The sequence below is a fragment of the Perca flavescens genome, chromosome 23, assembly GCF_004354835.1.
Source record: "Perca flavescens isolate YP-PL-M2 chromosome 23, PFLA_1.0, whole genome shotgun sequence".
Lineage (NCBI taxonomy): Eukaryota > Metazoa > Chordata > Actinopteri > Perciformes > Percidae > Perca > Perca flavescens.
Window position 1 is genome coordinate 13,777,060 of NC_041353.1, and position 144,179 is coordinate 13,921,238.

General features: G+C 41.0%; 3 protein-coding genes and 1 long non-coding RNA gene across 7 annotated transcripts; 2 read left to right on the forward strand and 2 right to left on the reverse strand.

Annotated features, from left to right (window-relative positions):
* Positions 1–8,214: 8,214 nt before the first annotated feature.
* On the forward strand, positions 8,215–13,276 carry LOC114550178 (hyaluronidase PH-20-like). 4 transcript variants are annotated; one of them, XM_028570777.1, is made up of 9 exons: positions 8,217–8,340; positions 8,888–9,795; positions 10,168–10,334; positions 10,434–10,602; positions 10,705–10,729; positions 10,823–10,923; positions 11,007–11,165; positions 11,659–11,748; positions 12,400–13,276. In XM_028570777.1, the coding sequence occupies exons 2-9, from the start codon at positions 8,911–8,913 to the stop codon at positions 12,835–12,837; spliced, it is 2,034 nt and encodes a 677-aa protein (XP_028426578.1). In that variant the 5' UTR covers positions 8,217–8,340; positions 8,888–8,910; the 3' UTR covers positions 12,838–13,276. The 4 variants fall into 4 exon arrangements, 3 of the variants coding, with proteins under 3 accessions (XP_028426578.1, XP_028426577.1, XP_028426579.1); XM_028570776.1 differs by having other exon boundaries at positions 10,705–10,923; XM_028570778.1 differs by having other exon boundaries at positions 9,527–9,795; positions 10,705–10,923.
* Positions 13,277–13,763: 487 nt separating this feature from the next.
* Positions 13,764–83,539, forward strand: LOC114550328 (uncharacterized). The gene is made up of 3 exons (XR_003691680.1): positions 13,764–13,967; positions 78,116–78,263; positions 83,491–83,539. It is a non-coding gene; the product is annotated as an uncharacterized LOC114550328 (long non-coding RNA).
* tmem229a (transmembrane protein 229A) lies at positions 15,388–18,911 on the reverse strand. Its single transcript, XM_028571017.1, has 2 exons — positions 18,362–18,911; positions 15,388–18,169 (listed from the first exon to the last, which is right to left on the reverse strand). Exons 1-2 carry the CDS (start codon positions 18,776–18,778, stop codon positions 17,714–17,716), a joined length of 873 nt encoding a protein of 290 aa, XP_028426818.1. The 5' UTR covers positions 18,779–18,911; the 3' UTR covers positions 15,388–17,713.
* A 5,942-nt stretch (positions 83,540–89,481) lies between the features above and the next one.
* On the reverse strand, positions 89,482–102,836 carry gpr37b (G protein-coupled receptor 37b). The gene is made up of 3 exons (XM_028571303.1): positions 102,760–102,836; positions 101,624–102,617; positions 89,482–90,297 (listed from the first exon to the last, which is right to left on the reverse strand). Exons 1-3 carry the CDS (start codon positions 102,834–102,836, stop codon positions 89,482–89,484), a joined length of 1,887 nt encoding a protein of 628 aa, XP_028427104.1.
* Positions 102,837–144,179: the final 41,343 nt, after the last annotated feature.

Here is a 144,179-nt window from a genome sequence, read left to right on the forward strand (position 1 = left end):
AGTCAATGTGAAAAGGAAGGGTTGGAAAAAGAAAAATGCAGATGGACATAAGAGTGATGCAAGGTAAAGAAAGAAAGCAATCAGAAAGAGAAGCAGTAAAACCTAGCAGTGTGTGCTTTCAGTCTTTAGTGCTTAAAACCCAAATTTCCTAAACGCTGTAAGCAATTATATGATTAAGAAAGTACATTTTTCATCCATCGAAGTATTGGGAAAGATACAGAAACTCTATTCACAAAAATTCAATGACACTAACAGCTGATACTGTTTGGTATGCGCTTACTCACACAATAACAAGAGAACTGAACTGAGCAGATATGTTGCTTGTGTAAGATCGTCTAACTGACATTTCTGAGCAATGCCAACAAGAATGTATGAGGTGTGAGCATAGAATTCTTTTCAATGCATGTGAATATATGTGTAGGTGTGCCCGTATGTGTTTGTAATACATGTGAACGTGTATTTAGGAAATGAAATACTCTGCATTATCTAGCTGTTGATGCTGTATGTGTTTTGGGGGTTATGCAGACACCTTCTGGGGCTACCCTTGGGAAACATTCATTTGACCCCATTTCCACAACAAAAGAAATCTGAGGCTATGAGAGGAGGAGGGAAGAGGACAACATGAATATTATATTTTTGAATTCTGGAGGAAGACATCCCCTACAGGCTTCTGTATGAATATTTAATGAAGTTGGCCTTTTCACATCTTCTCATGATGTTCTACAAAGTGGATTTTGTTTTGGAAATATCACAACAGAATCACCTTAACAGAAACATATTCAAACAGGCAAGTACTGTGGTGTGCCAAGGGTGGCATTTTCTTTCTTCATGATTGGGTGATCAGGTATGCATACATACACAAATCCAATTATACATACTGATTCACAGAAAGAAAAAAAAAGTCAGAAGGTTTAGGAATTATTGCCAGTTAGACCTGCGCCATCTGAATCTCTTAGCCACAAGATGGCAGCATTATACTAGATAGCATATCACTGATACTCGTCAGTGCACTCAGCACATTGGTTACTGTATCAAATTACATTTGCCCAACATGTATGCCAAAACACAACGCCCATCCTGTGCTATTGTGAATTAATGTTGCCTGCATACATAATCATGCAATTAGGAGAATGATGAGAGTGATGCGGTAAAGAGTTACTGCCCATCTGTTGGAGCGATTATCAAAGTGTGTTTTCCGTCCTAACAATGGAAGTTGCAATGTCATGGTTTGGGAAGAGAACAACACGGCTCATGCAGCTATGTAAAGCAGTAGAAATGTACTTAGTTAGGACTTCCTTTAAAACTGTGTGCTGGCATACACTGTTGACACTAACCAGCTATTCAAGCCTAGGAATAAGGAAATAGCATGGGTTTGTTTTCTTTGTGCGTCAAAAAAAACAAACCCTGATCAACTTGAGATTTGATCTAGCAGCCGCCTGCAGGGTGCATCATGATAAGGATGACAGAGAAAGATATACGGGGTAAGAATATACTTATTTTATTCAGCACATAAAACATTTTAGTTTTTTTCCAATGTGCATGGTCTCAAGTCTTTGTTACCAAACCTTACACTATAAGTCTCTATATAACACTGAAAATGTTTGATCTTCTCATACTGTAGTCATGACAACTAGGCCTACTTTTTAATTTTTGACATAATCTTGTTTACTTTATTAAAGTTTACTTGTATTATTATCTTAACAGAAACACGCAGGTACACACACCACCCTCCTAAAAACAGCTACTGTTGTTCACACTGTGTTACGAGCTTGTGAAATAACCACCACCATTTGGTGTTACCTGTCCCTGACCAGACACATAAACACATACAGAGTAAACAGTCCAATGTCATAAATCCCAGACAATGTGCAATCACTTGTAACATGCCAGTGAAATGTGCTATTATTAGTTATGTTTGTGTCATTTTTTTCCTGTGCTGATATTATCAGTATACAACTCCTCTGGTGCCACCTAGGTGTCAAAGTTTCCTGTCTCCTAACTGTAGGGGGGAGAATGTAAAGATTTTGACTGCTGATTGATAGCATGTTGCATATTATGCAATTCCTTTTCTAACCATGAAAATTAGCCTGTTGATCAAACTCTGGCTGGCAGTTACTTTTCTGTTGATTAATGAGCACTGTCCCTGTCAAATAAACAAACCAGTAAATTAAATGACACCAGGCCAACCTGTCATGTTGTCTAACTATCCTGAACATTTTCTTTTAATTTTCCACTCTCACAAAATCACATTCAGTGCTATTACTGTACAAGCTGTTTTAAGTCCAAACAAAGAGATTGGATCTGAGGATCAACTATGCATGTAATACTGAGTGATGAATGTCAGTGTATGGAGTAATCCCATTTGCTTTCAAGGCCTCTATGGTTGTAATTATGTATTCATCCCATCCCAGGTGACAAGCACTTGCGTCAACACCAGTGCAATAACAATCTAAGCCCCATAGTGATGCCCTACTCAGTGTGATCACTATGAGGACAGTAAACGCTCCATAACCTCACACCCAGATGTGCCTTCCTCCTCTCCAAGTCAAACTTGGCACAGTGCGATCAAAACAAGAGGTTTTTCTGAGAGAAACAACAGAGAGCAGAGTGAATCCTCTGCCCACCATGCTTCCCCTCCCCTACATATATCAGACAGTGTCCATTTGTTTTTGTGAGGATACTCTCACTCTCTGTGCTCCAGTCAACACAGCTTATGGTGAGACGGTTTCACTGAAGGCATGTCCAGGTATTGTGTCTTTTTACATGGTCTGTGAGTTAGTTTTGAGTTAGTGTGTTGTCACTTATTATTGTCAAGGTTAGGCCTGCACGATATTGGAAAAAAACTTACATTGCAATATTTTTTTTCATGCGATATAGGCCTATATTGCAATATGAAAAAGACACATTTATACAAGCTGACATAAATAGCTGTATCTGGAAATAATAAATTATTCTCAGCTACTGGGGTGATTTTGTAGGGCAGTGCATCTTCATAGAAAATAAAAAAGGAACTTTTCTTATGTGAACCATGCATTCTTTGTTGAACTCTAATGCTTTACAAACACCAAAGCAAGTAAGTGCTAAGAGTTTTTTTGTGATTGTTGCGGGCAAAAATCCTTGATTATGCGGCACATTTTCTTAAAAAATGCGATGGAATATGGGGGATATTTATGCACTTTTATGTGATGAAATTGCGGGAACTTGCAAAAATTGCAGGAACTTGCAAAAACTGCAGTTTCATCATGGCTTCATCGCGGGGTTTGCAGCTTTTTCACGTCACGTAATTACGTCACTTCATACCGTTCCCATGGCAACAGGGGAAAATGGCTGCTCTTGTGTGAAGTAAACGTAACATTTTTCAACTTTCTGCTAAGATATATGTGACTTTTTGCAACGAAAATGTGGGAATTATGAAATCATGCAAGCCCTGCATATTTTGCGCGGAAATTGGCAACTTATGCGGAGAAAGTGCAGCGTATTTGAAAAAATGCGGCCCGCATCAATATGCGGACTTTGACTGATTATGCATTGAATTATGCAATTGCATAATCACGTTTTTCTGGAGGGACTGACTAGGCCTACTCTTCTGAAGTGATTTTGGAGAGGGAAATGAAATGGTTAAATACACTGGTTGACTGACATGACAATGACACCATTGTATTTATATAATACTATCAATCCAGGCTAAAGTGAATGATAGTAATAATGCATGCATGTTGCTTCCTTTAAATGTCAGGTTGTGGTCGACTAGCGGGGCCTGCTTGTTTGTTAGATAAATAGATCAACATTGATTGTGATTGGTTGGCTGTGCATGCAGACCTGCATGTCACATACTAGCAACAAACTGTGTATCCAAGAGCACTTAAATCAGTATAAATTACGTTATATCAGAAACAGACTGCTGTTGCAGATTAGTGTTACGTTTCCAACGTCGCGGCTCCAAACCGTAACGTTAGTTGGGACTTTTTCTTTAGGCTAACTATATTAGCTTTAGCCTGGCTGGTAGAAGCTTTATCTGGTGGAAAAAAAAATGTCCGGGAGACGTCGTGATAACGTTGCATTAATCAGGTGATTACTTTCGTCGATCTTTGCAGCGAACATAAAACACTGACTAGCCTACTGTAGCTTCACGACCCACGGAAAATTATGTGCATCACTGTGTCAGCAGCAGCAGTCGCTTACGGTACTTTTCTACAGACCTTTTTCACGGCAGACATGTTGACATGTCACAAGCACAGGTGTATTCAAAACCATTAATGATGGCTGCATTCCACTTAGGAGAGGCCCTGGTATTAAACCATTAATGATGGCTGCATTCCACTTAGGAGAGGCCCTGGTATTAAACCATTAATGATGGCTGCATTCCACTTAGGAGAGGCCCTGGTATTAAACCATTAATGATGGCTGCATTCCACTTCTTCTTCTCCGTGAACCATCACCTTATCGTGGTGGAGAGGTTTGTGTGTCTCTGTGAACCTGAGGGCTGTGTTGTCTGGAGCTTTGTGCTCCTGGTAGGGTCTCCCAAGGCAAAGTGGTCTCAGGTGAGGGGCCAGACAAAGAATGGTTCAAAAACCCCAATGAAGAAGCAAGGTAGAGATGGAGTGACCCTGCCCGGAGGAAGCCCGGGGCCCCGTCTGGAGCCAGGCCCAGACGGCGGGCTCGCCGGGCGAGCGCCTGGTGGCGGGTTTGCCACGGAGCCCGGCCGGGCACAGCCCGAACAAGCTACGTGGCTCCCATCTCTCCAGCCCATGGGCCCACCACCTGTGGGAGGAACCGTTGGGGTCGGGTGCGATGCCACATGGGTGGCAGTGAAGGTCAGGGGCCTCGACGGACCAGACCCGGGCGGCAGACGCTGGCTCTGGGGACGTGGAACGTCACCCTCTGTGGGGGAAGGAGCCGGAACTGGTGCGGGAGGTGGAGCGCCACGGTTAGATCTGGTGGGGCTTACCTCACGCACAGTCTCGGTTCTGGAACCATACTCCTGGATAGGGGTTGGACTCTTTTCTTCTCCGGAGTTGCCCAGGGTGTGAGGCGCCGGGCGGGTGTGGGGATACTCACAAGCCCCGGCTGAGCGCTGCTGTGTTGGAGTTTACCCCGGTGGACGAGAGGGTCGCCTCCCCACGCCTGCGGGTTGTGGGGGGAAAACTCTGACTGTTGTTTGTGCATATGCACCAAACAGGAGTTCAGAGTATTCGGCCTTCTTGGAGACCTTGACTGGAGTCCTGCATGGGGCTCCAGTGGGGGACTCCATTGTTCTGCTGGGGACTTCAACGCACGTGCATGATGATGGAGACACCTGAGAGGCGTGATTGGGAGGAACGGCCTCCCTGATCTAAACCAGAGTGGTTGTTTGTTGTTGGACTTCTGTGCTAGTCATGGATTGTCTATAACGAACACCATGTTCGAACATAGGGATGCTCATAAGTGTACCTGGTACCAGAGCACCCTAGGCCAAGGTCAATGATCGATTTCATAATCGTTTCATCTGATCTGAGGCCGTATGTTTTGGACACTCGGGTGAAGAGAGGGGCAGAGCTGTCAACCGATCACCATCTGGTGGTGAGTTGGGTCAGGGGGGTGGGGAAGACTCTGGACAGACCTGGTAAGCCCAAACGTGTAGTGCGGGTAAATTGGGAACGTCTGGAGGAGGCCCCTGTCCGACAGACTTTCAACTCACACCTCCGGCGGAGCTTTTTCGTGCATCCCTGTGGAGGCTGGGGCATTGAACCCGAGTGGACAATGTTCAAAGTTTCCATTGCTGAAGCTGCGGCGAGGAGCTGTGGTCTTAGGATCTTAGGTGCCTCAAGGGGCGGTAACCCACGAACACCGTGGTGGACACCAGTGGTCAGGGAAGCCGTCCGACTGAAGAAGGAGTCCTTCCGGGATATGTTATCTCGGAGGACTCCGGAGGCGGTTGCAGGGCACCGAAGGGCCGAAGGGCTGCAGCCTCTGCCGTGAAAGAGGCAAAGCAGCGGGTGTGGGAGAAGTTTGGAGAAGACATGGAGAAGGACTTTCGGTCGGCACCAAAGTGTTTCTGGAAAACTGTTCGCCACCTCAGGGGGGGAAGGGGAACCATCCAAGCTGTGTACAGTAAGGATGGGACACTGTTGACCTCCACTGAGGAGGTAATAGGGCGGTGGAAGGAGCACTTTGAGGAACTCCTGAATCCGACTAATACGCCCTCTATGTTAGAGGCAGAGCTGGAGGATAACGGGGGATTGTCGTCGATTTCCCAGGCGGAAGTCACTGATGTAGTCAAACAACTACACAGTGGCAAAGCCCCGGGGATTGATGAGATCTGTCCAGAAATGCTCAAGGCTCTGGGTGTGGAGGGGCTGTCCTGGTTGACACGCCTCTTCAACATTGCGTGGAAGTCTGGGACGGTGCCAAAGGAGTGGCAGACTGGGGTGGTGATTCCCCTTTTTAAAAAGGGGGACCAGAGGGTGTGTGCCAATTATAGGGGTATCACACTTCTCAGCCTCCCTGGTAAAGTCTACTCCAAGGTGCTGGAAAGGAGGGTTCGGCCGATAGTCGAACCTCGGGTTGAGGAGGAACAATGCGGATTCCGTCCTGGTCGTGGAACAACGGACCAGCTCTTCACTCGCAAGGATCCTGGAGGGAGCCTGGGAGTATGCCCAACCGGTCTACATGTGTTTTGTGGATTTGGAGAAGGCGTATGACCGGGTCCCCGGGAGATACTGTGGGAGGTGCTGCGGGAGTATGGGGTGAGGGGGTCTCTACTCAGGGCCATCCAATCTCTGTATGACCAAAGTGAGAGCTGTGTCCGGGTTCTCGGTAGTAAGTCGGACTCGTTTCAGGTGAGGGTTGGCCTCCGCCAGGGCTGCGCTTTGTCACCAATCCTGTTTGTAATATTTATGGACAGGATATCGAGGCGTAGTCGGGGTGGGGAGGGGTTGCAGTTTGGTGGGCTGGGGATCTCATCGCTGCTCTTTGCAGATGATGTGGTCCTGATGGCATCATCGGCCTGCGACCTTCAGCACTCACTGGATCGGTTCGCAACCGAGTGTGAAGCGGTTGGGATGAGGATCAGCACCTCTAAATCGGAGGCCATGGTTCTCAGCAGGAAACCGATGGAATGCCTTCTCCAGGTAGGGAATGAGTCCTTACCCCAAGTGAAGGAGTTCAAGTACCTTGGGGTTTTGTTCGCGAGTGAGGGGACAATGGAGCGGGAGATTGGTCGGAGAATCGGCGCAGCGGGTGCGGTATTGCATTCAATCTATCGCACCGTTGTGGACGAAAAGAGAGCTGAGCCAGAAGGCAAAGCTCTCGATCTACCGGTCAGTTTTCGTTCCTACCCTCACCTATGGTCATGAAGGCTGGGTCATGACCGAAAGAACGAGATCCAGGGTACAAGCGGCCGAAATGGGTTTCCTCAGGAGGGTGGCTGGCGTCTCCCTTATAGATAGGGTGAGAAGCTCAGTCATCCGTGAGGAGCTGAGAGCCGCTGCTCCTTTGCGTCGAAAGGAGCCAGTTGAGGTGGTTCGGGCATCTGGTAAGGATGCCCCTGGGCGCCTCCCTAGGGAGGTGTTCCAGGCACGCCCAGCTGGGAGGAGGCCTCGGGAAGACCCAGGACTAGGTGGAGGGATTATATCTCCAACCTGGCCTGGGAACGCCGGGATCCCCAGTCGGAGCTGGTTAATGTTGCTCGGGAAAGGGAAGTTTGGGGTCCCCTGCTGGAGCTGCTCCCCCCGCGACCCGACACCGGATAAGCGGACGAAGATGGATGGATGGATGGATGGATGCATTCCACTTAGGAGAGGCCCTGGTATTTGTAATGTTTATAATATATACATGGGACGTTATGATGTTATTCCCATAAGTGATGTGTCTCAGGTTGTAGGCAGACATTTGTTTGTTGATTCCACAAGGGGGCGCTTTAGTTTCATTTTGTTGTGTTGAGACTGCAGAGGTGAAGAAGGGGTCAGAAAAGAAAAGATGGCGGAACGGAAAATGTAAATGATTGCAACGTAAATTTAGAAGTTCACTAAAAGAGTCTAAAAGCCACTTTTCTGTGTCAGAGTTTTATTTAAGAACATTACAGTATTAAACCATTAATGATGGCTGCATTCCACTTAGGAGAGGCCCTGGTATTGTGCATGCTGACTCACTGAAATAGCTTACTGGGACACTTGATGGAATTGGGGCATCGTTAAGGTTATCAATTTCAGCTGTGCTTTTCCTACTATGGCAAGTAAAAAAATGTCTGCTGTGAAAAAAGTCCACAGACCCTATCGGAATTAACGTTACGTCACATAGGGCTACACACGCTGCCCACATGGCTACCTGTCTTAAAGGGGAAGGGTCGCCGGTAAAGATCAGGTAAAAGGAGAACGGTGAAAGTGTACTTTTCTATCAGACGATGTAGACGATGAAACAAAATATCGTGCAGTCCTAGGTGGCCTTGTCTTGATTTAGGATTGTTTAGATAGGAGGGATGTGGGGTTTATGTTTGGGAGGTGAAATCGTGCTAGATATGGCAGATTGGATTTGATTTGATTGGATTATGGGGAGAAAACTCATGATTTGTATCAGATTTCAGGTTAGAGTTGATAGCTGCAGCAGATTAAAGAGAAAAGGACTTTGAATATTTTGGTATTAGGTTGTGCATTCAATTTAAATGAACATATAAAATAACTCAAGAAACAATATACTAGCTGATCAGGCAAGTGGAAACAACACATTTTGGGGCATTAGCTTGTTCTAGGCCTTTTTTGCATTTACTAAACATATTCAACAGTGTGCCTTAAAAAATTGAGCATTATCTGGCCTTTTTTATAGCAACATTGGCTATCAATATAGAAATCATTAGCATATTAGACTGTAAAATAGAGTTTGATTGGTGCTGTTTGATTTTGATTTTCTTCAGCTTTTCTTCAGCCAGAGGAAAGGATGGTTTCATTCACACAGAAGAGCAGAAGCTGTGTGCTGCTGCTTCTCTCGCTCACCCCATCGATCTTTCCCCTTCTGCCCACCTCTATCCTCCCTGCTCTCACCAGCTCTGTCTGGCCTGCTCTTTCATTATGTGTCCTGACAACACCAAAAGCCTTTACCCCTCCTCTTGGTGACACAAACATATCAACCACTCCTTTTACCACTCCTGCAATCCTAAAATCATCCACCTCCACCATCAGCCCAACGTCTTCGTCAGAAGCCTATACCACAACTCACTCAAAATCAACGTCCGCTACGTCTACAATGTCACCCTCCGTCCAAACATCCCCCAGATGCCTTCTCATATCCTCACCCTCAGCCTACTTGCTACATCACCCCTGTAAACGTCTGACCTCACCCCTCAAAACTATAGGACCACCTCTGCACAAAAACCAAAAATGTCATTTGTCCAAAAAGACTCCTGTGTCTTCTGAAAAGCATCCTCTTCACACTTCTAAACAATATCCTCCCTCCAACTCAACTTCACCTCCAAAAATGTTGTCATCTTCCCCTCTACCTCAAACCGCTTCACCCGAGCTTCCCTCTCCTGTTTCGACATCATCCCTCTCCACAGCGTTCTTGCCTTTGACGTCTGAAGCTTCGCCGCCTTCCTTTGCCAAGACCTCACCCATCCCTCTCCCCGAAACCACGACATCTCCTCCAGAAGCAGCAGCCTCTCGTCAGCCAGTGCCACTTCCGCCTCCCCCCCTCCCCCACACTACAGGTCCAATGTTTGAGCACCAGCCTTTCATTGTCAGTTGGAACATTCCTGATCTGGTGTGCAGCAGGTTCAACATCACACTAGACAGCTCACCCTTTAAAGGAGTGGCCACACCTGCTAAGGTAAGGGGAAATGTATCCGAATGTTATACACGTATTGAGTTAAACTAAAACTATTTTTTTTTTATTTACATTCAAATCCATGGTTGCAAAACACATCTAAGCTTATTTACTTTACATAAAGTTATTATGGAAGGACATTTCTGGTAATTTGGTTTTCTAAAACTGGATTGGCTTTTGAACAAATTGCTACATGAATGCAAACAATTGATTCTGGATCTACATGATGTCAACACAGGACAATGTATGAATATTTACAGGTCATTTCTATGTAAAGAGGCCTCTTTCATATAGCTGCTGTTTTAGAAAATGTCATCTTGTACTTCTTTAAGGGAAATTCACAAGTTGATTCACTTTGTCCTGTTTCTGCTGCAGGTCCCAGGCCAGTTTCTGTCTCTGTTTTACACAGACCGATTGGGTCTTTACCCACATGTAGACCTCACTAGTAGGAAACAGTTCAATGGTGGCATCCCTCAGAGAGGTAACCTGAAAGCCAGTATTAACAAGGCCAGAGCAGATATTAACTATTACATCCCATCCAAGTGAGCATACCTAAAATTAAAAAAATGTCACCCTTTATTGTTTGACACATTTGATGTTGAACTTTGACCTACTTCTGCATCCTCCTGTCTTCCCTCCAGGACAAGCCGAGGCTTGGCTGTGATAGACTGGGAGGAATGGCGCCCCCTATGGGACAGAAACTGGGGCCCTAAGAGAATCTACCAGACTTTATCTGTGGCTCACCTTATGCAGACAAACCGCTCCCTCACAGTGCAGCAGGCCACAGAGAAAGCCAAACAACAATTCCAAGTCAGAGCTAACTTTTTGAATTTTAATAAAACAAATGATATAGTCCTGAATAGCTATTAAATATTGATTATTCCATTCTATTCTTCTTTCCATTCATTTTAGGTAGCAGCTAAGAGTTTCATGTCAGGTATGTTGGCAATGGGCCGAGCTATGAGACCCAATTATCTCTGGGGCTTCTACCTGTTTCCTAACTGCTACAATTATGGCTGGGAAAAGCCAGACTACACAGGCCGATGCTCCAACGAGGTGAGGAGGCAGAATGATGAGCTGCTCTGGCTGTGGGAGTCCAGCACTGCCCTCTACCCCTCTGTCTACCTGCAGGTTGGTAAGATTGTGGGCAATATTTACTTTTTATGTATCCATATTCTCCTTTCCAAAATGTTTGCATCATTGCACGGTTTCAGGTTTTTCTGGCAGACAATCCCAGAGCCGCCATGATGGTGAGAAACCGTATCAAGGAAGCTTTGAGAGTATCTGCCCTGCCAAGAAGGAGTGGCACTGCACCCGTGTTTGCTTACATGCGACCTGTCTTTGTTGACCAGAACAGACGTTTCCTCAGCCAGGTAAATGAGAGTCATTCACTGTAAATGTTGATTTGTTGAACACTTGCTGAATTCTCAGATGTATTAAGTATCGCTATGAAGCATGATATGTCATTGGGAGACATGTATTATAATGACAACTACTTACTAAACATAAATCCGTAATTAAATCCACTATTCTAACGGATTACATTTTTAAAACCGCTCATTAGTTAGCGACCACACACTTCACTAGAATAGATACATCTTAGGTTACTTCCTCATCACAGCAGTGAGGTGTTCCCAGCCTGACGTCCACTTTTTAAGAGGAGTTGGGTTGCTTGGTGTAACAACACCCTGCTCAAGTGGTCACCCTCACCTGAGTGTGTAATCCTTATATTTTCTTCTCACCTCGTACAAGGAGATTCTAGGGAAATGATGACATTGTAAAAGTGTGCTCCGTGCGTGCGTACGTGATTGTTTTGGTGTATCTACACAAAGGCAGTAATGAACATATTTAACCATTTGTGTCCAGGGAGACTTGGTCAGCACCATTGGGGAGAGTGCAGCAGTGGGAGTGTCTGGCGCTGTGCTGTGGGGGGCCAGCGCTGACTATGATGACCAGGTAACACCACCCCGCAGACCTCCACTGGACTGCTGAAAGACATGACAGTGTACTGATGGCAGCTAGTCAGACCAGAGACAATGTGTTCAATTAGATGATGTAGGAGTCTGTGTACCGTATCTCTGTGACTGACTGACAATACCTCAGTCACCCAGGTGCTGATGGATTACGTTGGTTGCTAGTGTAACAGTATTAGTTAATCCATGGCGGGGGAGGCCAGGATTAGCTTGATGATAGTTTTGTGTGTCTTGTGAAAGATATCTCACTATTTAAATTCAAGTTAATTCATATTCTTACAGATGTGCGTATTATTCAGTGTATTAGGGTTTTTTATGGGCTAGGTGTTTCCCTGCGTCCAGTCTTTATGCTAAGCTAAGCTAAGCTAATCGTCTCCTGGCTTCAGTTTCATGTTGGACAAGATATGAGAGTGGTATTGATCTTCTCATCTAACGCATTAGCAAGAAAGCCAATAAGAGTATTTCTTGAAATGTCAAACTATCTCTTTAATCATACGCAGGCATATCAACATATTTCAGGGCTTGCTGTAATGTTCTGTTTCAGACAGTTATATACAGAGTCTATATTTACTTTTTAAAACTTTTCTCTTGCCATTTCTGCTCCTGCTTCCACTGTCTTTCCTTTGCTCCCCAGACGTCTTGTGCAGCCCTCTCATCCTACCTCTCCACCACCCTCAACCCTTACATCACCAATGTCACCGCAGCCGCCCAGCTCTGCAGCAACTTCCTGTGTCGAGGGAATGGCCGCTGTGTCCGAAAAAACTACAACTCCAGTCACTACCTCCATCTGAACCCGGAGAATTTCAGGATCCTGCATGTTCAGAAGCGCTACCTTGTCTTAGGGAGACCCACCCTCACAGACCTAAAGGCTTTGAGCAGGAGGTTTACCTGTCAATGCTACAAAGGACTGATCTGCACTCCCAGGACATACGGAGAGCTAGCCAAGGCCCTGATATTTAGTTTGAATCAAGGGCTGTACCAAAAGTTTCACACTCTAAATAAAGCCATGTTGGACGATACACAACAAACCAGTATTAGTAAGGACAATGTTAAAAAGAACTTCAAAGTTTAGCTTGTAATCAAAATGTTTGGTCACATTTTTCCATTTTTATTTTTTCCAGGAAACACACCATTTAGACCAATACTGTATATTCAGACCTGGAAACTATCTAGTGATGCCATAATCCAGTGCTGGATACTTCATCTGCAATATTAATAGGGCTCAGGAAGCATCACCTCATCTCTATAATGTGTCCACACTATGACCACTGATAGAACGTAACATGCTCCATAGTCTTGCCAAAGAACAAGGGTTTGCCTAATCTAAAATCAAACTTACAAATACTGTGCTATATTAAGTATTCCCACTGGGTATTTGTATATGATTTGACTGTATATGTAAATAAATGAAGAGGGACGGGGAGGCAGGAGTGTTGTTTGTTTTGTGTTGAATTTGCCTGTGATAATTCACAGAAAATAGGATGAGAGTTCTATTAAAAATTATGTCTACACGTCATTAACTTAATGCATCAAAATGTGCTTTATTTACTTAATTGAATTAGTTTTATCATTCTTTGATGATCCACACAGGTGTTTACACTTATATTGCTTGATTAGAGCTCCTCTCAGCACTTGTACAGATTGTGCTTGATGGGCTATTTTTAACTTTGTTGGCATGGTAGGAAAAGCACAGGTGTTACTAATTAAGATGCTATTGCTATGTTGTATCTAAGGACAGTCCTATTTACTGGAGCAGTGAAGAACGTTTCAATTGAATAAGAACTGTATGGCATGGGAATGATTGTTTGAGGTATTAGTTAAACCGTCAGGGAAACAGACTTATTGTTTGAAGAATACAAAATAATTTTGATTGCAAAACGCTTGAAAATCTGAATTAATGGTCTTAAAAAAAATTCTTAGGTTGGGCATTCATCACCCTTTTGTAATTCCCAGCTTTGCTACACCCACCTTCAACCTGAGAGGAGGTCTAATCAAATAAGTCACACCTGTGTGGGTGTGAGTTTTAGGCCACTAGAGGGCAGACAAACTTCACAAGAAGCTAGCTAAAGCGTTATCACCTTGTCAGCCCTGTTAGCTACAGAAGCTTGTTAGCAAGCAGTTACCTAAGTTAATTACACTATCAGCAGACGTGGAGCGACATTAGCATTCATTTGGAAACGTGTTTCTGGCCACCGGGCAAATGTAAGTAGTAATATTCAATCTTCTGTGGTCTTTAATCCTTAAGCGAAATAACTGGCTGAGCTTGCCAGACTGTTGACCAGCTAATAGCTAACTTTGCTTTGTCTTTAAGCATTAAGCAGGTGGTGTACAATGTGTTTATTTGAGCTTTTTTTTTGCTACTGGAAACCTGGTTATAAATACACACATACATAAATACTGTATATAGTAAATGTGCTGTAAAACCCTAACAAATAGCTTATAAAGGCTAAAAGGAGCAGAAAGTTGTTAGCTAAGTTTCTCGGTGTTTGTCACTAATAGTGTCCTCTTTCACATCAATCATATTAGCCATTCATTTAAATGTTAATATAACAAATGTAGATTAATGGAGCCTTTCAGGCTAGTGGTAGTCAACCTACATGACAAGGTTAATTTTTCAGGTGTTGTATTAGTGGAGCGATGACTAATGGTGATGCTAATTAACAGTCAAACTGTTGCATCTCACTTCCTGTTTTCATCTGCATTAAACCGTGTTTTCATGTTTGTACACAGCATTCATATACTTCTGAATAAGAGTGCTAATGGGTCTTTATGTAGGAGTTGGTGTATCATATTCCCATTGTGGTGTTGTCAGCAGATACTGTGGGTCATTAGTGCGTTGATGGTGTCCTCTGGATGAGTGTGTGAGGTGAGTCTGGATTCATGTGTTTGCTTTTGTCAAAATGATCTCCAAGGTGAATTAAAGAGAGGGATAAGATGTGTTGACACATTCTTGGTTATGCAGCCTAGTTTTAACCACTTTTGGCGACGTGTGATGCTACAGTGAGCATCAGAAATAAATCCCTACAAGTTCAGGAGACAGACATCAGTTAAAGGTTTAAAGTGTGGGATGTTTGTTGTAATATATACTGGTTCTTCCCTGGCTAGTTTAAATTATTACAACATGTGAACAAGAAAGTTGTAATGAGAGCTAACAAAAGCTTTTGTGTGTGCCAGAAACGGATATGTCTTTTCTTGGAACAAACTTGCAGCCAATTTCACCTGTCATGTTGTTTGTGTCTTTGGACTTTGTTTTTTAGTTTTTGCTGAGACTTGTTCCATGCAAAATATGTTGACAGTTATGAGTCAGCCTGAAAATGGGTTGCAGCCCTCATTTGTTGTAATTTGATTGTGGATGTTTTAACAGAACTAAAACACCCAGGGCACCAAACAAAACAAAAGGGAGAAACTGAATTGTTGTTTGCTTGTCTGCTCCGCTTCAGGGATACAGTGTGAAACATAATTGCTCATAATAGTGTAAATGGTATTTGCCAATGTTAAAGTAAAGGAGTGAAGAAATGCAATTCCACAAGTGCCACAGGAACATTTTTTAGATTTAATTAAGTCATACAGTATGCCAGCAAGTCAAGATTCTAAAAGCATTTTTCAAAAATTGGTGAATAGCACAGCACAAAGTAAAGTATGATTTTTTTATTTTTTTTTATTTTTTTTTTTTAAACAATTATTTGGCCATGGAAAATCTTAATGTACAAAGTCATTCACTCTGTGGTTCAGTGAATGCAAATTTGTACTATAGCTGCCAAGTTGGACAAAAAAACACACCAGCCACAGTTTGGGCAAACTAGTGCTTTAAACGTTCAGTGCTAGATGTAACAGTTCTGACATGGTTCTAAACACACATGGTTCTTGACCCCTTTTTGTTAAAGTATAAGGTTTGTGCCAATTACCCTTCTAAATATGTGCAGACAAAATGCAATTTGATTCCTTGATAAATCACCCACAGAATAGGGGGAAAACATGGTTTTTGATGTGCAAGAGTTTCATTGTCGCTCCCACAGCATACAAGGGAAAAATCATTACTTTAGCCTTGATTTTAAGTACCATATGTTACTAGGATTACTAAACTCTCAAAACAGACCCAAATCTAGCAGAACAGATTTCAAATTCTTTCAAGCTTTGCATCCAACAAATCACAAGCTTATCTAAAGATTCTGAATATACTCATTAGGGTAATAGAAATTATCAGAATTTAAAGTTGTGATTAGAACTAAAGTTTTTCTAACTGTAAAGAAATTATTACAGGGTGGCTTCATAAATGATGAGATTGATTCTAGCACTAAGGCAAGATGCTACTCTGGGAATGAAACTGCTTCAACTGCTGGCAATGCAAACTCCAAATATTTACTTACCTAACAAAGTGACTTGTATAGAGTAGAAAGGTTTGCTAAGATTTAACACCATTTGTTTAGTCACAGTGCAAGGTACTTAGATTAGTTAATAAGGCATAAACAACTGTAAAGCAAATGTATCAGAATATGCCCTTCACAGTACAAACAGTTGGAGTTTGTTTGGGGAATATTTAACAAAAAATCTCTCCTTCTGGATTTACAATATGTTTGTACTACATTTAGTTTAAGTTTAGCTGATTGATGGATTTAAATTGATAGTTTTGTTTGTGTTGGTTATAGAAATCTGTAAATTTGATCAGTTAAATGTGCGCATAATTTTTGTGGAACCAGTGTTCTGATAATGTAACAAATGCAAACCTCACTGACAGAGACCGTCATTAGTGTTGACGGTTCAAATATTTTTTATAATAATCATTGCTGCAAAACGCTGCTGTGCTTCTAATATAAAAAAGGAGCCCTATGAACACTGAGCCTGGTTTGTTTTGAGTCTGGTTGACTCTGTGCACAGGAAGGCACTCCAGCAAAGTAACGTTTGGTTCATAAAAGATTCACAGAGTAAAATCTAACTTGGCTCCTCGTATCCATTCAGCTACAGTACAGATTTTAAGGTGGGATGATGTTTTTTTAAATTTTTTTTCCTTCAGGATGAGTGAACATAGTGAGTTTGTTTCAAAATGTAAATTAACATTAACAAAAGAGATGGATATTTAAAAACGGATTGCTTGCATAAACGAAGATGGGACAATGGGTTACTGTCCAGTTGTTTTCATGTCTTCTTTGTCTTGAAAATACAGACTTTGAATATCATATCTAATCTATAAACCTTCCAGATTATTTGTATTTCTTGCAGACATGAACTACAGTTAAAGCATGCAAACGCATATTTAAATGACACAATCAAGCCAACTCAAACTAGACCTGCCACAATGCATGTAACGTATAAGATGGCAAGAAGTCTGCCACTGCAGTCATAACGAAAAGTTGACTTGTGTCATGAGGACTATAAATATTAACATTACAACTACATTTTACATCAGATATATAGAAATGGCAGTAGGTTAACTGAATTTTAAACCGGTTAGGTGAACAATTTAGCATCAGTTGTGTATTACTGGACCCAGAAATATCATCCTCAACTGGAAAATGTCTCCTCTGCATACCGGTAACAAGTGTCTAGACTCTGAATACCTGACTCTAAACTTTCTGAAAATATTTTCTATATTTTTCTTTTCTATATTTTCTATATTTTTCTTTTCTATATTTTCTATATTTTTTAACTTTACAAAATGTTAAATCCTATATTCAACATCACAGCATCTGTTGTCATCATGGCAACATATTGCTGACCAACAGACCTATTTATACTATGATCTGAGTTGAAAGGCCAATCTGATCCCACATTATACAATTTTACATCTTGGAGTTCTAAATCTAAATTAAACTTTTATGCCTTCTTTTTTTCTCAAATCAATCAAATCAGTTTAATTGAATGTATTAATTAGAATAACATGTCTGCTTGTTTCATCATTGGTCTACTGTGAGTCACACTTCCCCTTGAAGTTAAAAAATCAAAAAGAAAAATTAAACTCGTTTTTTCTTAGACTCCAGTGCTCCATTGACCTCACCATTCTCCCCACTCAAACCATTTACGTCTTTGGTGCACTTGATTCTCAGCAGCACATTAGACAGTAAGTCCTGGTACAGACTGAGGCACACCCAGCCTGGCAAGTAGAGGAGCGTGATGAGTCCCATGAAGTTGTGAGGATAATGGGAGTAGTCCCAGGAGCAGGCGCCAAACTGCCTCAGGACCAGACCCCAGGTGAACTCCCAGGTGTAGATGAAGCAGATGTAGATGGGGAGTCGCCGCCACGTCCCCCAGCCTCTGCTGAAGTGCAGGTAAAAGTAGAGCCTTTCTACCACGAAGCTGCAGCTCCCGTACATCAGGAAAGACCACAGGGACGTGTGGCCGCTGAGGGTCCGGTCAGACTTCTCCACAAGGTTGAAAATGGAGGTGAAAATCACCTCGTCCAGAAAGCCCTGCATCCCAAAGAACAAGAAACGCACATAGCCGGGGAGAACGTGAAGAGGCCCCCGATCATGACCACCGTCCTCCGGGCCGGGTTTGGGGGGGTGATACTGCAACCTTGACAGCCCCCTGTGAAACACCTGGGCAAAATAGAGAGCCAGGATGTAGTGTACAACCAGCTGCGTGGCAGATACCACCCTCACCTGCTCGGTCAAAATGTTGATGTTCCCCATCAGGATCTGAAGCCCGATGTACACGGACGGGTAGAAAACAAGATGAAACACCACAGGCCGACCTCGGAAACACCTCTTCTGTGAGTAGATCTTCTCCAGTGCAAAGTGGGTCAGTGAATGCATAATGCAAAGATACGGAGAGGAAAAGCCCACCAGTTTGGGGTCCGGATGATTTAAAGCCCCCTGTAATGATGAGAGCAGGACATCCAGAGTTACGCCGTGCATGCCGTAGAAGTAAAGCCGCATCCATCGCGGCAGCTCCCGCAGAGGCTCCGCCGCGTCCTCTGTCTCTCCGGACGGTTCTTGTTGGCGGGGCATCTGCGTTTTTAGGCCACAGGCGGGGTCTTCTGAACGGCTGCGAGGACCGTCTCGCCACCGACTGGCCATGACCAGTCACTATGTCAAGAGAGATTCAGCTTCCCTCTTCCTACACATTTTCTGTGTTCCGCTGCGGCTGCACAGTGAAGCGAGCTGCGACTGCAATCACCTCCTGCACTGCACGAAGTGACTGCTGCGTTCACGTGCTCCTCGGAAAAACCTTGTTTTGTGAACACAGCTCGTGAACCCAACTTGAGAACAACAAACGACAGTTCTGTTTACATTTAGTGTTACTCACCAAAACGCAGTGTGTGCATCCCTGTGTTTAGTGCATTTTCGTCCTCATGAAACAGCCTATTTTAAATTGTGCATTGTTTACATGTTTACATGTTTACTAGCTAGCGGTCTTCTTCTTCCTTAGCTGCTTTGTGGACACATTGCAACACTTGTTGGCATGTTGCCTTTACCAACTGTCGCTCTGTAGAAAAGCGTGAAGCCTATCCCTACAGTCACATTAGCTACAAAAGAGAGTGACACACACTCGCTTGATGGGCATTCCTGGGCGTGCCTAGCCTACTCCTGGTCACTTGGCAAAAGTAAACCGAAATTCTCTGGTGCTCCTCTCCCCAGCGCACACCTATTCAGGGGTAACTGAACCACCACGACCGGCAGCTAGCGGTGCTCTGTAATCAGCACACAGTCACATATTCTGGGATAACAAGACCACCAACAACCGCTGACCTGACGAAGCACCACAACAAGTCACTTGAGAGGTATTGTCAAGTCACAAGAATGTTTTTGGATTTTAAAAGTATTTAACAAAATATGGGGTAACAAAATATGAGATAAAATGCCAAATATAACACACACACACACAGAAATACAATGTCCTGAAGCATTTCCGCCATCTTGAATGATTTTCTTCGACTGAGCAACCAACGTACATGCGTTACTCTGCCCTCACTCTGCCTTCACTCCGATTGGCAGTTGCTTTGTCGCATCGCTCAGCATTTGCATAAAATAGACTTCTTGTCTGTTTTGTCGTGGCAGCGGCAAGCGCATCACTTGTCGCTTTTTCGCTGTCTCTTGTAGCTAATGTGACTGTAGGGTATGGCGGGATGTAAATGTTGCTTCTTGTGTGCTCGTGCACGTGTCCTTGTAAAAATGTAGCTCCAAGGTGCTACTAGTGGCCAAAGACTTCACATGGTTCCTTTTTAAATTGGAGATATTAACAGGCTGTTTTATCAACCCAAGTAGTTGACAAAGAGGAAAAATGTGCACGTTGACATTAACATTAGCCTGACTAATAGATCTTTCATATGTTAATCAAAATAACATTATGCTAAAGCATAACTACAAATAATTGATACAGTGTGCTCGTGTTGATATCAAAAGTTTGGATATGATAAAGTGGATTTACAAACCACCCTCAGCACTGGTTCTTTGAGTTTGCCTTTAGTCATTTTAATTTCTAATTATTTAAGGCAAACATAGCTAAAGACAATATAATGTGTGACTGTACAGAAGTTAAAGGAACACGCCGACTTATTTGGAATTTAGCTTATTCACCGTAACCCCCAGAGTTAGACAAGTCGATACATACCCTTCTCATCTCCGTGCATGCTGTAAGGCATCAGGCCAGCACAGAACATGCAGGTGAATGGTTCCAACAATCCTACTGCTCCGAATAAGTGACAAAATAACGCCAACATGTTCCTATTTACATGTTGTGATTTGTAGAGTCACAGCGTGTACAAAAAACAATGTAACATGAGACACAGACATCTTCTAACCGTAAACAAACCGGGAACTATATTCTCAGGCAGAAGAATATAGTACTTGGGCGGAATGATTTGCTTTGCAGCAAGCCTGTCTGAGAGTATAGTTTACTGTTAGAAGATGGCTGTGTCTCATGTTACGTTGTTTTTTGCACATGCCGTGACTCTACAAATCACAACATGTAAATAGGAACATGTTTGTGTTATTTTGTCACTTATTCAGAGCAGTAGGCTAGTTGGAACCATTCACCTGCAGGATCTGTGCTAGGCTAAGCTACCGGTGGAGCCATCAGACAGCGTTACAACACGCACGGACACGAGAAGGGTATGTAACAACTTGTCTTACTCTGGGGGTTACAGTAAATAAGCTAAACTCCCAATAGGTGTTCCTTTTAACTAATAGAAGCTAATATACTACCAACAATACTATACTACCAACAATACTATCAGTATGATGTATGAAACAAAAGCTATGTGTAATCATTTATCTGTGCATGAGGTCAAAAGGTCAACAAATCCAAAGAGGAAAAAATAGCCTATTAATTGTAAACTATAGAAAATGAAGATGTGTGCAGAAGGGTACAGATGTTTAAATCAGTTGTGTGGCAGCTGGCTCGCCCATTACTGTCATACATGCAGTTGCTCTGCGTCGTCATTTGCATCATTATAACAATGTTTCGAAATTTCCAATTGCTCATGAAGGCAGCATAAAACAGAAACTGATGGAGAAGGCGGTGTTGCTGTATAGTCGTGGTGGAGACGGGACTCTTTGGCTCTGACACGGTTATTAATTGAGCTCACGTCCCTCTGAGACGTCCTGACTGTTAATTACAAGTCATTAATGATAATTACACCAGATTAGCTACTCTGCTGTTATGATAGACCTAGGTCCAAAATCATTTGTTCAAGAAAAATGTAATAAACTAATTCATCATAATTGATCACCCATCATATAGGCACCAAGCTGTGTGACTAAAGATGAAACATTGATAGATAGCCACAGGCTACGTTCAAATGTAATTTAAGTGACAGATTTACCGTAGGCAAAGTGAGGAAATTAAAATTCAGTTTGTTGATAAATTCTGCATGAAGTAACCCAGTCATGACGTGAATGCAGCCCAGTCACAACATCTCTGACCATTTCCTCTTATGGTTTCCTGGTTACTTGCTAGTAGTATTAATAGCTTGCTATTGTTTCATTGTTATGAACTGTAACTAAATAACAAAAAAAAATCAACAATATATCTGTAAATCTCTAAAGGGTATTAATCAGTAACTATTTCGGCAGGGCTGAACCCATTAAATGCTAAACGCATACTGATGAGGAAATCTTGTAGCCTACTCCAGGTCAATCTTCATGATCATCTCTTTAAGATGAATAAAAGAATAACTCGATGAGCTTCAGTTGAAGTTTATAACAACACCATTCTGATATTAGATAAGTGTTAGGGAAATTATGATACATACTTTCTCTCGTTATTTATTAAACTGTTTGCATAGAATAATATTATCGTGATCCTATTCTTCTCTCTCTGTTAAATTAAACTATTTGCATAGTAAGAAACCATAACACTACTTGCCCCCACAAGATAACATGGAGTCATTGGCTATCTTGACTGGGGCCCGAGGACAGAACATGCGTCTCTCTAACCAGATGAAGGGGACGCCATCGAGTCTGACCAGATAGAGGAAAGGACAGAAACTGACAAGATAGACAATTGACGACATCAAATTCTGTTGATTTTATTTCACACATAAATAAGCTACTGTTTTTGAGGCTTACGTCAGTCACTTTCTGTACTTATGCTGTGAGTGCCGTAAACTGACCCAACTTGCAAGTAAACAAAACTTTGATCTAACTTCAGTGGTTCCCCGTCTATTCTAGATAATACAAATATTAACAATAACATTTTTGTAGCTTGCATAGACACAGTCATACCAAAAACTTAGTTTTTGACAATTGCTTGCACATTGAAATCAAAAGTATTTATCAAAACCTTACACAGCAAAACATTGGCTCAGATGTGCACCACTATAAGCACAATGTCAGCTTCACTCTTTTTGCTAAAAAATACACCGTGATTTGCAAAACACTAAACACACTTGTATTCATTAGACACAGAAGTATATCATGATGTCACTTCCTTACAATTCCAGAGCCCTGAAATTACCACAACTATGAGCCGATCTGTGAAACCCAGCCATCAGGTGCGTAAACACATGACGGCTTAATTGTAGACAAACCATTCAGGTTTAACCACTATAAAAATGCAACCGGTAAGTTCACCTGCCTTCAACCAAAACGAAAGGAGTCAGAAGAAGAGGGAGGGTGAAAGGGGGAATCCACAGAGGAAGAGAAAGCGGTAGAAGAAGAGATACCCCTCATTCAGGCCATGGAGGACTCCTGTGTGAACAGGTTGACTTGCAGCTGTGCAGGGATGGATTTGACATTTTTTTTAATTTATTTATTTAATTTTTTGTTTGTTTCTGTTGTTTGCTGAGCTAACAGTGTTATACACACTACTGTAGCAGCATGGAAGCTGGGATTTCCCATGTTGACTGATTTGGGTATATGGAGAGAAATAAATTATATTTCCTCAGTCTGCAGCACTGGTCTTGTGTAGTGTTTGGTGAACTTATTGTATATTTGCACTTTCTCTGTACTTCATTTACAGTACTCTAATCACTGAGAAGTAGAATTGCTAAAAGTGTTTTAGGTTAGCAACAGCAGTGTGTAACTGGTCCATACAAAATTAAGTCTATGGTAACAAAATATGTTTTTTATAAATTAATGTATAAGAGGGTTTCAGATTTTGGACATCTGTGCTGTCAGTTTGTTTATTATTTCATGTGGACCCGAGGAAGATTAGCAACCGGTGTTGTGGAAGCTAATGGGGATCTGAAAAGGCATAAATACCTATAAACCATGCACAAATCATACATTTACAATGATATTCACATACAGTACTGTGCAAAAGTCTTAGGCAGGTGTGGAAAAAAAATGCCGTAAACTAAGAATGCTTTCAAAACTATAAATAATGAATAATTATTTTTATCAATTTACAAAATGCAAAGTGAGCGACCAAAAAAACATCTAAATCAAAGCAATATTTGGTGCTACTACCCTTTGCCTTCAAACCAGCATCAATTCTTAGTTGGTACGCTTGCAACAAGTCAGGGAACGTTGAGGATCGTAGACTCAGTGGTCGGCCAAGGAAACTGAAAAACACATCAAGCTTATTTCCCTTCGAAATCGGAAGATCAGCTCAGAACTGGCAGAAACCAGTGGGACCCAGTTACACCCATCTCCTGTCCGGAGAAGTCTGGCAAAATGGCAGCAGGTGCTCTGGACTGATGAGTCAAAATTTTAAATATTTGGCTGTAGCAGAAGACAGGTTGTTCACCGAAGGGCTGGAGAGCGGTGCAATAATGAGTGTCTGTCTGCAGGCAACAGTGAAGCATGGTGGAGGTTCCTTGCAAGTTTGGGGCTGCATTTCTGAAAATGGAGTTGGAGATTTCACCTCTCCGTGAACCATCACCTTATCGTGGTGGAGAGGTTTGTGTGTCTCTGTGAACCTGAGGGCTGTGTTGTCTGGAGCTTTGTGCTCCTGGTAGGGTCTCCCAAGGCAAAGTGGTCTCAGGTGAGGGGCCAGACAAAGAATGGTTCAAAAACCCCAATGAAAAAGCTAAGCAGAGATGGAGTGACCCTGCCTGGAGGAAGCCCGGGGCCCCCGTCTGGAGCCAGGCCCAGACGGCGGGCTCGTCGGCGAGCCCTGGTGGCCGGGTTTGCCGCGGAGCCCGGCCGGGCACAGCCCGAACAAGCTACGTGGCAACTCCCTCTCCATCCCATGGGCCCACCACCTGTGGGAGGAACCGTTGGGGTCGGGTGCAATGCCACATGGGTGGCAGTGAAGGTCAGGGGCCTCGACATACCAGACCCGGGCGGCAGGCGCTGGCTCTGGGGGCGTGGGCGTCACCTCTCTGTGGGGAAGGAGCCGGAACTGGTGCGGGAGGTGGGGCGCTACCGGTTAGATCTGGTGGGGCTTACCTCTCGCACAGTCTTGGTTCTGGAACCATACTCCTGGATAGGGGTTGGACTCTTTTCTTCTCCGGAGTTGCCCAGGGTGTGAGGCGCCCGGGCGGGTGTGGGGATACTCACAAGCCCCGGCTGGCGCCGCTGTGTTGGAGTTTATCCCGGTGGACGAGAGGGTCGCCTCCCCACGCCGCCTGCGGGTTGTGGGGGAAAACTCTGACTGTTGTTTGTGCATATGCACCAAACAGGAGTTCGGAGTATTCAGCCTTCTTGAGACCTTGACTGGAGTCCTGCATGGGGCTCCAGTGGGGACTCCATTGTTCTGCTGGGGGACTTCAACGCACACGTGGGCAATGATGGAGACACCTGGAGGCGTGATTGGGAGGAACGGCCTCCTGATCTAAACCAGAGTGGTTGTTTGTTGTTGGACTTCTGTGCTAGTCATGGATTGTCTATAACAAACACCATGTTCGAACATAGGGATGCTCATAAGTGTACCTGGTACCAGAGCACCCTAGGCCAAGGTCAATGATCGATTTTATAATCGTTTCATCTGATCTGAGGCCGTATGTTTTGGACACTTTCGGGTGAAGAGAGGGGCAGAGCTGTCAACTGATCACCATCTGGTGGTGAGTTGGGTCAGAGGGTGGGGGAAGACTCTGGACAGACCTGGTAAGCCCAAACGTGTAGTGCGGGTAAATTGGGAACGTCTGGAGGAGGCCCCTGTCCAACAGACTTTCAACTCACACCTCCGGCGGAGCTTTTCGTGCATCCCTGTGGAGGCTGGGGGCATTGAACCCGAGTGGACAATGTTCAAAGTTTCCATTGCTGAAGCTGCGGCGAGGAGCTGTGGTCTTAGGGTCTTAGGTGCCTCAAGGGGCGGTAACCCACGAACACCGTGGTGGACACCGGTGGTCAGGGAAGCCGTCCGACTGAAGAAGGAGTCTTTCCGGGATATGTTATCCCGGAGGGCTCCGGAGGCAGTTGCAGGGTACCGAAGGGCCCGAAGGGCTGCAGCCTCTGCCGTGAAAGAGGCAAAGCAGCGGGTGTGGGAGAAGTTTGGAGAAGACATGGAGAAGGACTTTCGGTCAGCACCAAAGTGCTTCTGGAAAACTGTTCGCCACCTCAGGAGGGGGAAGCGGGGAACCATCCAAGCTGTGTACAGTAAGGATGGGACACTGTTGACCTCAACTGAGGAGGTAATAGGGTGGTGGAAGGAGCACTTTGAGGAACTCCTGAATCCGACTAATACGCCCTCTATCTTAGAGGCAGAGCTGGAGGATAATGGGGGATTGTCGTCGATTTCCCAGGCGGAAGTCACTGATGTAGTCAAACAACTACACAGTGGCAAAGCCCCGGGGATTGATGAGATCTGTCCAGAAATGCTCAAGGCTCTGGGTGTGGAGGGGCTGTCCTGGTTGACACGCCTTTTCAACATTGCATGGAAGTCTGGGACGGTGCCAAAGGAGTGGCAGACTGGGGTGGTGGTTCCCCTTTAAAAAAGGGGGACCAGAGGGTGTGTGCCAATTATAGGGGTATCACACTTCTCAGCCTCCCTGGTAAAGTCTACTCCAAGGTGCTGGAAAGGAGGGTTCGGCCGATAGTCGAACCTCGGGTTGAGGAGGAACAATGCGGATTCCGTCCTGGTCGTGGAACAACGGACCAGCTCTTCACTCTCGCAAGGATCCTGGAGGGAGCCTGGGAGTATGCCCAACCGGTCTACATGTGTTTTGTAGATTTGGAGAAGGCGTATGACCGGGTCCCCGGGAGATACTGTGGGGGAGGTGCTGCGGGAGTATGGGGTGAGAGGGTCTCTACTCAGAGCCATCCAATCTCTGTATGACCAAAGTGAGAGCTGTGTCCGGGTTCTCGGTAGTAAGTCAGACTCGTTTCAGGTGAGGGTTGGCCTCCGCCTGGGCTGCGCTTTGTCACCAATCCTGTTTGTAATATTTATGGACAGGATATCGAGGCGTAGTCGGGGTGGGGAGGGGTTGCAGTTTGGTGGGCTGGGGATCTCATCGCTGCTCTTTGCAGATGATGTGGTCCTGATGGCATCATCGGCCTGCGACCTTCAGCACTCACTGGATCGGTTCGCAACCGAGTGTGAAGCGGTTGGGATGAGGATCAGCACCTCTAAATCTGAGGCCATGGTTCTCAGCAGGAAACCGATGGAATGCCTTCTCCAGGTAGGGAATGAGTCCTTACCCCAAGTGAAGGAGTTCAAGTACCTTGGGGTTGTGTTCACGAGTGAGGGGACAATGGGCGGGAGATTGGTCGGAGAATCGGGCGCAGCGGGTGCGGTATTGCATTCAATCTATCGCACCGTTGTGATGAAAAGAGAGCTGAGCCAGAAGGCAAAGCTCTCGATCTACCGGTCAGTTTTCGTTCCTACCCTCACCTATGGTCATGAAGGCTGGGTCGTGACCGAAAGAACGAGATCCAGGGTACAAGCGGCGAAATGGGTTTCCTCAGGAGGGTGGCTGGCGTCTCCCTTAGAGATAGGGTGAGAAGCTCAGTCATCCGTGAGGAGCTCGGATGAGAGCCGCTGCTCTCGCTGCGTCGAAAGGAGCCAGTTGAGGTGGTTCGGGCATCTGGTAAGGATGCCCCCTGGGCGCCTCCCTAGGGAGGTGTTCCAGGCACGTCCAGCTGGGAGGAGGCCTCGGGGAAGACCCAGGACTAGGTGGAGGGATTATATCTCCAACCTGGCCTGGAAGCGCCTCGGGATCCCCAGTCGGAGCTGGTTAATGTTGCTCGGGAAAGGGAAGTTTGGGTTCCCCTGCTGGAGCTGCTCCCCCCGCGACCCGACACCGGATAAGCGGACGAAGATGGATGGATGGATGGAGGATGGATTTGGAGATTTGGTCAGGATTAATGGTGTCCTCAATGCTGACAAATATAGGCAGATACTTATCCATCATTGTTAAGGAAATTATGATACATTCCCTCTTGTTATTATTAAACTGTTTGTATAGAATAATATTATACTGAATACTCTAAACAAGATAACATGGGAACCATTGCTTGTCCTTGTCTAAGCACGGAGTGTTCCTGAGGACATACATGCCCTCCCAGACCAGATAGGGGAGACATCATTTACTCTGACAAGATAACAATTGACAACATCTACTGTGTATCATGATTTATTACATTTATTATAAAAAGCAGCTGTAGAGAGCTTTTTGTTAGGTCATTCTGTAGTGCAGAGACGGCCTCCTTGTTGGGTTCTCAAGTAAAATGAACTTAAATATATCTTCAGTGGCCTCTGTCTATCATTTGATAATGTAAGTTATTCTAACAATCCTGCAATACCATCAGGGAGGTGGACGATTTTCCTCAAACTTTTTCTGCAGCAGGACAAGGACCCCACACATACAGCCAAGGTCATTAAGAACTATCTTCAGCGTAGAGAAGAACAAGAAGTCCTGGAAGTGATGGCATGGTCCCCACAGAGCCCTGATCTCAGCATCCTCCAGTCTGTCTGGGATTACATGAAGAGACAGAAGGATTTGAGGAAGCCTACATCCAAAGAATATCTGTGGTTAGTTCTCCAAGATGTTTGGAACAACCTACCAGTTGAGTTCCTTCAAAAAATGTGTGCAAGTGTACCTAGAAGAATTGATGCTGTCTTGAAGGCAAAGGGTGGTCACACCAAATATTGATTTGATTTAGATTTCTCTTCTGTTCATTCACTGCATTTTGTTAATTGATGAAAATAAACTATTAACACTTCCATTTTTGAAAGCATTCTTAGTTTATAGCATTTTTTCATACCTGCCTAAAACTTTTGTTTTGTATGTCTAATAATTCTTTCTACCACAGATACTAGATAAGTACAGTGACTTGATTAAATTATAACCAAATCAAGTGTTCTGATTAGATTAAGAATGTTTACATAATGAACTAGGAACTTGTAAAATATTGCATTTATTTTGGAGAAATAAGCAGAATATCAGAGACAACCCTATGGTGCAAGAGCGGCAGTACTTCACACTGCAAACAAACAAAATTGCACACACGTTTTATGTTAATCTAAATCCTAACCCCTTGCCCAGGCTGCAGTTACAGTATAATGTACCTTCATATACAGGTGAGATGGCTTGCAGTACACCTGGAAGACCACAGAGGGGCACTACTGAGTCTGTGACCAAAATAGAGAGGGATACTGTAGACGAGGCTTATTTTCCAACACGGTGTAATGTTCACGCCTCAGCAAGGCAAAACGTGACACTCGCACGCCAAACCCAATGGACCAGCGGGTGTATTACACGCAATACTGGGTTGTATTTTCACTAAATGGAACTCAGAGCTTTTCCATCAAAGGCTGCTAAGTGCTAAGAGTGTGTGTGACATGGTGCAGTTTGGTGTTGTAACTCACTCACCTCTTTTCTTGTGTCTTATTTGTTTTTATTTGTACCCTGACGGGTATGTTGTGAAGAAGATGTCACAGTGTGTGCTAAATGCATGAATTTGTAAGATTTTATTCTACCTCTTTCACTGTGTGTGTGTGTGTGTGTGTGTGTGTGAGAAATACAGATATCAGTGGTCCTTCTGGGCCACAGAGATAACAGGTCACGGAGATAATATTGAATGGTTTAAAACTATTAGAATGGCTTCAGCACAGAATTAACTCCAGACTGAACCCATGCAGTTGTGAAGTTAGACACATTTTGAAATACAATAGGTAAAATATTGCATTATATACTGTATGCAAACTGACATGATATGACCCTCTCTCAAACACATGCACATCTCCACCTCTCGTATTGCTATAGTGCACTGCTACAGGCAGCCGTTATTCTTCATGTGTAGCATGTCCATAGTCTTTGAACATTGGGAATTCATTACACTATTTATTACAGGACACAAGGCAATTACTGTAAACAAATGAGATTATCACTGATATAAACAGTACACTCTGAACATCTAAATCTCATTGAATACTAAATAATAATGCTTATTTTCAGAGGTAAAAAAGTAGAAGTTGAGCATTTTTGGTTGGAGTCACAGTTAGTTGTGCTTTATGTTTACAATCTATAATTTGGTCATACTGAGTGTCAATACTGTAATATGTTGGCTATTCTGTACATACATCTATTGTCTGTTGTGGGAGAGGGATCCCTCCTCTGTTGCTCGTCAGTTGTAAGTTTGACAGCAGTGTTGAATAAGAGGGAAGGGTCGAGGGTGGGTCTTGGGTTTTTAATTCTGGCTTTTCGCTTGTAAAATTGTAAGTCTCCTCTGATATTTTTCTGGAAATCTCTTCTGTATGCTGCGAATAATACAGAACTGCAGTAGAGTGTAAAATATTGATAGGATGCGAATCGTTCCGACTTAATAGGGCACTTTTGCATTATTCTCAGTTGTGATAACAGTGAAGCTTAGGCTGCATTTATTTGTAGCTTAGTAATGTTGTCCTATTGTAAAAACCCAGAGTGTGCAATGGACAAAAATAATTGTTTCATTATTCAAAAACATATTTTTCAATATTGAATGTAAATTAAAGGCAAGGTATCACATGATATTCAACTGCCCTACAAAGATGATTCAGCCAGAGAGTAGTTTCCTCATACAGTAGATCATCTTTGAGTAATAGGCCTATTCTGTGCCTAATCTAATCAGAGTATGCAACAGCGATAGAAGAGGTCAGTGCTGCCTCAAATATTAGATTCCTTTTGTATTACTGTGTGCATTTTTCCAGTTTAATTTCATTTCTCAGAGGACACAGAGACCCTGACAAATATTCATTATTCCATGGGAAGAAAATTTGAGTTAAATCAGAAAGATGGGTGAATGCATTGGTAATTCAGTTACAAATGTTCTCGCAGTTATTTTGCAACCCTTTGGGTGGTGGCGACAAAAACCTATCCTAAATTTATCAGATGACTGCCAGACTTGATGTTGCACAATTACTCCTTATCAGTGTGCAAACTGTGGAATATTCAAAGTCAATCAGTAAAAGTTGCTCATTTTCCCTGTGTGCTGGATGTCCTTTGTACTAATAAACTCTGTGTGATGTGAGGCAGTGCCACCAAGAAAAATCTCTGTAGACTTTGTTTTAGAGATGATTGTGATCTTGATATTTCAAGTCTGTCCTTAAGTGAAACATCTGCTCCTCTGTGAGTGTGAGTCTCCATGTTCTAATGTTCTCCATGTTCACCAGACAAAACACTGTAGACCTTGAATTTATATCCCACAGACAGCTGGTCTGTTCTCTTTGTGTCTCCTTGGGTATGTTTTGTGTATTTTAATGTGTTTTAGTGGATGCTTGTCAGCCAAGTGTTCGATATTAGGGAGTGACAATGGTGCAGAAAATGTAAGAGGCGCTATAATTGCAGGTTGTAGCTAAAAAGCAAAGTAATTGTAACATCAGACCATAAAAGGATAGCATTACACTGACACTCACAGAATCAATTTAAAAGAGTTCAAACTGCCTTACCAGAAATCTGGATCCCCACCCCCCCCTTAAGAAGCCTGTTTGTGTTGCTTCTGTGTTGCTTTGTGAGGCTTCAACACTAGATGGCAGCAGAGTGACACAGTGTCCCGTGGCTTTGGGTGGGCCCCTCTCACTCAGAGATGTTAACAAATGAATACCGTTTTGCATGGAGTTGCATAGTGGCTATATTTATGCATCAGTGATGGCCAATGTGGCAAATGCAAAAGACAGACATTAAATGCGTGGCCTGAATAGCCATGACGCGTTATTGTGTATACACTGTGGCCCTGCACTGCTTAATACTCATCACCGTGTGCTGATTGAAATGTTAACAATGGAGGATTGATGCAGGGTTGTAGACCGTATACTTCAAGCTCTTGTAAAGGTACAACATAGATATAACATATTAGGTGCTTGACAGCCTCACCTCCGTTTTAATACAAAAACATTTTCTCATCCGATATATCCTGTTAGGCTAGCTTATTACACTTTGTGAATGGCTGTAAGATGAAGCTATATGATGTTTGATTGATGTGACGCTTGACCGGGTCCCACGGGAAATGAATGTGAATCTGCAGTCATGCACTTAAAATGAAAACCTCTGAAAATGTAATTTCAGAACCCATTTCCTCCAATTCGAGCCATTATTGAATGGACTGCTGGCCCCATGCTCTCCCATTGTCTCATATGGTCAGGTTGGGTAGGGTAATGTGTTTTGTGTGTGTGTGTGTGTGTGTGTGTGTGTGTGTGTGTGTGTGCTCAGTGTGTGTGCCCATAAGCTCATGCTGTGCTTGTGTGTCTGTGTATTTTCACATGTAGCTTGTTTGTTTATGATATACATTTTTGATGTATAAAATAAGTGTGCCTGTTGCTTATGTGAGAGAGCCTGTGTGTGTGTGTGTGTGTGTGTGTGTGTGTGTGTGTGAGAAGATGTTTTTTTTGTTTAAAAACAACCATACTTGACCTAATAAAAAAGAAAAGGATAATATACACAAACAAAAGAGATGGAGGATGAAGAGAGAATGAAGATCAGTCTACCCAATATGTTTTCACTATTCCCGGGAGTAGTTCTGGCTCTTGTTTGCAGTTTCTTCCTCATTAGGATTTGTGTGCAACCCTCCGGGCTCACACGTCACACGGCAACACAACGCCCTCACCTAGCCTTACCCCGTCTCTCCTCTAAAGGCTCTCTCCGCTCCTGCTGATATTGTAATTCATTTATGCACTCTCCCATCTCATCTCACTGCCTCTTCACCACTAAAATGTTATGAACCACGTCTTCTCCAAGTCTGATGGCAATATATTTTTAAATAACAATATATTCATTTAATACTACTTAGTACTACTTAGTAATACTACTAATGCTATTGTTGGAGTCTTTCAACTGTCCTCCCCCTCTCATTTATGCTGTAGTTTCATATTCTAACTTCTCTTCTGTCCTATACTCTCCTGTGTAAGTCCCAGTGGATGTGCTACTATAATTAATCTCTGCCTTCACCACCCCTCTTCACCCATCTACTTCTCCTGCTTATCCTCTCCTCCTCTCTTGTTTCATCTCTGCGCTCCTCTCTGCAGTGACCTTAGTGACCCTCCTTTTAACCTTGTCATCTTAAATAACCCTCTCACCACCTCCTCCTCCCTTTAACATCTCTTCAGCCTCACTCTAACCTTCATTTCCCCCTTTCTTTCACCTCTTCACCCACTTACCGCCCACCACATATCTTGTATCATCTCTAGTCAAACTTTTTTTTTTACCTCTTTTCAGCAAAATCTATTGTATTCTTCACACAACTGCATTGTTATAACCTCCTACCCAGTTGCATAACCTTTTACTCTCTTCTCCCCTTTCTAATACTCTTCAAAACCTCTACTTAAAGTTCTTGGTTTTTATTGTAGTATTTTCATATCACTGATTTTTATGATGCATGATCATTTAGAAAGGCTGCACACAAATAGAAAAAGTCCAAAAAATTTTTGCTATTCAATTTGCAAAAAGAAATGGCATTTAGCATTTTGGTCATCATCATTTTAGCCAAGGTTTGGGTGGAAGCACACAAATCGTAGACAACAAGGGAAGTTTGGGGTCCCCTGCTGGAGCTGCTCCCCCCGCGACCCGATACCGGATAAGCGGACGAAGATGGATGGATGGACACAAATCGTTTCATGAAAATTCAGAAGTTCCCTTAAAACGTGCACTGCACAGTCAGAGCATTACAGTTATCATCCTTAAAACATTTTTTTTTGCTATTTATGTTGTCAGCAATGACCAGTCAAGGCATTCAAATTCTGTAATTACCTCTCTAGTAGTTTCCATCGTTAGGGGCAGAATTCAAATTGCCTTTTACACACACAAGGGATTCACAGGAAACGATTCATGCATGTGTTAGTGTGTTACTGGTTTTGATTTTACTTCATTGATCACTTCCTTCTTCTGTTTACTTCCAGTCTCCCAAAGCCGTATCAGAGTTGGATTAAGTTACTGCTAATGAGAAAGACAAATGTTTAGTGCTCCTGTTGCTTCACATTAAAAACATTCCACTGGGTGGCTTTTATTGTGAAGCAGTAACAGGAGACGCAATGTGTCTTCGAAGTTAGCTCTGACCTGGATCAGTCATCGGACATGCGTCTTCAAAACACCATGGGTGTTGTCGAACCAACCAGAACTCGAAATTTGAAGGCTTATGGCTCATACCATTAAATCATTATAAACTTATGATCGTTGCCTATCAACACTGGTAGGATAATGCACCAACGCATTTCTTTCCACTAAATATTTGAGAGAGAAATTTGTACACCTGTTATATATCCTTTCATCCTTCTCCTCCCAGCTGTGTCATCTCCTTTTCTCCGCTGGTTCATTTTATATGTGTCACCTTCTTCCTGTCCGAAGCCCATTTTACCTTTTGACTTATTCCTTTCCCTTGTGTCAGATAGTTGTAATTTCCCCCCAACTTAATCCTCTAAACCTGTATGACCCCATTCTAGCTCCTTCTTAATCTTCTGTCAACTTACTTTGACTATTACATGTCTTTTCTGCCTCTCCTCTCCTCTCCTCTGCATGTTTAATCATCTCAAGAGCATTGAGAGCAAACCCAGTTAGTCAACTCAGTCCAGCACTCCAGATGCCCTCTATGTACATGTTGCCAGACAGCCTCTGTCCTCTTCTGTCTGCCTCGGGCTTTGTATGTGGACCTCTCCACCTCTCTCTATGCCTCTCTCTCTCAGTCTAGACAGCCAGGGCAGCAGCAGAGGATGGCATGATTTAATTTTGCTTGCCTGGGGTTGGTACTCTGGTAAGAAAAAAGGTGTCTGTTTCCTGTTTTCATGGTGGGCCTACTTCTGTGGTAATTCACAGGGATGGAAGAAGATAGATAGATAGATAGATAGATAGATAGATAGATAGATAGATAGATAGATAGATATGACACTACTATGGGCTGTGTATTGTGAGCCTTTGTGCATCCAGTCCATTTTGTTTACCATCCTCTGTATGCCCGGGGGGGGGTCTGGGAGATTGTAGCCACGGGATACCGACACTCTAAGAGTGTGTCATGCTCTGATTGGCTCAGCCTGCCATCAGCTAGGGCATATTAGACCTGAAGTGATATGGATATGGATCACTGATGATGGTCTCACTCTCGCGGCCCTTGGTCTCCCTTTGTCTGTCTGTGTACACCCCTCAGCTATCTGCTGTGTTTTCGTACAGTACAATCCCTGCCTGTCTTTTTCTTTATCACCTCCCAAACAGTTAGAGAGAGACAGGTAGAGATAGAATGACATGGAGAGAGAGAATACTGTTAAACGGGAAGTAGACTGTTTGAGAACAAGCAAGAGCAGGAGATTGAGATGAGTGGGATGTGTGATACAGTGAATGCAGAGCGTAGGGTGTTGTCTATTAACTGTGGTGCCAGGAGGTAAGAAGGAAAAAGCAGCAGGTGGCTTGTCAGTTAGACTTTGGCTTTACCTGACCTCTGACCTGTGACCTCATGGGTGTTTCTGTGAGCCTTTCCTTTTGGCATTTGCATGTTCTTTCATCGTCTGTGCTCTAGTTTCCAATGGAAGTTTAGGTGAATTGGGAAACTCTAAATTGTAACTTTGGATGCATTTTACTGTCAATGTGTGTTAGCTTTGTGACGGACTGGAAACCTGTCTGGGGGTTCTCTGTCTCTTAACCACTGCATGCTGGGATAGGCTCCAGTCCCCACATGGAGCCTGAAGATGGAGCTTGAACATGATAAAGGGTTAAAGAAGAACAAAATAGATGGATGGTTGAAGTGATGTCCTATTTTATGGAATAGTCTGCAACATTTTCATAAAAATATAATATTTTGTGCTTGTCTATTGTCAATTGAGCTGGCGAAATAATGTTAGTGCTTAATTAAGGCATACCTAAATATTTGAAAATAGTTCACCTTTTATTTTATATTTTTGTCATATAATATTTTAGCACCCTCACAGACACAAACACTCTGATGAAAATATGAAGCCATTTTGTCATGAAGTATCACTTTCCAAGCGAAAGATCCCTCTATTCTTGCTCTCTAAAGCCTATTCTTAGCACAATGTGCGTCTTTGATGAACATAACAACTGCTTGGATATGGAAATAAGACACTGTGTTCAACTATATAATGTCAAAATGCCTCACAACCCTAAAATAATGTTGCAACAGTAAATGAAGATGGATGTCAGAATGTGACTTTTCTCTTGATTTAAAAATCCGATGAGGAAAAGCAAAATAACACAAAACAAAACCTCCCCTAATGAGGTCCCATGGCAGCCTGCCTACATGGGTTAACTAAACAAACCCTCCAGGGAATTGTCTTGAATGTTTCACCCTGAATCATGAATGTTTTATTGTGTATTCGTTCTGCAGGAAAAGCTATAAGGTTAGGGAGAGGTCATGCTACTGTGCTGTAGATGTGTATGGCTTAACATAATTCTTATTTATTGCAATTAATACATTGTATATTTTCTTGACCATAGGAGAGCCTCCAACAGATGCTCATTGCAACATTATTCACAAATGACCAAATACCCTTTTTCAATTGCTTTTAAAATGGTCAAATCACTGGGGCCAATCATTACTTCAGGTAAAACAGGATGACCTTCATAAAAATGATTGCTTCTATATGAATGTAAATCGTGCCAGCTGCACGAACAAATGTTTGTCCCTTCTATTATGAGCGCAACACGCTCTCCCTCGTTTGTCTTTCTTTGCTTCCAGTCATCTGTCTTTCTTCTTTCAGTTTAGCTTTACACCTAACAACGCTTTGGTTTCTCATTCCCCTCCCTTTCATTCTTGTCCTCTGCCTCTCTCTTGTTCCTCCACAAAGTGTGCCTCAGCCTTTTACTTCAGGGTCAGCTATGGCATTAGGCTCCTCTTAGTCACTGCTCCCTGCAGTGCTGCTGAACGTTTCAGAGGATGCAGAAGCTGCTTGCTCTGGCTGCATTTGCATACAATTTGTATGGAGGTGGTCACTTTCATAACTTTTATATCAGTGAATCTCTGATTTACATTGTTTATAGAGAGGGGTAGGGTTGCTATATGGCCATTTTAATTGAAGGTTAATTTGTTGTTGACATTAGAGGTCAGTAGGACAAAACAGCATTGAGAAAATAGTGGGGTGTTTTCAGTTTTTAACTTAATTATATCTCAAAACTACCCAGTTTTTCTTACTTAGGGTACACAGTCCTATGCTGTATTTCACCTGTGACGTTTGTTTCTATGTGTGGTGCAGGGGTCACAAAAACAGACACACCATAATGCAATATCTTCCTTCAGTTGAAAACCTTCTGTTAAAAATCTGGCTGTGTGTGTATACATTACGTGATCCTATTATTGTTTTCTGCATGGCCTCATTTCTAAATAAGCAGAAGCAGAATAACATGGCTGAACCATGGCTGGCTCTTGTGCTAAACCATTACTTCTGACTACAGGGGACACATAAATATGTTTCCAGAGGGCAAAAGATGTTGCAGGAACAAAAAACGACAACAATTTCCTCATACATGTCATTAAAACTGCATCTAGCTACAGTACAGTGGCTGTGAGACCGTAAGCATGCATCAGCAAAAACTGGCTGCAGGCTATGCTTGAGGAACTGCATCTGTTTTTCATATAAGCCAGTGTCATGTACTGCTAATTTTTCAAAGCAAGAATTTGCTCATCAATGAGATAAACTATGTAAAAAGGCTTAGACTTACGCACAAAATCAAAACATCTTATGTGGATTTTTCTAAGAGATAATAGACCCCTCAACTCAATTGCTTCCTTAAACAATGAGATTAGCAGAGTGCTTGTACTCATCTCCCATCGGTTTTATCTGGTGACCTATATAACAGCTTCAAATATCAAACCTAAGTGTCCGTGTTGTGCATTTAAAAATGTTCTAACAACCGGTAAAAGTGGCTGTCCCATCACAACCAACCCACAAATACTCAACCCTTGTGTTTATGCACATTACATTCATTATTCTCATACTTCTGACAGCATACTTCGATGTTCAATTTTATGTGGTTGGATGACTTGGTTGCAAATAGTTCTGCACAATAATGTTGTGTTTTTATTTCCATTGTTTGTAGCACGTGGAAGCTACAATACACAAATACCAACTATCAAAATGAGGTTCATGAAGGAGAAAAGATGACCTCAGCACCAATTTGCAACAACGTGATACTTGTTGATCCAAAAAATTGTACTAATGTTACTTGACTCGTTGACCAGCCTCTTGAGAAAAACTCCTAGTATTGCCGATGATGACTCAACCCCCGGTCCTCTTCTTGGCCTGTGGTAGCTCCAACAGTAATAAGCAAATGTTTCCAAATAACTGAAACTACTTAAGTTCAATTACCTGGATAAATGTTTAGACACAGGGAGAAACTGAATTCAGACCAGGCTCAGCTATCTTTCTGTTTTTTGTTTATCTTCCTCTGTCAGTGGAGCAAGACTCGTAGTACGCTGTATGCTGGGACTGGTCGATTGACACACAATGTTGATGCTGGCTAGTCCCAATCAAGGTCATCGTGATGCTTGCTAACCCCAACAGACCAGGATCACTCAGCAGCTTGTTGCATGGCAGAAAGCATTGCCCCTAGCACACACTGACACAAAAAAACCACCTAATTCAAAATGCATATATTTAATGATGGACCCTCAGTTAAGTGGAATCTGCCTTATTAGAAAAACCCATAAACCCACTCAGTTATTACTTCTCAGCAGAGTGCCCTTGCATGTAGAAAAAGCTTCTGAACCCTGTGGAGGACATAGGCGAGGACATGGTGTTTTTGTTGACATAATGAATTTCTTGCCATAATCATCTGCTAATGTAAAAAAACAACTGGGAAGCCTTCATTATCATCATCATTATCTTTATCATGCGTCAGCCTGTCAGCATTTAAAGAAGCATTGCAGAGGTCAGGAAGTGTGCTAAGATCATAATGACCCTTTTAGTGTGCGCGTTGAAGACTAATGCTGCTACACATACATACAGCTGCACAGACTCACGCACATGCAGTGTATCTATACAAATGCACAGAACTCACCCCAAGCTCCACACTCACTACAGTGTCGGTGACTAACTGGGTTAGGGGTAGGGCAGGGCATTTCTCTGTGTATCACTGACCCGTATTATGTTACATCGTATCCCCCAGAGAGAGGATATGATCCTCTGTGTCATTGGAAAATGAAGGGTGAACGGATGTAGTGGGGGAGGAGGAGTGGTAGAGAGAGGGAGGAAGGGAGACGGAGAGAAAAAAGCAGCATGTGAAGCTAGGGAAATGTAGAGAGTTAGTGTCACAGCAACTGAGTAAATCCTGGAGAAGATGAAGGGAAGACTGATGTGCACACATGTAGAGAGTCAAAAGCCCAAAAGTTTAATCCATGTCATAGAGTCTTGAACGTCTATGATAAGGAAAAAGGACAAGTTAAAGTAGTTAAAGGACAATTCCAGTTTATTACAGCCTGGGTCTTATTTTTGAAGTTTACCCCAACATTCCTAATAATATTGAACTAAATCAATTGCTGAGATAGGAATCACTAAAAAGAAGTCTGATGGTGTGGTGTATGATGTCGATCATACAGATTTTAAATGGCCGGTGAATTTGTTCACTCATTTACTACTCCCTAAAAGACACTCCTTTCTCTATAGTGAGCAGTGAATTAAGATTTTGTACCAGAATGAATCTTCGTCATTTTGCATCGTCACTGACAGGTGTACAGTAGTATGGAACTTGGATGCCATTAGCATGCTGGCTGACGAAGCCTTTGGTTGATGGTGATGATGGTGACTGATGGTAGCAAGCTGCCACTGGGAGAGCGTGATTATATACTTCTGTCCCTGACTTTTATGACTTACCGTTAGGTTTTTTTCAGTTTTGCTTTCTGTTTGTAACTCTCCCTTTTCTTGTCCTCTCATCCCCATCTCTGCCACTTCCCTCTCTCTCTCTCTCTCTCTCTCTCTCTCCCTCACACCACCCACTCTCACTGCTGCTCACACACACACACACACACACACACACACACACACACACACACACACACACACACACACACACACACACACACACACACACTTAGCAGCTGAAAGCTGAAGCCCTTTTCCAGTGAAATGTCAGGGAAACGGTGAGCTAATGCCAACCATTGGATTCTACCAGCATTGAAAATCTGGCAAACTTTCTGCACACAACCTTTATATACTGTGTGATAAGGATGTGTGAGCAAATGTGCATGGTTGTGTGAACGTGAGTATTGTTGCATTAGCACACCGTGATGAATGTATCAGTGTGTGTGTATATTAATCGGTCATCTGTCACAGATGTCAGAAGGACGGTATCTAGGATAAAGAGATGAAAAATAGAGGACGTCTTTCTCAGAAGTCATCTTCCATGTAGCACCTTTTTAGCTCAATGCAGTGTCAGTCCTTTGGGTGATGTCCTGTTGTATGATGAATAGTTCTAAAAACTCCAAAATGTCAGACAATTTTACATGTCGTCGTTTCAAATTCTTCCCACTAGTGCAGTGCTGATTGAAAATGTACCTGTTTGGAACGGGCGATTGCTTGGCCTGTGGTATTGCTGCTTGTAGAATTCTTCAAAACCAAATTGTAGCCCAAAATGACTTACAGAAGGACCCCAAACCACTTCATATGCAACTCCACTGTATAGCCTACTACTGACTTGCAGTGTAGGCTACGTCTACATCAGAGGAAGACATTGAAACAGTGAAAATGTGGAGTAATCAGACATTAGCGTCATGGATTCATGGCAGTGTGCTACCCACCCGGCCCGTTATGAGAGAGAGAGAGAGAGAGAGAGAGAGAGAGAGAGAGAGAGAGAGAATTAGTGTTGTAAGTTAGCAGTAGACTTAATTAACCCGACCCAGGGCGAGTCTGATGAAAACTGATGTATCTGCCCGGTTCAACTCTGAGATTTCCTCGCATTGTGAAGGAATAATCTCCCAGATTACATTATGTTCCGCCAGCTCACAGCAATTTAATACAATAGCAGTACCCCGCTGTTGTAAAGTGTTCTGCATGTGGCGTCTGCGTGTGATGTGCAGGTTACCTTCCCCCCCAAACACGCCCCCAAACACGGACACATATACAGATGCTGTGTGTCCCCCTGCCACTTGTCTGTAGCTGGCTGTGCTTTGCATGTGTGGGATTCTGAAATGTCCTTAAATTTGGGAATTGTCGATTTGTTTATTCAAAGTCAAAGACAGTCCAAAGTAGTGCAACTTTGCACATTTTTGTGGGTCTGAGGTGTATGTCACATTTTAGCTGCCAAAGCTCCGCTGCTCTCTGTCTCTGGTCCTCAGGGTGAGAGGGGGAGTGGCCAGCGGCTAGAGCAGCAAAACCCAATGTGTGCTTCTTTTATCTAGGATATTTAACGATATCTTTTTCATTTCTAATCCAAACAACGTCACACTTGGCACTGCACTATGCATCCTGATAAAGTTCCCTTGGCCTTTGGGATTAAAATAGCCCCACATCATCACATGCCCTTCACCATACCTAGAGATTGGCATGGTTTTATGTCAGTTAGCCTAATAGCTAGTTTGATTTGCATTGAGAGATGATTTTATGGAAAGTACCCCATGCCAATCTCTAGGTATGGTGAAGGGCATGTGATGATGTGGGGCTTGTATGTATGATGTGTAGATATTTGGGATTGTGTATTGGGGGTGTGTGGGGAGGAGGGAGGGGTTGGTGGTCTTGTTGTTTGTCTTTTTGATGAGCTGTATGGTGCAAGATGAATTTCCGAAAGGATCAATAAATGTCTATCTATCTATCTATTTTAATTCCAAAGGCCAAGGGAACTTTATCAGGATGCATAGTATCCTGGATCCATGAAATAACTGGCCTTTTTAAAAATAAAAATCTGCCTGCCTCTATGGGAATTTAACATAGGTGTGTTCTGACTTTTGTTGCCAGCGGTTTAGACATTAATGGCTGTATGTTGTTATTTTGAAGGGACTGCATATTTACACTGTTATACAAGCAGTAAACTTAATACTTTACATTGTAGCAAATTGTCATTTCTTCAGTGTTGTCCCGTTAAAAGATATAATGAAATATTTACTAAAAAGTGTATTCACTTTTGTGAGATACTGTATTTGTTTAGGAAAGCAGCCTTTTGAATACCTTTGCAGAGTCATACCGGTGCAAAATCGGTACACCATTCACATAGAAAATGCTTGTTTTCATTACAGCTCAGAAAATCAATATATCATCTGGCACATAGGTAATGACTTTTTCCCCTCAAAAATTGGTATCGGTATCAGTCTCAAACAGCTCTTATCGGTTGGGCCCTACTTCTAATCCTTTTTTCTTTTTTTTACACGTTGGAATGCATAGTGTGTCCTGAACTGCATCACAGACTTTTGGCACAGATTAATATTTGTTGTCTGTCAGTCTAAGAGTCTGGAGTCTTTGTATGATTTGTTTTTTGTTTTGGTAGGCTGGAAATACTTAAATTTAAGTCATTGTTTGCCATAGGGCTGCCTCATTAAATTATTTAAGTTTTTTAAGCCTGCACAGCTGGACAAAATCAGTGTCCTGTGCATACATGTGACTGTGTTTGGGAGTGTGTGTGTGTGTTTGGTAATTTAGGACACAGCACTAATGACCAAATTATAATTCAGCTCATGTATATAGGCAGGAGAGGCACATGGACTCATCTCTCACACACACACACACACACACACACACACATATATATATATATATATATATATATATATATATATATATATATACATACATACACACACACACACACACACACACACACACACACACACACACACACACACACACACAATGATTTATGGCATGTTTTCATGTCTTTGTGTTTTTGTACACGTGTGTATGCATGAATTAATGTGCCTGTAAGTGTGCGTGCTTGTGAATACTGTCGTTCGATCTGTCTGTACTCCCGTCCCTGCCTGTGAGATGACAAGGGCACTGGGCCGAGCCTCTTAACTTCACAGTTCAATTTAGATTTGCATAATCCTGGCGTTAATTTCCACAGGGTGCATCCATCCAGCGTATCTCGACAGGTGATGGAGGTTAGACAGCTATCCCATGTTCCACTGCTCCACCAACAGACCGGAGCTAACAAACATGCAGGAAAAGAAAAGTGTGAAAAAACACAGGATAAAAAATAGCTAATTTATTCTTGGAGTCAAACATACAAAGCCGAGAAGACTGGAGTTGTAAAGTCAATGATTAAATTAAAAGAATGTGAAATTACAAGGAAAATGATACAAATAACAATGATCATTAGTATAAAGTAGAAATTATCAATGGAATACAAATGAAAAATAAATTACAAAAGACAGAGATTACTTCTGGTTTGGTAAGCATGTAGACTGCAGTGTTAATTTACTCCGAACATCACAATGAATGGCAAAATCACTCCTTTTTAATTAGTCTGTACCCCAAGATATTTCTTATCAGAATGAGCCTGCAAGCTAAACTGTTTGTTACTCATGCATAAAGGAAGAATAAAAAGTATGGATTAAAGTTTTGTTTAAATGTCACTCATACCAATAAACTACTTATTTAAACAAATCTTGCCTCAACATACGGGTTATGTAGGAGAAATGTGTGTGTACACAACATAGTCAACTCTCCAATGTGACAGCTTAACATTGTGAATGTAAGAAATCACGAAAAACCATATTATATGCCAGCTAAATTGCTTATATCAATCATTATGGTTTAATATGTAATACTTAAAGGTACGTAAAGCAATTGTTCAACTTCAAAACCTTAAACTGCCCATATTATGAAATGGAAATATCTCTGGTGCTTCCACACACATACAAACTTTGAAAAAAAAAAAAAGCCATCCATGCTGTTTTGAGTGAGATACGGGTTTCTGAATGTAACCTGCCTTCAGTCTCTGGGTGAGCTGTTTAAAATCTGCAGGATTTTCTACGTCACTAGCCGAAATGAGGGGGCTGAGAAAATCCTCGAAAATCCTCGTTCTCAATGGAAAAACACTGCTACAACACACACAAGTTCACCATAATCTACAAAAGAACTACTTACATGTCCCTGTTCTGCAGGTATTCCACGCAAAGTTGGAAGTGCTCCCTCGTTTAGAAGAATTCTCCCGGCTAGTCCTGCCTTGTACTGACTGAAGGTAGAGAAAGAAGCTAGCTAGCTGATGTGATCCTTACCTAGCTTCTGCGCATACGTGAATCCCAACAAAGATGGTACAGAAATGAGATGTCTCACTCTGTAGCTAAAATAGAGACCTGAACACACAGGGTGAAAAGAGGAGCTGCAGCAATGTGCAGTACAACAAATATATGGTGTTTTTTGAAAATTAAACCATGTAAACCTATTCTGGTACAACCTCAAAATACAATTATGAACCTGAAAATGAGCGTAATATGGGCGCTTTAAATCCTGAACTTGCCATCACTTTCGATCCTCTCTGCCTGTTAAATGCATGTCTTTCAAACTTCATACCCCCCGTTTGTGACACAAGCTTAATGCTATAGTTCAACATTTTGGGAAACACAAGATTAATTTTACTTTAAAAATGTGTAGTCCCTGACCCTGAACGGAGATAACCCCAAACAATGTCACTTGAGTAATTGTTTCAGACTTGACAAAACTCCTGGAGAGCCACAGGAGACATTATGCATGTGTTTAAACAGGCTGTGTAGTACTCCATGGGACTAATAAATTTACCAGTAGAACCAGTAGAGTTCCCCTTTACTTCAATTTTAATTCTAAATTGTCAGATGTACTGGACTCAATTTCAAGGGTTAACAGAGGTTGTTCAGTGGTACCAAGATGGCCGCCGCTGTCTGAGTTTGACCCAGTGACACAATTCCCGTCCCATCTGTCTGTGGGACCCAGAGGAGGCGAGAGTCTCCCTGAACACCGGGGGGAGCAGGAGTGTGTGTGAGTGTGTGTGTGAAGCTGCATCTCTATGTCGACTTAATGTTTACTCAGCGAGTCCCAGCTTGTTTCTGAATAATTCAGTTTTGTGTGCACGCACGCACGCACGCACGCACGCACGCACGCACGCACGCACGCACGCACGCACGCACGCACGCACACACTCTTTGCATCCCAGTGGCACCGAGGGTGTGCTGTCAACCCCTGCTGTTAATTCGTACCAGACATGCAGGGTAAAAACCCCCAAATCTCTCTCTGCTGCCCCTTTCTCCCCTCCATTATGATCTCTCATCTTCTTTTCCTGCTGTCTCTTTGACCCTTTTCTTTTATTAGCTTTCTCCCCCTCACCTCATTTTTCTTTCAGCCCCTCTTTCTCCTTCTGCCTGCCATCTGACTCTTCCTCTCTCTCATGCATAAGTAAATGAGAAGGAGGGAAACACGTCTTACTACTCTCAAAGTTCAACTTCAGAGCTTTAAAGCTGCATATTTGAGTCGTCTGAAAAGTGAGAAAACAAAGAATAAAGAGCAGGTCACACCAGAAAATGGTACAATGAAATGAATCTGTGCAGCTTTGTGAAATATTTGGTTCTTGAAACCTGCTGATGAAGTCACTACTTGCAGGGCTAGTTGGTAAACTATTGTAGCTGCCAAACTAACTGCTAACACACTAGCCGGCTGGGTCACAATAGCTCCCAAAACTTTTCTCTATTCTCTTTTTACTCGTTTACTTCCAACTTCGCCATTGTACACCTTTTTTTTTTTTTTTTGAACTAAAAGTTATTGAAGAGGAAAAATAAAGATCTGTGAGCAAACAGTCTTACAAACAGAAACAGGACAATAAGTTCAGACTAAACTAATGTTGCAGCACTAGCTATGGTAGCTATTAAGCTAAGTAGCAAATATGGTCTCTTTGGTTATCCATCCCCTGAAAGGTCAGCAGCACAGTGAGGACGGCTTGCTATTGGTCAACGGCATACCGGTAATATTAATTTGCGCCGATTTTCTTTGCCCCAATGAGCGAATCACAGCAGTTCCACTGGAATTAATCAAAATTCAACTTGATTTTTTTTTTTCAATTGAAAGAATGTCCAAATACGGTACATGCATGTTAGCGAAAACATGCCTTAATCTGCATGATGGTATACTTTTTTTTAAAAATCATTTTGGTGCTTGTTTTGGTACTTTGAACAGAGAGACTATCAACCTATGTGTTTTTAAATCATGCATTCAATCACAAGCTTTAATGAATATTATTCTGGACTAAATTGATTTGTCAATAGGTTACATCTACATGGAAAGGCAGGTAAGAGGAGGAAGGGAGAGCAGCAGGAGAAAGATGAGGTAAAAAAATGCGAGAATGGAGAGAGGGGATTGACAAAAAATGAGAGGATACAAGGAGGCACACACATATACACACACACACACACACACACACACACACACACACACAATGCAAAAACACAAACACTCACTGACCGTCATTTTCAGTGATCCCCATTTCACTGTATCTCCAGCTAACAATATAATCTTACAATTCTCAAAAATCTGATTGATCAAAGTATCACTCCTTCAAACCTCGCTGCTATTCACCACCCAGAGATGAAATACATCAAGGCTCAAGTGTGAGTCTATTGGAACAGGCACGGCACCAGGATTCCAGTTTTGGATGGGCCAGACCAATTGTGGGTGGGCCTTAAATTAAAAACGTTATCAAATCCCTGTTTAACCTAATAAAAATGACTGGCTAATATACTGTTATATTATACTGTATATATTATATGTGCTTACATAATAAAGATTGTAATAGCTTGATGCTATTTATATGTTGTTGCATTGTAAAAAGTTTCGGTGCAAAGGACGGACCTATCCGCGATCTCTCTCCTTGGTTCTGACCAAAAGAAGAGCGCTTTGGAATCTACATTACGCACCATACCTGGCTGTGCTATAGCGCATCTCTCCTAACCTAAGGCCTATAGACTGTAAAAGTGGTCAGGAATCTAATATTTCCCCAAAACATAGTTTAGTTCTGCTCGTATAACATAAGGCCGAATATTTCCCAATTCTTTTCAAATGTTTTAAGTTTTCAACAATATACAGATCAACAAAACTGCCCGACAGTTTCAATCAATACTCGGCCACAGAACATGTTCATTGACAACGTCATCTGTCATGTAAAACAAGACTCAAGTTATTTCTTTACTTTAGTGTGATGATTCATGTTAAAAACATGTTTAACAAAAATAAATAAATCGCATTAATAGCCCTAAAGCATTATTGGCCATAACAAGAGAAAACCATGAGGGAACAACAACTTGACAACAGTAACAAGCTGTTATAGAAATAGAACTGCGCCTGCAGCTTCTGTAGCGGGTTATGAATTGATTATTTTAATCCATATATCTCATATAACGACATAATACAATACAGGCAGAGTAGCCACATACCTTACTTGTTATCCTCTGGCGGTCCTACACAATTAAACTCAGCAGAAGAAGTGACCGCATACTTTAGCACTGGTTGAGTTGCGGGCTCATCCACGGAAGACCGATCCACAGGGCTATATCCATAGGGGCTATATCATCCACTCGCCAGGCAGAGGCAAAGGCATTAGCACCGGCGCTGGTCGCGCTAACCGCGCTGGACGCGCTAGCCGCATTAGCATCCTGCGGTGGCCGAGACAAAGATGTGCTCGGCGTTGTGGATCTCAGCTCTCCTTCATCTCCTGGTTGCAGCGATGACTGAGACCGTTTGTGCACGTTTAAGGTACCTAAACAACGACTGTTGCAACCTTGTCCTTTACTGGAAATGATTTTCACACTCTCAGATCACTGGGAGCTAGCCTAGCATACCGACAAGCCACATCCGATCCGAACCTCACTGTCTGCTGAACTTGCACAGAAATACAAAAATAGACATGACCAGTTTTTTTAAATTATAATATATTAATTAATTAATGTTTTTTGAGGAAATGTTTTGGGTGGGCCTGTTGAAAAGTGGGTGGGCCTAGGCCCGTCAGGCCCACCCATAACGCCGTGCCTGTATTGGACGTGTCTGTTCTCTCTTCCTTCGTTCTTCCCCTCCCTCCTCCTCTTCCTCAGTGCTGAGCCTCCTGATTGTAGTATGATACAGCAGAATGCAAAACATATTGAATGAGTAAAATGGCTGTTATTGTTCATCTTAGGGACTATTTATCGTCATTTTCTTTCCCCCCTCTGAAGCTCAGACACACAATGACGCAAAATAATTAACTTTTTCCCCTCTTCTCCTCTATTCCAAGCCTTATTTCTTCCTTTGCTTCCCTCATCACCCTCCTTTCTCCACTCTACATTCTATAGCTCGACACTTTCTCCATTCATTTCCTTCTCTCCTCTCCCCCACGCACCACCTCTTTTCTGCCCTGCAACGGAGAAACTCAGGAGTGAACAATTCTTCGGAATTTATTCAGAATTAGTGTCTGAACCCTATTTATAGCCACCTTCATTTACTGTACTGTAAATCTGGGTGCATAGTAATGTCATGCGTGTGTGTTCGTGCATGCACATACTGTATATGTGGTCATAATCAATGTGAATTAAAGTGAATAAGGTTGTATATGTGCATGTGCACTTAATGTGTGTGGGTGGGTGTCTGTGTGCCAGACTTGGTCATGCATAATGAAAATCCCTGGGTCTTGTCTGGGCTACCCCACTGAGATGGGATAGAATTGATTAAATGGTTATTATATGCTAATCTACCATTATACATGTCATCTATAGAGTAAAGCCTTGCTGTGTGTGTTCAGGTGTTATCAGTGTGTTTACTGTGCATCTACATGTATGTTTGTGCAAATGTAAAAGCAGTCTGTTTAATGCATGTGCATCCATGCAGGTCTGAATGTGTGAGCGTGGCAGTAGTGTGTGTACTCATAGGGCGAGCTGATGTATTTCTGTCCAATTAGCCAGTGACCCAATTCTCTCTGGCTGTCTCCGAGTCATTCTGTGGTTGTAATGGATTCGCTCTATCATCATATCCAATCTCTCTGTCCGCATTACAGTGGAACACCACTCAATTTAACTCGCACATGATGTTCCTCTGACCAAGGACAGTTCAATCAATTCCCCCTGCCCCCAACACACACACTTTTTTTTTCTTGTAAAGCTCGCGGTTTGCGAGACAAAAATCAGAGATTTTATCAGGAGCTACAAGTTGAAGCTGTTCCACTGACACGGATATGTTGCGTGGCTTTAAAGGAAGACGCCGACTTATTGGGACTTTAGCTTATTCACAGTAACCCCCAGAGTTTGCCTGGAGTTCGCTCAGAGTTGAAGTAATAGAGTCAACAATTACTATATAGTAAAAGCATAGTGATCTTATTTGTACACGCAGTGACTATACAAATCACAACATGTAAACAGGAACATGTTGGCGTTATTTTGTCACTTACTCGGCGCAGTAGGCTAGCTGGAACCGGTTACCTCCAGGATCTGTGCTAGGCTTAGCTAGCGGTGGGGGCGTCAGACAGAGTTACAACACGCACGGAGATGAGAAGGGTATCGAATGTATCGACTTGTCTAACTCTGGGGGTTACTGTGAATACGCTAGAGTCCCAATAAGTCGGCGTGTTCCTTTTAAAGGTGAAAACATGCCCAGAACTTGCTAATTCTTTTATCGAATCTCCAAGTGTTGAGATTGTTAAGCTACCATCACTTTTACATTCATGTTAAATATAATGATGTAAATTTAACATCAGAATGTTCTTCCTTTTTTGTCTTCACCAATTAAATTCCATGTTGCTCTATTGGTTGGTCCCTAGAGATGCAGGGTCTAAGAGGCTGTTCTCTCTCTCCTTTTGAATATCGTTCATTAAAGGAATAGCTTGACTTATGGGAAATATGCTTATTAGCTTCTTACCTTTGGACAGAGCCAGACTGGCTCTTCCCATTTTTTCACACTTTGTGCTAAGCTAAGCTTAAACGACTGCTGGCAATAGCCTTATATTAACCTCAGAGATATGAGAGTGGTCTTCTCATCTAATTCTTGGCAAGAAAGCAAATGAGTGCAGTCCTTTTAATATAAAGTGAATTGTTTAAAAGGGCTTAGTAAAACAAATTGGACTTTTGTTGTGCACACAGCATTAGAATTACTTTACAGTGGTACTGAGAACATAAATACTGGTGTCAAATATCAGAAATTTTTTAACTTCATGTTTCTCATGTAATAGATAAAAAGCACCTTCCTTCAGAATACATTCCACCCACATGATTTATTATTCCTTCTCACTGCCTCCTTATCTGCCTGCTGGAAGTATGCGAGTCAGCCAAAAGGGAGCTGAAGTCAGCATCATGTCCACAGTAATTCTCAGAGACTACTCCTTTACACTGTAACACCATTTTCTTGAAACATTTCAAAAGTAACATCCATGTATTGGTTGCACTGATTTTCTTTTCTTTATCTGCTGTCACCAGTGGTCGGCACTTGCAGCTAACAGGCTAGGCCTCCACGTGTGGGACAGAGGGGGGTGTCCACAAATCAGGGTACAGAATAGGTAGAAATATAGCACCCTATTTCCAGTTATTGGCACTTAGTTACAGATATTCATGTCAGACCACTATGAGTTCACCTGTTATCCTTGTTTTGTCCCTTGCATGCAAAACTGACATCCAGGAAATAGTCCTCTGTCATTTAGATCGATGGCCACTGACTGATAACACGATCAATTTAGTCAGGATGATTTGGGATGCAAGATTATATATTGCTCTGTCACATATCTGAGACATTCTAGTCTATCATAGGATGTTTATAGCTTCCAGGCTCCTATAGTCTCCATTATTGCACATACTTATACATAGGCACTTTATTGGTATGCTGTATTTTTGGTAAGTTGCTTTTCTCCAGAACCTTTCGACTGCATATGACAGTGTGGCTCGACTGAACCTGAAAATGACATTAATCCAGCATTTCCATACACCCATAACTGAGCGGCAGTTATATAATATAATTTTCTGCTATATGAAAAGTCTTAACGGGACTCTATTGATTATAACACACAGAAGAAGAACAAACATGAAAAAAGGAGAGGCGTGCTTTCACTGTTCAGATATTGTGAACTGATCCTGCAGTTTGACTTTATACCTCCCTTTTTGCTTGTGCGTGTGCGTAGACGCGTGCATGTGTGTCTGTGTGTGTCTATGCACGTGCAAATGTTATCTGTTCACACACCTTTGTCAGGCAGAGACTGCATCCTGCTGCCCCACGATCCTGTTGCCATGGTGAACTCCTTTTGGCCTGCAAGAGCATGGATGTGTGTGTGTCTCTTCGTGTGTGTGACTTCATGGTTTGCTTTTAAAGAATGTGTGTGTGTATCCGTGCATGTTAATATATGCATGTCTGCATGGTAACCAGTGTGCACATATGCAGGTGTAAGGGTTTCAGTGACCATTTGTGTGCATGCACATGTATGCACTTAATGTGCTTGTGCACAGCAGGAGTGTCAGCCTGTTTTATTGGGTGCACGTGTCCTCTGCGTTCAAGCATTGAGACAGATGTGGGAGGAAGGGTGGGATGACTCAGAGATGGTGGGAGGAAGAGGTCCTTGTCCTCTTTTAGTCAGGCTGTTTGTTGTCCAGAGTCCTCTCTGTGTCTGCCCTGTCTTCTTTTCACCTCTCCCCAAATAAATTCTCTTTTTTTACACAGGCTCTTGGCTTTAAGTGCTAAATTGATCACTGTTAAAGCCAAACTTTCATATTGTAACAAGACGCGCCGATTACAGCTGACAGTCTCAACAACGTGTGGGTGAATAAACGGGGGGTTCAATTATGTCTCACTAATCCTTCACACAATCGATAAACAATTATGTTGGACAAAGGCATTGTCTGTTCATTCATTTCAGAAAGGCATCATCACAACGCACACTTTGAAAACTGGTTGTTATTGAGGGAAAACAAACTGGGCTGATGGCCATTGAGATGCACTTGTTTGAGGAAGCAGAGGTGACTGCAGGCTGCAGAAAGGAACGCTGTAGTCAAAAACTGACAGCTGAAGACCTTTTCAGCCACATGTCTGAACTTACACTTGTACTCACAAGTCAAGCAGTTACTTGGGAAGATGTCACAAGGACAGACGAGAGGTGCTGGGAGGCTCTGGCTGAGAGCCTTAACAGTGACAGTGAAGAGTGCTGTGTGGTTTACCATCAAAGTTTCACTGCAAAACGTAGACTATGACGTTCCAAAACCATTTTCATACACAGCTGAAATAAATAGATAAACTAGCTAAATTGAGAGGCAAATGATGATAGGTCTGGGTTACTTATTATTTGTTAGTTGCTGAACATTTCTTGGCTTGTGTACCAGTTTAGCATATACTTCAGTGCAGTGGTTCCCAACCTGCATGGGGGACTTTTTCCTTGTAAAATACTGGATCATTTTACTTCCTCTGGACTCTTGAAAATATTCTAATATATATTTTCAATAATAAAAGAAGATCCCTCCGGTTGAAGTGGTCACAGCTGGTAGACATATGCAGCTGGCCTATAACTCAGGTTAATAAATATGATACACTTTTCGCATTTTCAGAACTACAACATATTTAATTTGTGATAAATGACAATTGTACTCTACTTCCTTAGTAACAATAATAAACTTAGAGCAGTTATATTATTCTGCACAGACTAAACCTTATTCTGTGAGCTGAATGAGCTCTCTATCATCTTAGCTTCTTTTACTGCTTCTCTTTCTTCACCACCTCTCTTTTCTTAGTGCCTAATTTTAATTCTCTCCACTTCTCTTTATACCACTTCACTCAGACAGTCCTCATCTCTTCTTCCCTACTCTTTCCCTCTTTTATTTACTTACAGTCTATGCTCATCCTTCTCTCCAATCCTCCTTTATCCCACATTTCTGTCTGTTTTTCTTTGCATCCTCTCCTCACCATCTCCTCCCATCTTCTCTTTTGAGTCTCTATATTTTCCCACTTTATCTACTTCCCCTTCTTCTATCTCTTCTTATTAATGTCTCCCACTCTTTTATCGGCTCCCTCAGTTAATCTATCTTTGACTTTTTCCTGTCTTTATCCAAACCTCCCCTCGTTTTCTGGCTTCCTGTGTTTCCTTCGCTGTGCATGGGCTCCAACCTCAACACTGCTGCCTGAGTCGCAGGGCCACAATGTGTTTGTGCATATAGGATTGCGTGGATGATGTGTGTGTGATAGCGAGGAGTCGTTGACAGATAGGTATGCCATCATATTTTTGTGTTTCTGTCTCTATGCATGCTTTATGCATTTGCAAAAGAGAAATAGTTAGTGTGTGTAGTTACAAAAACATCTGCTTCAAAGCATCAACCCTGCTCCACCTAGCAACAGCCTGCACAGCACACTCTCCCTTTTTTCTCTCTTTCTGCCCCCTCTCATCTCTTATACCCTCTCTCTCTCTCTCTCTCTCTCTCTCTCTCTCTCTCTCTCTCTCTCTCTCTCTCTCTCTCTCTCTCTCAACAGCCAACTCCACCATTCCCTCTTCATGCTGTGACTGGGAATACTGGATATAAATTTACATGCTCACATTCAGGTATACTGGCACACACAGACACACAGACACACACACACACACACACACACACACACACACACACACACACACACACACACACACACACACACACACACACACACAGTTGCTCTGTTACTGGTCTTTAAGCAGATCTGATGACGTTGGTTTCGGCTGCGTGAAAGCTTCTAAAGAATGATATTCAAAAAGAGACCTTTCGGTTACTATGGCAATGACAGCGATATGAATGTTACAGGTTCCTCATAAATGCACTCAGATTGATGTAATTATACCTGGGTTGAGAGCTCACTTCAAATACATATGCATGCGCGCACACACACACACACACACACACACACACACACACACACACACACACACACACACACACACACACACACACACACAACTGCTTCAGAAATGTGTTCATATTTGTAAATATTGTAAGTGTAATGAAGACAGCTCTGAAAATGGAGGGCTAGAATGACCTTTAGTTTTAATATATTGTATCAGTCTACATTTCCCCTCTCTCTCTCTCTCTCTATTTCTCTCTCTCTCTCTCTCTCTCTCTCTCTCTCTCTCTCTCTCTCCTCCCTCTCTCTCTCCCTCTCTCCAACAACAAAAGTGAAATTATAAATTATATTTATCTGAAATGCACACACAGACATGCTTTGCGTTTGCATAAACAGGGTTTAGCAGGCATTCAGTTTTTATTTTCATTTATTTATGTGTTTAAAATGGTAATTTAAAGCAGGCACAAAGCCTATTACTGCTCATTTCAAGGCTCTCTAGTGAATTACATTATTTAAACTGTAGTAAACTTGTACCAAAAACTTATACCAAATAAGTTGTTTAATCTGCATTAGTTAGTGCCTTAATAATGGATAAAAAAAATCTCCAGGCACCACCTGGTGTAAATGCACCCATCTCTTGGTGGTTGGTCTCCTTCTCATGCAACAAAGCACACAGCTATGGCAGAAATAGATGACCATTTAAAATCATTTAAGATTTTGTCCCTCTGTCAAAGTGGAGAGGGCCCAATGATTTCTACACTGGTGCAAAGACATCTTTCATCTTTGGTGGTTCTTCATCTTTTTCTGACAGGACATTCTGTGTTCTGACATATACAAGATGAGCGTTATATCTTGTTGTGTCCCCCAGGTGGTGTATAACATAAATAGGTCACGTACCAGACAGTGAAACCTCTACAGCCACTCTCTTCTAGACACTTTGAGCACATGACCCAAATGAGAAATGCTACAGTCTTTCATCCTGTGAAGCAGGATTGGGAAAATAATTTTGGAATCTACCAGAAACGGATATGGGGAAAAAGTTTTTATGACCTGAAACCTCTATTCATATTTCAAAAATAGAATTATTCTCTTCTTCTTTCGCTCCTCACCTGATTTGCAACTGTCATAAGAGGACTCATGAAGTCAACGGCAGTCCATACGTTGCCTCATTTTCATGGCAGGATTCATTGTGTGGACGGTGCATTGATTTTTAAAGTGCTTCATATCTTAAGAACTTTTCGTTTACCTTGAGGAGCCTCTCAGTAAAACAAGACCAGTTATTCCTAGGGGCTGATTGGAGGGCGCTTGAGATGGGTTGTCATCCATCTTGACAAGCATCCCTGTAATTAACTTCAGAGTGAGATCAACTTGAGGCAAACAGCGATTTGTCTCTGGCAGCATCCCTCTGGTTGAGTTCCCTGGATGCGGGGCCCTGTAGTCAGGAAATAAAGCCTGGACATGATCAGTCTAGAATGAAAGTGATGGATATAGCCTTTTACACATAAATAGATAAACAAATGATCAGTTTATCTTAATAATCATAACCTCTTATTTGAAGCAGCAAATTTAACTGAAAGCACTCAAACTGTTATAATTGCCCACTGTATTATAAAATTACTGTGCCTGCACAAAAGTATACAATAGTTAAAATTAAAAACTGGTTCGGCAAAAACAATCAAAAAAATAAATCTTTCAATGGGTTGACTTGGCTGGACACATACTTGTGTTAAAAGTATCTGTCTTTCACCTTGAAGAGTTAGGGACCATCTGGGAAGACCATATGTCTTCCCTCTTCCATTAGTCTAATGAGTGAGGACTCTAAAGGTACTGTAGTCAAATTAACATCACTTTGCACAGAGAAAGGCTGGTGTGTTGAGTTTTACACGCTTGGCTACATCTGGTTACATGTGTATACAGAGCAACATCTGCTGAACTTTCTGCAGTTGGCTCTTTTCATATTAGTAAGCAGCTCATATTAGTAAGCAGCTCATATTAGTAAGCAGCTCATGTTTGGTAGACGCTAACCAGAGGGACAGAAAGGACCCTGAGTGTAAGCTATTTCATTTGTATTTCTTTCCAATATAACGGCTTAATATTAAATGAGGTTAAGTTTATTTATGAAAAAGCTATTGTGTTTTCAAGTGGTAACTGGATTCATCACACACCACTTAATGTCTTTCATTTTTTTTCAGTAAGAATTAGCATACCAATCTCAGTGGAATATAAATGGAGAAACTCTTTTTGCTGGTTTAATCTTTCATTGTTAAATAAAAACAGAGGTGGTAAAAGTGAATTTTGTGTGTGTGTGTGTGTGTGTGTGTGTGTGTGTGTATAAATAAATAAAACCATACTTGGTGCAGTATGCATAATGATTATATAAATGGAGGTCGCTCTGTGTGCCAACACCTCCAGTTTTACAGACCAGAATCACTCACTGGCACTCAGTTCAGCAGTTACACAGATACTGTATATTTAGATGATTATTCATCCCTGTATGAAACTAAGAGCTACAAAACACACTACACTGTCCCCCAGCAAAGCCTTTTTGTGTGTCTGCTGCCGGCGCTTGTATGTTCCAGGCATTTCTTTGGATGACTGGTGGCTGCTGGAAATGACTTTGGCCATTTGAAGTCCCAGTGGGAGTAAAACAATTCAGAGAGAGAGAGAGAGAGAGAGAGAGAGAGAGAGAGAGAGAGTTTTGGCCATGGTCGCACCTCTTTCATTAATCTGAATCTGTAATCAGAATATCTTCATGTGTGTGTACATGCTTGTGTGTGTAGGTGGGTGAGCTTGCCAGACAGATGTCTGTGTGGATGTTGTGACACATAGCCGACTGGTCCATTCAGATCACACACACACACACATACAGCAACTATTGTTCCATCTTGCCCATGTGATGGTGAAAATAAAGCCATTTTTTTCTGCCACCTTAAGACACAGCCACAGCCAAGTGTGAATTCACATTGAGAGCCATTTGAAGCAGGCCTCGCTCACACAACACACATAGCAGAATATTAGGCAGCTCATTTAAAACTGTGCTGTTTTGTAGTAAACAAACTTTCCATATACTGCAATACAACACACGTGTGGTTGCATGAGGTTGCTAGTGAATCTGGAGGACATGTTGCGTCTGTATAAGGCCAGGAAATATGTGAGAAGTGTCTATTTATAAGATAGCATCTGATCCTGCTTCACTTGCAGGCTCTATTCTCCATCTGCCAGCGTGTTCTGCGGTACTGCAGAGGCCAGCATCAAAGACTCAGTACACAACGTGCCTTCAGAAATGCTCAGTATAGTTTCTTTTTCTCATAGTTTTTTTTTCAGTTTTTCCTTCCTAATATTTTTAATTTCTGTTTGGCATTGTTTTACCAGAAGATTGATTCATAATCTCGTAAAACTATGTGAAAGTGACACAAATATTTACTCAGTTCATCAGTCAGTTCATATTCCTTTTTCTGACTGTTTTTATCACACTACTGTGTGATCAATTGTATATTTTAGGCTCCATACTGAGCAATCCACTTCATTCCACAATGCCTGTTAGCCTCTATACTTCAGTGTCAGTTTTAGCTAATGTGTGACGGCTGAATGGAAAAGTCACTGCGGCGAGGTTAAAAAGGTACATTCTGCTTTAGTTTGTCTTTGGCTATACTGATTTCTGTAGCGATGTTATTGTAGAACAGGAGCTGAATAATAGCCTGGTACATTGAGTTAGAGTACTTAACATCTCACAACACATGAATGATGATACCCAGAGTGACCCATCCTTTTCAGCCCCCCAACAGGCACACACACACACACACACACACACACACACACACACACACACACACACACACACACACACACACACACACACACACACACACACACGACCACACCCGCTGTGCTCTCACACACAAACCACCCAACACTGCTGAACACAAACAGCAGGGAGATGACCGTGAATAGCGACCCTCCCTTTCTCTCTCTTCACCACACACACACACACACACACACACACACACACACACACACACACACACACACCCACTCTCTCTCTTTCCTTTATGTCCAGAACGATGACCCCCTCCATCCCTTTTTCTTTCCTCTGTTAGTCTTTTAGCACAAACACTTCACACAGAGTTGCACAAAGAGCACTCTGTAATGGAGGGAAGCCTATGTCAGCATTGTACTTCAGTGCTTTGTCTTTGGCCATCATCACACATCTTTCTCTCTCTCCATCTCTCTGTGTGGTTCTGTCCATTCTGCTATACTGTAGGCTCCAGGCAAGGAGTGTATCGGTTCCTAGGGTCCTATATCTGGAGAGTTATGATGTTGAAACAAACCCTACACATGCTGGAATTGTACCTCATCGGCTGGACTATGAGTGAAATAAGGAAGCATACGTCTCGTAAAATAGTGTCCAGAAAGAGAAGATGATTTTTTTTTTCTTGTACAATTTGTTTTTTTGGTTCTGACTGAGTTATTTATCCACGTTCGTTCACATCGCAACATATTTTGCATCATTCCTCCTCCTTTGTAATCCACCTCTCCTTCTGATATCTATGTTCACATCAACATGGCTCACAATGGACTCTTTCTTTCCCTCCATCTTCACTCTCTCTTTCTCTGTTATCTACCAGTCTGAATCAATGTTCACATAAAATCCCATGACTACACATGCCTCCCTGTCTGTCTCTATCCACCAGTCTCCCTCCCTGTAGCAGCCAACACAGAAATGAGTAATGGGGAATTGGAAATATTTGATAAAAATGTGTCTTGACATGTCTTCAGAACATCATGGAGCATCCAAACACTACGCACAAGCCTCACTGAGATAACAGACACTGGCACTCAGAACACACTGAGGGTAAAAACACTAGCGTCAAACACCAATACACAAATTACAAACTTTTTCATCTTTACAGTTTGAACAATTCGAGTGACTTGACACTACTCAACAGTTTATTTAAGGAAAAAATATAGATTGTATAATATACCAATTTTTACATAAGGTAAACAAGAAGGAATGAAAATCAAGTTTTCTTCAATATAGTATTTTATCTCTAGTAATTTATGGAATTACTGGGCAAATACGTAACAGTAACAAAGAATAGTGTGACTAATCCTGCCTCGCTCCAGCATCATGTGGCAAGTTTTCTTCATCACATTGGATGTCTGCATCATCTCTAAATAAAAATGAATGTGGTGTTTCTATTGCTTTCACCTCCATTACTTTTTGAAAAACAGTAAGAACTGTATAAATACCATATATGTTCACTAACTAGTCTAAATCAAGACACCTACTTAGGCTTTCAGCTAAAACTGCAATCAGCAGTGTTTGATAAGCACCAGACTGAAATCTATTCTGTTTTGAATGTGTGATTAACAGTTTTGACAGCAGTGTGTTAGCGTTTTGCACGTGACTCCAGTTGTGCCCACTGTCGTTTAGCAATTGAAAAAAACTGTAATACATACTGTACATTAAAGATCATTACAGACATTTTAGTTCATGTAAGACATGGAAAAGCACCACTACACTGGCATTACTGGGGATATTTTGCAGTGTCTGTGACTGGCAGCTCTGGCTAATGAGGTATCTGGTTCCTCCATACTGCATCTGAGTTTTTATAAAGCGCCATGTTAAGGGACTCTTTGAAATCACTGTGTGTTGTGCTGTGTTCATGCATGTGAGACAGGCAGAAGAGAAAATGGTCTTCTGAATGCTCTTGTGTGTTTTGGTTTGTTTGGTTTGCGGTGAGTGCATCTGCGTCTCTTATCTACTCACAGCTTTTCCAAACAACCTGGCACAGATGGTGTGTGTGTGTGTGTGTGTGTGTGTGTGTGTGTGTGTGTGTGTGTGTGCGTGCGTGCGTGCGTGCGTGTGTGCGCGCGCGTGTGCTATTCAAAGGTCTGTGAATATTCCTTTGCATGAACTCCCCTTCTCTTTTTTTGCCCCCATTTTCTTATTCATGTATATGTTTGCGTAATTGCACATTTACCTTGCTACAGCAGTATAGCAGGACTTTATTATAGGTAATGTAGTTTAATTAAAGGACAGATATCCTTGATTTAAGTTGTGTGTGATTGTGCACACGTGTGTGTTTTACATGGTTCAGTAAATCCCTCCAGTCTCACTGCTTTGCTTTCCCCATGACAACAGTGAGTCATTTTTCCTGTGGCTTATAGGGACAGACAGACACACACACACACACACACACACACACACACACACACACACACACACACATAACCACACACACACACACACAACCACAGACACACACACACACGACCACAGACACACACACACACACACACACACACACACACACACACACACGACAACAATCCTTTTTATGTGCATACTACTGTAGGAGGCAGAACAACCTTGTACTCAGACACACAATTTAAATGCAACATTTTGTCCTGGATCTGAGATCTATGGATTTTACGTGTGTGTGTGTGTGTGTGTGTGTGTGTGTGTGTGTGTGTGTGTGTGTGTGTGTGTGAGGATATGCAAATATATTCCAATCTAATTCTGTCCATTCACTCTCTCCTCGAAGAAGCATTCATGGTGTCGTACACATAAAGAGAGAGGGATGTAGTTGTGTGAAGAATGAAAAAAGAGAGCTTTAAAGAGAAGTTCAAACCCTACTTTGCTTTCACATATCTCTGTACCTTGGTAATTGTTTCACACAGTTGTTTGATTATCCTTTTCACTGTCAAAAACTGGGTTTTAGTTGTGTTTGAAAATCTGACAAGAACTGTGTTTTTTAGCATAGAATTCCCCCTAAAAATAATTATATGCACTATGCATTGCAGTAGTTGCACATGACCAACGTATATACAGATGCTCCCGCAGCACTAATGCAAGCCAGATACATAATATACTGCAGTTGATGCAACAGTTGACCCACAACAGTTGGCACTAAAAATGCCTGACAATGATTAATGTGTGTACTCCTGGACTATGCTGCTGATACAGGTAATCAATAATCATAGTAAATTAAAATTTTGAAGCAACTCTTCTGCCACTATAACCGCTGGAATGGATTACAGAAACTAGACTACAGAAAAAGAGTGAGGCAGACAAACACATGTGTGTGAATGGTGAATGGTTCCTGTACCATGTAAAAGCGTTTTGAGTAGTCGTTCAGACTAGAAAAGCGCTATATAAGAACAGTCCATTTACATTTTCCTAATCAGATTTTTTTGGGATTCCATACCTGTTTAAGGTTAAAAAAACATCTTACAATTTACATTTTTTTATTTTTATTTATTTAAAGAATGTCCACTGTAGTGGACAACAAGATGATTTGAGTACGAAAACAGACAAATTTGGTAGATGTGGAGTCATTATTTACATGAAGATAGTCCTGATGTCCACTATAATTGACATTCATAAAATGGCAAATTTTTCAAAAGATACATAATGTAGTTTGTATCAGAACTCAATATATTATTCCTAACACCTTAATGAACAAGAAAATATATGATTATCATAGTAACAAAACCATAGACAAACAATATTTGACTCATCTCTTATCTTTCCATAAAATGTGCTTGTTCCTATGCTGTCCATTTTGGATTGAAAGATAGATAACACATCACTGAAAAGCCCAGGATGTCCTCTGTACAGTACAGCAGGAATTAAGAGACTTGCACAAAAGATTCCAAGGAGAGGAATGAAACTCAAGTCAATGGGCTGGGTCTCAGGAGGATATTAGGAAAGTTTTGTCTCTAAAGTTTATAACAGTTGAATTTCTAGCGGAAAATGGATACTACAGTTGCGCTTTCTGTCTTCAGTGAAAGCATACAACCGTTAGTTTGTTAGTTAGTACCATAGGTTAGTACCTATTTTTCATATACAGAATGGTTACCTAGCAACCGAGGCCTGAAAATTTGTTTTTGGTTTGGTTCGAATTAACCTTTAGAAAACCAAAAACTAACGTTCCCCAACGTTCCCTAAACGTTCCCTAAACTGTCTGTGTTAGTGGGGAACGCAAACATTTTTTTGCAGGGTGGTAGAGGAAGACTCATGAATATGCCTGCTCTGGCTGGGTTGGTTAGGTTTAGGCAAGAAAAGTGGGATTGGTTATGGTTAGGGTAAGAATGTCAGGGTGATAATATTCCAAAAAGGTGTAATACATGAGTAGTATGGATAACTGTGTGTAAATATGCCTTTAATCCAACACTTTTATATGCCAAGGTACTGTAAATGCACAGGGGTGCAAATAGCATACATGGATATTTGTACCAGATGGGGTATTAATAGAACACATTGCTGTGTGCACCGGCGGGGTACGAATAGCATTCATTTCTAATTGCACCAGGGTACGAATAGCATACACTGCTAATTGTACCAGGGGTGCAAATAGCCTCCCTGTTTGTGAGAGTGGACAGGAAATTACTCATTTAGTTTTTGCAAACCGCACATGCTATTTAGGATGCACACACAAACAAAAGCACACTTTGCAGGACCACACATTCACTTGTGTATCCTCAGACTTGCACAAAACACCACACGCACCACACACAGAGCCCAGCAATACTAGGTCAAGCTGTCTGTGCATAATTAAAAATGGATAACCGTTTGAATTGCTGAGCTGGTGTGTATGTCTCCGTGTGTGTGTGTGTGTGTGTATGCGTGCGTGCGTGCGTGCGTGTGCATGCTGCCATGAAGTGTTTTTTATTGCCCTGCCACTGAGGAACAAAGAAAGTCTCTCACTCCCTGATCCATTTTGGGTGAGTCATTGGCAGGTATGAACAGGAGATTAGACTAATTGTGTGTGTGTGTGTGTGTGTGTGTGTGTGTGTGTGTCTGTATATGTGTTTTGGATTAGACTAATCTGTTCAAATGGTGAGTTAAAGGTAGAGGTGGAAGAAAACCTTTAAACAGAGAAGAGGATGAGCAATGAAACTAACCATCAGGTTAACAGAGTTTTTCTTAATGAGGCTAAAAGAAATAAAGTTGAATGCAGAGAGAATATATAGTAGGTTGCAATGCTGTGATAAAGAGCCTCCAATGCTGAACTGTGTATTCCATAGATGGCTAGGGATGTCAAATACTAAGACTACGGTCATAAAGTGCTGTTAGATGCCAATGAACATTATGAGAAGAGAAGCCAAGGATGCCTTTCCAGTGTCAACTAAACTTTTTACATGTACCAATGGGATTGTGAACTTTTTGTTAATCATTATAGTGCACAATAAAAAGTTTTTGGATTATCAGAAAATAAAAAAACGTAATTCAAAAATGCAACTTTGGCATCATGGGCGTGGTCCAAGGGAGTCAGGCCCTTCCCATTTGCAACCCCTCCATGGCTTGTAAAAAACATACACATTATCATATTATATTTTTTATATTTAACATACAGTGGGAAAAAAACCTGCTTTGTTACGTCATGTAATTTCAACCTGTTAACACTGAATTTGACAATTGCTATGGTGGCTTTTCTTTGCTTTTCTTTGCAATTGCAGTGGATTTTATGAAGCAGTTTGTACTGAGTTGCCTGTTTATTCTTGTTGTTTGCATAAAATTGGCTGTGGCTCAGGTGGTAGAGCGGCCGTCTACCAATTGGAAGGTTGGTGGTTCAATCCTTTGCCCTGCAGTCCTATGTCGAAGTGTCCTTGGGCAAGACACTAAACCATTGGTGTGCTGCGCCATTGGTGTGTGTTTGTCTGATGAACAGGTGGCACCTTGTATGGCGGCCTCGGCCACAATGTGAATGTGTGTGAATGGTTCCCTTACTATGTGAAAGTGCTTTTAAGACTGGAAAAGTGCTATATAAATTCAGTCCATTTACATAAAGAAGTTGTGTGCTAAGCACTCGTACTTGCTGTAAACTAAGAATACTGTGGATTTCATTCTTCTTCATTCCTCCTCTCACCCCCAGGTTTCGGTTGTTCTCGTGCCAACCCTGCAAAAGATGGCACGTTCTTCTTCCCCGGCACAGGCTGAAACAGCCATTTCCCAGTGTGTCTGGCACTGAACAAAGGGGATGCTTTTTTTTTCTTTGAGTGGCTTTTAATGTTTCTGATTAGCCCTGATTAGTTTCAGCATGGACCGTGCCATTGCTTACAAAAATAAATCACGATTTTGTTATTAACATCACAATTACAATCAGACTTTTAATTAGACCTCCATGGTGTTGTTTAATGTGTGCTGCTTTTGGTCACAGGACTGAAAAACAGTATTGTGTTTGTCTCAAAAATGAATCATTTAATGTTAAACTATGATTGTTTGCTCTCCCTGATGCTAAGGCCCAGAATTTTAAAACATGTATTTAGTTCTTTAAGTACCATTATGGTGAAAGACAGCACTACCACATGAAAAAAAAAAAGAAAATCTGAATCAACCTCAAATCTTTAATCATGCTTACATTCACATTTGCCTCCCACTTTCTGTCACATTTTTACTGCCTATAAGAGAAAAAATATCTTAAAAACAAACTAGCACAGACGCAGACAAGAAGCCAGTAAAATCCCAGTCGAGGGCAAACAGCGTCTGCAGGCACTGCAGCAGGGTCATGCATCCCCCAGCTAAATTGAAATCAAACAGAAAGTTATTCGAGTGGAAATCAGTGTCCAAATCAGGACGAGAAACTGCAGCACAGACACTGAAAGCATGTGGGCACGTAGTATTCAGAGGCTGAAACAGAACAACAAAAATAAAGGATAGAAAGAGTTCTCCCCTTACTGTCAGAACAGTTTTGAGTCATCTAGACCCATGCAATCTGACTGAACAAAAATAACCATTCATCATCATGATCTGAGAGAAAAAATCCATCAGGCGTATGAAGAAGGCTTATGGAAACTATTGTCACTTATCTAAATTAAAAAGCTAAAGAAAAGTCTGACCTTGTATATAGAGTACTAACAGGAAATCTAAAGCCAACAGACCTTTAAGCAGCAGCTGTTTTGACTGAAAAAAACAGGTATTACTAATAATACTAATGATGGCTCAGTTTCATTTAGGTAAGCTTTTGAGCTATACAGCAACCAATAACCCTTACAGTGTACATGTCAGTGCTGTTTAGGATAGACTTTAGGATAGAACATTTAAGGCAGCATTTTTCCTAATGCAGTCCGGCAGCTCTGATCCAATTAAGGGCTTAATGCTTATTGGCAGAGCAGTGGAAACAGATCTACCTGATCTGAGCTTGGAAGTGCAACACTGTTTATTGTATCAGGTGTGCAGTTTGATCCCTTTCATTCCAACCCAGAGGAGGCAAATCAGGTGTAGTAGTTCTTCATGTGGTGGTGTGTCTTCAAATAGTCTTTTAACACTGTGAGAGATTCAACACTTTGTTAGCAAATCATGGCACACGTTAACCACACAAAATTCAGATTGAGGTTACGTATCTCTTTTTACAAATACAGGTGAGGTGGTTAAAATAAAAGTGCCACTTTACACAATCCACATCTAAGTTAAACCATTGCACAACATCAATATCAATATCTGCCTTGATAACTTGATGATCTGTTATTGATAACCACATCAGTGCACATCATGAAACAAGTGCAGTAAGTACTGTCTGTATACTTTATGCATTCAGTGTATTTTACCTTGCCATAGTCCACCCGACCTTACTTTCCGTGACACACTTTAGGAATATTCAGTTTGTCCTGTGACCTCCGAGCATGTGAAATGTCAGGCAACAACAACAGATTTAGGTGGGATGCAGGCGGGCAGACAGCAAGGCCGACAGGCTTTGTCCAATGCACTGACATTTTGGGGAAGAGAATTTGAAATATTGGCTGACCTTTGTGCTGTGTGTGTGTGTGTGTGTGTGTGTGTGTGTGTGTGTGTGTGTGTGTGTCCTTGTGTGCATGTGAAGACAGTTGTGTAAGCCTGGGAGCAGTGAGGATGAAACAGCGAGGAGGGAGAGGATGACGGCAGACTATTTGAGGCATAAACATCCTGCTGTCTGAAAGATGTAGCCATCGTCCCACTTTACACACTTGTACTGGACAATTTAACTTACTTGCCTTCTTCATGGTCCACTGACTGTTTGGAAACCCAGGCACAAATAGAGGGACTAGGGAATAGAGGGTGTATCTCCAAAGTAATGCAGGATAAATCAGTGTAGAGTAATTCACTAAACAATACAATGTCTATTTGGCTGAAGCCAAATAGACATTGGACAGTGGTTCCCGACATATTTGAGTTGTAACCCCTTAACATAAAATGTTTGCTTGTGACCCTTCATCACAGGTTATTTCCTTAGTGTGGACATGAGCGAGTTTTTTCTTTTAAAATTATGACTATTCTCGTAATATTACTTAAATCTCGTAAAAATAAGACTTTTTTCTTGTAATATTTCGACTTTATTCTCGTAATTTTAGATTATTTTTTTCCCCCAGGTGGCCCTAATACTCCGTCGTAGTTTTCCTTCACCAATTGTTTCATGAACTTATCCAGGAATCAATCAGGTAAAAAGGAAATATTGTAGAAAAGCCCAAAGACAATATAGCAGTTTTGTAAAATTATAGAAAGCTTATTATTTTCTATCTTTTTCAGATAAAGAATGCATATACTTTAGAATCTCTTGATTCTTTTAATCCAAAACGTTTAGGATAATATCTGAACCATTTTCGATGACACCTGATTGCTCCATTGATTTTAACTGAGGTCGTTGGACCCTTTTGTGAATAAAAATAGCAATCCAGTCTCTGGGTACTTCTGGTAATATTGACATGTCATTCAGCCTGACCAATAAAATCACTTCCATTAGCATTATCAGAGCGCCATCACTGCTGTAATGATACCAGCAGACGTCTATAAAGATTATCATGTCTGGAAATTGTGACAATGCAAGACAGAAGACATCAATATCACCTTAGGATGAATACCCCTTCAGAGAAGAGGGTCAGAATCAACTTAACATGGGAGCGGGGCATTACAATCACCTTCTTATAGAAATTAAATGCGAGCAGGATGCACAAATGTGGCCCACTCAAAGATACAGCTCAAAAATATTGAGTTTCATAATGCATTTATAAGTTTCATTGGATTAAAAAGCACTTATTCAAATTGAGGTTGAGCATTGCTTGATGTCCTATGATGCATGACACTGCACATAGCGCATTATAATACAGTACAGTATAGTTCCCGCAGGGGTGCCGCAAGGCATTCTGGGATGTGTCTTGCAAGCAATAGGCAGGATTTTTCTCCAACACCTGCAATCTGAAAAGCCTCGAGGTAATCTTCTGGTATAACCTGACAAAATGTATTATTATATATGAAGCATTTGAGTGACAACACTAATGCATGATAATAGTAATGATACAATTGTTAATATGAGAAACCAATAAAATACACAAGCAGCTTTACAATTAATATGAAAGAGTTAAACCCTGTGGGCTGTGCTGGAACCAAAACAGCGACCGTCGAGCAGGACAGTCAAGGACAATCCCATGTGACCCTCCCATCATAACTGCGACACAAAATGACAGTGAGAAAAAGAAGAAAAAAACACAACGCAGTGCAGTGTAGCAGAGTACTGCACTCAGTCTGTCGGCTGTATCAACAGTGTTTTGGGATTTCTTCCTTCATACCTTTTTGTCAGGTTAGCCTTTCTTTAAGACTGTTTCTTTAAGACTGTGTGCCAGGAACAAGCCTTTGTGTGTGTATGTGTGAGGAAAAAAAAGGTAGTGATATGTAAGAAGAAGAAGAGAGAGGAAATCTTATGGGGAGGAGAGAGAAAGCAAGGAAAAGAGGTGATGCCAAGGTACCCTGCTGTTTTCTCTCTGACTAGAGGGCACAGCTACATTTCCTCTCTGTATGATTCTTTTCAACATGCACACACGCGCACACACACACACACACACACACACACACACACACACACACACACACACACACACAGGCTTTAAGCAGTGGTTCCCTGGACGCTACAGTAACCTGAAATATGAAATAACCTGACTGTAAATGCACACAGTGGTGGAATACAACTTGAGTTTTTATGCTATAACTAAAGTGAATGTTACAGTCCGGATAGAAAAGAGTGAGTGGAACACTAGCATGCAGGTTATGATCATGTTTTGGAGGTTGCCAGTTTTGTGTTTTTGCAGGTAAACATCATAATTACATACATCCACGTTTTAACTTCACTGTTAATTATACTGTATGAAAGTAGGTAAAGTTAGGAAATCTGGACGTGGAAATGAATGAGAGACTGAAACAGGAAGATGAAATGTAGTTTATATAGCGAACATTTTAGCATACGTGGCTTATTTATACAACGAGCAGACACTGTGCAACACTGATAGTCATTTGTTTTTTAGTCCACCTGATGAGTCCATAATTTACTCTAATTTTAGATCTCTACACCAACTCCGGAGGGAAATATTTGATTACAGCAGCTTTAAAACAAGTCTGTCCTTTTGTGATTCGAGTTGATTTTAACGTTGGGATCTTAAAACTTAAAATAGTCAAAGAAAATGCATATTAACTGCAGCAATATCTTGAAGCCATCAGAACTACACAAATTCAAGTTCAGAGACTTACAAACCCTGAATTCTACGCCCTTTTCCATTATCCTTCCCTTAGTCCCTCAATCAGCTGCTGTCTCCCCAGGAGGACTCTGTCTGCCGCAGCTTGCAGCCGAGTGTAACAATCATGCAGTCACACCTCGGGAACAGAAGGGTTCCACTCCCTCGGCTCCAAACCCATCTTTCCATTCGAAGGCGTCCTTGTGTCACAGCGGGTGACGGCACAGAATGCGTTTCCACAAGGTTGATGATTTGAATCTGGCTTTGTTTTGTTTGATTTCCTTCCCCCTCACACTGAAAGACCATACGCGCTACATTAAAAGGCCACTTCTCTCCAAAGAGATTTTGGTTCATGTCATTTAAAAAAAAAAAGACATTAACCTGCCTGATAGGAAAATGTTAATTGATGAACATAGTTATTGTGTTACATTGATTTGAGGAGCTGCAATTACTGCAATTTTTAAATGCTTCACCAGCTTGTCAGATTTCTAATTTGGATTGAGGACTCATCATTTATTGGCCCAAGGTCTACCAAGGTCTACCTGCATTAGTAATAAGTGTTGACATTTTTGTATTCTTTGACTTCCTGCCTCTCTTAATAAGCTGTCCATCAGTTAGTTCCCTTTCCTGCCTGTCTTTCTGTCTCTAAAATGCATATGGTCCTCAGCAGCTCCTTTTGAATATACTTCTACGCTCGATGGTGTTTTTTGCCCCCAACTGCTCCTTCCAGGCAGCGCTGCGACTGCTGCCTTCAAGGCACCTAACGCTAACCTTAATCTTAACCCTAACCCTAACCCTAACCATAACCAGTAACCTAACCATAACCAAAAAACACTGATAAACTATTTCTACCTGCAAATTTGCATCCTTCAGCCCCTTTCTCCCTTTCTTTTCCTGTCTTTCCAGCAGCACTTTGTGCCCATACAAGTTAGCCTCCCCCTTAGTCTTGATTTGTCTCGCTTTTGTCATTGTGAATTTATTTTCTTCTCCATCACCACTCTCCCTTCATCTCTCTCTCCCTTCTCCCTCTCTTCTCTTACCCCCAGCGAGTATGTGTGTGTGTGTGTGTGTGTGTGTGTGTGTGTGTGTGTGTGTGTGTGTGTGTGTGTGTGTGAAAGAGCGAGAGAGAGAGAAAGCACCGACAATGTGTTCAGCCTTTCAGCCAGTCTGAAGCCAATCAATGGGAGCTTATCAGGAATTGCTGTGCTGTGCTCTGCGGCTGTCTGCAGCCGAATCCAGAGGCAGATAGGACTGAGCGGGGTCTGTCTGGGCTGGACGCAACAGGGGATGGAAGAGGGAAGGCTTAAAAAGTGTGTGTGAATGTATTTGTGGATTGATGGGAGCATTCATCCAAATGTGTGTTGTTGGATTCACAGAGAAGGATAAAGAATAGTGTGTGTGCTTTTCCTTTGTGTCAATCTGACGTAACATGTGTGTGGAGGATGATCTATAGTGTGTGTGTGTGTGTGTGTGTGTGTGTGTGTGTGTGTGTGTGTGTGTGTGTGTGTGTGTGTATTTTTATGGGACTGAGATAGTGTGTGTGTGTGTGTGTGTGTGTGTGTGTGTGTGTGTGTGTGTGTGTGTTAGATAGGGCTGCAACTACAGATTTTAAAATTGATTAATCTGCTGATTATTTTGTTGATTAATCAGCGAATTGTTTAGTCTATTTAACCTTAGGAAATAGGGAAAATGCTCATCTCCATTTCCTAGAGCCCAATGAAGGTCTTTGCATAGGTCTTTATATCCACATTCAACGGTGTGTGAACATGCACAACAAAAGGGATACAGTGGTTATTGTGTGATTGGAAAACAGAATGAATGAATGAATGAGTGAATGAATGTGTGTGTAATTGTTCCACTTAGGCTTTAGGCCAACTAGCTAATTGTAAATCCAAACCATACGCAGTGCATTAGGTTAGGTTAAAGTCCTTTCACACAAATGCACAATCACAGACCATTTTCAATCCCTGCATTTGTACCACACTTCCCTCCTCTCCAGAAATAAAGCGGCTGCTTCTCCTGCGACCATGCCATCACTATGGTAATCACCAAGGCAACAAGTTACCTTAGTGACTTTTTTGTTGTTTTGTTTGTCTTGCCCAATTGCCACAGCTTCCTGCTGTTAATTTCCAGAGCTGATTGAGGCAGATTGCTTGGGGCAATTATAAACGTCAGCAATAAGGGAGACTGTTTCTTGTCTGCATTTTTGATTTACCACCCTATTACATTTTATTAGAATTCAAAGTAATGACTTCAGAAAATTTGCCCCTTGATGAAAATCTGATTTTCAGCAGATCGGTAGCTACCTCAGACTACCAGAGGAGACTAATTGGGGTTTCAATTAGGGCTCTGCTGCACCAGACGGCTTCTCCTTTCTAATTTAAAATCTCCAACCGGGTAATTATTGGAGGAGATGGATGGGTGGAGGGATGGAAGGGAATAAAGAGGCATATGAAGGGATGGGAAGACTGCAGGGGAGGCAGGGAATGAGGGGAGGTGGATAGATGGATTGAGGTAGTGGCAGAAAATGAGAAAGTGACGGACAGATGAAGGGAAGGATAGTTTAAAAGGATATGAGGAATGGAGGTGTGAAAGATTAGAATGTGGATGAAATTATAAGAGGAAGGGAGGAGATAAAGAACCATTATGGACAAACTGGGGGCTAATGAAGGGAAGGAAGGATGGAGGGGGAGGTAGAGAGGAAGGTCAGGAAGGGTGCTTGGATCTCAAAGGAAGGACAATGGGGGTAGAAGAGGAGAAAGATCACTACGCTCTAATGATGAGTGTGCAGGCTTCACTGTGTGTGTTTGAGTGTGCATGGATTTGTGTGTAGGGGGGTTGCCATAGCAATAACCGAGCTCGTTGGGTCCATCAAGTAGTCTGCAGCAGGTGTCCGTCTGTGGCCGTCCTACACACACAAATATCTATTAATCAGTCGGTAATGTGCCACGTGGCTGTTATGAGTTATAAGAAAAGCAGAAGAAAAAACACACACACACACACACACACACACACACACACACACACACACACACACTCCTTCCCAATCATCTAGATTCTCAGTACACTGAGCCAGCAAGAGGGAAGCAGTGGTGTGTGTGTGTTCTTGTTTAACTACATTCATGGGGTCCAAAAACTGGGAATCCAGAATACTTGTTTTGCAAATTTAAAGGGCTGTTTGAGGGTTAAGACTTGGTTTTAGGATTAGGGTTAGAATTAGGTTATGGGTTAGGGTGAGGGTAAGGGTTAAGGTTAAGCATTTAGTTGTGATGGTTAAGGTTAGGGTAAGGGGCTAGGGAAAGCATTATGTCAATGATGGGTCCCCACAAAGATAGTGAAACGCACTTTGTGTGTGTGTGTGTGTGTGTGTGTGTGTGTGAGAGAGTTTATAAAAGACAGCATTGCACACTCTCCTATAATCCCCTCTGTCACTGCCGGCAGGGACAACTGAGCTGGAACAAGACTAGGTAGGTATGTGTGTGTTTGTTGCAATGAAATTATAGGATCAATAAAATAAGACATTTGGGAAAAGGTACAGTATGGCATCAAATAACTCATTTAGCATTTTACCCCAGCATACCTTTATTGGAACCTGTACATTGATATTGTACCTAATTATAAATACACAAAAAACTCGTTGGACCCAAAATTGTTCAAAACTGTTGTCAGTAAAAGATTTGAGTTCCACCAAAATAGTGTCGGCTAACATAAGTCTTCACTATGGCCGCACAGCGGTTAGTGCAGATATCCTGCGGTGTGAACAGACTCAAGACTGCTCATGCTGCCTCCTTGAACTGAGTTTGATAATGCCTCATGCACCAAATTTGGTAAATTTGAGAAATGTGGGTGTGCTTTCACAACCTATTAGAGTTCCACTTTTTAGCTGCAGTATGCACAGGCAGGTCAGGAGAACAAGTATATACTGTATTTCAGGCCCTTAATACCCAATACACTGTTGCATGCAAACAATGTCATTAGACTGCAGGCTGTGTATCAGCACCCCGAGAAATTGGTAGTGGGTGGATCTGAAGGAGTCGAGAGTTTGTGTCTTATCTCAGACCAAAATCAATGTTAACTATTTTTAGTCCTCAACCATTGTAAAAAAAAAAAAAAAAAAAAAAAAGGTTCATTATACAATGTCAATGTTGCCTCTGATAATTTTGGTTGTATTTTTGGTATTATTTCATACATGTATACTCCTATTCTCCTTTTTGTTCACTGTATTACTTTCTGTTTTGAGGAATTGAGAAACTTTTGATATTTGCTCAGTCTGGAAACACACCAAATGTGATTATACTGCCAGCTTTACTGTTCATGTATTTGAGTTGTGTCTGATCACACTTGTAAGCTTCTTGATCTGGCTTGGATGCTATTAAACAAACACATCTAAAGTTATAGCACCCACAAATTTGGTGGCAGCAAGTGCATGCATTTGACAGCAGTCAAACATACTAAACTTGATTTTGTACACTGTTGTCACTAACATTTAAACTGAAACATGCAATCCCATCTGTAGTTTTTTTTTAATCTAGGTCTATTGTATTGTATTTTTGTATGAGGTCTACACTGCCCACTTCATTTGGAACAAAGCTGACGGAAAAAAGGCACATTGATGCACAAGAAGTGGGTGGACTAGTTATTTGCTCTGAACTGCCCTTATCAGACAAGATCAGACTAGCCTTGTTATTGGACTCAACTCGAAACAAATGGGAAATAGCTGCTGGTTTTTTTTCCGCAGCGAGTTATAGTGTCTATGAAAAGAAAAGTTCTCTACTTTTTCTTACAGTAACACCTACCATCCAAGGCAGCCTTTTTCTAATCATTTTCCTTTAATCTGTTTTCGTCTTTATGCAACCAAGTTAAACTCTAACAATTCTCAAAACTGACCTGGAACAGTACTGAATGCTTGCTGGAGGGAAAACACAGTTTACTCTAAATCCGATATTCAACTGTGTGTATTAACAGCGACAAGTGCAATTACAGTAAATATGCTACAAACCTTACAAGCCCTTATAGACTCATAAACTGTCACACATTGCTTTCACAGTAGTGCTTAAAGTCCTCATGTGCATTGCATTTATTTCATTTAATGGCACAATGCACCAGAGATGTAATCAAGCTGTTCTGAGGCAAACCTCAGTGGAACTCTGCAGCATACACACCAAAACAAACTTGATTTTCACTGTACATATGACATATTTGCTCCAGTAAATATGTTACAGCTATTCTTCCTGAGCTACACGTAAAAGTACATACATCCCTTCTCAAATAAATATTGGAGACACAAACTGTACCGGACAATCTTGAACACAGGAAAGTGTATATGCAGACACAGACAATACATTGGACTTAGAGAGGTGAGAGAGCAACCACATATTTTTCAATTTTGCAGCATATAAATACCATAAAGAAAAATATTTCGAAACTCATAATAGGAAATAACAAAACTATTGAAAAACCAATGGAAATGTATAGCTGGAACAGAACACATACTTATATTTATTTCAGAGCATTCCACTACATTTATCACACCCAAATATTACCTGTAATTTTCAAAATGCATTGCATTAGAAATATTTACAGTTATTTTTTGACCTAAACCTAATTATGATAAATGACAAATTGGATCTCCGAATGGTACAAATTTTGAGCTCTGTTGCAATCTGCCAATAAAATTGACGGATTGCTCAATAGTAAACCTGTTTGAGTCGTGATCATTCGGATCTTTCACCCGACTCTTTAAATTAACTCCTGAGTCGCGAGTCTCTAGTATCATTAACTCGGATCAGTTGAGTCCTACAACTATTCAACCTAAAATGATAACAGCGCCACACACAAACCTCTTGCAACATTAGCTACTACTAGTCCTAGCCATCTTAGCTGCCAAAAGCATTATAACTTACAATTTCGTAGGCAACAACAACTTCACAAGTCAACTCAAGCGACTGTGTGAGCAGAGAGACAGTCCGAGACAGGTTATAGGAACTTCCCGACCCGCAGACTCAGAGCAGGAAACATTGCAAGCTCGCCTCGGCTTGCCTCGCAGACCATGGAACTCATGAGTCCTGGACAACTCATGAATCGTGAGTTCTCACGGGAGTCAGTCAATCCCGCGTATCGGCTGTCTACGTTGTCATGAGTGGATCTGATTCAGACGAGCGAGTGAAGTCTCTCCTCGAGCAAATCAACAAACAAAGCCATTCTTTCACTTCTGAAATAACATACAATGTTCTGCACATAGCCTAGCTAGGCCTACTGTGGGTTTGGTGTATAAATGTAGTATGTTAAAATGCAATTAGGTCGAGCAGACAGTCCGAAACATTGCAAGCTCGCCTCGGCTTGCCAATACTGACTTAAGTGACTCAAGTGACTCGCACAACCCGGATCAGTTTAGTGAGTGACTCAGAATATTGAATCGAGTTTGCCAGGCCTACTCAATAGATGTCATTGGTGTACATAGTCTACATCCATGACGTTCCACTTCTGGGATTGGTCTGGTGCCCGGGAAATTCTGCCGGATTTCACTCTTTTCGTCCGATTTCCGGTACCTTCCGCTTACTTTGTGTTGGAATTTTAAACTCTGGTTGATTTATGAGGACTATGGTTAACTGCTCCTCAGATCTCTGCAGGGTAAATCCAGACAGCTAGCTAGACTATCTATCCAATCTGAGTTTTCTGTTGCACGTCCGGCGCTTAGCGCCGCCCATGACGATTGTGATTGGTTTAAAGAAACGCCAATAAACCAGAGCACGTTTTTCTCCCATCCCTGAATGTTGTGTGGACTTGCCAGACCCTCCTCTGCAGCACTGTGAAGGAAGGTCTGGCAATGCGAGACTATGGTGTACATAACCTTTAGAAATATGGAACACATTAGAAAGGACATTTTGTTAACAGAAAGCTGCAACCAGAAAATTAAGTGTTTGGAGAATTACCAATATTGCAAGGTGGCCTCAAATAGAAAAGAATCTTAACTTTGCACAAAAAGCATCACATATACTTACATTTATATAAAATCTGCACTTTAATTTATTTTGTTGTTGTTATGTTCCATTATGTGCATGTGCATCTTTGTTCTTGTTTACTACTATTATTACTAATAATAAAACATGGGAGTGACTTCCTGAAAACATATTTATTGTTTTATTAACTCAAAGTACAACACTAAATGATGAACAGTTGCAGTCAAACATTAGAAATTATTTTTTCCTCTGAAATAACAATAACACTGTATTGATTGATAGTGATAGAATAGCAACATGCCATGTCTTTGGGGATGATACAGCATCTCCATATGTGAACAATAACTCGGTTTTTCAGTTTCCAACTATGTGTGATTGCACAAGCCTCCCATATATTCCAGCTACGGCTCTCTGTGACTGAGCTGGGATGCCTTAAACAATGAAAATAGTAGTTTGTCACAATGTGAGGTTTTATATTAAGGTTCAAAGGGTATGATGACTGTGGTGAGTAATTACCTTTCAGAGAGGAGTATGTGTAGTCTGACAGTGTTTGTAATTGTAACTCGTGTGTGTGTGTGTGTGTGTGTGTGTGTGTGTGTGTGTGTGTGTGCGTGCATGTTTTGCTGCCTGCGCGTGTGTGTGTGCATTGTGCTTTGTAATCTCAGTGTGCTTTATTGCGCATGCTCTTGAGTTTCCCTTCTCACCAGCAATGCGGTTAAGTAACAGTGGATGCTGCAGAAAGTAACCAAACATCAGTGTGTCAGGAAACAGCTGTGCAGGAGCAAACATCAGCTGTCTGTCTGCTACATAAGAGCTAGTAAAGCCCATATTATTTGCGTGATTTTATGAAACACCATTTTTTTTTTTTAAATCTCCAAGTGCTGAGCTTTTTATCCCATGCAAGCAAGTGGTGCAGTTTGGATAATGTCTGATACGCTGATTATAACCAGATGCTAGTGGCGGTGACTGAGTGTACAACACTGCAGCATCCCTCCCACCCACCTCTATATGATCTTCTATACAGTGCATTTTACTTATATTTAAGCATCGTTAATGCATCCATTGATTTCCCCAGAGAATTTCCTCTAATGGTTAAGGAAAAAAAAGTTCTCTGACAGCACTGGAAGGCAGCATCTGCCAGCTGCTAATGTGTCATAGTTAAATGCAGAGATAATGAGGTAAACACTGAACTTTTGGAGCCACACTGACTTCATTGGCTTTTATACACATTTTGCAAGGCAAGCTGTTTGGAGTCATTTTGGTCTTTTTTAGCCAATTTGCATCTTTTGCCGTTATTGTACTGTAGCTCACTGTGGTGTACTGACGCCCTTAGTTACTCTTACTTCTCTTAAATTTCCACTAGCACAAAGCAGTGAGGTCTTCTTGTCTACTGTTCTAGCTGATTACAGTAACCAGTTTTATGTTCAAGAAGAAGTGGTTACTGGCTCATAAGTAATTTGATTATCAAACAGTGGCAGGTGGTGTGTGGAGCCGTGCTGCCAAAAGGCCTGTCTCACAGCACAATGAGCTGTCATAGCAGCGAAAGCACAGGTGCAATTTGTGACATGAACAATGGCTCAGCTCCAATCAGGTGTGTCACTAAACCGTGCCATTACAACCACTTGCATTGAATGCAGCAATTACTACCATTATTACTAACAACTGTGTTTTGTTGTCTGTGCGACAGGTATATTGAGACCAGTGACCCACATTTGTCGATTCACGGTTTCTGCAGTCAGAACAAAACTTGACTGTCACTTACTTCTAAGAGGCTTTCCAGAAAATGTCCCTTTAGTCTTGAGAGACTGTGTGCACAACCTAGTGAGTGTTTGGCATTAAAACCAGGGGATATTGGGGGAGTTTTTCCTCTGATCTCTTAATCTCAAGTAGGACAGCCTAATTGGAGCTAAACCAGACAAAGCCCTTATAGTGCGTACCTCTAAGCTAAACGAGGATAATATGCTGAAGGAATGAACATTTCAAGGTAGTTTATTTTAGCTCTGCTCGTACAAAATGGTGCTTCCTTGCCTTCATTCATATGGGGTCAAATGCATGTCATGTTTTTTTATGATTAAAATGTAAAGTGCCCAGTCAAAAATATCACATATAAAACAACCATAACAATATTTTATATATGCAACTTAAATATTTGTTTCTTAGTTTGAGCATAATCGGTAGCTCATTTGCATTTTCTTCGCTTTCTATAATTGGGAGCAATTTCTGAGCTGTGCTGAATGGAAACTGCTGTCAACATTATGCTCTGGGAGGACGAAATGCAGTTTATTTTGGAAGATACACAATGAAGGTGACAATCTGCTTCTTTTACAATAATCTTGGTGTAATCCAGTTTTTTGGGTATAAAACCAAAAACAATAAACCTTAAACATACTTTTTTGTTTGCACGTTTTGTCACTTAACAGTGGTTGTTTTTTCATTTGCCATGCTGTTTTTAGTTAGTCCATCAGTTAAAAGAAGTGTTTTTGTTACTCTGTAGATCTCATTTTGAAGTGAGGCTTTCCCTTTTTTTGAAACACTATCATAAGAATCAATAAAATCTCGGCTGAGTAGAAAGAAATGCCTGTACAATGAGCCAAGCCTTTATTGTTTGCTGAAGGGTTGCAGATTTAACCTGCTTGCTGGCCTTCCATCATTTGCAGCCAGAATTTAGATGTGTTATTGTGCTTTGCAGGAGGACTAAGACACTCGGAAACATCTTACACTGAAGTAGGCAAATGTTCTTTCTATAAATACATATAGGATCACTGTGTAAAAGTGCTTTTCTTGCTTTAAAAAAATAAGATTTTAGGATTCACATTAGCAAATGCAATCTACTGTATACTTTAGGTATGCATATGAGAGAACATGAACCCAAAAATAATACAAAAAATAAAACATTTCAAAATAAACATTTCAAAAGCCAATCTTAAACTTTAATTATATATATATATATATATATATATATATATATATATATATATATATATATATATATATACATATAATAACATAAACTTTGTTGATACTGCAGCTTTGTTTTTAGGTTGCTTGGTGACCCACTGTAAACTGGTGCGCTATACTGACTGGAGCATTTTTTATAATAGCCCTGTATAGCTTATTAAAAAAAACAAAAACTCTTTTTCTAAACATAACCTACATAAGTAGTTAAACTACCAAACAGCGACCGTTTCACATTAACAATATGTTTAAAACCCCAACCCGTATGTTCTGTGATTTAGATACGAGGATGGAAAACGCTTCTGTGGGTCTTAATTTCTGCCACCTCTGAATTTATGAAATGCTCATGTGGGTCGTATTAGAGGGTAGAAATAATCAACCTATATCGCCATATGGTTTGGAGGACTTGTTGCAGAGTTTTTATTACCAGTCAAGATGAATACGTCAGTGTATAGGCTATAACATGCAATTTCAGTCGATTTTTATATTTCATTTGGCATTGACTCTTTCATTCACCGTCCACCATGCCCTCTCGCCTAACAGGCCGTCCCTAAAGTGCTGACCTGCTGTCCAGCCTTGGCCCTGGAGGAGCACGGAAAGAACAGACCTTTGAAGTGAAACGGATCTCCATCAGCCTCAGTGCTTTCACAAAGTAGCAGCTCAAATCTCTTGAGATGGAAAGAGACAGCAGGTAAAGAAAGACCATTTGATGTGTGTGTGTGTGTGTGTGTGTGTGTGTGTGTGTGTGTGTGTGAACTGAAGAGTCAAAGGTGTATCACAGAGATTTATGTGTGAGTGGGTTTGGAAGGTCGTTTGCTTCACTGCACACACACACACACACACACATACACACACACGCACATACATATACACACACAGGAACGGTTATGTGGAGATCCTTCACTGAGCACGTCTCAAGCTCAGCCAAGCATTCAGTTCTCCCGGTGACCTAGAAATGAATGACGAGGCAAACAAAAGCTACAATAGCCCACTTCTTTCCCTAAAGTTAATGAATTCTGTCATTAAGCAAAGAGATTGCATCTGTAAGAAAACAATAAAGCAAAGAGCTTGCATCTGTAAGAAAACAATATTTAGCAAGATATGGATTCAGACATTTTGAACATTTAAAAAGGATGGGTCATGGAATCCAGTGAAGATGTTTCAGTCAAAAAGAAAAAATTAACAATTCCAGTTCAATTCAATTCATTTGCTACTTGAACATGGAATAGTTTAAAGCGTTATGCTCCCTGAAAAGGATTTAATGTTGAAACTCTTTTCACTTATTGTACTCCAGGCAACAAATTATTGCAGTTAACCTCTTTCTTAACCTGCACACAATCTTGCTTTTTAAAAATATACTTTATAACTCAATTTTAATCTAACTTTCTCCTATATTATAAGACAAATTTCCATGCACATGGACAATAAAGTGCTATCTATCTATCTATCTATTACTTTTTCTGTTGTATATGCGTCTTGCATTGAAAAAGACCAGCCATTTGGAGTGGTTCGCTCACAGTGGTACCCTCGGCCGAGCGTAACATCGGATCTATACTTCCCACTCTGCTGGACTTATACACCAGAATGTGCAGAGCCAGAGCAGTAGGATTATGAAGAACCTTTAACACATCACCGATACACTATCCAGCTTCTACGCTCAGGCAAGCACTTCCCAGAGAGAAAAGAAAAAGATATTTCCTCAGGACCATCAGGATGGGGAATTCCATCCTCTGGCACATTGTATTTTTGCACTTCTGACACATGTACATCTTACTACTTGCATACATATACTACACATATTACTTGTGTATGTGACATATAAACCCTTGAATCCATGAAAAATGTAATGCCGCTTTAGAAACGATATGGATTGAATGGACATTTTCATTAAAGGCAAAGATTTTCTTCTGTACACGGAGGAAGAAACTCACTGGTACATTAGATACTGAATTGGGAGGCAAACCTGCTTTGAGTGTAGCTAACTTGAATATATCCTTAATTGGCATGAGATGTAGTGGTTATCACATTGAATAGTATCCATAGCAACAAGAGTAATCAGGTGCCATGGGTAAGTAGGTGGCTGTGCACACAAAAGTAGGATGGTTATGACCCATCTGTTCTATTTTATATTAATGACTGCAGCACAGGGTCCGGTTATACATTTTTTCTTTAGGTTCATCCGCTGTTGCTCTTCTGACGTGATGAGTCTTTTCATTACCAAAGCAGCAGGTAGACAAAATGCACAGACTCTAATGCAAATAATTTATGAATATCTTAAATGATGTTTAAAACACAAAACTCTACCTCACTCTCAAAAACACATCCATCTGAAAAACGCTGTCCAGTGATAAAAAAAATGTTCCAGAAGTAGTCTAATAATGCTCTTAAAAATGCATTGTTTAGTTCAGGACCAGCTTGCAGGAACAGGAAGATTGTCTTTAGCTGAACAAAGCAGCCAATCAAAAGACACACTGGCAGAGTGACACAGTGCTGCCCTCGCTTTCACCCGTGTTAACAGTACATCCAACTGACATGGCGACTCACAGATGTGGAAATGAGCAAGAGATGAGGTTTCGACCCACTGAGTCACATCTTCTCTGGTTCTGTCTTATACATAAACATGATAAGCAGTGAGTGTGTGTGACCTGATCCAGCTTTGTGTATGTGCACCTCTGTTTAAGGGTGTTGCTGCACTGCACGCTAAAAGAATGAAGGTTTTTAAGGTGTCTTTGATGCTTGCTTTGCGTGACATGTTTTATTGATTGAGAATTAATGTTAGTGTGGAAATTAACATTTTCCCTTTTTTGTAATGTGAGATGTGCATTTTAGGAAAAGGGCAATTATGCATATTGAAAATGTAAAGTTTAATAGACCTGACAAGCCTACGTGTGTACATAAAATTCCTCAACTCAGCTTTTCTACTGAGCGGAGTTACAGCAAGCTGCCACATGAAGAAGCAGTTTAGAAAAAGACCACACAAACAGAATGACTGATGGGTGGACAGAGCTTTGACCGACTTTGCCATTCCCTCAAGCCACGCCGCTTGCATGGCTAAACATAAGCTTCCTTCACAAGTGTCTGGGCCCCCTTTCAGGTAAAGGTGAGAAGCTCATATCTTGAAAGAACTTGGAGTCGAAGAACTGCTCTTCTGATTTGTAGAGCCTTTTGAGGTGGTTTGGGTATTTGATCCCCTGTAGAAGTATTCCAGGCACAACTAAGACGAGACCTCGAGGCAGTCTCAGAACTCGCTCCAGGAATTATAGGTCCCATCTGGCCTGGTAATGCCTTTGGAGCTGGAGGACGTGACTGGGGGAAAGACGAAGGACATATGGGCAACCACGCTTAGCTTGACCCTGATGAGCAGTGAGAAAAAGGATGGATTGACGGATGGATAGAGCTCTAACAAAAAATTAAGATGCATCAATTTGATACATGCATTTTCAGGCATCTTAGTGGTGCAGTTACTAACTAAAAAAAAAAATCACAATTTTCATCTACCATATGCTCTGCGTTTTTCTTTTCTTTTAAACAACACCTGCTTGGTAAAAGTGTATGCATGAGATGAACCAACAGCCATCCAACAGTGGTTCCCTGTTGCATTAACCAAAAAAAAAACACTTCTTACATTTGGCAGCCATACACTACTGAGCATCTCATCTCTGACTAAATCCCATTCTACCCACTCTTCAGAAAGTGAAATATTTATCTTGTCTTTTCCACAACACTGAACAGTAGTTGACTTATGTTGCTAAATTATGTATTTATTCAACACAAGTGGACACATTTCAATGTTTTTTTTAGCCGGATCAAACTGCTGCCATTAAAATGTATGAGAGGGCAGGATAGAGCTCAGAGAAGATGAGAAATGAATGGATGGAGAGGCAGCAGACAGAAAGGTATAGAAAGAGAGGGAGTGGGAGGATGAGAGAGAAATGGGAGGCATGTTATCGAGCAGTTCCCAATGGACAATCTCAATATATATTTGCAATATAACACCATTTTTAAAATGAAAAGTCTTACTTAGTAAATACTGAAATGTTATATTGGTTTAAAACCCCAGCTCCTGGTGTGTGTGTGTGTGTGTGTGTGTGTGTGTGTGTGTGTGTGTGTGTGTGTGTGTGTGTGTCTGTGTGTGTCTGTGTGTTTATAGTTGACATGAAATGATGAAGTTGCAATGACATTCATTCTAACTGCTGACTTCTCCATTTGCTCTAGGATTTCTTCTAATTTTAATGATTAGCAAGAAAAAATTCAATTTGTTTAAATTTATTTGACTTGGTGATTACAGTGTTTCGTTTTAACCAAATGTTTGCATGCTAAATGCCCCAAACTCTAAAAACTCATATCACTGGATCTCTTTGTTTGGAAAAAGTTGCTGTTGAAAAGATTTTGTCTGTGACTGTTTATTTCTCCGTTGTTTAAATCAGTAACAAACACACATTTTCACCTTAAAATGTTGAACATGTTAGCTAACAGTTACGTATTAATGCATCCAGGAGAGAGAGCAATATTAGCCTTCATCTGAAGTCATTTTTCTGGCTTCCTAACGAATGTAAAGCCATAATTCATAATTAACTCTCCTTTTAGCTCTGTTTTGGTCTTCACCAACTCCAAAGGGGAATAGCTCCCTCTTTAGCAGCTAAGTGTTCCACTTTGTTCAACAGCTAGCTTTGTCTGTCTGCCATTTGTAGCAAGTAGTGTGGATTACCTGAGCTATTTGGCCGAAAACACAGCTGACTGCTGCGGCTAGAGATGAGGGTGATGAGAGATGTGAGAATGAACTGAAACACTAAAGTTGCAGGCTATAAAACCAAAACAAAGAGCTGAAATTTGCTTAAACGCTCCCTAGAACTAAGGGTAACTGCAGAGATGCAGAATTATCTGTGAATTTGTCACTATAATTCACCCTTTTAACATAACATATATTCATTTATTTTGCTTTTCATATAAAAATATTGATTAGTGCAGCTTTAACTGTGATCTGCAAAAAAGCTGTAGCTTGCACACATAACATTCCAAAAGGTAGCTCCACTTTCATACAGTGTCTACAGATGCATGGTTCCTGAATGGCTTGTCTGTTTCAATGCAAGATACACAACAGAAAAGGGTAACTAGGAGAAAGTTAGGAAGATGGTAACTTAACTCTCTGGTTACCTAGCAACCATTCATAAAGCACAGCCAGAAAAAAACCTTAGCCCAGCCAGATTGCTTGGCTGGGACTTTCTGTGTTTAATGAATGCCCAGTTACACTTGGAAAAACAGAAAAGTGGGAGTGTGTCTGAACAAACACTAAAACCTGCAGCGGGAAGATGAATCTCTGAACAGCAATCCCAAAATAGTCTTTATGTACTTTCCCATCTATGGATTGAAACAACAAATATACACCAGATTACACAAGCTATATGTTCAGTGGGACTTTGATGTTGTGTACAACCAGAAATACTACATACACTAAACAACCTGGGCAGATAAATACATGTTCTGCAACAGTGGTAGCCATCTTTCCTCTATCTTCAGTCTGTTATCCGTCAGCAGCCACCACAGTCTAACCCCTTTTAAAACACTGAAAAGCAGAACGTACTGGAACATGAATATTGAACGAAAATTGGACTACTGACTTGTACATAATACAATTTCAACAAATGGTATATCATCATTTGAATACTCAGATCAGATGATTTCTGATGTCATCCACAGAGCCAAAAATAAACTGTGTTTTGCTTACTGGAAGAAAAGTGGACAGCTACAGATAAAACACATGTAGTCACCTGCCATATCATTCATTTAACTCAATCTGCTCTTTTATCCCCATTTTGCTTGGCAGCAGCTAATGCTGACACACTTCAATTCTGTCACCATACTGAAAGCTTATCTTCTGACTCATTTCATTTAATATGAAAGTATTTTGTCTTCTTCAGAATCCAATCCGACATCAGTAGAACACCACAGTTTTTTTTTCATCTTTTCCTGGAAGCTTGTGTGTCCATCAGCTGTTCCAGCAATGCGAACAATGCAACCACACAGCTGTACGTTGTTGTATAGCTTTAAAGGCCTGGAGGTCCTTTTAGAGCCCAAAATAAATAAATAAAAAGTGACAGTGAAAAAGCTGGATCAGAACTTCTCTGTGATCATGAAAGACTTTTCTACAATAGGCAGCTGAATTGGGAGAAAAGGCTTTTGAAAACAGTCCCATAATGAAACAACAAAAAGACAGATAAACAGCCACACACACTGCCCACACACAGTCGGGGCTGCAGACACTTTCGCAAGTATGTTGCTGATTGAGGCTGATTGAGCGTGAACGAGTGCACTGGCAGGAGGCCAACTGTCTTGGAGAAATTACCAAGATGAGTGGCACATCGCCTGTCAGCTTTTCTGGGACAAGATGCCCCGTAACGCACGCATGCACGCACGCACGCACGCACACATGCAGTGCTTTTTTTGTGACCGGAGGGAGGAGATAGGGGAGAGAACCGATAAAAGCCTGAATTGTGGTGCATTTCAAAGTGAACAATTCCCCATTTTTCATCAGACGTTTCATAATTGGGCTTTCTTATTTTCCGTCTGAGAGATAAATGACAGATAGTTGGTGGATTTAATTCAAAGGGCAAAATGAGCAGTATATTTGACAACAATAGACTAAAAATAAGACTTCCCAATTGCATTTCAGACTCTTAAAATAATGGTACAAGTGCTTGATGTGCCATTTTAATATATTGTGTGTGCCCAATTGAAGCTCTCAGTGTGTTAAAGAAGAAAAACCATGTTCACCTCAAGTAGAACATATTTGTGTCTTTGTTTTCTCCGGATCTGTGAGGGTGGATGGTGCTTTTCTCTGCTGTCTTTCTTCTGAATGTCAAAACACAAAAGTGCTATTTTTAGAGACAAATTCTAAATCTCCTTTTCTCTACTGGTTTCTTTCTTACTTTTCCCACGTCACTCTAACCCCTTACTTTCTGCTTTGACATGAGTAAGAAAATAGAAAGGAAATGAAAGAGTGAGCGGCGTCCTCTGAGGGACCGAGCAATACGTCTGTGGTGGTTGCGGAAGCTTTCTGGCATCTGCTCAGTGTTCCAACGCGACAGCTAATTCTGTTACAGGATGTATAAACAGTTCCATTCTGCGTCCTTATCGGGAACACAGACCCAGGACGTCGGCCGCTATCGTCATCGTTGTATAACACTTCGGATGCAACAGACAAAGACAAGGCAACAGAGAGAAGAGAGAGGGTGTGTAGGATGTGTTGGGAGAACAGAGCACAGTGATACATTGCTGATGAATATTTTAAAGGGTCCCCTGTTATGTGAAGAGGAAATAAAATGAAGACAGTAGTACAGCTGAAGTGGGAGGATCTTACAGAAATCAGGACATGGGGACACACTGAGACTTATTCCCAAAGAGGGACAGAGTTTAGAGTTTTTGTTCATGTTTCAAAAGACGGTTTCACAGTCATTTCTGTAGTTAAGCCTGTGCACTTATTGCACTGTGAAACTGTATACCTCTTTCATACATAGAATTATCAAATCCATCATCCATCCATCCATCCATCTTCGTCCGCTTATCCGGTGTCGGGTCGCGGGGAATTATCAAATCCTGTTTTACATATTTGAAAAATTTAAATTTGTGGCATCACTGTTTCTAAAGTCCATTATGACATATGAAGTTGCAGACTAGTCTATACACTGATGCACAATCTATTCTTTTCTGTGTTTACAAACCATCTGACGCATCAGGAAATGATTTAGAGTGAATGTAGTCTAAAAAGTCAGGATCTTTCAGCCTCTGCTGAATTGATTTTGATTATTCTTTTTTAACTCCTCTGTCTCTTGAAACTTAAGATAATGGAGTAGCAATATTTAAATTGCCAGAGCACCCCTTTAACATCAGTTATGTCCATGGCAACAACCCTTGGCATGGAGGCGACAGGCTGGATTATTTCTTTGCTTTGAATATGTTGGAGGAGATGTTCATATTACCAAGATTTCTGTTTCACTCAAGTGATGAAACATGATGGCACTCAACAAAGATGACCTTAATACACACAATAAATCAGCACAACAGTAATAGTACATTTAAAATTTTAATATACAGTTTTCAAGATAAAGTTCTTTGATAACCAAAGGGACAGTCATTTGGCTATATAAAAAGCTATTTAGAAACCAGTGACTAGACTTAGAGACAATAGTGGTCGTGTGCTTACATTTCCAGGTATCAAATACAGACACAACTTGCTGAGAGTGAAGAGGATACTCACAAAATTCAGAATAAAAGTCTCACTGACTGATTTACAAGAATCACTTCATCAATAGTTTGAACCACGTTACTACACACTGAGCCATTTAGAATGAGCTATATTCCCAGAAAAATGCAGAAAAAGAATCAGTTTCAAGAGGTCAGTTTACACTTCACACTCGCATCATGAAACCGGTGGGAAATCCAGACTCCAGTCAGATCGCTGGACGACATACAACAAACTCTTGAGGTGATTTAATGGTAGAAACTGGGCTGGTACAAGGGCATATAAACTGAGCTCCCTGAACAAGTCGGCCCACAATAGCCTGATAGTGATGGGAATAAAAAGAGTTGTCAAACAGGCTGCAGGGCATTATGTTGCAGTAGTGCTTTGTTTTTGCCAATTTCCTCTATTAAGTTGAAGAACTGCAGCCAAGCAGAGGCTACATCCACCTGGAGCTCATAAACTGTAGTTCGTTAAAGCCAAAGGGTTGCTGCCTTTAGCACTGGCAGAAAAAAAAAACACCATTTATCCACAGTTTCTCACTATGCGTATATATTTTTAGTATGACTGGCTCTGGGTGCTGTCAAACCTTTCGTGATTTATGTTTTGTAGTAAAATTCTTCTCCCTATGTTGATGGAGCCGAGGGCAAACTGACCTCCACGCTGAGAGAGACACCCAGAGATAGTGTGCTACTACCACAAGAGCACAAGAGACAGACAGAGAGAAGATGTTTGGCAGTGCAGAATCGTATGCAAAGGATTCATCGCAATATACAGTATACCAATGAACATCACACCTGGGTCATCACAGAGTGCACCACTATTCATTTTAGATATAATTATGTAAAGCTATTGGATTTTTCATTAAGTTTAACAAGCAAAATAAGAAGCCTGCTACACACTCCCGCTATAATACCATATGTACTAAATGTTTAGGCTGTTCAGTTTTCAGTATAACTTCAATTACCTGCATTGTAATAGTGATTTGAACCTTGTTTTGACCCAGATATGATTGGTAGGATTAAGAAAACAGATTTACAGTACAATACACTTGTAAATTTATACACTGTGAAAAACATTTCATTGGTTCTCCTTAAAAACTCAAGTAGTGAAACTGCAAAAGGCATTAGAGGTCAAGCAACAAGATGTTTTTGGCCCTGTAAAATTCATCCTTGAAGCCCCACCCCCCTTTAGTTACTGTTGCTACGCCTGTGGAGCTTTCTATTCTCACATGGCACATATGCAGTTTACAACAATAACCGAGGCAGATTTATCACTCCACATCCTTAGTAATTGTTGAGACAATGGGTCCTTCATTTCAGACAGAGGTGGACAAAAGCAGCCTCTCATTTCTAGCTGGAGAATGTCCATTTTACCAGCTGAAATAACTGTAATTAGCTAGCTAGCTAACTAAGCTAACATTAGCAACGTGAGTTGGTTGAAAACGCTGTTGACGCGGCGGACTTTTCAATCTTTCTGCCTGACTCATTTAAAATGAGAACCCTGTAAAAGGGTTCCTAAGTACGCACTTGATGGCTACATACATAAAATCATGCTAAAAGACTGAGGCTAAAGTTGCGTGTCGCTGGCATAAAGTCAGCATTCTCACCAGAAATGCCATGCCTAGTTACGGTTGCTAGAGTTGTGGTTGGACAATCGCTGTTTGGGGAGGAGTTTTGCAAACAGTCAATTGTAGTCTTGCCTTCGAGTTCATTTACACACTTGTGGTAGCTCTTTGTTTTACAGTTCAGGGACTGAAATAAATAACTTGAACTTTCTATTTACTATAAACTATACATTGGTTGAAATATATAATTCCCCTTATAATTACAATCCAGCAGTTGTATTTACAATGTAATTATGCAGTATTGACACTTTTTTTGTAATTGTAATTTAATAATATGTTGTAACCTAGTAAATGATTGATGATTACTGTCCCTGTTAATGTTACATAACATAACTACCAGTAATTATATGTCTGTACCAATATAATAATAAAAATGTGCAGACTAGTAAATTACTTCATCTACTTAATGTTAATTACAAGTAATCAGCTTTTCATTTATCTGTCCTTGCAAACACTGAGCACTGAGTAATAACTGCACTGTAAAATAAAGTGCTACCATACTTGTGTCAAACAACCGTCACTAATACTAAAGGCAGTATTTATCTTTTCTATTTAGATTCATGCAATCTCTAAACTGTGTCAATGACAGCTCAGGGAAATTCTACATTGAATTTTCTTCTTCAATTACCCCACCATTGATTGTATTCCACCGACAACTGTTATCTGTCTTCTTGACCAAAAATATAGTACGCAGCTCAATTACTTGTGATTCCAAGTCGAACCGATGGATTGGTTGTCTACAGCGCATTCATCATAAGAGCACCAAAGAAAGTGTACAGTATATATACAGCCCAAAGTGTAAGGCGTAACATGATACAACAGTGTAGTGCAGATATTTTTTTTCAGTGTCCAGTCCATGCTGAGTCCATACCTTTTTAATTATATTCCATGGTGTTAAGTTCCATTACATTTCACTCTATTCATATGCACTCCATTCAATTTAATCTGTAGTGTTTCATTCGATTCCATTCCATTCCACTCACCTCTAATTTGATAGACCTCAATTAGTCTATTCTGAACCTTTTAATTCCGCTCAAGTCCGTGTTTATGTATCTCTGAGACCAGCCCAGTTATGTTTGAGTCACCTGGATATTTTTCAATATACAGTGTAAGTCTTGTTGTGTACATTTGGATTCTCCAATCATCTCTCCTCTCTGTGTTTTTCTCTTGAAAACGGTCATCACTGCAGTTGCCTTGCACTAGTTTAATTATCGTAAGACTTGATCCCATGTGTGCAGCATTACACAAACTGTCCATTTACAGCTCATGTAAATTAAGTCCTGTATTTCTATAGGCAGTGTCAGCCCACACGTTTAGCTAGATGCTGTATATGAATTATTATACAAGGTTGCACTCCATGATTAATTAGCCATGTCTCCATAATTGCAACAGTGACACATTTAGAAGTTGATTGGCATTGATTATGTCTCCTTTAAGATATACAGTACAGATTCCCATACATTAATATTATTTATGGGGGCCAAATACACTTATCATCACAGACTGTTTTGGTAACTTTAACAGAAAATATTGTCACATATTCTGTACAATCATTTACTGTACATTGTACAGTATACATGTTATCATCTTTACCTGCCACTCATAACATTAGGGCCTGTGGGAAACTGTTTTGTGTAATATAAATACATGATGAACCTGATTTAACCTCTTGTGAAGAACCAGCCTCCCAACTGTCATAAGATATTTAGGCATAGAAGGTCTACAGCGGAGGTCTGTAACTTTTAAAGGTTTCAGGCAGGGTTATGTACGGACCCTGTTTAAAGAGCACCCCAGGGCATGAGTGAAAGATTTAGCTTTTTGTTAGCGTTCCTGGGAAATTAGGGTAATATAGTACTGCAAATGTAGTTAGGAATGGAAGTTGACGATGTAGGACACTGGCTGAATTTGATTATTCAGTGTCCAATTTCTTTCATGCACCCATTTAAAAATGTGACTAGACTAGGTAAGGCAAATCTCTCCTAGCTGAGTCTGCCAAAGGCTAATAGCAGGCAAGTGAAATCTCCATCCCTGATGAGGAATGTCAGTTTAGCAGTTGGAGCCAGCAGGTGTGTAGTTACTCAGCTCCCTGCGGATGGTGCTGAACGGCGACAGCTCAAGCTCGGTGGTGCACTCGTGTTCGTTATCATCACTGGCAGTGGCTGAGGAGGGCTCGTGGTTACAGCAGCAGCAACAGCAGCAGTCCAGGAAGGCCCTGCCCAGCGGGCGACACAGGAGAAGCAGCAGCGCCGGCGTCACAGCGGCCCGACAGAAGAGCAGCAGCTGGGAGAGGAGATGGAGCACAGACATGGTGTGCTCAGGAACACCGGCCGCCATGTACGCAGAAACTATGTTGCAGATGTTCTCAGGCACCACGCACGCACCGTAGACAATTGCCAGCGCCACGACGGTGCAGTTCATCTGGCTCTCCAGCCGGATCTGCTTCTTGTTGCTGCGCACGCTGGCCTGCTCTGCACGCCGGATCTTGCGTGCGGTCACCAAGGAGCACCCAATGGTGAAGAGGGTAGGGAGGCAAAAGTAGCAGCCGAAGCACCACCACAGCCGAGCGCCCTCGTAGGTCAAGCCCAGCACGTAGAGCATGTCAGGAAGTGAGGTGGATATCCTGATAATACAGCGTTCAACGGGAGGCTCGTCTGGGATTCCTGTGTCCTCTGCCACCAGCTGTCTGATGAGGAGCTCTGGGAGGGCCAATAGGAGAGCACCAATCCAGATGACAGCTAGCTTAGCGGTAGTGGAGGTGCAGTTCTCGATCATCTCGTAGTACATCTGGACGTTGGTGGCTGCACGGAAGCGGTCGATGCACAGAGCGCACAGGGTGAAGGTGGTCACACCAAGGGAGGCCACCTGAGGGAACACACAAAGACAAATTCTTACATCATTCATCAGAATCACATTCCTTTTTGTCGTTGTGTACAATGCATGTACAATCATTTACTTGATTGAATCATAGTGCCTCAAGAATGCTGTTTATATCTTAAAACTCTACGTCTGAAGCGGCACAGGACTGTAGGCGAGAATAATAGATAAAAGAGTGAGCATTAGAGCTTGTGTTAATAAAAGCCTCATAGAGATAATCTACAATCATTTCAGCGGCCAGATGGGCTGAGCTTTACGTGGTTGTCAGTTCCCTAGTGTTAAAGGAATACAAGAATAACAAGGAACTGACAAAATGATCTCCAGTGTAGAAAATGTCAGACAGTATCTTGCAGAATTTTAAGGAAGGGCTGCCGGTGAAGTAAATAAATAGATTCCCTTGCATCACACACAAACAAAGACCTTTCCACAAGTTGATAAGTCAGCCACCACCACGTAAATAAACAGCAGGGCACACAGCAATGGCCTTTCGGTGCAGCTCACACTGGTGTAATTACAAGTAGTGGAGTACAATGGCAGGCTGTAAACTGCTATTACCACTGTGTAGCATCCCTGATTGTGTGTATGTGAGAAAAGAGAAAGCACAGACAGACAGAAATAGAGACCACGCAGACACGCAGAGCAAGGGAGTGATCAGGGAGAATTAAAAGCATTACACTTGTTTATTCTAACGTATTTTTGCACCTCTTGCTCAATGAGTTTCACTAATTAACACACTTCCTAAACATTCCCCTTTTTCTGGTAATGTTTCACTTAAAGCCTTCATGTAATTAAGCTAATTACCTGCCATTGCCTCCACATTCTGGATGTAAAAAAAGTCCTCAAATTGTCAGAGAGCTCACAAATTTCCCCAGCATGTGAAAGCATCTGTTGGATTAGCAGTCATTTTGGCCAAGTGTGCACACCCTGAAAAACATTCTTCTGCAGCTGAGTGTGTGTCTGTTTATGTGTGTGTGGTGTTATGTGTGTGTGTGTGTCTGTCCTTACATGAACCAGTCCCTTCTATGATTTTGCCTCCAGCACTAAAATCTGCCAGAACAGCCACTGATCCCCCTTATCCTCCATCCTGTCTCATCTTGCTTACCTTTCTCCCTCTGACTCTCACTAATCTCGCCTCTTTTGAACTCTCCCTTCTCTCCTCACCCTCTCCCCCCTCCCCGTTTATACATTCTTCCTTCCTTTCCTCCTTCCTTGCCTCCCTTCATATCAAATTTAATTACAACAGCTAGCTTCCGAGATGGCCCCAGTGAGCCACGGCTTTAGTGCTCCAAACACATACTTACTGGACAGATATAGATGTACACGGCAAGATGTTCTGTGTATCTAGGCCTTACACACACACACACACACACACACACACACACTGACCCGCTGACACACATGGTTACCTATCCAGACTAATGAAGGAAACAGCGAGGGGTAAGTGGGGTAGATAAACCATCTAACCATCACCAACACGCTTCAGCGCTCTGGACGGTAACTGTGATCAATGTGTCTGTGTTCTGGACCCCGGCGGTTTTCTACACTACAATCTTGTAACTATCATTGTGGTGAATTGTTTAGAAATTTGGACAAACCAGAACAATAATTATTCATTAGCTTTTTAAGCAATGCTTTTTTTCCCCCAGAGCAACTTGGAATATATTTAAGCCAAGCATGTTTATGTGAGTGGTTACTTCACACTCTTGACTGATTAATCCTTTAGGTGCTTTGGGCAGGTTGTCAAAATTTCAAGTGCACTTGGCAGATGTTGTCATCTTACACTCAGGTACCCATGCTTGGAAAGCCAGGCACCAAAAATCTATCTAATCATCAATGTCTGCTCATGTTAAATTCAAGGATTTGCATTTGTTTTGGATTACACTACCAACACAAATCTTGGATCAAAGGAAGACACTTTGTTAAAACTGTCCAAAAAACAGCTTACTTCTGAGTGTGTTGGATCACTAGTACTGTAACTGAGCAGCAAATCAAACATTCATGAAGGCATTAATGCATGTTGGCCTTGCAGTAAACACACTCATTTTCGTCGTTGTAAACATAGTGCATTGTTTACGACATAGAGTTTAAACTGATGGCACCATGACCCAGGAAATAAGATCAAATTCCAATCCAATTTATAATACCTATAAATATATATTTAATGTCTTTTGTGTAATATCCATGAAGAGATGAGTGTCAGTCTGGAGCTGTTATGGCCCTAAAGTTTAAACAAGATTTTGACAGCCTCTCCTCATCTCCACTATAAATAAAATACAATAATTCTGATACAGACCCACAGCAATTATGCTCACTTCATTCTCTGACTCATCCGTCCGTGTGGATACCATTCACTAAAATGGCTCTCTGCTATTTATTTCTACATTCCACTACACAGCTAACACAATAACGCTGTGTTAGAAATATATTTTAGTGTTTTAATGGAGAACAATGAGGTGTTTTTGACACCTGGTTCTTATTACCAGTTACCAGTTTAAAAAAATATTTTAATTGGCCCCTGCAGATTGGCCCTACATACATCCCTAGAAAAAAATGTTATTTATTCTAATAGTTAAAGATGCATCATATTGTGACCCACTTCTTTATCTGTATACATGCACACCAAGCACACCTGTATTCCCATATGTGGTGGCTTTAAGTGAACACACATAAAAAAATACCCATCCACTAGACATGGACAGGTGCTTGCACATAGTGAATATTTCATGGCTTGAACAACACAGCTGGAATGGCTTTAGAGGGTGTCATGAAGGCCCCAGGAAACCCAGCTTTGATCAGCGTGTTGGGGTGGAGAGCAAGGGCAGGATGAACAAGTATAGCTTTGTACTAGAGAGGAGATGAGAGGGAGAAAGAGTCCACGAGTCAGGCCTGGTGGGGTGATGAAGCTGTGTGCATTTGTGGAAGGGGGTTATGCTAATGAGTGACGGAGAAACAGGGACAGAAGAATGGAAAAAGGGAAAAGAGTGGGAGAAAGAAAGAAAGAAATGAATGAATGAATAGAAGACAATAGCAGTGGAACACATCAGTGAGTAAGAGACAGTCCAAAGTGACAGGAAGAGAGAAATAAGCCACGACATCTTCAGAATGATTAACAGTGTTAATGTGGCATTTCTTCCAAATAGCTGCTTTGACCATGTCATGTTCATTTACCTGCTGGCAACATGACACGCATGCTCACCTCGGGGCTGGAAATGTGGCTCCTAAAATATGATCATTTAAATCTTACTACTTATTTAAAACATTTTGGGAAATACGCCGATTTGCTTTCTTGTAGGTCCTGTGAGCTGGTGGCACAAAGGCCTCGTCTTATTAATTATAGAGAGCTAGATGAGAATATACTACTCTCACATCTGTACGCTAAATAGCAGCTCACTTATTAACAAGTCATATCTCAAATTTTTGCTGTGGTGTTATATAAAGTAAAGTATAAGTATAAAGTGTGGTTTTTAAACTGTTTTTGTATATATTGTGTTACTTTTGGACTGAGCCAGGCTGTTTTATGCTAAGCTAAGCTAAGCTAACTGGCTGTAGCTGCGTATTCATTTTGACATGAGAGTGGTATCGATTTTCTCATCGCTCTAACGCTCGGCAAGAGAATAAATATGTGTATTTCCCAAAATGTTGAAGTATTCTTTAATTATACAGTTTTGTGAATCATCTGTAAAACTATTTCCTTCGACCGTCTAAATTTGCCAACAAAACTGTTATTGAAAAATGACCTCTCAAACAGATGATATACAGCTTGTGAAGTACTGTTTTTCCGCTTCATATTATACATTTATTCTCAACCTTGGACTTCAAGGACAAAAAAAAACAATAACATAAAAAGGCTTTTCATCCACAACATGTCTGACCGTCTATCCGCAGCAGGTGACAAAGACATTTTCCCCTGGTGCTGTTTTTAATAACAGCCCATTAACTTCCTGATTAAAGGTCCTGGTGGCACAAAGGCCTCGTCTTATTAATTGGGTTTTAACAAGGACTGGTGGAGCCTGTGCAGCCATACTGTGACTACAGCCACTGTCAGAGGTAATGGTTGTTATCAAGTGATGAATGGGCTAATGTGGAGACACAACAACAACACACACACACACACACACATACATTCTTATAGCAATGAGCCAGGGAGACAACGGGTTATTCTAGCTGCAGTCCTATTTCTAGATTAGATGTGTGACCCAGTGCAGGCTCCAGCAGACCATAACTCTAACCACAGAGACCCTGTCACTGACAGCCACCATCCGTCTAACAGCTGGGCTGTATGTCTGGGAGAGACAGAAAACTGATTTATGTGAGCATACACACACAGTTGTGGGAATGTGTGTGTCTGTGCACGTCCACATTAATGCAAAATTATTACAGTTTGTAATTCATTGTGGGTGGGTGTATATGAGTACAAGTGTGGATGGTGCATACATTTTGTTACAGAATACCACTCACCAACAGGATTATTAGGAACACCTGTTAAATTTCTCATCAATGCAATTATCTAATCAACCAATTACATGGCAGCTGCTTTAATGCATTTAGGGGTGTGGTCCAGGTCTGGACAATCTCCTGAACTCCAAACTGAATGTCAGAATGGGAAAGAAAGGTGATCTAAACAACTTTGATCGTGGCATGGTTGTTGGTGCCAGACGGGCTGGTCTGAGTATTTCACAATCTGCTCAGTTACTGGGATTTCCACGCACAACCATTTCTAGGGTTTACAAAGAATGGTCTGAAAAAGGAAAAACATCCAGGATGCCGCAGTCCTAGGGGGCAAAAATGCCTTGTTGATGCTAGAGGTCAGAGGAGAATGGACCGTCTGATTCAAGCTGTTAGGAGATCAACTTTGACTCAAATAACCACTCGTTACAACCGCGGTATGCAGCAAAGCATTTGTGAAGTCACAACACTCACAACCTTGAGGCGGCTGGGCTACACCAGCAGAAGACCCGGTGGGGTCATCTCCACTAAAAAGGTTGCCTGGTCTGATGAGTCTCGATTTCTGTTGAGACATTCAGATGGTAGAGTCAGAATTTGGCGTAAAGAGAATGAGAACAATTATCCGTCATGCCTTGTTACCACTGGGCAGGCTGGTAGTGGTGTAATGGTGTGGGGGATGCTATCCTCTCAATATGGGCCAACATTTCTAAAGAATGCTTCTAGCACCTTGTTGAATCAATGCCACAAAGAATTAAGGCAGTTGAAGGCGCAAAGGGGTCAAACACAGTATTAGTATGGTGTTCCTAATAATCCTTTAGGTGAGTATTGTTTGTATTGTGCTGTACTCCTGCCCTATTCTTTTCTATTCTAGCATGACAAAAACCTTCTCAACACAAATTCCACTCGATGTATCGAAAGGGTTCAACAAAGCTTTTTAGTAGCTGTTCAGGAGCTTTCAGATCTTCCTCATCAGATGGAGTTGTTTCCCAGCTGTCACGGAATTGTAGATGTTGACTACTCTGAAAGGAATAGATTAACAGATGAGAAGATCGATACCATTCGCATGTCTGTATGGTAAATATAAAGCTGGAGCCAGCAGCCAGTTAGCTTAGCTTAGCACAAAGACTAAAAACGGGGGGGGGGGATACCATAGAATTCACAAATAAGTAGGACGAGCAATCACAAATCTTCATCTTTCTTTCTTTTTTTTCTTCAATTAAATGAATAGCAACCATCCATAACAGTGTTCAACTCTATTATGTTGCTTTCTGCCTATTACAGTCAAATACAGCATTTCTGAGACAGTTTCTTCCGCACAATAAATTTATTTTCCATTAAATCACATCCTGATCTGTGGCGTATTTCCCACTGGACATTAAATGATTAAAAATTAATTCTGCTCTCAGTGTACAGTAGTTGACGGTCCAATCCTAGGTCATTGATCCCTGTCTAAAAGTATAATGCTGGAGGCAATACACAATGCAGTAGCTTTCATATTATCTTCTATTCTATTCTATTAAGGCTGGCTACAGGCCGGTCGGTTCCGCGTTAAACTGAAACTGATACGCTGTTCATTTTCTTTTGGCCAACACACCTAATTCAAAATGGTAATCATCCAATGAATATTTCATATTTACATGGATAATTATCAATTTGTCTAATTGCATCCAACAGCAAGCCTAATCTTTGCTTCATGCTGTTGTGTGGTCTTGTCTAATCATTCAAAACACATCTACGGACAAAGAGCTGACTGAATGGACTCACCATCATGCATTATGTAGAGCCACTAATTATATACCCTGAATAATTTACATATCTTCCAATTAACTATCATTTGCGTGTCTGATAGACAAGCTGAGAAACGGAGAGGGCATTAAACCAAGTGTGTGTACTTACTTTGTGTTTATGTGTTATGTCTATACTATAGCGTATAAGCACAAATGTGTGCCAAATTGCTTCCATAGTGTGTGTGTGTGTGTGTGTGTGTGTGTGTGTGTGTGTGTGTGTGTGTGTGTGTCTTCCCCCTGAGGCTTGCTTCTAATCACAGATAGCTGATGCAGAGAGAGGGAGAGAGAGAGAGAGAGGGAGAACAGCCATGGGCAGTGATCAGTGCAGAGAAGGCCATCCCAACCATCTGGAGTATCAGCACACCCTACTGACTTTGTGCATGTGTATGTGTGCGTCTACAGGCTAGATAGACGGACAGACAGACAGACAGACAGACAGACATGGTGATGGATGCATATATATAACTGTATGTATATTGTTATATATATAGTAAGAGACTTGACCTTTTTTCGTATTCTCTCTTGATATAAGAAGGGGGTGGAAATCTCAGTGACAGTGATAGTAATTACTGTATATATGGTGATTGGGGAAGTTAGTATTTCGGAATATAGGAACACCAGAGAGAAAACAGTGTTTGGACGTGAGCTCTCCTGGTCCTGTGAAATGGCCACATATTTCCTGGATGTTACACAATAATGCACGAAACTGAATTTGTATTTCTGATTACAAACTTGAAAGTGTGTGTGTGCGTGTGTGTCTAAGTGCATGTGCCAGGTGGAACAGTGAATGTGTCAAGCTGATGTATTCCCTGCCATTACCACCAATTTCAACACAATGTATGGGTCTACCTCTGGCCCTCTGTGGCTCCATGTAGCCCTCCTTCTCTCTCCCAACCTATTGCTCTTTCACTTCCTCAGCCTCTCTATCGCTCTGCTTCAACAGTCTGTTTCTCCCCTCTCTCTCTCTCTCTCTCTCTCTCTCTCTCTCTCTCTCTGCCTGCTGAAGCCCACTGTACCATAGCAAAGACATCCTACAGTTTCTGACTGTAGACCATTGTACAGCACAGTAGAAGCCTGATGTATACAACACGAGGCACACACACTAAAGGATTCACCAGACGGTTAATATGGTAAAGTATTAGTTTTTGACTAAAGGGTTACTTAGAACTTTTCTTTTAGTACACTCTTTAAGCAATAACGTTTCCAAATAGTGACACTTAAAGCGTAACTCTCGCCAAAATGCAACCTAGGGTCTTTTTGTGAATGTACCAAAGTAAAACTTTCATCTAAAAGCATATTTAGGACAGAATCGCCACTTTTAAGATTTACCGTATTTTTGTTTTTCGGTCAAATGGCTTTTGAATGGGAGTGCTAAGGACACTTTTATGCTAGCCTCAAAATAGCTATTTTTAAAACGCTAACAAGGCTCGACACAACATGAAAACTTTGCTCGAAGTAACACCAGGGGCTCTACACCTTAACGAAAGCATTTACTAAAAAGAAAGTAAACACACCGTAGCTCTTGTTGTTTCCGGCCACAGCCTTTTTATCAGTCAAAAACAATCAATTTCCGAATGCAACATAAAAGGGAGGAGAGCAAAGATGGAAAGCTCCTAAAGCTTAATTCCATATAAATGCACGGATTATTTCTTGTTTTGTCGTTATTGAAAAACAATATTGACCTTGTAGTTTTAAAAAGGAGCCTCATATGGAGTCCGTTCATTCGGATATCGACTCGTTTTGACTGCCGAGGTGGTAGCGGCCGGAAACAACAAGAGCTACGGTGAGTTGTTCAAAACCTTTCTTTTCTCCTGGTACACTCACAAAAAGACCCTTGGTTGCATTTTGGCGAGAGTTACGCTTTAAGGATAAGGTCCTTTTATCTAAGCAGGGACATATATTATTACCAAATTTGTACTATATTTTCTAATTAGAAAACACATTTTTGCACATGTACTATCAATCAATACAAGCCATTATATCTCAAACTAAATAGCATATGGTAACAGTGATATGGCAGGACTGTTAGTGGAATTGCCAATATACCACTAAGGAGACAATGAGTCTCTAGAGAGTTGCTAGATTTATGTCCCCTGATGGAGATTTGCAATTAGCTGTAAATCAGGTTTAAAAGAAGGTGTGAACACAGCCCTCTTTGTCTACTAATGGAAGTAGTCATTAATAATTAAGAGACATCCATGATAACCATAGAAACAAGGTTTTTACAAATCTGACAAAATGTATTTTAATTCTATATATTGCATTATAAATTACATATACATACTTTTAAAAGCATGTCTACACATTCTATACATACGTTGTGCATATATGTAGGTAGGTATCACATTATTTAACAACCAGATGTGTGTTGTTTTTATGGTGCTGAACAATAAACAGCCATTTGGCATCAACCAATAAAGAGCAATGTTCCAAAAAAAATACACAATGTTATATTACTATTAGAGCTTAACATTCTTGCCAAACTGATTCACACAATAAGCATCTCTTTATTCCAGGTGTAATGCCAAAAAGTTTTTACATTAGAACACTTCTGAATAAACCTGTAAAAATGATTCATCCCCCCCTTGGCTTATGAAATGCTTACTGCACTGGTTATTTGTTAATTTAGCCTACTTTCAAGTCTTATTCTAGTCAACTGCCAGGTACAAAAACCCAATTTTTGCCCATTAGTTTTGCCTGAATTTTCTGCTCTGCATTACTGCCTAGAGGGGTCGTCTGCAATGACAGCAGCATGAAACAGGAGTGTATCTGAAATAATGCAGGCTGGCTGTAACCCACATCTTTATTTTGTGCAGTATTTCCTACTGCCATGTTTTCTCACATCTCACACCTAAAATTGCTTTCTCTTTGAGGTTTGGACGATTCCACGCTCTACAAAACACTGAATAAAACAAGAGTTACTGAAGGCAGCACGATGGGAGACTCCACACTGATGCATTATCTATACCACCTTATGATTATGCATGCATGGATACGTGAAGTTGGGTTTAATGTTTGTGTGAGAGTGTGTGGGTGTGTAGATTCAAGCATGTGTGTCTTGATTTCAGGGCAAATGTTGATATTCCCCATGAGTGAATTTGGGTTAAGTGAAGAATGAAGTCACTTCATAGGGTGTGTGTGTGTGTGTGTGTGTGTGTGTGTGTGTGTGTGTGTGTGTGTGTGTGTGTGCGTGTGTGTGTTTTTCCCTGCTCCACAGGGAGAGAGTGAACCCCAGGCTGCATTACTCATGGCCTGTGCGCACGCATGCATGCACGCACGCACACACGGACACACACACACATGGACACACACACACACACACACACACACTCTGAAGAATAGCCATTTGGTATATGCACTGTCAGTAGGTTATTAAAATGATTAAATAATATCCTGTGGTCCTTGGGCAGCTAATATGTAATAACACAGTGAGAGGCCCTATCTTCCTCTGATCCCCCAATCATTAAAACATACTGTATGCACTCACAAGGTGTTTGCAAAGTATGTGGTCAGTGAGGACAAAGCCTGGCAGCAAGATTGCAGAAAAGAATGGAAAATGGTACAAATGCAAGCAATCTCTGCTTGGTAGCAATTTTGAATCATATAGGCTGCTCCTATGCTCAAACTGTACCCCACTTTCATGTGAATATAAGCAGACTTGGTTGTGACTCGAAACCATATTTATATTTCTCTAGTTGTGACCTATTTTCATGCAGAATTAGTGGTATGATTTTTTAACTGAGAGGCTACATACCTGTATTAAAAAAGACCAGAGAAAAGGATTGGATTTAGGAAAGTCTCTGTCAGACGGAAATAAACATTGCTATGATGCAGCTCCAGAAACTGGTCTTCGCATCTGTGTGTAATAAGAAGCTATGGGCACTTCCCATTTTGTGAAAATCAAAGCTCAACATCCCCAAATTAATAAAGTATGGAAATTCTAGCATCAAGGCTGATTTGAGAATAAAACCATACTGTTCACCTGCTCATATGATCACTTCATGATGTGACAGCCCTCCCTGTGGTCTCCAGAGGGCGGAGTCGCATGCTGGTCACCTGTTCTGGCTCACTGCCTGGCTGTAGAAGCTGGAGAACATCAGACTCTCTCTCCCCCCCCCTGACATCTGAGTTTGATTACACTTGCTGTCCTGTTTTTGCTGCACCGTACAGCATCCCAGACGCTACCCATACTGTAGGTTCATTGCTTACAATTTGGTTAGATGCTTAATTTATGATGTATTTAAGTTAAGATAAACCCTTTTAAAATAATGTGTGCTGTCCACCCTCTTTGTCCCTCCTTCAGCCAGGTTGTGACAATGGCCATTCAAAACAAGCTTAAGAGCCCTGAGCTGGAAACCCCTGTTTTATACAAAAGACATTCACCTTGCTGGCGAATCTGACACTTGTGTAATTGCAGTGCGCATACAAAGGTAAAGGTATCAAAACGGTGTGAACAGCCTGGATGGCATCTATCTATTCTTCATGAACATGAACAGAAAAACAAGTAGAGAGAGTATTGTAGGAGGAGGAATAGGTTACATATAATGTGTTTTATCAACTGTAGAGTGAAAGCAACAGGAGAAGAATAGGTTAGAGTGAATGGGAGATCATACATCCTGGTGTGTATTTATGTGTGGGTATGTGTGTGATGTCTCCATCCCTTGAGGGCTAGGTGAGGCTGTCTCTCTCTCCAGTAGCAGGACGTACAAGTGACAAACAGCGTCTCCTTGTTATTGGCTGAGGTGACATCCTATAGATGTTATGATGATATAACCCATGCATGTGTTCTTTCTGGCCAGTCAGGGCTTAAAAACTGAAACCCAACTCTTTACGTCCATTTAGACAACAAGAGTGTGAAACTTAATGTTGGTACCACAGTCTAACAGATTGGCTATTGTCACTACAGAGGTGTGATCACATTCAGCCGAGGTGGATGATGGTTGAGCCCCAATTGTCATCTGTCATCCCTGCATAAGGCTGCTGCCCCTAGGCACTGCTTCAAAACTCCTCTACAATATGGAATAATTGTCTGATATATTTCAGAGCAGAGTAAAATGCAAGAAATAATAAAATAAATTTACCTCCACATAGGGCACCACTTTGCAGGTGAATTCCCCCAGCAGCCAGGACTTTGTCAGCTCATGGAAAACCACCATGGGCAGGCAGAAGAAGATGAGCACAAAATCCCAGACAGCCAAATTGGCCAGCAGTGAGTTGGAGATGCTCTTCATGTAGTAGTTCTGGCACACGATGCACAGGATGGCAATGTTACCCGCTATCCCCACCAGGAAGATAACCCCGGAGACGCATGTGATCGCGTAAGCGCCGTAAGTCTCACTTGTCACCGGGTAAAAGGGATTCTTGATCTCGTCCCCGAAATCTTGCGAGCTGGGAGGGGTGATCGGCGTGGCGTCCCAGGGGTTCTCCTCTCTGAAAGTGAAGAATTCGGTCCTCCTGGTGAAGAGGTCAAAGGGCAGGTCGGTGGAGGTGAGGGCCACCGGCTTGGGGATGGGTTCCCACGGCGACGCGTGAGGCTGTGCCAAAACCCCTGAGCTTTTGTTCGGCCGGTTTCTCCCCCTCTTCGAGGCTTTCTTCTGCTCGTCTTTTGTGCCTCTCTTGTGCCTGTCGCCCTCCTCGGGTCCCCCTCCTCCATCTCCCCGCCCTATTGAAGAGAGCTTAGCCGCATTGTAGTGTCCACCTGCTGGCGTCCCCGTACTACTAAAACCGCCATTCAACTTTATCCTCTTATTGTGGTGGCGCGTCGGGTCCCAATGTGAGACAGCGTTGGGATCCTCCACGGGTGTCACAGTCCTAGTGAAGTCGCGTTTGCTGTGTCCAATTCGCCTCGTTTCTCCTGCAATCACCCTCTTCCAGGGGTGAGTGGAGTTAAGGGGCCCTCGGATAATTGCCCGCTGCGCCTGCAGTTCCGCCGAGGACGCACCTGTGGCGTACCCCGGCGAGAGCACGCGGTCCCAGGCTTTGTTTTGATGACTCTCCCGGAGTGACCCGTGTAAAGTCCTTGCAGAGTATGCGCTTGTGTTGCTGTCCTCTTTAGCCCGTACTTCTCCATTGTTTCTTAGACACAATAATACATGCGCGTGGGCTAATAACACAAATAACGTCCTAGGCTGCAGAATCAGCATGGTCCAGGAATTATTGAGCGCAGTTTTAATCCTCACAAGTGCCTCTTCATACCTCTGTGGCGGCGCGGGGATACTCCTCCATCCAGTCAACACCCATGTTGGAAACGGCACAGTGGGGAGCTCGCGGTTTCAAGTAGACAGCTACATTCATGATGTGAGCTCTGCAAACTTGTAGGCTTTAAGTTATATCCAAATGATCTTGTCTTGCAGTATGCAGTAATCTCCAGAGTCACTCCCGTTTCCAAAGTCTTGGCATTATCGAGCAGGACAGCGAATCAGAGTCCGGATCCAGAGAGAAAAAAGCAAAGAGACGTGGAGAGGGAATTGCTGCATATCCACGCAAACAATCCGCACAGCATCCAGTTTACAGCTGTGGGTAATAGCATCTAGAAAAACCGATTCTCTCTCTCTCTCTCTCTCTCTCTCTCTCCCTCTCTCCCTCTCTCTCTCTCTCTCTCTCTCTCTGTATGTTAGTGCGTTAGTTTAGTGGGTTGGGTCGGCTGGCAGCAGCAGTAGCGTCAATGCGGTGCAGTTTGGGTAAAGCCCACTCGGTTGTGATGCACGGGAGTGGAGAAAGAGAGTGACAGAGAAGGAAAAGAGGAGGGGTGAAAATCGGTCTGTTTTTTCGTCCCTTCCTCCTCTGCGTCCAGTGTCTCACCTCCTCTGCTTTCTCCTCGGGTAGGACCGTGCGCTGGAAGAAAATGGACTCCCCTGGCGGCTAACCCCGATCTGTCACTGCTCATCCATCACGGAGCATCCAGCAGTCCCAGAGCAGACTACGGCTACAGCCCCCCCCCGGCAGACAAGTCAGCCACGCCCAACAGACGTGCTGATAAATATATCACCCAGTTTTCTAATTTTACGCACAGGCGGAGCTGTAGGCTAATACTGACGTTAAATATTCATTTTTATTTAGTTTCAAGGCAAGTAGGAATAAAACTGTCAGTGTGGACGGATAGTTGCACTCGTTTCAATCAAATGAAAAGCAATTAACTCCCGAAAGAAAAGTCTGTCAACTATCTTGATGTGATCTGCCCAGTTCAACTGACAAAGCTACAGTGCATGCACTTATTTACCCGCGGGCATCTTTTTTATTTATGTTAGAAAAACAGCATTTCAGACTCAAGATACTTGTAGATTCTATGTAGATTAATTATTCATTGTACTTTTGATTTTACTGCTGCAAAGTTACCGCTTTGTGCCCCCTGAAAACAACTCAACTATATATTTATAATCTTTCACATGTTATAGATTATAGATTATGGTATAATCTTTGTCATGGCATAGCTGTCCCTGTCCAGCTATGCCCCCCCCAAATCCTTCATGTTCAAGTCCAACTTCATCAGTGTGCCCGGCCTTTCTCAGAGTGATCTTCAGCTGGTTTCTGGATTGATCTAACTGTAATTGATGCGGACATTGATTGTGGCTTGTACTACAGCTACATGCATCAATACTGCAAAACTGCACCATCACCATATCTCCATCAAATCTGCTCTTCCATAAAAATGATGCTTGATGTCATTTAATAGGCCTATCAAACAGACATTTGATGATAACCTAAATGCTGTAGGCTTTATTAAGAGGCTATATGAAGTACACCTGCAGACTTGCAATGGTTTTTCTGAAATACCGTAGAGGTTAGACTTGTATAAGTGAGAGGAAACATGTGGTGGCTTCAAGTATAATAATTGTAAAGTGTATTCTGACCCATTGCTGTGAGATAATTGCACTTACAGTAAACTAAACTTTGACTCTGTGTCTGCATGTGTCAGTGTCACTGTATTTTCTTCAATTGCTGTTCTTCAATTTGAGATAATGACATGTTCTCAAACTATATAGCTATCTAGAGAAAGGGATTCTCAACCAAGGGTATACTGTGCTTGTACCCCAGGGTGAAACTCTGCTTGGGAAAACGTGGAGTATTAAGATTCCGGAGTAGTAAGCTCAAATCATTTGAAAACACCATCTGGATAAAAAACAATAAATTGTTAAGATAGAAAGTAAAAGTAATGGACAAACCGCTGAAATAATTAGCTTATAGTAAAGGAAAATATAAAGTATCTCGAAAGTTAAATGGTAAAATGAAAGGGATTTGGTTAAATGGTTAAAAAAAAAGAAGTAAATAAATGTAAATAAATAATAAATGGCAGCTATATCAGTGGTTCCCAACCTTTGTAGTCAAACATACCCCCACAGCCCTGTTAGATCAACTCAAGGACCCCTTTATCAAAACTATTCAAGTATTCAAGGATATGTGGTGATTAAATACACACACAAACACAACCCACAGCCTGTGACTAAATAGTAAGTTCTGTATGTCCAGTAGCTCAGTCAATAATTCAAGACTCTCCCAGGACTAAATGAAATGAACATTATGTCTCAAGTGCTCTAAGTACTAAGTGAACCTTTTACACTGCTGGAGTCTCTGACCACAAACTGCCATCTGAACCATGTGGGGAAAGGGGAGGCACAGAACATATTCACACACCACATAATTGTGCTGCACACACATCTGAGTATGCAACGATGCATTTTAGAAATAGTATGTACAAACACAAACACACGGTTGTATAAACATACAAATGCTTATATGTTTGCAGTCATACTTACTTGTGTTTTTGTGTGCATGATTCGTCCAAAAACATACGCAGGAGCGAGACAGAGAGAGGGGAGAGTGAATTGGCAGACATAGCGGACATCTAGCTGGTGACCTTCTACATCAAATAGGTGATTGGAGCCAATTCCAACCAGGGAAGTACACACACACACACACACACACACACACACACACACACACACACACACACACACACACACACACACACACACACACACACACAGCCAAGTTTCACTAGGGGGTAGACTACTGAAGATAGATAACTCGAGTTGCTCCTGCCAATTTCTTCACCTTTACCTGGATTCAAGTTAAAAGAAAGAAGTTCTACATTTAAAGTAGCACCGCGGAAATTCAGAGTGCCATGGGTATATTGGGTTCAATTAATAATCCCTGTGACTAAAGTGAGTAAAATATTCGACATAGAGGGGAGAGTATTTGCCATTCACCTTTTGCATGTTAACTTTTCTTTGCATGTCATGCACGGTTAAATTACATTACTGTAATGAAAACACTAGTTGAAACAGTTGATTTCCCCCTTCCCCTTTAATATCAAAATTAGTATTTTAAATGTGAGCCAATCACGGCAAAGCTTATCACATGGTAAATGTTGAGCATCCATTGGGGCTTCACAGGTTAAATCCTTGAAATTACACTGTGTATCTGACCTTGGAAATACCACCACAGCAACCTTTGGTACAATTTTAATCAGCTGGAAGGCGCAGGGCAACACTCCACATGTAATTATCATGTCTATTGTGTGTGTGTTCCATGGAGACTCTGCTAGTTGGTGTGTGTGAGTGGAGATAAAGAAGAGAGGTTCTCTCACAGATGTACTCATGCATGGAAACACTCAACGGTTCAGACACAGAGGGACATCAAGGGCACACACCATGCGTGTAAACACATCAAACACACACACACACACACACACACACACACACACACACACACACACACACACACAGAATTTTTTGAGTTTAGTAGGTCATGCAGGCAGCAAGAGAACATGGTAGGACCATGAAGAGTTCATGTACATTTCACTGTACATTATATGTGCTGTGTGGAAAATGAACACACACACACACACACACACACACACACACACACACACACACACACACACACCACACACACACACACACACCACAAAACTGAACCACTATGAATGGCCTTGTGCATTCACACAGACTAAACAAAACAGACAACAAACACAATCCTTCAGTTTATAGAGGCTTCAATGAATTATAGAAGCAGTCAGGTTGATTCAATTTGATTACAGTGCAGGAAGCTCTATCGGGGAAACAGTCTTCATACTTTTACTCATGTAAATTATTTACACTTCCACCTCCCTGTAGTCTTGTCTGCTCAAGTTATGTTTTTTCAAGCAATCAATAGAGTCTTAGAAATTGTATTCACCAGCTAGCCTATAGCTGCAATAAGTAAGACCATGTCACTGTGAAATTGTCCTGATGAACTATCAGGATGAGTGGGAGAGTCTTTTACTGAAATTGGAGCTCTGTGTGATTCTCTGCCTGACATGTTTTGTTCTGCTGCAACCTCAGCCTGCTACAATACTGATACATTCCTAATAGGCTCTGCTATGTAAGAGCAGGCCACTCATCTGTAGAGCTGAGCAATATGGATTAAACTTTTTTTCCCCTCCACTATAATATATAATATTAGAGAATAAAATATAAAATAACGATGACTTAAAGATAATTATACTGTTAGCTGATATTTACTTAGTTCCTCTTTAATTGCGAAAAAGGGATTTTTTTCTTTAGTCCATCAGACAATAATTTAGGCTTTAGTTGCTAGTTGACAAAAACATTGACGTGGCTGCCGCTCTCCTTCTGCTTCGCTTCATAGCTAGGCTAACGTCAGCGTTTAGCAGCCAAACAGAGGCAAAGTAGGGGCGGCTCTAGTCTCGCATTGCCAGACCTTCCTGCACAGCGCTGCGGAGGAGGGTCTGGCTAGTCCACACAGCATTCCAGAATGGAAGACAAACGAGCTCTGGTTAATTGGCATTTATTCAAACCAATCACAATCTTCATGGGCGGCGCCAAGCGCCGGATGGAGCCATGGTGCCGCTGCAAAATAGCCTTAGGATAACCTCGGGAAGGAACTTGTTTTGGTGGAACATGTGTACGTTCAACGGTTGTTTTAGTCATGTAACAGAAAACTCAGATTGGACAGATAGTCTAGCTAGCTGTCTGGATTTACCCTGCAGGGATCTGAGGAGCAGGTGGCCAGAGGAGCCTGGTTGAGGGGTGACCACTCTACCTCCGAGCCACAAGACACCCTAATCTATCCATTTTATCCAGCTCTGCCTGTTCTCCCCTAAAAAAAACAGGTTAACCTGCCACACCCCTCTCCATGCCCTAAACTATATCTTATGTACAGTACTTTACTTAAAATAACTGTTCTTCTCCTCACTAGGCTGCTCACATTGGGCCAGCCCTCTGTAAAAATTAAAAAATTGCCTCCTGGTCATTGTTATACTGTAAATTGATTATCATTATCTTCCAATGGTGTCAGTACATCTTCAGTTAGCTTTCTGTGTGATTTCTGCCAGGCTGGAGCCCTGGTTAACATATGAATCAGAGTGGCTCATGAAGCCCAATGCCGCCATCTGGTGCTGTTTGATGGAATAGCAAAAACACGAACGACATCTGAAATATCTTTGCCTAAAAACTAAAAATCCACTAAAAACACTCATGTTAATAAAACCAAGTTTAAACTTAAAATGGAGAATTAAAGGACAACCTTTCTTTTCTTCATTTTGCTGGGCACATTAAATAAGTGTATAACTTTTCCTCAATATTGTTTTCAAAATGAACTGGGACTTTAACATGCTTTGTACTTTATTACCCCTCTGTCCAAGAACACATTTATTATAGCATAGTATTCCCACTCTTTTATTTTTTCATCTTCAGATGGATGGATGGATCTTCTTTTCCTTTTTCTTTTTCATCTTCTTCTTGGGCATTTCTGGTCTCTGCCTCCCTATGTTTCATTTAGTGTTCTTTCTATTACTTCTCCTTTTGTCTCTCTTTCAATTTTCTTTTGTCTGAACCTTTCCCCAACAGTCTCTCTCACTGCTTATTTTGCCTTTTTATCTTAATGTCTTTTTTGTTTGTTATTGGCTTTCACTTCACCCTGCCTTTCACTCTTTTTGATTGCTCTCCTCTTGCCCCTGTATCTCATCCCAGCTGTGATTGAGAGCATTCTACCGTAATGGTTTCTTCCTAGACTCATGCTACACCCTTCCGCCAACTTTCATGAAAATCGGGCCAGTATTTGTTCCATAATCCTGCTGACAGACAAACAAACAAACAAACAAACCAAAAACATAACCTCCTCGTCAGAGGTAATAAAAAAACACATGCACGCACGCACACACACACACACACACACACACACACACACACACACACACACACACACGCACACGATATATAGACGGATCATAATTGTCAGGTATTTCTCAGTCTTGGTCAAATAAAGTATAATAAAGAAACACAAATATAATCAAGGAATAGCAGGGACAGTCATTTCTGTCATGTACCTCACTTCTGTTAATTACATATATAATATGTCACAGATCCTGGACTAACAATTTGACATTGACCTCCGAGTCTGGATAAGACCACTAAAAGAATATTTCCTAAAATTATACCGGTTATGGGGATGAAGTCCCAAAATTGCTTAGCTGATTAGGTTAATAAGGATAACTATTTTTAGGGACTGGTTGCCATGGGTAACAGCAAGGAGTGATAGTTTTACACTTATTGGGTGATGTGAAATTGTGAATCGGGATGGAGTTGGCCCTTGAATTTAATCTCAGTGCATAATAAAGAGACTAAAGCAATATAGTAGCTTGCTATTGGACTTTTACCTAGCTTTGTATGATTAGGTATAGGAGATCTGGTGCAACAACACTATCATACAGACGGGATTTGGATTTGGAAACACCTTTGAGTGTTGATGGTTGTGACTGCATTTGAGGAGTGTTAGATGCAACGGGTGACAGGTTGTGACCGTCTTTTGTATAGAGAGTAAAAAGAAATTAAAGTGGCTTTGGCAGTTGACATCGTGTTATCAACCTTTACTGCTTGAGGTGCGTTAAAGTAAACTGCGTTAAAGAACTTTAAAGTGCTTTAAGGAGCTTTTTAATCATCTGATGCCATTGAAAGCAGAGCAGAAATCAATGAGAAGTGGTCTAGTATATAGAGTCTAAGTGTTGTATAAGTGATTGCAGGAGTGTCTCCTTTGTTCTCTTGTAAGTAAACTGGATTATGTTGAAAACAACTTTCAATTAGATGAGAAGTTGTTTTCACACAGATGTTTTTTTTATTATTCCACTTACTTAATACTCTATTTATATTTATGATATTTGTTCTGTTGTATCTAATTAGTAAGTTAAACCTTTCTACATATCCTTTGTAGGATCCTAAGACCTGGAAGCTACCCAGAACACCCACAGTCAAGTCTTTTTTCATTTGAGTGGCTTCACTGAAGCAGATTGGGGTTCGGTGCATGGTTATGGAGTATTTAAATGATATCCAGCAAGCTTGTTATGATCATTATTTAATCTTAATAGTTTTTTGTGCATGGAGTGGTTTAAGCATCTCTGCGAGATATGGCATACTGACCAGCGGACTGAACATTATCTGTTCATCTTTTCATCTACAGTTCATCTTTCCAGGTACGGTTCCACAAGGAAAACTCTATATTTAGACATGACACGGTTTATTAGTTTTTCACACGGAACGACAGGCAAAATATAATATAAGTAGGAAGGAAATAAAACACTTTTCTTTTTATAAAACACAAACAGGACCCACTTTTGATTCTTTTATTATAATTTCCAAAGTTTCTACATATTATTTATTGCTGTATTTAATGTATAGCGATCACAAGAGAGATAAAGAGAAACAGACAGGTACAGCATACTACATTCTACAGCAGCAGTTTACTTTCTAGCATATATAAGCAACAGCATCCCCTATTGGTTAGACCACGACCATTCTTTCTTTTTCAGTGTGTGTGTGTGTGTATGTGTGTGTGTGTGTGTGTGTGTGTGTGTGTGTGTGTGTGTGTGTGTGTGTGTGTGTGTGTGTGTGTGTGTGTGTGTGTGTGTGTGTGTGTGTGTGTGTGTGTGCGCGTTTGTGCAGGTGTGTGTTAAGGGGCATCTCGTCCCAGAAAAGCTAACAGGCGATGTGTGTGTGTTGAGGGTGTTCGGTAATTTAAAAAATGAAAACCTCAACAATATTACCACTCTTTTCCCATGACTGAAATTCTTATTTAATCTCAGACTTTATTGCCTTGATGACAATTATGCTGTTCCTCAATTTGTGTCTCATGTCCTAAGCCATATTTAGCTGTGGCTGTGTCTAATATCTGCTATGCAAGCTAAAATCGTCTCTAATTTCTCCTCAAACTATATTTGAGAAAACGATCACGGTGAAAAAGATGACAAAGACGCGATGGAGAGACTGAAAGATTCGTTCAAAAACACGGACTGGGCGGTTTTTGAAAATAGTGCCAAGGACATAAATGAACTTACTGAGTCCATCTGTGGGTATATACATTTTTGCAATGATATGTTTGTACAGGAAAAGAGGGTTAAGGTATATGCAAATTGTGAATGCTAAAATTAAAGGGCTAATTAATGACAAAAGGAAATCCTTTGTTTGGGGAGATAAGAATACACTGAAAAAGATCCATAAAGAACTTAAAAGGGAAATAAATAAAGAGAAATATCGGTATGAATGCGAAAATAACATTATTTTAAAGAGAATGATATGAATAAAGTCTGGGAAGGAATGCGGTTAATGAGTGGATATGCAGGGAAAGGGAAGGTAAACAGATCCCAGTTAAATGGCACAAGGGAATATGCTAAAAACCTAAATCATTTCTATAATAGATTGGACAGAATAGACTTTTCTGATGAAAGACAAAGACTTAAGGAAATGATTGGGAACACAGAGGATGATAACTATACCCTGCAAACAAACAATCAGGAGGTATATGGTATGTTTATGAGGCTGAAAGCTAACAAAATGTGCAGGTCCAGATGGACTGTCTCCAAAAGTATTAAAAGGCTGTGCTTTTCAGTTAGCAAGCATTTTTTTCAAGTATTTTTATTTATTGTATTTATTTATTTATGAAGGTATGTGAGAAAATCAGGTTAAATAGTCTGAAGCCTCATGTAGAGCATTATCTTGATCCCTGCCAATTTGCTTATCAGAAAGGGAGAGGGGCAGAGGATGCTATTGTCTGTAAACTGGACAGTGTCTATGCTCACCTGGATGCAGGGGGACAGTGTGTGAGAATTCTGTACTATAATTTTAGCTCAGCGTTCAATACAATACAACCACACATAATTGTAAATAAGCTTTTGATGATGAAGGTTCCAGGTGTATTTATTTCTTTCCTTCTAAATTTCTTAGAGAACAGGTCTCAATTTGTTAAGCTAAACTCAAAAGTTAAATCAGACAAGAGCATGACAAACACAGGTTCACCTCAGGGAACTATTTTATCATCCTTTCTTTTCACCATTTATACTGCAGACTACCATCCACAGCAGGCAAGCTGTCAAGTTCTTAAATTTGCTGACGACACAGCACTCATTGGGTTAATTGAAAATGATGACTATAGTCACTATCAAAATGAGATAAAGCTTTTGTTGATTTTTGCGACACTCATTTCCTAGAACTCAACGTTAAGAAAACTAAAGAATTAGTAATTGATTACAGGAGAAATAAGATGACAGCTGAGGCAGTGGAAATCAAAGGTTCAGTAATAGAAAGAGTGAACACATACAAATATTTGGGCATTGTTTTTAATGATAGGCTAACATGGTCAGATCATGTTGACTTATTGATGAAAAAATTAAGTCCACGTGTATACCGTATGAGGAAGTTGCAGTCCTTTAAGGTGAATACAGATGTGGTGAGAATGTTTTTTATGTCAGTGATATGTAGTGTTTGGAGTTACTGTGTGGTGGGTTGGGGTGGGAATGCTGGGATAACCGAGAAGGCCAGGATTGATAGAGTGACTACTTTTGGGCTGGAAAAATGGTAGGAGAGTTAAATACAGTGGATCAAGTATATGACAACAGAAAATAACGAGGGACCCGGGTCACCCTCTTCATGGTAATTTGACTGGCAGAGTTATGGAACGTAGTGGTAGGCTAAGGCCTCCTGTGACTCAAACTAAGCAGTATGCTCTCTCTTTTATACCTCAGACTATCAGACAGCACAACAAGCACTTTAAACGTACATTTTTATAAATTCTGTATTGTATTTATGTATTATATTGTATACTATTGTATTGTATTTATGCTTTATTTTTTGATGGGCACTAATGCGAGTATGAGCACTGTAATTTCCATTTTTATGGATGAAATAAAGTTGACTTGACTTGATTTAAAGTACAGTGTAGAACCCAGCAAAAAAATGTGTTGGTGTGTATTTCCTTATGGCCAGTTGTACACTATTATGATGAATATATATCTAATAAAAAGGTGCTTTTCTACTGCCTTTTCTGTGCAGTCATCTGATGCCTTTGCTACATGAATTCCAATATTGTTCTAGCCATTGAAGTTTTTTTCATGGGTGACAGGTAATCAAGGCACCGTGCCACCCACCTGATGCTCTTCCTTTGTCTGTTCATCCTTGCTGAACAGGTCTGTCTGACACTGAAGGAGCGCAGCACAGCAATAAAGCACAGATGGTTGATATTTCACACACTGCCTATTTAAACACAATGGGATACCATGTCCTGCTCAGGTAGAAAATGTAGTAGACAGAAGCACCAAATGTAACCCAGGTTTTTATCTTCAGTATATTTTTTTGCATGGAATTCTCAAAAAAGATACATTTGTTTTTGTTTTTCAAAGGTAGTGTGCAGTTTGTGTGTGTGTGAATACGTATGAGTGCCCTTGTGTGTGTGTGTGTGTGTGTGTGTGTGTGTGTGTGTGTGTGTGTGTGTGTGTGTGTGTGTGTGTGTGTGTGTGTGAGAGTGGGGAATTGCTGGAATATTGTCTGTTGCATGTTTAACTGAAGAACCTTATGTGTAGTTCCTCAGTTGGTCCACAGGTGCCACTATGTCACAGAAAGAGAGAGCTAAAGACAGGCGGAGGATAGTTGAATTTTGGATTAAAATATTCAACACAGTGCTTATTTTCAACAGCCTGGTTATTTGTTTTCGACATAATCATTGCTAAATGCAGCTGATCCGAATGTGTACACTGACATGTATTGTTTTTAATGATATTGCTGAAGGCTCCATTTACTGCCCTCCCTGGACAGAGACACAATGACTGCAGAGGAAATTAATTTGGTGTTATGGTTGAAGTGATACAACTTGGGTTTGGCTCTGCTATTTACATGCTGTGGAATATTCCCAAGCGTGTGCTCTCTGTCTCTGTGCATGTTTTATTAGTGCCTGTTTCCATGCTCATCCTTTTTACTCTAATAATCTAATGTGTGTGTTCCCTACACTTTCATCACCACAGTATTGGTGTTGGAGAAGGAAACCTAATCTCCCAGAGTTTCAGCTTGGCCATAGGGGATCTGCTAATAAGCACCCACACTCAATACCAGCACTTTGTACTGCGTGACAGAAAAAAGACTCTACCTACCTACCTACCTACCTGTCTGTCTGTCTGTCTGTCTGTCTGTCTGTCTGTCTATCTATCTATCTATCTATCTATCTATCTATCTATCTATCTATCTATCTATCTATCTATCTATTTGTCTCTTCCCTTACTTAGGGAGAGAGGTATAGGCTACAGAGTGTGTGGAGTCAACGAACAAATGAAGAAATAGAGAAAGGAAAGCAAAGAAACAGAAGATCTTGATGAGATTGTGGCTCATTGTGGCCTTGTTTGCTGCTTCATTAATCCTGGTTCCAAAGGGCTGCTCATCATCACGAGTGTGTGCACAAACAGAGTGTGACGGTATCTATGTATGTGTCTGTTTGTTGCGTTTGTTCTTGCTGTCGCTTCTGTACTGTTTGCCTGGTCTTAGATATGCAGTGCATGTCAATGTATACACATTTCTGTGTGTGGACAGTGGAAGCTGCTGACTCCGCAGTTCATTACAGACCACCAAGGAGTCCTGTGGCCTCCAACTATCAAGGAGAAGGAAAAGTCTGTGACCCAGACATGAAGGAAGACGCTGGGGTGGAGAAGCTCTAACTCTTCCAGGGTCCCGCTGGGCACACTGTCTGCTGCCTGACAGCTCCAAACAGCTATCCCTGCATCTTTCTACCATACTTTGTGTTCATGTAGGAATGCCTTTAAGGGGTGGTTATCATACATTTTGAATATTGCTCTCACATTGTAGCTTTATTGAATGACATCTACATTTTTTAGAAAAGACACTCCTTAATCGGTTTTCAGTGAATTTAACTATCAGCATCTTTTGTGATATTAGATTTAGCTCTTGTTGATAGTCAGTTGCCTCATTTTACGTTACAGTAAAGCTTCAGGATGTATACAAATAATAATTTGGATATACTATGCATATACTAGTATATTATGACCCTATGACAAGGGGCGGATTCGGTTATTTGTGGGCCATGGGGCTTCTGTTGTGCCTTATTTTCACTCTCTCTCTAATTGAGAATGTTGGTATTGGTTGTGGCAGTTTTTTAATTTTTTTTTTTTACTTTACGGAGCAAACAGGACTATGTCTCTTTCTGCATCACATGCGTAACCCGAAGTGAAGTAACGTAACAGATGTACTGATTTTAGCCCAAACCACAATCTTTTTCTAAATTTAATTAAGTAGTTTTGTTGCCTACACCTAACCAAACTGTAATCGTTTCACAACGTTAAACGTACAATATGTAACTTTCTGCCACTAGGGGTCTCTCAATCAAAACACCATCCCTGATTAGAATGCATCTGTTCACGGACGAGTTCACCCATTCAAGGTTATTCACGTTACGTTGAGTAACGTTTATTCATGTCATTCTAATAAAATAGCTGCAGTTTACCATAATTACATTTTTCTTGATTCGATTTGTAATGGTAGCTGACCAGTTAGCTAGCAGGGTTGGGTCCGATTACTTTGAAATGTAATCCATTACTGACTACAAATTACAAATAATAATCAGTAATCAGTTGTATTACCAAAACATGTAATGTAATCTGATTACTTTAGGATTACTCTTAGATCTCTGCAATAAATATGCACCATAAGTAAAAGACACCGCCACAGAATTGATCAATGAATTCTCATTTTACTTTTCTCTTTATTATTTAATTACATCTAAGAAATCTTTTTGCTCTCATTAAAGCATTCCTGTGTGAACTGACTAAAAACGTTAACTAAAATCGTAATATTTATTACAAAGTACTTTCTTTACTCTGAACATATCCATAAATGGTGAAATAACTGAAACCATTAGTTTATCATCATTGGACCACCTGATAGCTAGCAATGTTTGGACGATGCCTAGCACGTTCCTGTAATGTTAATGTTTATGTTCAACTTACCTCCAAGTGTTTCTTCAGATTTGAAGTAGATGTTAGCGTCGTTGACAATACTTGCACTTTTGGTTTGCACAAATTGCACCCAACATTATTATTTTCCACTGTCTTTAAATTGAAGTTGTGGCGATATTGCCTAGTAAACACATTTTTCCCAACTGAAACGGGTCTTTCGACGTCGATGGCTCCTCCATCTTGAGGGTGAAAGGTTATATGACGCCACTGACAGGCAACTAAAGGAAACGTCCCGTGTCAAAAATAAAATAACAGATTTCTCTGGGTTTGTAATTTGGTAGAAACATTTGAGATAGTGTTTTTAGACATTTTAATGCAGAAATGTTACATATTGTACCTTTAACGACGTATTTAAAACCGTGACCATTACGTTCTCTGGTTTAGATATGAGGAAGGAAAATGCTCCTGTGGGTCATATTTCCTGCCTGGGTCATATAAGAGGGAAGGAATAAACCTATATTGTCGCATGGTTTGGAGAACTTGTTGGTATCATTTGCTTTGCAAGTAAAAGCGCATCTGTTTTGTGTATCACCTAGAAATCAGACTTAATCTGCAATAGCCAAACAGTTACCTCTTATCATTATCAAGCATAGCACATAATTCACATTCACATTTTTAGCCTTCAGCTTGGCCTGAAGGGGATGATTATGATCAAGGAAATAGGTAAGAGAAGGTCTTTTAAGCCTTGAGGCAACTAAGAGAAGGATGTGAAACTTATAACTACCAAAGTGCAGATGGCAATTACAAAAGCAGACACATTAGAGAGTTTATTTATGCTTTGAGCCAGTTTGGATGTGGACTATGCAAGCAGGGATGCAACTCAATGTAAGGCAGATTTTGAACATTCAGTGTAGTCACAATTTATTTGTAGCATACAAATTTTCTCACAGCCTGGGTCTAAATGACAAAAATACAATTACAGTTTTTACAAGGGTAAGAGAGTAAGAGCAGGGTTTAAAAGGTTACCAAGGCATTGCACTTGATGGAATTGGAAAAAAATCCCCACAGGGGTTGTAAAATATCATATGAATTACATTATTAGAAAGTATGTGTTTGCAGCTGCCAACACTGCTCACTAAAAGATACAGATATAGTCTGCACTGGTGTTCATTTCTGCTGCAGGGTATAGGCACTTTGTTTCTGTAATGTCTGTGGGTGACAGGAAACAGTGTGTGTGATTTAGAGATGCATGATGTACAGTAGTTGTGTTTCAGCCTTCATTACATTGTTAAATTATGGGTTGGTGTGTAGAGAAATGAGGAAAATTCAGATATTAAATTCTGGATGAAACAACATTATGCCTCAAAGCTCAGGGATGATATGACAGAGAAATATAGAGCAGAAACATGAAAATGAGGTTGGATATATATTGGCAGCACATCAAACCCATCCCTGACCTCTTCACTATGCAGCAGTGTCTGAACATTTCATTCGTATTGAGCCGAAAGACCCCAAAGTGCTCATCATCGCTCTAACCAGAGAGAATGAGGAAAAAAAACATAATAACACTCTAACTTCCTCCTTCTGTAATGAAACCAACAAACATGCATAATTCAACCAGTCAGCTGATTCTGCATTGAGTGGAAATATAAGCAAAAAAAAACAAGCGTCCAATAATTATTGCTGCGGGTATTTGATGAAGTACCAAACTTACACCTAAACAGGCTTATTTATGCTCATGTGTTAGGAGCAATTCAGGAGGTGAAACACTTAGCTGTGTCTTCTGTGTGTGTTCAAATTGTAATGTGTAACTGTACGGCTACAGAGACAGTTTCTTTTGCAGATGGGAAAGTGCTAGTATCATTTTTTATGACAAAACCAAACATTAGGTTGCAATAAACAGACTGGCTCAAAATGAGGGCACTAACAGTGGATCAGAGTAATGATGATGTTGCAACAGGGAATACATTTGGGTACAGGCCACACACACACACACACACACACACACACACACACACACACACACACACGCATGCACGCACACACGCACACAGACACATACACACACACGCACACAAAGACTAAGAGTCTACAGCCACACTAGTGGCTTTGTGAATTTGTACCATGGATGTATTATAAAAACTGGATGTGGAAAACTGCTTGGCCAGCGGATATGCCAAAAAAGTTTTGGCTTAAAGCTTCCTGGTTTGCTTTTGTGTTGTGTTGCCTACTGCACACACACATTATTAAGTAATGTACTTTAATATATGTTTATTAGCTCTAAACACAAAGCACAGCTGAGGCTGATCGGAATGTCATTAGTTTTGCAGGTATAACATTAAGTCATAAACCAAATATTGGACAGATTAAACCATTAATCTCATGCTGACGCTATATGAAAAGCCAGTGGCTCACCAAAATTTCCTGAAGGAAACATGAACGTCTAATGTTTGTATTAAATTTCATGGCAATCCATTCCATAGTTGTTGAGACATTTAACTTAAAACCATGAATGTAAACCTTATGGTGCCACTGGAGGAAAAACCAAGGGATCATCAAGATCAAGATTCATCCTCTGGGTGCCGTGAATGTCTGTACATAATTTCATAGTGATACATCGAAAAGTTTTTTAGATATTTCAGTCTGGACCAAAGAGGGTGGACTGACAAACCAACTGCACACATCCACACATCCTCATGCAAACACATTCACAAAGACTGGGTTTAGACACATTACATTCCAAAAGACACACACATTTTAGCTTTCATATGTCATCTCGTTCCAACTGTTTTCCATACTCACTTCTCAGCCTTAACTGTTATGTACAACTGAACAACTTGGCAAAGGCATGGAGAAAAAAAGACAGAAAAAGATATAAGAACAAAACATCAATAGAAAGAAAAGAAGTCAAAGAGCGAAAACAGTGATGAGTGAGACAAGCAGTCAGTGAGAAGAAAAGAAACCTCAAGAGAGTGGATGGACAGAGAGGAAAGAGGGCAACAAAAATTGTCAATTAACGACAACGAGGGAGAGATGAATTATGCATCGGTGTGACTAGAGGGCAGGAGGAAACTAATCTGGAGGGGAGGAGATGTCAGACTGATACAAACTCCATTTATCTCTGCAGTGACCTTCTCTACCTTTCCCACACCTCCACTGAAGCCAACAGTCTGAAAGAGAAGGCAGAAGATGACTGCCAAGAACGTGAGTCTGTGAATGGAAGACAGTGAGGAGGAAAAAAAAGAAAGTGCAGGGAGTGATGTGTGAATAACAGCTACTGTAGGCTAAAAGAAGGCATGGTGTGGACAAAAATAAATAAGGGATAGTGAGAGGGAATACTGTGAGGAGAGTGACGAAGATGTGGCTTTTAAGCAGAAGAAGCAGAGGAGAATGAGAGCAGAAGAGGGGAAGGAGAGATAAAAAAGATGGGGCGCTCGGGGAGCAACCTTGACTTTGACTGCAGAGGTGAGAGGGGATGATTGAGTCGATTGCTATCTTTCTTTGGCTTAAGTGAAAGTATCACTCCCTCCACTTTGACCTGGGCAAATACCACAAATGCAGTGTGTGATGCAGTGTGTGATGCAGTGCTAACACACATGTAAAGGCCCTAAAACCTTTTTTCTTTTTCATCAGTCAGATTCTTACTAACAGTGATGGCATATGAATTCACTATTGTCTGCCAAAGTTGGAACCAGTTTGATATGTCAAATCTAAACTGCAGTTTAACCAAGTAGGAATTACTAATTCTAAGCATATATATACTTTTTTTATCCATCTCTCTTAAGAAGTCACAGATAAGGATAAGAAGATAGACAATCCTGCTTTTGTCTGGATGACAAAAAGCTCCTCAACTCCGAAATGCAACGTGACCCAAACATGACATCTGTGAGGATTAACAGCTTGGCATCGTTCTGCCACTGTGTTGTCTTCGCAAATCAGTCGATGTGTGATCCAACCGAACCAAACCGACAAAAAAATGTTGGCCACAGCATCCATCACCAATCAGTTTGGTCACAGGGCCAGTGGGCCAGCCCCAATAAAGTAACAACTACGTGACCAGTCACTCTGCCTGCTAAACAGTCAGTCAATGACTCAGGGCGGACAGATAGACAGCCAGTCAGATTAACATCCAGTCAATCACTCTGTCAACAAAGCAGACAGTCAATCAGTCTGTCACCTCGTCAAATGACAAACAGTCAGCAAACCACTCAGCTGTTCAGTCAGACTGTCAGATTTGTCACAACAGAAACCCTTCTGAGCGACACGGTATGAAAGCAATTTTTGCTGACTGGAGGACGGATTGAATTTGTCAAAGTGTTTAAAATAAAAGGAGGGAGGAAGAGGGAAAAACCAGCAGTGTTGGGGAGTAACGGAATACATGTAACGGCGTTACGTATTCAGAATACAAATTATGAGTAACTGTATTCCGTTACAGTTACAATTTAAATAGTTGGTATTTAGAATACAGTTACATTGTTAAAATCAATGGATTACATGACGATACTTCTCCGTTTCACGAGTTTATTCACTCTGAATAAATGAAGGCAACTTAATGCATTTTCCAGAAGCCCCGATATGAAATAGAAAAAAATAGCTATTTGCGTGATCAGTCACAATGGAGTCCGAACCGGCACGACAGAGCCAGGGCAGCAGTAAGTTTCTATCTTGGAAATTCAAACAGCATTTCACATTAAAGAACGAACAGGGAGAATGAAATACAGCTAACTGTGCCGTGCAGCCTCTGCTTGCCAGCAACCAACCTCCTTTCAGCTCCAAATTACTCCACTTCCAACCTGAAGAAGCATCTTAAAGTAAGTTATTTTTTTAATTAGCCAAGGGTAGTCGTCTGCTGTAGTTTTACTGGTCACCTTGCTATTTTAACATTGACATGCGACTTTACGTTCTCCTAGGTGCTGATTTACTAGCTCCAGAGTGATTTAAAGACTGACTAGCCCCGTTTGACATGCTAACTAACGTTAGCTAAAATTAGCTTGTGGTAGCTTAGACTGCAGTTAGATTTTTGTAGTAGGCTATGCAGTTCGGGACTATCAATACAATAATCTATTGCCGCATTCCTAGACTTATAAAACGCAATTCAATGTGGAAGTAATCTTGAAGTAATCCAAGTATTCAGAATACGTTACTCAGATTGAGTAACGTAACGGAATACGTTACAAATTACATTTGTGGGCATGTATTCTGTATTCTGTAACGAAATACGTTTTGAAAGTATCCTTCCCAACACTGAAAACCAGCCACATGAAAGACACAAATCACCATCTCCGTTTGACATAAAACAGACGAGAGAGGACAGGGCATAATGTAGGAGTCAAGACAAACATGAACACGTTAAAAATGCATTTACATAAATGAACGGAAACATGCACAAACAAGTACAAAGCTTTCAAACAAAAACACACAAATCACACGTAACCAGACCACACATGCTACATAAAAGTATGCACACACACACATGCCAGCATAAAGAATAAGATGTGATGGGTGAACAAAAGTGGCCATCATATTCATCACAACAGAAAGAAGATTATATGCTTCATGCTATTGTTAAGTGCATTTTAAGATGACAGGTGTAGCCTAAAAGCATATATGCACCGACATGCCCACATATTCACAGGCATGCTTTCAAAACACCCATAACAATATACAAGCAAACAAACTATGACAAAAATTCAAAAGATATAATGACATTCCAATTCCCAGGGTGGATGCCCAATTATTTACTTTGTACGAAATGCTCATTGCAGGCTGTTAAACACAGCTCCAACCTGTCAACGTCTCTCCGGATGATTTTAAAGCTCTCATGACAGTTTTCAAACACACACTGTCTGCCTAGAAATGTCTGCTACACATTTCTATTATTTTTTTTTTTACATCTTTTGTTGCCTGTTCAGTCATAAAATCATGTCTTTCTGGAAAAGTGTTGAAAAATCAATCCATTTGAGGTTTTTAGTGTCACTATCCTAAACTAAAAACTACAGACCATTTTATGACAGGAGCACTTGGAAATAAGGTTTAGCGCTTGTTTAAACCAAAATGCTTTTTGTAAATCCCAACAATAGTTACTGACTTATACTTGTAATTTTTTACAAGTATAAGTCAGTAACTATTGTTACTGACTTATACTTGTCAGTACGTGTCAGCACTATAAAAAGGCATTATTAATATTCTTCTTCTTCTTCTTCTTCTTCTTCTTCTTCTTCTTATTATTATTATTATTATTATTATTATTATTATTATTATGGCTGTCAATGTCCTACTCTCTTCTCCTCCAGCCTATATTTCCAGTTCCGATAATTATTCCCCACCTGTCCAGCAGCCGCCACTATGGAACCTCTAGAGCTTTCTGTTCAGCCATCTCTTCCACAGCTGTTCCCCACTTCCCCTTTAGCTCCACTGGTTGCACTCTTCCCTTGCCTTTTTTTTGTCCTAGGCTCAGTCCCACTGCTAAAGAATGAGCCACAGGATAGCACGGACTCAGAGAGCTTTCCATACTAACCTAACCTTATTTGCTAATATGCATGAAACAAATTGTGGTGGGTGGCCTGAAGATGGAATTGGCCATGTGTGATTTCTACTTACGTTAATCCCAAAACAAGTTGTCTAGTCTTTTGGCACTTTTGAAAACCATAAATGAAGAACCAAAGAGCATTTAAGAATAAATGGTTGAAGAGGTTAACCCTCTGACTGATGACTATCTGGACTTTGATAAATTTGGTATGGTGCTTCTCAAACCTAGTAAAAAATTATCTGCCATTTTCCCCCAATACATTACATTGTGTTCATGTTAGCTGTTTCATGCTAGGCTGGGGGTTATCTTTGCCCTAGTCTCGCTTTGCCAGACCTTCTGGCTAGTCCACGCAGCATTACGGGATGGGAGAAAAACGTGCTCTGGTTTATTAGCATTTCTTTAAACCAATCCCAATCATCATGGGTGGTGAGACACAATCATCATGGGTGGTGCTAAGAACCGGACAGAGCCATGGTGCCGCTGCGAAATAGCCTCGGGAAGAAACTTGTTTTGGTGGAACATGTGCTTGTTCAAAAGTTGTTTTAGTCGTGCAACAGAAAACTCAGTTAAAGGAACACGCCGACTTATTGGGAATTTAGCTTATTCTCCATAACCCCCAGAGTTAGACAAGTCGATACATACCCTTCTCATCTCCGTGTGTGCTGTAATGCTGTCTGACGGCTCCAGCGGCATCAGGCCAGCACAGAACATGCAGGTGAATGGTTCCAGCAATCCTACTGCTCCGAATAAGTGACAAAATAACGCCAACATGTTCCTATTTACATGTTGTGATTTATAGAGTCACAGCGTGTACAAAAAACAAACATGAGACACAGCCGTCTTCTAACTGTAAACAAACCGGGAACTATATTCTCAAGCGGAAGAATATAGTACTTGGGCGGAGTGATATGCTCGCAGCAAGCCTGTCTGAGAATATAGTTCCCGGTTTGTTTACTGTTAGAAGATGGCTGTGTCTCATGTTACGTTGTTTTTTGTACATGCTGTGACTCTACAAATCACAACATGTAAATAGGAACATGTTGGTGTTATTTTGTCACTTTTGTCACAATTTGGAGCAGTAGGCTAGTTGGAACCAGTTACCTGCAGGATCTGTGCTGGGCTAAGCTAATGCTGGAACCGTCAGACAGCGTTACAGCACGCATGGAGATGAGAAGGGTATGTATCGACTTGTCTTACTCTGGGGGTTACGGTGAATAAGCTAAATTCCCAATAAGTCGGCATGTTCCTTTAACCATAGTCCTCATAAATCGACCGGAGTTTAAAATTCTAACACAAACAAAACGGAAGGTAACTAACATCCGGCCGAAAAAAGAATGGAATCCAGCGGAATTTCCGTCGGCAACGGAACAATCCCAGAAATGGAACGTCGTGGATATAAACTATCTTTGCCCTAACCAAAGTACTGACTCACATATCCATTTCATGACATAATTGTCTGTTGACACAGAAGTTGTGGTAGCAATTAATGTAATTTCTATGAACAGATATCTATGAATGCAGAATGGGACAAGATTTTGGTATTGTAAGCATTGTGGTTTCAATTTGTTGTCCTATTTACTAATAATGACCAATTACGATTGAGCAGGCTTTGGTTGCACGCATGTGCAGTCTGTATGGAGAGCAAAAGAGGCGGAACATATTCGCTGAAATGAGGTTTCGGAACCCATTGGCTCTTGTCTGACGACAATGTAGCTTCTTATTAACTTTTTTTATGTATCTCCATTCATATGCAGCTATCTGTTTATAGAGATTAGCTGAAATGTCGTCTGGATGTGGTTGTTATTGTAAACAATGACCGGCGCACGGAAAGGGAAGTCTTGGCATGGATATCCGCTGGCTACATGAAACCCCTGAAATATTGGCTGACTAGAACATAATGGGTTTGTTATATGGACAGTTAACACTTTACGATAAAACCGTGGAGATTAAAAGCAAAGTACACATCTGACTCCCTCCTCTATGTCCTGCTGCCATTTGTTTTTCCTCTCCCTTTGTTTCTTTGTATTGTTAGCTATACTTTTAAGTTTTTTTCCCAGTATCTATGGGCTTTCTCCAACTTCTCTCATTATCTCCTTCTATCTCTTTCGCTCTATCTTCTTTTGCTTTGGCTGCAGTCCTGTTTGGCCTTTTCTCTCTCCGCTGAAGCCAGAGGAAATCGGCATCTGATGAGGCTGCTTCCTTTCAGAGCTTGACATCGATTGGGGCCTGGATCTGATGTAAGCAAGTTATTGAGGAATCCAGAGAGAGAGAGAGAGAGCGAGAGAGAGAGAGAGAGAGAGAGAGAGAGAGAGAGAGAGAGAGAGAGAGAGAGAGAGAGAGAGAGAGAGAGAGAGAGAGAGAGACACACACACACACACACACACACTACAGACTGTGTGAAAAGGTTGTGCACACATAGTTAGAAAACAAATGTTTACAATATACCTAATTACATATAGAATGTAAGAAGTACTGAAGAACATTATGTATTTGTTTTCTTAGCTAGTTACAGTCTGTGTTTGGTTTACTGCACCATGTAGATATTCCCAGTTCCCATAAGAACACAAGAAACAAAAGACAAGGGAGAGAGAAAAGATGTTCTTAAAAAGAAAACAGCATAGAGGAAAAGCTCTGCTGCTGTTAAAATATTTAGTAAGACAAGACACTGGATACTTATCCACTCTGTTAATCTCCCCTCCAACCAGCCAACACACACACACACACACACACACACACACACACACACACACACACTAGTCTGAATAAATGAAAACATCTGTTACTGCATTGCAGAGGCTGTTGAAAGGCAGATGGAAGAATGTTTATTTTGTCTCTGCACTAAGAGAAGTTATTTTGTTGAAATAAATAGTGTAGAGACAGAGGTGCAGAGATGGGGAGCCTTGACACGCAGAAAATGCCGATGTCATAATATAAAGAGTTCACTGTAAGACAACGGAGAGGGATACGTGACGAAACGTAGCGTGAGATGGACAAGAAAAAGTTTAAACTAGGAGGTAGGGAGCGAAAGGATGAGAGAGTGGAAAGGGAAGTCGGTCTTTTGAAGAAAGGTTGAAAATGGAGTAGAGGTTAGGCTTGCAGGTCTGAACATCCAAAGAGAATCTTCAAAAAAGAAAAGAAGGAACAGACTGCCACAGCCCCTGAAAGGACCGTTGTCTGGTGGTGCCTGTCCCGGGCTCACAGTCACTTGTTGGTGGTTGAACACAACTACCAACTGCTGCTTATATGACGGAGCTCTGTAGCAGCTTAAAACAACCACCAACTGCCCATAAAAATAATAGGAAAATATATAATATATATATTATAGAGGCCTATATTTATATATATTCCACATTTCGAATCGTGTCGGTCGGTAACTATGGTTTGTCCAAGTGTTGTTGCACGTACGCGACTCACATCATGTAGGGACTCACATCGTGTATTGACAGCATGTACCAATTTTTTGCATACTGCATGCAATGGTACATACTTTGCAAGGGCAGCTGCAATATGTACTAAAAGTACAAAGTACTCAAATGTCTGAAATGGATTAGAGGTCAAGCAAAAGAAAGAGCAACATAGAAAGAGCAATGAAAAGGTGACTAAGCGGTGAGAGGTTTCGTGTAGTCTGACCCTGCATTCACAGAGAGAAATGGATTTCAATTTTTTTTTTTAAACACAACACAAGAAGAGGGAATGTAAAGTACTTTAGTATTTAGTGTTGCGTACTGTGTGGGCACAAGGTGAAAGATGAAAGGCTTTTGTTGAAACCAAAGCGTTTCTACCGTTTAGAAATAGAATAGGCATCTGCAGATTGTCGCAATTTTGTTGTTGCTGTTTTCTTGCCTCTGGCACAGAAAGATTGCTAACACATATGTGCAACACCATTAAATTAGCTAGCTGGTAAAGTAAAAACCATAATTTTGGATTTTGGCTTACATACATATTAAAACACAAAATGAATTTGGGAAGAAAGCTCACGCAAAGCTGTCTTCCATGCATCTTCAAATTATAAAGCCTTTGTATTATGATATAAATCTATCATAAAACACTATGATTGGTGCTTAAATCAATGCTCTACTGTTGGAGAATGCTGGTGTCACGACCTACCTATTCTGGTAAATACAATATACCTCTCCAGTGGAAGATATTCTGACAAGTTAGACGTAGTGTCCTCTGCTGGAATTTGAGTGCAACAATATGTGTAAAGTTACAGATTCCTGCTTTGCACATGCATGTGGTGGATTGACAGGGTAATGCCATTTTTAAGACTACACACACACACACACACACACACACACACACACACACACACACACACACACACACACACACACACACACACACACACACAGAGATAGGGGAGAATTGGAGAAGTTAAAATAACAAGGGAGAGAGAAAGAGAGGAGTAACAGAGTAAGCAATTTTCTCCTCACACCAAAATAAGGTCAAATTAGGCCGTTTTGAACAAGTCCTTGTCTGACAATCAAATGTCAGCGAAATGAATAGAAGTGCTCGGGGCACTAGAATGAAAGAGAATAAGGGGGAAGACCGCAAAAAATAGGATGAAGGCAAGGTAAAAAAATAAAGGGGAAACGACACAAGAAGAACAAAAAGGAGTAAATGAGAAATCCAAAGTCCTAAACAACAAACAAGGACACGGCTAATACAATAAAGACGTGAAACAGGAGGGGAATTAGGGTGAGAAACAAGAGGATAGGGACAAAACGTGAGAGAAAACGTGAGAGAAAATGTGAGAGCGGCTCGTCACATCTGGTGCTGAAATGGTTTTCTAAAAGGTCAGATTCGTGGTAGGGCATTTAGGGATAAGTGGGTCTTTGCTGCCTTTGGGGGCTTTAGAGGTATTATTCATCCAACATTTAACCCTCCCTGCCTCACAGACAGTGGAACAATGTCCCTGAAATGTACATGTGACTTTTATTGCTGATAGTATGAGCTGCATGTGAGTTTGATGTATGCAAATTGGGTCTAAGCAGTCATCACACTGAATGCTCTCTCTCTCTCTCTCTCTCTCTCACCCCTCTCTCTCTCTCTCTCTCTCTCTCTCTCACACACTCTCCCTCCCACTCTCTCCATCACTCTCTCTATAGCTCTGCTTCTTACCTGAAAAAGGAGGAGTCATTATTAAAATGACAAGCAGTGCTCTTTGTGTAAGGCATTTGTGTCCTTCCAGATAATGGCTCATCGTGAAGATATCACAAAGGTTCATGCCGATATCATTGACTGAATTAAACACATTCACTTGTTCATTGTGTGTGTGTGTGTGTGTGTGTGTGTGCAGCAGCTACATGGTAATTAAGTAATTAAGAGTGCAGCCCCTCTTTCATCCAGTTTACCTGTCCGTCCTTCTGCTGTTAAGCTCGTTGAAGGCGTCTCACACACACTGTACAAATCATTCACAATTTTACACATTATTTTGCATTTTGTTTTGCTTTGCTCCTTCTCTCCACCTGAGTATACGCCCACACACACACACACACACACACACACACACACACACACACACACACACACACACACACACAAATAATTCCCGGTAGTAATCAGCTTAGGGCAACATTTCCATTCTACTGTATTTACAGGGTGTACATGATGTGTCATAATTGCAATGGCAGACTATCACTTGTGTGTGTCACACACTTTCAAAATCAATGCCATTTGTGTCAACGGCTCCATGAGATGAGTGGTGTTGGGTTCAATGTGACTGGCTGTATTAACCTCATTCGCAGCATGGTGGTGGTGTGTGCCTGCCAACGGCTATTTAATTGTAAGTGGTAGTTATGCAGTGTTAAACGGATGTGCCATTTTCTACACATCAGTGGGTGTATTGGACAGCATATATTTCCATTACAGTATATTTCAGCATAACATTTGACAACAACATGAAGCAAAATGCAGCAATTCCTCTATCTCTCTGTTGGTTGTGGCTGCTGCTCATTAAAAGCTATTCAGGCCACTTTACATTAGACTTGTTGATCTAAGATAGCTGGAGGACAATTCCTGATCATGGGAAGAAATAATGGGCGGCATATTGTCAACTGGTCATTACTGCTTATGACTATTAGTGTCTCCTGTGGTGAAGCTGGAGTTTGACCACGCATGGCAGCAGCATGCCTCCTACATTGAAGATTAAAAAGTTTACTGTGTTTTGTATTACTCATTTCCCTAGCACTTATTCAATTTACTTCATGTAGAATTTATTGGATGAATCAGCTAGCTTGTGCAATCCTCTGCCTGTTTGTGTGCCACTGTGTAATTCTTTGGTCAACTGTGGTTGTTTTAAATGTGCCATACAAATAAAGTTTGACTTAACTTTGGATTGGTTTGTGCGTTTGTGTGTGATTGTGGGTATGAAGTTTCACAAAATGTTTTTGTGAATGTTTTGTGTTCTAGGGTTTGAGTTATGTTTAAATATTAGAGCTGGATTATGTTTATTTTTTGCTGAGGTTGACATACAACCATAGACAATATATATGAATGGACCAACCGATCCTGTTGCTGTGGACAGAGACCAGTGAAGGCTATTAGAAGCACTTTTCCGGTGATGGCCAGCTTTACTGCGCAGCCTCCAACTGAGAGAGACAACGTAAATGTGACGTGAGCAACGTGTCTGAAAATTGTAAGTCTTCTGGTAGCTGTGCCAAGAGAAATCTCAATCATTCCAAATCTTGCAGAGAAGGAGAGTGTAGGTATATGTAAGGAGATAACATGGACACAGGCTAATTATTGCTAACTAAAATGCTACTTAACATTAGTAATTAAACCTAAACAGCTCATGTAAGTCGAAACTGCCTGCGAGCTTCTCCTATACTATACGGTAATTCCTCTAATATGTGACACCATTGTTAGCCTATTTTTACAAAAACGTCTGCTACGGAGCCATACACGTGAGGTACAAAGTAATGGAGCGTTTTATACATTGTCGTGTTTCTTAAGAAATAAACAATGGACAAACAGAGTCTTTAAACACTTCAGATGTAAAGTTATTCAATGTAAAGGGACGTCAAAATGAATGCTAGTCAGTGGAATGCTAACGGGAGGTGATCGCTTGTAGCATCAAAATGGCGCCATAGGTTCGAGTTCTGAAGCGAAGCTTACCCCCTTGCATAGAACCAGCAGAGACTCCTGGAAGTGACTGCAGTCGACAAGAAATAGCCTGCACACAGCCGCCCATAAAGCCACGTCGTTTTGAGAATTCCCTTTTTGAGTTAATTAGTGAGCTTTGGAGGTTCTGTTTTAGGCTAACTGTTTCCTGCTGTTAGCTATTTAGCTTACATAAAATAGAGTGATATCAATCTTCTCATCTATAACTCTTGGCACTACTCTACTACTCTTGCCACTCCAAAGTTATTGACTTAGCCAAGCTGACCTTATTTTCACAATAAGCCTGTTTACCTCCAGCTCTTACCATAGAGTTCAAAGGTCACACCAAATCATTTTACCACTTTTCAGTGCATATTAATGCATGTTTTTGAATTTGGGGGTGTTGACATTAATATCATGAGGAAGATGATCTGCTGCATGACACGTGTGTGTGTGTGTGTGTGTGTGTGTGTGTGTGTGTGTGCGTGCACGTGCGTGTGTGTGCGTGTGCGTGTGTGTGTGTGCGCCTCTGAGACAAGGACGAGCGGAAGGTGTTGCCCTATCACGTTGCAGTCTCGTGACCATACGACATTTGGGACAAGAAAGATTATTAGTGGCTGCGGGCCATGCATACACAAATACACACACACACACACACACACACACAGGCTCAGTTATCTAGAGACCATATTTTGAACGTGGTAAGTGTTTCCTTAAACACACACAGCTGCTGTATTTATTTCTAAAGAAAGAAACTTTAATTATTTTTTCCTCAGGAGGACATCTTTAATAAAATAGGTTCCCAAAAATCCTAAAATTGTTTAATTATAATTAACCTTTTTTTCCTAATGCCAAGCTGGAAACATCTTTTACCATCCTTATGATGAAACATAGCCACAGTATTTTTTTAATAATATTAAGAGATTTACCTCTGCCTCAACACATTTTGATTAATGTAAAAGCGCTTCTACTACCAGTTGGTTTTCATCCAAAACAGAAAGAAGTTGAACCTTTGGTTGTAAACACAAATGAAATGTGCAAATCAGATTTTAATAAGCCCACTTCCCCCAATTTCCAATCCCTGCCTTTGTCCTCAAACCTCTCTCCTCTCAGAAGGAATACAAAATAATTTAGAAGGAGCAGTGAAGTGCCCATTAACAGAGACAATCAGAGCTTGTGTCTCAGCCTTGATATCTGAGTTGGTTTCATTCCCCCGTCTTCATAAGGAAAGAAAAGAAATCCAATACACTCCTAGATAAAACAAGTCCATTGGAACCACTTGAATCTGGCTGCATCTATCCCTCGAGGGTTTCTGAGTGTGTATTTTTGCTTGTGAACATGCACATTCAAACCTACATGTGTATATGTGCAAATTCTTATATGATAATCCTGTAGGCATATGTGTATTTTCACATTGTTACCATATTCATTATTATTATACTGTGTGTGTGTGTGTGTGTGTGTGTGTGTGTGTGTGTGTGTGTGTGTGTGTGTGTGTGTGTAAAGACCTCAACAGCAAAACAGGCGGAGGATGGTGTCTTAGTACCTAGGTGGATCACTACAACAGCTGTGGAGGGGAAGAAGGCTGCAGCAGAGATGGGGCCTCCAGCCCTCATTGAGTCCGTGACGTTGGTTCTGGGCCTGTCTCTGTCAAGGACCGTGTGGTGGCTGTCGGTGCACCTGTCTCCCCACATTAAAAGATTTCACGTACGGGTGTCCTCCTGTTGGGGATTACCCAGGAGGACCATCATACTGGACTCCGAGTGATCGCCGATGATGATGATGGTGTGTGTGTCTACACGTGCACATGTCGATGACATCTATTTGCTTCTCTAATAATAGATTTCACAGTACAATGCATGTACTGTATGTGCGGCAATACGATGTCCTTGAGTGTGTCTGTGTTTTTGTGTTGTGGATTGTCACTTTCATAATTTTGAGAAAAGAGAGAATATTTTAAAGAAAGAAAAACTGACTGGATTTACATAAACTACTGTACGTCTATTCCAAAGATAACACACTGATTTCCCGGTGTGCTGGAAGAGCATAAAACAAAATGCAATAACGGAAGAATGTATGATGGAAAAAAAGGGGGGGAAATTGGATTTGCTTGTTAATGGTGAAACTCAAGGCATGATAAACTTCTTATCTGTGTTTACGATTGTAAGAAGGAAAAAATAAAGGAGGACACTTGATTTCATTCAGAACATACAGAAAGCAATTCTGTTAAACTGGAAGTGAGAAAACAGAAAACTTTTCAAAGTGTAACTGCAAAGGAAGAGGAGGAGAAAAATGGGAGGGTGGAGAGGCAGAAAAGCTAAAAGAAGAGGGGAATTTATATATGTTAAATGATTAATTCAATAATCTCCTAAATCCTCTAAAGCCTTCTGGCTGCATCTTGAAATATTATAAATAATAATTATGACCTACTGATGGTAGATTTTTTGCTTTCTAAACCACATTGTAAAGCATTTATAGAAATGTTTCCATCATTTAGAGTTCATTTGGAAGAGCATGTATGCATACTGTAGCCTACGTGTGTGAATGTTCAGCAGGTGGAAAAAGGCTTTGTATTGTTAATGTGAAAAATGTGGGTCTCTGTATGAGTTCCTTTGTGTGAGGTCCGGTGGGTAAAACAAGCATTGATTTATTTTTTTGTTTCAGACCAGCTGGGGCTGTCAGGTCCTTTTGTCGGATCAATAATTCCAGCACATTACCGTGCTCATACAGTAGCTGACCAGCGAGGGAATGAGTCACTCTCTTTGCAATGAGCCTTTGTAGCTAAGTGTGTGTGTTTGTGTGTATGTACCTTGCAGGAAAATCATCTACAAATTAGTATTTTTTTGCCAGAAGCAAAAAAAAAAAAAAAAGTGTGTGTGTGTGTGTGTGTGTATGTCTTCAAGCTTTTAAGTGGGAGAGTTTGAGCATAGAATGAAACCTGAAAACAAAACCCAAACAGAAAATTTAATTTGTTCATCCAACTGTGAGCACAAGTGCAGTGGAGGAAAAAAAATTTCTCAAAATCTTTACTTGAATAAAAGCAGCAATACCCTTTTGAATTACTTCAATACCAGTATAGGAATCAAATCCAAGCTCAAACCACTGTGCTGTTTTGTCAAGGGCTGTGTATTTTTGTCCCATTTTGTTATAGACTACAGCAGAGAGGGAAGTATAAGAAAGCTGAGATGTAGCTGAGATGACTCTCAGGGACCTTGGCAGAGATACAAGCCAGAATTTATTTCTCTTATTCTTTTTGACTTCATCCATGTTTTCCTGCTTCCCTTTTGTCTTCCTTTTTTGTTCTCTTCGCCACCACACACAGACTGGCAAATAAAACACACACGCATACGCTAACACATTTATATCTATACCTCAGCCAAACTCTCACATACTGTAATCCATATGTAATCTCTTGTGTTACTGAACTCAGCAGTGTTGAACAAGTTACTTAAAACATCTTCACATCTGTATTTAGCACAAGGAAAAATAGAAAAGGAGACATTTAACAACCAGCAGCCCTTTAGTGTGGAGGGATTTACTGGGCATCCTGGGCTTAGCCTCGGTGACTGCACACAAACGTCCCGACCTCAGGTGCAGCTAAACAATACTAGGTGACTTCTGAGTGTATGTGTATCAGTTGGCATGTATGTGTAACGTTGAGCGTGCCACCTGAGAGCACACATGTGAATAAGACAACTTACTGAGGGTTGCAAAAACATCCACCAATAACTACATAAAGTTATCCTTATATGTGTAGTACTTTCCTAAGTGTAATTGGTTTCTTTACACCTCAACAGTGAGATATCTTGGAATCATTAGCCGTGTACACAAGATTCATGGCCATGTCCCTGTTCGTTACATGTTACATGGACCCGTACCGTATGTATGCATGTTCATTTGTGACAGTTTTTGTTGCTGGACATCCTCACAGACAGCCTGTTTTGTCCCCTGATAGGCCTGAATCCTTCATGCTGTCTGTGCCTGGGAGCAGGCGATGAGACGGAGAGATAAACGATGTAAGAATGGAGATTAGAGGCAGAGACTCGGGGAGAAATAAACAGGAAATGAGACAACAGGAATGGATTTGGGGTTTGGAGATAGGAGTTGGGTGAGAGTGAGACGGATCGGGAGAGGTGACCCTGCAATGTAATAGATGAAGAAAGGAAGAAAAAAATCATGATTTTATTGAACGCAGATGAAATGGAAAATGTGGTCACTTGAAGTTCAACATGTAGAATACTGCAGTAAACATTTAGCAAGTTGAAGTTACACAACACTAGCGTTGAGATGTACGGGTATTTGGACAGTGACACATGTTTTGCGTGTTGGCTCTGGATTTAAAATGAAAAAACAAGGTTAGTGGTAACTTTCGGCTTTAACTTGACGGCGTTCACAAGTTTACAGAAGCATCTTGTTTCAGTCCCTACTTTCAACATTATATCATGGTACAACTTTCACTCTGTTAAATAACTCCCAGTCCCCACTATTACATCTCTATAACCAGTCAGATGGATGTAAACTAAGCCTCATTACACAGGACCCTTCATAACCCCTTTATACAATATGGCATTTTAATCCCTACCACCTGGTTAATCCCTGTTATAAAAAACAGACCAATTGAAAAAGCAATTTATACCAAATGCTATTAACACAATAAACCAGCAGTGAAGGACTTTGTACTCAACCACATGGACATACAGTATTTTCACTTTGCTACTTATTGTACCGCCTGTTTTTAAAAAAAAAATACTACTTATAATACTACTTTTTAACTGTGTGCTTTTACTTGTGAGCCTAAATTTGTATTTAGTTGTGATGTGCAGTGAAGTTCTGAATCTAAAAAATATTAAATATAATGACTCTAAACTCATGTTAAATGTATTTCCTACAATCCGTCTGATGTTGAACACCCTTACATTAAAGCTCCTCAGGAGGTGTTTCATTTTAAATTAGTGTGCTATTTTTTATGGATTCTACTTTATGTGTGTGTGTGTCTTTAAGATAGGATTATCCTGTAGTCACCTAAACACTAAATTAAAATTGTAAGTAGAATTGAAATTGAAAGAATTGAATTGTAGACACTAACTTCACTTTATAGCCTACATAGGCTTCTAATGTATATAAACCCGTTTGAAACCTTTTTGAGCCAATCTAAAGGGATTATGCAAATGACTGAGGAGACAGGATACGAGCAGGGTTTAGTGCCACTCAACAGAAAGGGGTTTCTTATGTTTTTGTCCTCTTGTTGCACAGCTCTGCACTGCTGCTGCAGTCAGCTGTTGTTGCATGTAACAGTCGACAGATGGTGTTGTGGTATTTTAGTTGCCACGCACACACACACACACACACACACACACACACACACACACACACACACACACACACACACACACACACACACACACACACACACACACACGTTGCTTGTTTTTAAAATCAGTAGATGTGAACTGTGAGCTTGAGCACCATCAGAAGATTGAATTTACACAGAGAAGCTTGTATACATCTAAAGCAGTGTATTTATGCAACTGAGGCATTGGATTACATAACTAAAACGTCCCTCATGCCTGCCTTTTGCTGTCATGTCAAGATGGGAGCACTGTTTGTTTGAGTGTGTGTGAGGGGGTATTTGTGCTAAGCTTTAAAAAGTATCATTTGGATTTCTCCTCTTTCACTCATACTTCCTGTATTTGAGAAAGACAAGTTTGATAATTTGGTTGCATTCCCTGACTCCCTCTCTCTATCCTTATTTCCCACTTTTTATAATATCCATTTTCGGCTTTTCTCTCTCTCTCTCTCTCTGATGTTCCCTTTAATAGGTAGAAAACAATTTCAAAAGTAACAAGACATTTTAACTGACATTATAGAAGGATATGTACTGTATTGCTGTGTTAGTGTTTGTCCGTCAAGAATAAAGTCAATTCACTCCTCATGCCAAGCCATTGATAATGGATTATAAATGTCACAAAGTCATGAACGAATAAAGCAACCAGCCCGGGATACCATTCACACACCTTCCCCTGACAATTTTTCCTTACTGCTTTTTGGACAGAAAGATTTTCTGTATTCTGCAAGGAGGCAACTCACAACATAAAAACACTCTACTGTACAGTAATACCTGTCCTGACACTGGTTTAGATGAACAGACTTGTACTCTTCCCCTCATCCCCCCACATGCACACATCACATACACCAACATACCAGTGATTCCCATGCATCTATTTTATTTTGGCAGCACAGAGCATCTCAGATGAATTTTCCTCTATGCTACTATGTGGGTGCCACAGGTGCTCCATGATAAAGGCACTGAGGCAATGAGAGTGGCAGGAAGCAACAGCCAAATACAGGAAATGAGGTCAAGTAACCAGGAAACAGCTAGTGCTTTCTTTTATTTAATTTTTGTCTGGAACCATCCAACTCTTAGAGTTTTAGTTGCCTAATTTGCTTTACCATACAGGAATGGATATTGTAGAAAGAAAGAAAGAAAGAAAGAAAAAACACTGACATTTTACACAATCCGGGGTTTGCAGTATTGACAGAAGCCTCTGATTCATTGTATTTTTACACCTTCATTTACTCTGTATCTTAGTGATACAGAGTAAATGAAAGTGTAAAAAGGCAATGCCATGGCTACAGCAATGTGAAGAATGGGCTGTGAGTTAAAAGCAGGCAGTATTAAACTAGAGCTTTAAACAGAAAAGAGGAGAAAATATGATAATTTAGATGCTCATCCTAATGCTACAGATAATGAATTCAACAATGTCAGACAACATTTAAAGTTCTTTTTGTATTAATCATGGCTTTGAATGGGAAAACAAGGACTGTATGTATCTACTTCACCAACTAGCAGCTAGAGAGCAAAATGATTTCCTTCAGGAGTTTGTTGAGACCAAAATCCGGTTATGCAAAAATACAAAATCTTGTTTTGTGTTTGCTAGATGTGCAGCAACTGTTTGCTTGTGGTGTGAAGTATAATTAAGTAGCCTGCATTTGCTTAAGTACTGTACTTACAGTAAGTACAAATTTGAATTACTTAAAGGTGCTGTACTCAGGATGCCATTACTCCATTATATCTTTACATAGCAAATTTGTACTGCTATATTATGTTATAGTAGTGTTCTAAATGTTGAGTTCTATGTTATATACTTCTACCTCACTACTTTTACGCAACTACATGTACATGTACTTGATGACTTTAGTTTAGCACATTAAGATTTATAATACAAAGTATAATCATTAATCAACAAATGAATAATGATATTATTATTAAGATACATCTTTTTGAAATTAAAATGCTAGCCAGCGGTAGCCTATATAAAGTAAAGACCAACCTTAACCAGCTGCATTATCCAATACTGCAATATGCATTATTCTGAACCAGGCCATTCTGCATAATGAGTACTTACTTTTGGTATTAATATATATATATATATATATATATATATATATATATATATATATATATATACATTTCTTTTTTTGGGGGGTTTCCCTTTGTTTTGAAAGTGGATGGACATGAAAGTGGGAGAGAGATGGGGGACAACGCTCAGCAAAGGGCAGCACGTTGGACTCAAACCCTGCGCCGCTGCAGGACTCAGTCAACGTGGGGCGAACGCTCTTACTGGGTGAGCTAGTGGCCACCCTTTGGTACTAATATTTTGATGCTAAAACTTCTGTCCTCAAGTAAAGAATGTATGAGTTTTACTTAACAGTAACAGAATATTTCTATTGCTACTTCTACTTTAGTACAAGATCTGAGTACTTTATCCACTACTGCTGTTTCCTAACAAATTCACCACATTAACTTAAAAGGTGATAATACTGTATGCAGCTTGTTTCTGCAAATCATGAATTTACATGACTGCATTCTCCATATGATACACCCACCTTCCTGCATTCATCAAACCTGAAAACCTCTATCATCTCAGTCTCTGCTTGCCTAAACACAAATGCTTCATTATCCTCATGAACATAAGTGGAGTTTCAAACCCAGCACAAAACCTAAAAATGGAGAGAACAATTTAGCTCGAATCGCAATATCCAGCAAGTCCGGTCTTCTTCCATTCATTTCATCACATTGCTCCAGTCTTAAAATAACGATCTTTGACATATTCATGAAGTAAATGTCTGCTGTCCTACATAACATAACCAGGAGTATACCTGCTCAGCTCATGAATATGATGTATATGGCAGATTCAAAATTAACCTTTTCCTTTGTATGGAAACTTACACAAACAATTACAGTATTCTACTACCAAATGCACACAACAGATACAATACGTCTCATAAACATTTCCATAGAGAGAAGCAATAAAACATCATGGAAACACACATATTGTACATGAGTCTACCAAGACATGACTCCACACACCCTCACTACACACTCACTTATACATTGCAAAGAATCACTTCATGTAATTACAAGGGAAGGCACGTTGCACTAGAACATGCATTGTGACATGTGGAACAAAAGTGGAGTCTTTCATGAAGCAGAGTGCTGGAGCTCAGTGAGCATGATGATGTGTGATCCAAACTCTCAGGGGAATACACAGAAGGCAAGCTGTAGAACGATAAGACGGATGTTGTATGCGGCTGAGATGTGGGTATAGAAGTGTGCGTTTACAAAAAAATTTATGAACATACATGGGCAGGTAGTTTTGCAAATATGTGACTTTTTGCTGACGTGAATGTATGTTTTTTTGAATGAAGAAAAGACTAAGAGAACAAGAAACTGCCGCTCGTGTGGTTGAGTGTGTACATGAGCTGCCTCTGTGGTAGATGTGTGTTTTATATTTACTCTTGAAGAAGAGTAAATGATGGGAAGCTAAAAGTTGGTGATGGATGAGCGTGGCATCTGTAACTCGCTTTGAATTTGTTTCCCCGGAAGACGAAGAGAGTCGCAATATCAAAACTTGTTTGCTCAGTCAATCCCTTGTTGAATGAGTGAGTCAGCCTGTGTCTGATAGCCTTTAGCGTGCAAAGTATCACCGTCCTCCAAATCAACATTTGCTTTCATAATGTCACTTCTCATTTCTGCCCCAGAACTATTAGCAGAAAGCAAAGCGTTGACACAGTGAAGGTCCTTAGAATTCACATTATTGCAACGGATGAAAATTAACACAATTCTGGCTCGACTGCAGTGCAATCAACAGAGCTAAATGCTTGCTTTGAGGCAGAATGTAAATTATGGCTATACACTGTTAATAATATATTTAACCCCTAAAATCCCTTTTGTTGAATAAAGTCTCGATGCAACTAAGGTTCAGTGCTCAGTGCAAAAAAAGGCTGCCCCTTCCACAAAATAATGGGTTTTCTTTTTAATGTACAACTACTATTACCAGACCAGTACATGTTTGTTTTACAAACAGTTTTCTTATTCGAAATTATAGTGATTTTATGTTGCTGCCAAGCAGAATAAAAGGCCAAAAAAGCCAGCTCGTACCAGGAGATGATGTGGGATTGGAAGTCATAAAGCATTTCCCGTTTTTTGACAGACAGTTTGCATATGTGAAGCACACTGAGGCACGAATTTGACTTGTGTATATTCACAACAAAGGAATGGAAAATCACTATTTTACATACCCCCCGCTTTGTCAAATCATAGTAAAGTAAATCATGTTTTCATATTCTACGCCTGTCTGCATTAATCTTCCCAGCCCAGTCTTTGCCTGCAAAAATCCAGGTGTGCACTGCATGACTACAAATTGTGTTTATTACAGTACACAACATCAGTGGCTGTTTAGTGTGGCCGGGAAGGGTCAGGATGAAGTAATCAATATCCATATTAGTTGTGCTCACACTAAACACTGGGAGCTACAAAATCCAAGTTTACATTGAACTACTACAAATTGGGCCTGAACCGAATAGATAATTTGCAACGCTACAGTATGTGGAGACTTTGCCTCAGTAATTGTTTGTGTCTTGTCTTCTCACCATTAGGTGGCGGCCTTGCAGAAATACATTCTGAAGATTTTAAATTAAACACTAGAATAAGTCTGAACTCACCCCCATTCCTGCAAACGCTCACCTGCACCAAATCATCAAGTCAGATGGTGTTGGCTGGGTTACAATTTGAGCAGTTAAATACTTTTGGGAGAACTTTTACGAGTTGTGCAGATTTTAGAGATTGTGTTCATTGTGAATTTAAGTTCTTAAGATTCAGTTTTTTGTGGATTTTGCCAGCTGGTGACATCTTAAAGATCTGCTCATTGTGGATTTTTTACCCATTGATGAAGTTTTGGAGAGTCTGTTCGTTGTGGATTTACAACACCAGTGAAGTTTTGAAGATGTGAACTTGGGTTTTGTCATCAGTTCCTCTCACTTCAAGGGAAACCGGTGAGTTTAAAAACATTTGTTATTAGTGGTTGCTTTTTCATTTGTTTTCAGGTGTTTTATCAGTGGGGAGAAGCTTAAAGATTTTGTTTGTGAGAGTGTAATGTTTGCTTTGTAAGAGCTATCTACTACTAGGGATGCCCTGTGGCTGCCTGATCCATACCAGAAACCTGATTTGTTCTAATACTTCTATGTGACCCTAAGGTCAGGATAGCCCATTGGTCAGAGGATAGGACCTGGTCAAATTGGGTTTCCGGTACAGATCGGGTAGTGATATGCCCCAAACCAATCATTAGGATCTGGATCAAGCCTGGCGCCCCTTTCAGGAAGGAGGTTTAACAAACTCTGAGTCTAACCCTGAACTCTGAGTTGATTTATCGACGATTCACCATGTCGAGAATAAACGTTTTTTTTATTCTGCTAAACAGAGTTAATAAACCAACCCTGTTTATTTATTCATGCAGATAACAAACTGCGCTACTACAGACTGATTGAATGCATGTGGAAATGAAAGAGCGCTGTGTCAGAGGGAGGAGAACTGAGAGAAACTTGAGGTTTCTTGAAGAAAAGCTGCTCCCGACCAGGTTAAGTTCACAGGCTCAGTTACCATAGTAACTGACTCTGAGGTGAAATTCCCTCTCTTTCTGAAACAGGCTGGAGTTAACCCTCTCTCTCAGGTTTAAATAACCTCCCTTTCTGAAACAGAAAACCCAGCATTTCCCTCATCTCATGGTTAACAAACTCAGAGTTTTCACTAAACCTGCTTTCTGAAACGGGCCTCTGATCCGGGCGTTTGTGATTGACATTGTTTGTATGAAGCCAGATCTCATCCCGAAACTACATTTGAAATTCAGTTTTCTGTTCATGCTAGAGATGAATGAGGTCATATCCTGTTCAAACCAGCCTCCCACAACAGATTGCATACACTGTAGGCTGTTTGAAAGAATAAACAAAAGCATAATAGAAACACATTTTGATTCAGACTTGGACCTGGATCTGAATGTTGATGTTTTAATGATTACAGTAGGGTCACTTGTTCCAGTTACTTAGTCCTGATCCAGGACTATAATCCTAGTTGTGTTGCTTCTCTGTGATGGATAGGGTTGATATACTGTAGTCACCAGAATATACATAGTCTTTAATGCACTGAAGACACTTTTATATGTAAAGGATTACACTGTGTTTGTGTGTTCTTAAACAACTTCAGACTTGATAGTTTTTGGCTTGGAGAGCCCTTAACATCAAAACATGGTTTCAGGTGGACTTTTTTTCTTGCTTATTATCCTACATGCAACTTGTGGTCCTCAATCCAGATATAGTGCTTACTAAACAGAGAACCTGGTTGAATCTTATACAATTCTTTTGAAATTCCGGTTGATTTTTGTGTCCTTTAAAGTTCTGTAACTATTATTCACGTAGTAAGTCCTTTCTCACTACAAGGATTTTTTTTTTTTTACTAGCAGTAAACCCGTAACATCCCTGAGCCTGTTATATTATACTTTCACTCCACACAGACACATTGTGTAGGCTATAGGTCAGTAGAGTGTCATTTGACATGATTACCAGATGGCTACTAACTGACCATTAAAACATCCACTGCTCCAAGGTGATGAAGAGAGAGAGATAAACTAGTGAGAACTGGTGATTGTGTGTTTCCATTCAGATGATACTACTTCTATTATATATTGTAACACAATGCGAACTCATCATCAGTCTTTACATCTTGGCAGTAAATAAAGGTGTTTGATGGTCAGTCGGCAGCCTTCCATTTCCACATTCAAACAACTTCTCATGTAGTCTGTAAAATATGCAATTCCACAGCTGTATTCTGAGAACTCGGATGAGGGCAGATTCTGATAAACGTAAATGCTGTTATAATGCTGTAGCCCTTTGCATAAAGGCTTTTTTTTTGCAGTAAAGAGAGACCGACAAAAGCATGAAAATCAGCAATGTGAGTTCAACAAAATATAATGTGATTCAATTTAGAAAAGAAGCAACCTGGACTAGTCTTGGACTGAGAGCTCTTTTGACTTGGCTATCACAGTATTTCACTTATATGCCCCACATTTAACAACAACTGTAACTATAGATTCTTTATAACTTTCTTTGTAACTGTAGAGCCACCGGGCAAACACAGTCCCACACATCTCATGGGGTAATTGGGCTGTCAGAGTGCCACTGAGGCTCCTTATGACTCATAATGGCCATGCTTACCAGTACTTTGACCTTGTGCACTAGTGATGATGAAAGAGGCTAATTTCTATTGTGTGGGAGGCCACTGTGATGCATGGCATCATTTTTCGTCCACTCTGAGATGCTCTTGGGACATTATGTGTATCGCCAAAGGTCATTTCAAAAAGATCATGCTATATAAAACTATATGTGAGGAAAGCCAGTGTGGATGTATTTTTTTTTTTTTGTGATTTAGTGAAACACCCATAAAAGTAACACATATACATTACGTACTTCATAATAGTTGTTCTTCCTCTCCCTTTCTTTCAAAATTGCACAAAAACAACCCACACACATGGATGCAAACTTCAAAACAATCTGACCATATGTTGTTGTGTCTGTATGTGAAAACTCAAGTCCAACTAAATTTCAGCGAGTCATCTACAATTCCCTGGAGCTACAGTATGACGCAACATGTTTTCTCCACACTGACTGCTCTCAGCCAAGAAACTTGTTGGTCATGGATCAGATTTTGAAGATGTGTGCACGATTAAAGGCATATGCGAGATAATGCGTGCATAATCTGTGGCGTATTAGCAGGACTCCCCTAGGAGAGAGATCGAGGCAGATATAAAGAGAGGGGTAAATAGGGGTGAGAAGAAAAAAAACAGAAGGGGGGGAGGTGATGGAAAAAGAGGATGATAAGAGAGTAGGAGAGTCATAAGAAGAGAGATAAGTGAAGGAGAAACTACTGAAACTAAGGCAAGAGCCACTGGTATTTGTATTTCATCAGTTTTGTTAGTGTGTGCGTGCGTGCGTGCGTGCATGCTCCTCTTGGCTCCCGACACCAATCTGTGAATAGGAGTGGGATGAGAGCAGCTCTATTTTGGGGTCTGGAGCCATGTCCGTCTGTCAGTGTCTGTCAGTGTGAGGAGAGAGATAAACCATTATACAATAGAGAGAGGGGCTTGAAAGCGTGTTTGCTAGCTTTTTAAAAATGTACATTTCATATGCTTTTCAGTATTGTTTTTTGATAAACGCTGATGAAATTCAAACGTTAGAAAAAGAAACCAGCAGGGGGGGGAAGAGACAAGATATTGATAGAAAGCAAAGAATAGAGCTACAGAAGGAAATAGAAGCAGCAGAAGACTAGAGCCCGTCTGATACATTGGTCATTGGCATGGAAGATATTATGGATTGATTTTAGCTTCTCACAGATATATCAGTATCTTCGTATATGCAGGCCAATACAGTAAGATACGTTTAGGGTCACTCATAAACCGTGTTGCCACATTTGTCCACTGTCTGTTTACCACCATGTATACTGACATTTTTAGGATCATTTTTACAAAATGCAATTGTATACCTGATGGATATAGAAACACACCAGAGAGGTATAAAGTATAATGGCCATGATTGCAAAACAACCAACTTTTCAAAAATACAGTTTACCAAATAGGTTAATTCTTCATTTTCTTCAGTATTCTCCAGTAAATACAGAGTTGATTGGACTCTAATTGAACCCCTGCTGGTAAAGTTTGAAAGTCAGACAATGAAACAAGGAGGCAGAGGAGAGACAAATATGAATTAAAAGCAAGGAATAGAGAAATAGCTAAATATTAGCAGAAGAAATGGCTGGTTAGGGAATTAGACAAGTGACTAACAACAGAGATAGAAGGGAAGTAAGTTGATTCCACACAAGGGAGACAGACCGCAGCTAAAATGGGAACAAAACAAATATATAAGCTATTCAAAATTTCACTGCTCCTCATTTTAACGCCCTCTGAAACAGCTCCACAGGGCTACATACAGTAGCTTTTTTGCATTTCTTCATGTGGAACAATAGATGCAAACCGTAAAGTCAAAATTAAACAAAAGTTTGTGAAACAAGATGAGTGGGAGGGAGAGGGGGCGGGAGGTACCAGATGATGTAGAGCACGTGAGTTTGAGGTCTTCTACATTTAGTATGATGTTATTACACCTGCTCTCTCTCTATATAAAACACACATACACACGCACGCGCTGTCACATCTACATCGGCATTGTTAAAATCCGGTAAGACAGAATAAATTACTCTGTCTCACAGCATTTCATGCATGACTGCGTATGCACACACACATGCACATGCTCACCCTCACCACTAGCAGCATTTATAGCTGTACAGGCACAATGAATACAGTCACTATAAGAAAAGTGATACAAACAGAAAAATCCAGGTTCAGCACAGACAGAGCTGTTGGTTTTCAAACAAAGACGCCTCCACTACGCGAAGCCAAGGCTG

Excerpts from the sequence above, each read along its gene's own strand:
- LOC114550178 (XM_028570776.1), top strand. The coding sequence starts at position 8,911 with ATGGTTTCATTCACACAGAAGAGCAGAAGCTGTGTGCTGCTGCTTCTC. Across the intron at positions 10,603-10,704 it reads AAGCCAAACAACAATTCCAA|GTAGCAGCTAAGAGTTTCAT; the intron begins GTCAGAGCTAAC and ends CATTCATTTTAG. Across the intron at positions 11,166-11,658 it reads ACAGACGTTTCCTCAGCCAG|GGAGACTTGGTCAGCACCAT; the intron begins GTAAATGAGAGT and ends ATTTGTGTCCAG.
- gpr37b (XM_028571303.1), bottom strand. The coding sequence starts at position 102,836 with ATGAATGTAGCTGTCTACTTGAAACCGCGAGCTCCCCACTGTGCCGTT. Across the intron at positions 102,618-102,759 it reads GGTGTTGACTGGATGGAGGA|AAACAATGGAGAAGTACGGG; the intron begins GTATCCCCGCGC and ends ATTGTGTCTAAG. Across the intron at positions 90,298-101,623 it reads AAGTGGTGCCCTATGTGGAG|GTGGCCTCCCTTGGTGTGAC; the intron begins GTAAATTTATTT and ends GTGTTCCCTCAG.
- tmem229a (XM_028571017.1), bottom strand. The coding sequence starts at position 18,778 with ATGGCCAGTCGGTGGCGAGACGGTCCTCGCAGCCGTTCAGAAGACCCC. Across the intron at positions 18,170-18,361 it reads TCAACATTTTGACCGAGCAG|GGCTTTCTGGACGAGGTGAT; the intron begins GTGAGGGTGGTA and ends TTTGGGATGCAG.